General features: G+C 48.4%; 1 protein-coding gene and 2 long non-coding RNA genes across 9 annotated transcripts; 1 reads left to right on the forward strand and 2 right to left on the reverse strand.

Moving 5' to 3' along the window:
• Window positions 1–3369: 3369 nt before the first annotated feature.
• LOC130709328 (uncharacterized) lies at window positions 3370–8344 on the reverse strand. 2 transcript variants are annotated; one of them, XR_009009844.1, is made up of 3 exons: window positions 8113–8344; window positions 7874–8002; window positions 3370–7521 (listed from the first exon to the last, which is right to left on the reverse strand). It is a non-coding gene; the product is annotated as an uncharacterized LOC130709328 (long non-coding RNA). The 2 variants fall into 2 exon arrangements; XR_009009845.1 differs by having other exon boundaries at window positions 3370–6927; window positions 7357–8002.
• Window positions 8345–20420: 12076 nt separating this feature from the next.
• On the reverse strand, window positions 20421–22635 carry LOC103007124 (uncharacterized). Its single transcript, XR_450149.2, has 3 exons — window positions 22421–22635; window positions 22011–22232; window positions 20421–20710 (listed from the first exon to the last, which is right to left on the reverse strand). It is a non-coding gene; the product is annotated as an uncharacterized LOC103007124 (long non-coding RNA).
• Window positions 22636–58390: 35755 nt separating this feature from the next.
• FHL2 (four and a half LIM domains 2) lies at window positions 58391–115301 on the forward strand. Of its 6 annotated transcripts, none has more exons than XM_007172102.3 (6): window positions 58391–58503; window positions 100085–100261; window positions 108242–108416; window positions 111910–112079; window positions 112826–113012; window positions 115002–115301. In XM_007172102.3, the coding sequence occupies exons 2-6, from the start codon at window positions 100106–100108 to the stop codon at window positions 115151–115153; spliced, it is 840 nt and encodes a 279-aa protein (XP_007172164.1). In that variant the 5' UTR covers window positions 58391–58503; window positions 100085–100105; the 3' UTR covers window positions 115154–115301. The 6 variants fall into 6 exon arrangements, with proteins under 6 accessions (XP_007172164.1, XP_057413959.1, XP_057413960.1 ...); XM_057557976.1 differs by lacking the exon at window positions 58391–58503 and adding an exon at window positions 89958–90116; XM_057557977.1 differs by lacking the exon at window positions 58391–58503 and adding an exon at window positions 90307–90439.
• Window positions 115302–121896: the final 6595 nt, after the last annotated feature.

Below are 121896 nucleotides of genomic sequence, written 5' to 3' on the forward strand. Positions count from 1 at the left end.
CTCTCAAGGCCTTCGGCTGCATGAGAGTTCCTCCCACGTTATCGAGGGTCGTCTCCCTCCCTCACAGTGCACTGACCTCGGATGCTGACCACGCCTGCAAAAGTCTAGATTAGTGTTTGACCAAGCTCTCCAGGGCTCAGTCCAGCACCCTACGAGCCATAGTGGGGGAAAGCTTGGGTCCAGAAACAACCAAAGCTGTGTGGCTTTTACCCCATCTGCTGATTTCTGGGTCTCAGTTTTCTCACCTGAAAACGTGCGTAAGCCATACCTGCTTTCCTGGGCGAATCAGTCTGGGTCCAGTCAGGAGACAGGACCACACAGTGATCTAAACAGGGGATGTTTAATTGAAAGAATTATTAAGCTATGATTTTAGAAAGCAAATAGAAGATGTAAAGCAGCGGTCCTCAACCTTTTTGCCCTCAGGCACTGGTTTCATGGAAGACAATTTTTCCACGGACTGGGGTTGGGTGGGCAATGGTTCAGGCGGTGATGCCAGCGATTGGGAGCCGTGGGGAGCCGTGGGGAGCGGTGGGGAGCCGTGGGGAGCCGTGCGGAGCCGTGCGGAGCCGTGGGGAGTGGCAGATGAAGCTTTGCTCGCTCACCTCCTGCTGTGCAGCCCGGCTCTTAACAGGCCGCGGACCGGTACCGGGACGTGGTCCGGGGTTTGGGGACCCCTGATGTAACGAGATCTCTCTGCGGTTCCCAGGGCCGAGGGAGAACATCCAAGGGAGGACAAGCTCGGGAGGGGGCCCCACCCCAAGGCCGGGTGCCGGCCTCCATGGGGAAGTGTGGTTGCGGCCTCTGGATGGAGGAGCAGGTGGCGGGATGCCCAGGGGAAGCCGGTCCACAGGCCCCGGGCAAGCAGGGAATAGCCGGGGTGCAGGTGCGCCACCGCCAGCATGCAGGCGGGAGGGGCTGCTACAGGTAGGAGGCCTGGAGCTGGTGTCGAGGGGCTGCAGGGAGGTGATCAGCGGGCCCCTTCCTCGTGCCCGGCCCCCCAGAGCCCCGACCAGGAAAGCTGAGCATGATGTTCCGTGTGAGGACGGATGCTCTGGGAGTTCTGCCCCCGGCCGCAGGGCAGGCGCTAACGGGGAGCCGGGAGCTGAGAGGTGCGTCACGACCACTAGCACGCGGAATGCTTGGAGGCTGAGGGAGATGACGGGGTGACCCCCCTGGACGCCCAGTTTCCACCAACGGGCCGCAGCGGCCCTAAGAGCAGGCCTTTCTCTTTAACCAGAGTTTGCAGTTGGCAAACCTAAACCTCTCAGTTACGGCGCCAGACGGCCCGTTTCCGGAGGTCGGGAGACCTGCCTCCTGGAGACCAACGTGAGGACAAAAAAACACAGGGAAGAAGCCCAAGGCCAGGTCCCGGGCCACACGACTGCTCGCGGCCCAGGCACACTTTCCTTGCTGCCTCTGCCTGCCCTGACGCGGCTCGTGTTTGAAATGCCAGCTGACAGCCCTGTGCGAGCAGAGAAGGGCAAGGAGAGGAAACCATTTCCTTTGTCATTACCCTCCCCATCTGTATTCCTTTCCTAGGACTTCAACCAGGAGACAAACAACACAGGTGTATTGTCTCTGGTTCTGGAGGCCGGACGTCTGGGGTGTCACAGACTTGGTTCCTCCAGCGGGCTCTGATTGGGACTCTGTTCCAGGCCTCTCCCCTGGCGTCTGCTGGTTTGCTGGCAACTGACTTGCCTCGGCTTGTAATACATCCCCCTGATCTCTGCCTTCAGGCTCACCTGGTGTTCTCCCTGTGTGCTATGTCCAAATTTCTCCTTTTCATAAGGAAACCAGTCATATTCATCAGAGCCCCACCTTACTCCAATATGATGCCATCTTAACTAATTACATCTTAACTACCTTAGTTCCAAATAGGGTAGCATTTTGAGGAACTGGTGGTTAGGTCTTTAAGCTCTGAATTTGGCGGGAGGGACACCCTTGGACCCATAGCCCCATCCTCTTGCCCTTCGCAGGCTGAGGATGAAGCAGGCGCAGGGCTGGGGTGAGCGCAGCGGAGGAGAGTGGGGGCCGCGGCAGGACGAGGCAATGCCCCTTCTGGGCTACAGGACTCAGTACTAAGAGTTCTTACGTGTCCCTTCACTTCTTCCCTCCGTCGTCATCTTTCTGGTGTCTCACCTGCTCCTGACCTGAGGATCCCATGCTGAGCTGACCTGTTGACTTTCTACCCTCCTTTTCGGGTTTGCCTCGCCATCTGGAGGTCGCCTGTTTCCAGCCAAACCCATGCCTGCCTCATGGCTTCAGGTTTCTGGTTTCCCAGCTCCAGCGGCCTGGCCAGCTCCCAGCTGGGCTGCACTTCAGAAAAGTGCAGTCCATGGGGCCACTGAGGGCAAGGCCAAATGTCACTGAAGTCTGGGGTTATCCCTGAGCTATAGGGGCAGAGCGGTAACTGATGTTCATATGAGCATCTGAGTCACCAAAGAAAGGTGCCGTTGGGTTCACCATAGACAGAAAATGAGTCCTTGTCTTAGAAACATTCCCATCAACAATTTTTTTTAATTAATTTATTTATTTATTTTGGCTGTGTTGGGTCTTCGTTGCTGCGCGGGCTTTCTCTAGTTGCAGCGAGCGGGGGCTACTCTTCGTTGTGGTACTCAGGTTTCTCATTGAGGTGGCTTCTCTTGTTGCAGAGCACAGCCTCTAGGCACGTGGGCTTCAGTAGCTGTGGCATGCGGTCTCACTAGTTGTGACTCACGGGCTCTAGGGCGCAGGCTCAGTAGTTGTGGCGCACGGGCTTAGTTGCTCCGCAGCATGTGGGATCTTCCCGGACCAGGGCTCGAACCCGTGTCCCCTGCATTGGCAGGCGGGTTCTTAACCACTGCGCCACCAGAGAAGTCCCGCCATCAACAATTTTTTAAAATCTGTAACAGGCTTCGGTTACCCAGGAAAAACCACTAGGCCGCTATATCACTGTGTCATGATGATTCTTCATAAATGAAGAATAGCTGGGTTAGCTGTTATTTTTTTTAAGAAAGAAGAAGTTGCAATGACCTGTTTCTACACCAGATGGCAGAGTTGATTTTCCTTTGGCTTTTTAAAAACAGACTTTCCAAAATAACGAATTGGTCCATATCAAGTTGATATAGTTTGGGTTACACCTTTCCATGCAAGGACACAGCACACTAGAATTCCTTTACCCTAAACCCTTTCTTGGAGAAGCAGAATTCCAGGCAATCTAAAGAATGTGATTTTGGTTAGTTCATACCTATTTTGTCAAAGGAATGTGCGTTTAAATGATACCCGTGGTTACTTTCAAATTGACACAGTTTCTCATGTGGTTTTTAAATTTTTTATATACAATTATACAACCTATTGGCCGATCATTCCAATAGTTTATAGAACCTCGACTACACAGTTTCCCAAACGCATTTTTAAGAAATATGTCTGCTACTCTTAGCAATTAGAAGGAACTAATTTGCACTCTTGCTCCTTCTTTTGTGTGTTATTTATCATCTTCATTTTATTTTTTTCCCTATTAAACTTGAAGAGCAAAAACTAAAATACGAAGAAAGAAATTCTTTTTAGCCACTAGTGTAATAAACATTCAACATGCCTGCGATCATAAAACAGAACTCTCTAGTTCCAGCAGCAAATGACTATTTAGCAGACATGAATATCCACGCAGCCTGTACTACCACACACATTTCAGAATTTAGCCCTAGATTTTAAGACTGTAATTATAACCAAACTCTGGGACTATGAAATGTCTTCGTTTATTTGTCGTATGTTGGCATTTATACTGTTTATATATATATCGTCTTAGCACTGCTCTGTGCTACGAGCACGGAGGCTAATTTGCCATCTCACTCTCCCTGGAGCGCTGGGCTGTATCACCACGTAGACGCCCAATGGCGCCCGGCATGGATGGACGCACAGACACACGGTGAGAGGAGAGGGCCACATCTGCTGCATATAGATTCCCCAAATGCTTACATTTCATCCCAAATACTCAACAGTTCCGTTCCTACTTATCCCACATCCTGGATGAGATCATTGAAACCCAGAGCTCTGTGCTTGGCCCACGATCAGAACTAATAATATTAATGTCTTTCTGGTCTCTACTTTTCCTCGGTCTATGACGAGAGCCCTTAGGAGCACTGAAACCCCGGGTTTATTTTATATGAAATAAACGTTGTAGTGCTGTGTGTCTCTGCATTACTGAAAAACAGCTGAAAATCCGATCTCACCAAAAACTAAAGCTAATTTGGCTAAAACAAGCCCCAAATACACTCAAGGGACAGCTTTCTCTGACTCTGCACCAGCATCAAACTTGCTAATTTTTCCAATGCCAAGTTCTTTACTGTCAGTCGAGAAATGAAGATTTTTATTTAAAGACAAACTAAAGGCAGTGGTGGTGTATGGTTTGAACGCTGGATGTCTTCCAAGAAGTAATATGGTGGGGACTGAGCACACTAATTTTTTCTGTGACATTTAAACTAACTCATTCTTCACATTTAATAAACTTTGAAAGTCACATTGGGCTGGAGGTGGTTTTTTTTTTTTTGAGGTTTTTTAATAGATATGAAAGAAAGGAAACCAAAAGTCTATGACAGGCAAAGGTTAAATCGGACTTCTTCTCATTCCATTCTCGTGTATTATTTTAACATCTATCGAGAGTGTAATATTAGTAAGAGCCAACCTTATTAGCTCTTACTGTGAACCAAGCATTATTCTAAGTACTTTACCTGTGTTAACTCATTTAATTTTTATAAAATAAAAACCTTATGAACAAAATACTCCTTTTAGAAGATGTAGCACATATATAGAATGGAATATTACTCAGCCATAAAAAGAAACGAAACTGAGTTATTTGTAGTGAGGTGGATGGACCTAGAGTCTGTCATACAGAGTGAAGTTAGTCAGAAAGAGAAACACAAATACCATATGCTAACACATATATATGGAATCTAAAATTAAAAAAAATAAAAGGTTCTGAAGAACCTAGGGGTAGGACAGGAATAAAGACACAGACATAGAGAATGGGCTTGAGGACACGGGGAGGAGGAAGGGTGAGCTGGGACGAAGTGAGAGAGTGGCATGGACATATATACACTACCAAATGTAAAATCGATAGCTAGTGGGAAGCAGCCGCACAGCACAGGGAGATCAGCTCAGTGCTTTGTGTCCACCTAGAGGGGTGGGATAGGGAAGGTGGGAGGGAGACACAAGAGGAAGGGGATATGGGGATATATGTAGACATAGAGCTGATTCACTTTGTTACACAGCAGCAACTAACACACCATTGTAAAGCAATTATACTCCAATAAAGATGTTAAAAAACAAATACTCCTTTTAGCCCCATTGTGCAAAGGAGGACAATTAGTGCTGATTTTCTTGATTAGCTTATGGGGTACCGTGCACAGCCACCAGCTACCCCATGGGTGGGGTGAGTGACCGCAGAGAAGCACCAGCCTCTGCGTGGGGAGGGGGGCGGAGCTTCCCCATGGAGCTGACCCTTAACCCGGCGTTACAGGGGGAGAAGGAGGGTCCCTCAGGCCCAGCAGCTCCAGGTGTGGCCACAGAACCGGGGCGGTGGGGAGGCCAGGCGCTGGGTGGGGCTGGGGGTCCCTCTCCCGGGCCAGACTAAGGACTCGGAATTAATCTTGCAGAGCAAATGGTGGTTTTGAGCAGAAATAACTCAGTCTGTGGATGCAGAGGACAGAGCATAGCTAAGTGGAAAATGAGCAACGGTGGGGGAACCCGGGGCTTTGGGATCTCGGGGAAGCAGATGGGAGGACAGCCGAGGGCAGCGGTCTGTCCCCTGGCGGGGTGGCCTCGGAGGCTTTGCTCCCCAAGGCTTGACCTGGGGACGAGCCCAAGTTGGTTGGGAGGACTGAACGAGAACAGTGCTTGTTCGGGGATTCATCATGTCAGATCCTGTCCCCCCTGGTACACACCCGTACCCCTCCCCCTCCAGGCCCTCCCCACCACCGGGCAGTAATAATAACCTAACGAGGTCAGGCACCACCGAAGGTGCAGACCAGCCGGCGCCTTGCGGCCTTCGCTCCGTCAGCCCCCAGCTCCCGGTCACCGGGGGAGTCACCAGGTCACGCGATGTCGTCCGGGGCGGCCAGGGTTCCAGCCCAGGTCCATGTGGCTAACTCGAGCGTCACGCTTGCCCTCTCTACGCAAGCACGTGTCTGCTTCCCGAGCGCCCATGGCTGCCGGAGGAACTCCCCTTCCCCCGAGCCGCCTGCTTGGGGCGGGTGGCCTTGCTCCACTCGGAGCTGCCTTGCTGCGTTACTGTCGGGGAGTCAACGTTAGCAAACCAAGGGGAGCCAGGCTGACACGGCAGAAGAGGCGCCGTGGGGGCCGCGTGAGGACGCAGAGGTGGTGTTTCCGCGGCCCCGCAGCAATCGTGCAGCCAGGGTCCGGTGACGTTGCCCTTTCTCTCACAGGTGCCAAGTTTCCTTGCAGATCCTTTCTCCTCACTCCCCACCGGAGCAACGGACACGGGCCCTTGTCGGCGAGCGAGGACGGAGGGAGAGAGGCAAAGGGGCTGGGCAGGTGCTGAGGGTCGTGTTGGGAGCAGGGCTGTGGGGACGGGGGACGGCCGGTAGGGAGGTGGAAGAAGGAGGCCGGACCGGCAGGTGAGGGGCTTGGCCTCCTGGCTAAGGAGCACGGCTGTCACCCTGGGGGACATGCAGGGCCTGCACTGGCCTGGCCCGGGATCCCTCCTCCCAGCTGCCGTCCTGCCCCGGGGCACACAGGACGGTGCGGAGGCCGAGTGGAAACTGCCACCTGCTGCCAGGGACAGAGCAGAGAGTCGGGGACTGGCCAGGCTTGTGGCGGGAGTCACCCTGGCTATGCCTGTATCAACACACGCAGCTCTGAGCAGGCCGGCCGAGCACCACGGAGGGCTCTGGAGCATCTGGGCGACTGAACTACAAAAGCACAAGACTCATGCTGCAAAAATACACGGTTAGAAAGGAACTCAGGGCAAGAACCTGAAATCCTTAGATTCAAACCCAGTGTCACTGGTTACGAATGTACTGCTGAATCTGAGGCTCAGTTTCCACGTCTAGAAAATGCTTCTGTTAATTCCCAGAATTTGTGAGACTCGAATGAAGTAATATATGCAAAAACTCTAAATCATTCCCAAATGCAAGCTACTCTGTCCCCAAGGCAGCTGAAGCAAAGAGAATAGCGACACATCCTGTGAGCCAAGCACTTGTGTCCTGGGAGGACCCAGGTGCCGGCAGGGATGCGGGTGGAATGAGGGAAAAGGCGTTGCTCCTTGATGTTATTGCAGATGGAGAGAGACGTGGCCATGCTGGGCTCCTAAACGGGGCGCGTGCTGGGCAAGTGGCACCAAGGAAAGGCCCGTGGACTGACCTGGGGCCCAGGAAATGATGTGCTGGGAAAAACCGACCCACACGGCTTCTGCTGCTGTCAGGTCCTTTCAAGGGACGGGAGATGCAGGAACTTCCCTGGTGGTCCAGTGATTAGAACTCCGCGCTTCCTCTGCTGGGGGCACAGGTTCCATCCCTGGTCGGGGAACTAAGATTCCACAAGCCACAAGGTGCCGCCAAAAAAAAAAAAAAAAAAAGAACAAAAACAAACAAACAAACAAGGGACAGGAGACACTGCTCCGAGCCACCCCTCCCTGTGGCCTCCTTTGGGACCAGACGAAACTTAGTACTTTACTCCACGTGCACCTGAGAGAGGCGTGAGATGGGGCACCTGAAACTGCTTTGGCAGCGAATCCAGAAAAGGCGAAACGGACGAAGGTAGAAAGGAGATAAATCGGCGCCTTAGAAACTTGGAAGAGTGGGGAAGGTGCTGATTTCAACTAAAAATAATCCTTAGAAACAAGATCCCCCGCTGTGGAATTTGTTTGTATATCTCGTACCTGACAACGGCTGGCCCCTCGGGAGCAGGCAGGACAGACGCAGCTGGAGCAGATTTGATCCGGGATTTACTGGTGTGAGGAAGACCCAGAGCGGCTTCATCCTGAGGCCAGATGCAGGCCGGAAGCCGGCTTTGTAAAGGGAAGCCCATAAAAGTCAGCTGGATTTCATTTCGGGGCCCCGTGCCCTGTGCGCGAGGCCTGCCCCACCCCCAAGGACGGCAGGAGGAGGGCTGACTTACAAATCGTGTCTTTGGAAGATCCATCCATCATCTCCGGCACGGGGAAGAGGGGACCAGCCTTGAAGAAGTCCTGCCATGCTCTTGTGAGATACGGGTGGCTGGGATTATCCGAATGAAAGTGTGAAAATGGATTTCCAGCTTTTGTATTTTGATGGCGTTAAGCCATTTGAGTACCATTAAGGGACTCCCATTAGCTGGGCAAATATACTCTAAAGAAGGTCAACACCCACTCTTCCCGACATTCTCAGCACAGTGGGAAGTGTGCTGAGCATTAAAGCTCCTGATATTTATAGTCTGGACTGTACAAAATGACCATTCCTACTGGGCCTGCTTTTGAGAAGGCCCAAAGGAAGAGATATTCATCTTTATCTGACTATTGCCCACAAAGACTACTTGACATAAGAAGTAATTTATGTATTCACATTTGATAACATGAGATGTGTGTAAAAAGTAAGGAAATGGGGGAAAGTTGGAAAGGTTTTCATTTGGTTCAGACACAGTCCCTCCAGATCCAGATTCTCTAGTGTTTAGGTCAAATTTCGCATGTCATTCTCATGTGTCATAGCCCAAGCCACAGCCATTCAACAGACAATGACCGAGCAGGACCAGCTGTGTCTCTGGAGCAGCGATCACATCACTGAGATGCTGAAACATGTCCAGGAAACCACAGCCTTGTTTGCCCTGCAGGGAAGATCTCTTGGGACAAGGTAGTGTATGTGTTTGCATCCCAGAAAGTACGCCTCTTGGAAAGTGCCCCATGACCAGGGTTGTATGAAAAGGAGGGAGGTAGTATGTACCACAGGACGAAGATAAGGGAGTGTGTGTGTCAGGAAGCAAGAATTTAAAGATGCAGAAACCAGTAAGTAACCTTGGAGGCTCTCAACCAGAAGAGAGTGACTTGGGGGGTAGGGTCCTGGAAGAAGGTGGGTCTCGGCGACCATTTGCTTCTTCCTCTCAGTTCCCTTCTCCTTTCCACGTCACTCGTTTTGTCATGGTGCTCTGCTTCTCAGTATGTGGTTTCTTCTTGTACCAAATGTATTCTAATTATACAAAGAGCTTGCAGTGCTGCCATCTTCCTGTAAAATGACAGATGACAAAATTACCAGAACAGACCTAGTGATATTTTACTTCTCGTACCTACACTACAAAGCAAAGAAAATTTCCTTCTTACCTCTTCCATGGAAGCCTGAAAGGTCCACCAAGTCCTACAATATATGGAAACACCCCTCCACACACAAATAATGGAGGACTGACATTGTACTTGTAACCTTCTCAGACGTGTTTCCTTAATTGTTGCTTAAGATGCTCCCACACAACGACCTCCCTGGTCTCCCCCATCGCTGTGGTCCATCCCAAGGCTCCGGCTGTGAATGATGGGAGGGGGCTCACGGGGCTCTACTCCGGGAGGGTGAGGCTGGCTGGGGGAGGATGAGGGCAGCCCCTTTAGAAACGTGTGGACCCTGCACACTTGAGCTGGGAAATGATGCCTCGAACAGAGGAAACAGGACGTGGCTACTGACATGACGGAGAGGATGTATTTCCCTTTTCACTGTTTCAAAGTATTGAGATTAAAGATGATCGAGCATAGAGATGATTTTAAGATAATGGTATGATGGAAACTATTAACAACAGATTCGAAACAATGAAAATAATGCAGAAAAAAATGTGACGCAGAAATGGGGAGACACAGACCAGGAATGCTGCGGCCTGGGTCTGCAGGTGTTCATGGAGGTGGGAGACTTCCTGTCTTCCTTCCTGCCTTGTGGTTCTCTTACAGGTAACCTCGGAGGTGAGTGGGTATTAGTAGGAGTAGTAGTAGTAGTAGTAGTAGTAGTAGTAGTAATGTCATGCCTTGGATTAAGGAAGAGGTCCGTCTAGAAGCTTCCGTGGGCCAGTGACATACAGTGGAGCAATAACATGTCAATGGAAAGAGAACACAGTGGAGAAAACGAACCCCTCTCAGGGAGATTCCTACACGTTCTCCTAAGGGAAGATGGAATGAACATGTCAATAAACCACCTAGCATCATGACAGGAGTTAGGTGAGAAAGCTCATCCCCAAAAGGGGACGCTTAAGAAATAGCCAACAGTCTTTATCACTTGCTGAATTGGGTTGGACCAATTAATTTCAGGAGTTTGTTTTGCTGGATGGGGTTTGCTCTTTGGGAACCAGAGCTGAATTATTCAGAGCACTATTAGAGGCGGGGGCCTTTCCCTGTCCTCCCTCTTGGATCCTGTCCCAAACAAAAGTCATCCTCTCTGCTAAAGAGATGGTCCACTAGTACTTAAAGAATATTGGTTTGAAAGAACTGCGGGTCGCCAAGTCTCAGTCAGGATGTGTATCTGTGTGTACATCTGTGTCCACATTCCTGATGCCATGACCGAGTTACACAGCTAGCCCCGCCACTCAGTGATATTAGGCGTTAGTGTGGGAGATTGTCGACTACGAGGACTTCTCCAGTTACAGAATTTCTTCACTGAGCAGTTTTAATAATTTATTGAGACAAATGGACTGAGTTTCTGGAACTGAATTATTCTTGGAAGATCTAGAATATGTGGTCCTCCTACCGGGAGTTTACTGATGCAGTCAAATAGAATCACAAAAGCACTAATCCGACATGCATATCATGCTGCAGAACTGTCACTTTGCTACATAAAATAGATACGTAAGAAGTAGAGAGTTTATATAAATAAAACCAACATTACTTTTGTGACACTAAATCAGAATCTTAGGGTTTTCTCACGTGTCCTCCGACATCTACAGACAGTGTGAATTTCAGTAAATTACCCTCACGCTCGCAAAGCCACAGCACGGCCGCTTACACGTGGGGAGGTAGAGGGGGTTTGGAGTCACTTTTTTTTTTTTTTTTTTTTTTTTTAAGACAAACACCATTCAGACTTTTTATTTCTTACCAGAAATATATATTTGGGTTCAGAATCACAGTATGTGTTTTGAAAATACGTATTGATATATTGCTTTCTAATAGACTTGCACTAAATTCCACTCACATCAGCAGTCTAGAACAGTGAAGATTTTATTCACCAGAACAAGTTATTCTTTTTCAAAAAAGAAAACTACTTTGGCTGACTTGGTGGGAGCTCAGTATCGTCTCATTGTTTTAGCGTGCGTTTCTTTATTGTTAGTGAAGTAAAAGCTTTTATTTTTTTATTTCCATTTGAAATTTGTCTCTCGCCCATCTTGTCCATTTACCGCAGGAACCCAGGTTTCTTAGCTGTCCATCCAATTCCCATTAAGAAATCCTGCCTCAGGAGGAAACTACAGGAGAAAGCTAGGTTTCTGTTTATCACCTGGACTCGTTCCTATGTCCTCAGTAGATCTTTGCATTGGGATCATCTGAGAGATTTGTTAAAATGCAAACACCTGGGTCCTATCCACTATCTACAGAATCCGAATATATAAGGTATGGGGTATGAGGAATTTGTACTTTTCACATGCAAACACTTTGTATTTCTTAAGAACAATAAAATTTGAGGACCACTTAAAGGACAGGTAGGCTGATATTAAATACGAAGAGTGTGGACCATTATGATTCTTACAGTCTATATCTTTATGAAACCTAGGTCATCTCTCTTCTGTGAGGTAGTTTTGCCCTTATAATCATAACCATAAAGTTTAATTTCTGCCTCAGAGTTAATAAACTTGGTATAAAATCGCAACTCTACCAGTGACCAGCTTTGTGAATATCCTTAATTTCTCTGAACCTCTCTTTATCTATAAAGAGGTGATTATAATCCTACCTCATGTGTTTTTTTTTTTTTTATTTTTTTATTTTTCAAACATCTTTATTGAAGTATAATTGCCTTACTGGAGTCACTTTTCTCCTACGCATTCCTCGCTCTGCTTCTCCCTGTCGTGTCACAGGCCACACCACTCCCACTAGCTAGAGCCATCACCCGGCCAGCATTACGATTCTAGATGCTAATGTTAAGTATTGAGACTATTACAGAAGCATTCATTTACAACTCGTAAAAGAAAAAAAGCTCTCCTTTCTTTATTGATAAGATCTTTCCTTTCTCAACCTTGTGAAAAAGTAAAAACATTGTAAACGTTCTACTTCCTTTGGACAATAAGGAATGAAGGGTTTTTTTTTTTTTTTGGTTTTTGGTTTTCTAAATATCAGAATTGTTTCAAAGATACTCATTAAAGGCTAAATGGAAAAAACGGACTCAGCAAGAAAAGAGATTCTTGCAGATGGGGAGAACCTGACCTCAACACACTGGCAAGAGACTGGTTTGGACTGTTTTGTTAGAACACGTGTCAGGGGGCTTCCCTGGCGGTCCAGTGGTTGGGTCTCCGAGCTCCCACTGCAGGGGGTCTGGGTTCCATCCCTGGTAGGGGAACTAAGATCCTGCAAGCCTGCAGCAAAAAAAAAAAAAGAGAATGTCTGGTTCTCATCTTCTAAAATTGTTAATTGGCTCAGTTTCAATGCTCTTACAATGGATTCATCCAACACCCAAACAAGCAAAATTACCTAGACTTTTGTGAACGCATTTTCCGTACAAAGAATCCGTGTGATTGTGCTTTTTCCTCACTGTTCACCTCTCCATCTCTGAGCATAAGTGCTTTTGTCAGGCGACTCACCAACCTGATCACATAAAATTCAAACTGGAATTTGAGCAGGAAGAAGAAAAGGCCTAAAGTAAATCGTAACATGTTCATTTCTGGAGAATAGAGGAGGTGACAGACACTGCATTTCAGGAAGAGTGAGACCTCACTCAGGAGCAAACACTGGGGAGAGGAGTGGACACAATTCTTAGGGCTTCAGGTGTGCATACGCTTGCAATTAATAAATATGCACCTAAGTTCTGTACTTGAAATAGATACAACTCCAAGCGCACCAAAACAACACTGAAACGTATCATCATAAGGAAGGTCAGTTAAGAGGAAGATGGAGGCATTTAAAGGAAACAGTGTGTCAGCACAAGCAAATCTCTGATTAGATTATGTTTAAATATAAATAAGGTAAGTGAGGGCCAACAGAAGATTAGCATGAACCCTTACAAGTAGGTAGGCTGAAGTCCAGCGTGAAATGATCTTGGAAAGATGTTGAGAGCAGTGAAAACACTGTTTGATGTTGTTCTGTTTTAATATTTGTGCTCCACTTATTTAACTTCTCAGTTCCTGTTTCCCTTCCAAAAAATAATGCTAATAATAATAATAATAATACCTATCCTATAGCGCTTCCAGAGGATTAAATAACTATCATAGGTACACCACTAAGAACAAAGCCTGACATAAGGATTCAATCAGTGTTATTATTAGCTATTACTGGCACTCTGCTACTCCTATCCATCCAGCTTGTTCCTGGTCTATCATTTATTTATCTTCCATAATAAATTAGTCTCTTCACTGGCTAGAAGTTTGTAATAGATGACCTCTGCAGTTCTTCTCCATCTTTCAACATTCTATAAATGGTTTCAGCACCTCTCTCTATATGCTGTCTCTCGTGCTAGATTATTTGTTCCTTAAGGTCACAGCTCTGTGTTTTAGTTTATTTGATTCCCCAAACTGCCCCACACAGGGCTGGGTACACAGCAAATATTCATCAGATAGTGACTCTGGAACCTATAAGTCCATGTGTAAGTCCTAGATCTGAAGAAGGTAAGTAGAAGGCTAGGTCTGTCAAAATAATTTATTTTAAAAGTTCCTACCTGGGCCAGAAAAATCTCATCATCATGAGGATGGATGTGGGCGTTTTACATGAATTATATCATTGAATCATCTACAAATTCAGGGTTAAATGTCACTATCCGCGTTTACCAATTAATAAAATGGAGACTTACAGAGATTAGGTAACTTGCTCAAGTGCTCATAGCTGGTGTGAGATGAAGCTGAAATCAGATCCCAGGACTGTCTGATGACAAGCCTGTGTTTTACTCACTAGCTCAGACTAAATGCATCTATAATGTGGTAAAAACATGCAGATTGGTATAATCCTTAGTCTCTAACAAAAGGAAATAGGAAAAAGATCACTATGTTATTTTACGCTAATAAAAATAAAGCTGATGCCTGAGAGTTCTGGCGTCTTATTTCAGGCTGCTGGTGCTCGTGGGGACATGGTAGGTTTTACTCCAGATCACGGACGAGGCTGTCACTGCCTGAACTTGAGCTTGCTGACCCTGCCACTGAGGTCAGTAGGTATGAAGGGATTCAGACTGGGGCGCTGCAGTTAAGAGGTTCTGAGCAGGGCTGGAAATCTGAGCCCAGATCAGAAAGGATCTCATTAACAGGACAAGGTTGACGCATGTAGCATCAGCAAAGAATATAAGGCAATAATGTAAATTGGTACATTATGCATTCCTGACTACAAGTAAAATGGTTTCAAAGGAGAGGGCAGGAACCTCTAGGGTCTTCTTTCTATTGCCTTGGCTCTCAACTAGACAGGTATGTTCTATGAAGGTGAAGGCACCCAATTGGGCACATGGACAGCCATTATACACTTTTCAAACGATTGATTCAGGTGTGAAAAAATAGCCCGGATGAAGATGGAAATGTTCTAATACCTGTCCAGCCCTCTGGTCTTCTTTTGCTCTAGAATCGTAGTTCTCAAACTGTGATTCACAGGCCCCTGAGAATCCCCAAGGCCCTTTCAAGGGGTCCTCGAAGTCAAAACTATTTCTATGATACCACTAAAATGTTATTATTGCCAAAGAAAGAGTTGCTAAAATTGGCTCAGATGACACTTTTTTAGCAAAAAGGTATTTGTTAATTGAGGTGTGCACATTGTTTTTTTAGACATAATGGTATTGCACACTTAATAGACTACAGTATAGTGTTGACATAACTTTTATGTGCACTGGGAAACCGAAGAATTTATGTGACTCTCTTTATTGTGATATTTGCTTTATTGCAGTGGTCTGGAACCAAACTGGCAGTATCTGTGAACCAATATTTTTTCTAATGGCCAACACATGAAGTTAGAAATTATGCATGGCTAAAAGACTTATTCAAAGTACAAGATAGACCTGTGGATTTTAATGTAATAGAATACAAAAAGTTCATTCATATGGTTTCCACTTCGACACTGCAACTAACCTCAAACAGCTGACGCTCGTCAATTTTCCACGCAGGATCAAAGCATATTATCTACAATTATCTGAAAAGGCTGATAAAAATCCTCCTCCTTTTTCCAGCTAAATATCTGTGGAAGCCCAGATTTTCTTCACTCATTTTAGCCAAAACAACATAACACAACAGGCTAAACTCAGAAGCCCTGAATGGACAAACCCCAGGTCACCCAGCTAGAGTGTAGACATATCACACATCCAGGCCTCCAAACTCTCTTCCTTGGACAATTCAGAAAAGCCTTTCCCTGTGTCCGCAGACACCCAGTCATCCCTTTCTTTTTTTTAATTTTTTAATTTATTTTTTATATTTTTAATTTTTATTGGAGTATAGTTGCTTTACAATGTTGTGTTAGTTTCTGCTGTACAGCAAAGTGAATCAGTTATACATATACATATACCCACTCTTTTTTAGATCCTTTTTTCATATAGGCCATTACAGAGTATTGAGTAAAGTTCCCTGTGCTATATAGCAGGTCCTTATGAGTTATCTATTTTATATATAGTAGTGTGTGTATGTCAGTCCCAATCTTCCAATGTATCCCTCCCCACCCCCATTGCCTGGTAACCTTAAGTTTGTTTTCTACATCCATGACTCTATTTCTGCTTTGCAAATAAGTTTATCTGTACCATTTTTCTAGATTCCACATGTAAGCCATATCATATGATATTTGTCTTTCTCTGTCTGACTTACTTCACTTAGTGTGATAATCTCTAGGTCCACCCATGTTGCTGCAAATGGCAATATTTCGTTCTTTTTCATGGCTGAGTAGTATTCCATTGTATATATAGACCACATCTTCTTTATCCATTCCTCTGTCGATGGACATTTAGGTTGCTTCCATGTCTTGGCTATGGTAAACAGCGCTGCAGTAAACACCAGGGTGCATGCATCCTTTCAAATTATGGTTTTCTCCAGATATATGCCCAGGAGTGGGATTGCTGGGTCAGGTCCTCCCTTTCTGTTTCCATATCAGAACCCTCTAGAGTACAGAATTGACAAGAAAAGTGTCTCCCTAGGACAGGAGCCAGTAGTTATTCTCAACGCTGTTCTTTTGACCAGGCGGACTTTGGCAAGTCTGTTCACACTCCTTGCTTCCTGTCTGCTGCAACAGCGGAGACCACCGCCTCTGAGATGCTGCCTTTTGGGTCCCCGACTACCCCCTTAAATCAGTTATTTCCTATATGTTCTTCATGTGATACTTTTTCATTTTTTTTCCTACATAAAACATTATTTTTCTATGAAAAACTATGTTCTATTAAAAACGTATTCAGAATGTAAGAGCTGATGTTGAATTCTTTCATTTGTTTGACCATCTCATTGTTGACTTTGCTTTATTACCAACATGCCTGCTTTTCCCTTTCATATGTATCTAAATCTATAAATGGAGAAACTGAATCATTCACACTGTGATCTCTGAGATCACAATGGGGCATTAAAATACCCTATTTGGATTTGAGGGCGTTTATCACTCAGCTGGGGAGGGGTGGGCAGAAGTCAACCACAATTAAGTTACCATGATGTTAGCATTATTCTGATATTTGTTTGAGATAACTTCTCAGAAATGTTATTCCTCAGGAAGAGAGTTTGATGTGTGTGTGTCTGTGTGTGTGTGTGTGTGTGTGTCTGTGTGTGTGTGTGTGTGTGAGAGAGAGAGAGAGAGAGAGAGGGAAGATCTAAAACAGAAGATTGGGAAGGAATTCTAGAGATTGTTCTACCATGTGACAAAAATACTGGGTTGAACTACATGAAATTCCCAATATTATACAATTTTGAACTTCAGAACTGGCCATTTTATATGATTCAATATAACTGCATTAAAAGTGAAACAGGTGGGATGTGGGCAGAGGGAGGAGGGGGCCTGGAGTGAGGCAGGACAGGGTTACAAAGTGGAAAATATTGGTGGTTACCCCTGCAGATAGCTCTTGGCCCGGGCAGGGGATTATCTATTCACAATAAGGGTCAAGTCAGTCCAGAAATTTTCTGGGGACTTATTGAGGAAATTCCCTATATAAGAAAGTTCCAGGAGGGCTTCCCTGGTGGTGCAGTGGTTAAGAATCCGCCTGCCAATGCAGGGGACACGGGTTCGAGCCCTGGTCTGGGAAGATCCCACATGCTGCAGAGCAACTAAGCCCGTGCACCACAACTACTGAGCCTGCGCTCTAGAGCCTGCGAGCCACAACTACTGAGCCCGTGAGCCACAACTACGGAAGCCCGAGAGCCACAGCTAGTGAAGCCCCTGCACCTAGAGCCCGTGCTCTGCAGCAAGAGAAGCCACCGCAATGAGAAGCCCGCACACCGCAGCGAAGAGTAGCCCCCGCTCGCCGCAACTAGAGAAAACCCACGCGCAGCAACGAAGACCCAACGCAGCCATAAATAAATAAATAATAAATTTATTTAAAAAAAAGAAAGTTCCAGGAGACTCATTTACTCCTGAAATTGAAGGGTGGATTTAAGGCTCAGGTGGAAAATTTCCCTGTGAATCCTGTGATCTGGGGCTGAGAGAAATACCTAAACCTCAAGGGTGGGGCTGTGATGAGGGAGGAACAGAGCCTCAGAGGGTCAGGTGGATGATGAGGGTTAACAGTGTCTCTGAGACTACACACACACACTCACACACACTCACACACACACACACTCACACACACACACTCACTCACACAGCCCTGAAATGCCCCGGAGAGCATGTAACTGGGACCCATCACATAACTGATTCTCAAGCGTCCCCCAGTGAAAGGCCTGACCGTGAGTGTGCTGGGTGTCAACAAATAAGATAGTTCAGATAAAAGGACAACTGAAAGGTGACAGAGCAGAAATCAGGGCTGTGGGCTTTGAAAGAGACCCCCTTGCCCCTCTCCTCACATCCCTGTAGCTGTAGGATGATGGTAGCCAGGAACATCCAGGCTGAGAAACGGCCATGCAAAGTCCCACGTCCCGGTGAAACAGAGCAGGACCATAGCTATGGTCCTTGCCCTTCTCAAGTTCTCTGCCTGTCTTTTATCTGTGGAAAAACTTTCACCAAAGAATAAGTTTAATCAGAGAAGTGAGAAAATGCAGAAGCAAAGAAAAGCAGTCAAACAGGACTATAGTTTATTATTAAATAATAATAGTTTAGTCAGTAAGCAAAGTCAAGGACCTTTAGTTCCTCCTCAAGGGCTCTAGATAATACTCTGAGCCATATCCTGTGAGCTGCCTTGTAGATACTGAAACCTCCACCTGGTGGAAGAAGTGAACTACATGATGACCAGACTGTAGCCGTGACATAAGCTGCCACAATTCTGAGAACTGGCCTCAAGGAAATGGAAACAAACCGACCCTGGAACTGAAGATGAACGGTACCTAAAACCATCAAGATGATGCTGGTCGACCACCGATGACCAAGTTCAAGATGCCTGTCAGAGCTGCCTGTGCTGTTTCTGCACGGAGCTCCCTCCCTCCGCCTATAAAAGCTCTTGCCCCCTGATTGTCAGAGGGACCTCCAAAAAAGCAAACTTTCCTTTCCACCAACCTGGCCTCTTTATTGGCTTCTGAGCAGTAAGCAGCCGGACCCCACTTGCGGTTACGCCAGGATCCCGCTCCCCACCTGACCCAAAATTTGATGGGTGTGCAGATGTTGATAAAAACTGCCGGTTGGACCCTAACTCTTCGCTTTTGAGGACTGAACTAGAGTCCTTCAAACAGTGGGCACGAAGAGTACAGACAGCCAGCCTCAGACTCGCTCAAAATATCTTCCCCAGGGGCCCTCATTAGGTAGCAGGCTGCCCTTTCCAAGAATGTGTTTATCAAAAAGCAACTGGAAACTGTGCTCTCTCTAGAAGTCTGCTAACGTGCGACGTGAGATAGCCGCACAGGCCTCTATTTGGAGAGCAGGACTGGCTATTTATAATAATAACGGCTCAGGCCGTCGGCTCCCCTCTGGGGCCTGCCTGCCAGCAAGATCAGGACGTTCATTCGCCCCGCAGATTTGCTACGAACTGCAGAAGCCACAGGTTCTATCCGCAAGCTCTTCCCTGCAAGGGTGGGCCTGGTTTTTGAAGCAAAAGTTGAATTTCCAGGAAGAAACAGTCAAACGAGTCCCTGACAGGCAGCCAGTCTACCCTCCTGGGGATCCCGCCGTGACGCTTTCATGAGCTCTCCGCCCCTGTGGAGGCAACGGGAGGGGACCAGGCTGGTTCCAACTTCAGGAGCTTCAGGCAGAACACAAGGGAAGAAAGACGATTCTGTCCTGGAATTTTCAAACTTCTAAGTCGGGCTTCCGTTGTGTGTTTAAATTTTCTAGCCCAAGGAAGGGACTCTCCCATTCACTGGAAGGGGGGATATTGTGCTCTCCTTCACCAGCTGGTCACTCGCCATTTATGGTTCAGGAATTCTGATCCCAGTTCCGTGTGCAACGAATGATCAAGCCCAAGTTTGTGAAAGTGTACAAGAGAAAATAGTATATCCTGGTAATTCAAAATTACAGACCATCTTACAACAGGACAGGTTTGCCCTTCTGCTTCTGGTTTTGCCAAAAGTGCAAGCACTGGGCCTAAACTGGGTTTTCATTTTCATACTTTCCTTCTTTGAGAGTGAAATCCTTGAAAAGTTTCTGATCTCCGCACACACACCCAGGTGGGTCATGCGCTCACGGGACCACGGTCTGAAGGGAGCCTTCATGCACAGTTTATCACCTTGGAAGAACCATCAGCAAAGCAACCGGCTGACAACGTCCAGAACCCAGCTGCCTCTGAAGGGCCCAAGTGGTGTGGATTTGTGAAAGCAATACCCTAGATAACAGGCAATAAAAAGCTGCTGCTTGTTTTAGAGGAGACTTCAAGCATAATCACAATGAAAACTGCATCATAAATAGGAAGATCCTGGGGTTTCAGCAACTCTATGAAAAGCTGGTATTGCCTGATTGGGACCAAAGAAGTCCAAAAGTGAAATGTACAGGGACTTCTCTGGTGGCACAGTGGCTAAGAATCCACCTGCCAATGCAGGGGACACGGGTTTGATCCCTGGTCCGGGAAGATCCCACATGCTGCGAAGCAACTAAGCCCGTGCACCACAACTACTGAGCCTGCGTGCCACAACTACTGAAGCCCGTGCGCCTAGAGCCCGTGCTCCACAACAAGAGAAGCCACCGCAATGAGAAGCCCGTGCGCCGCAACGAGGAATAGCCCCCACTCGTGGCAACTAGAGAAAGCCCACGCGCATCAACGAAGACCCAACGCAGCCAAAAATAAAATTAATTAATCAATTAGTTTTTTAAAAATCTGTTTTAAAAAGTGACATGTACAAAAACACACATTTCTGAGTAAGGCACCGGTCGCTCTATTTCCGTCTCCTCTCCCCGAAGTCACCAGAATCAATGTCCACTTTATCATCCAGTCTGGAGGCTGGACTGTGTTGCAGGGTTTGGACTTGGGCAAAACTAGGCTTGAATGCCGATTCCATCACTTGTGAGAACTAGTAAATTAACTCTGTAAAATTAAGCATTTTACTTCATCTCCCTGAGCATCAGTTTCTTCATCTGCAAAAGAAGAAAAATAGATCATAAAACTGTAACGAATAAACGAGGTAATCTAAGAGCTTTTCACCCACATGCTGGGCACGTAGGAAGAGTTTCATGATGCCAGCGATTCCCCCCCCGGTTCTCCACGGGGATAAGCCTTCCAGTTCAGGCAAACCACGTCCGTCTCCTCTTTCTGGAGCTAATGTCTAAGCCTCTTCACCACCCCAGCCTCATTCTCTTCCCTCCCGTTTCTACTCTATACTTCTTTGCCACAATGACAAGCACCATGCTTCCTTGCAAGATGATCTCTGGCAACAGAGAACAAAATGTTAAACTAAGTCAATCCAAGAATATTTATTTTTAAGGACATTTTAGAGTGTAGTACTAGAGATGTATACTTCAGACTTTTCAAAATGGAAGTTATAGTTCTTAAAATACTTTTAAAATGTAGTATCAGAACTTTAATAATCAAAATTGAATTACAATGGATCAAAAATGGAATTTGATCTTCTTTTCCAAAGGCAATTTTGGCTTATATAAAATGAGTACTATTATGCTATAAAATAAAGGGGATTTACCTAAGGCTTCTGAAATCTTGCAGTTTATGAATGTAAAATCTCTAATGTAACAGGCAGCAATTAAACCAAGCACTAGAAAACCAGCTCATAAAAATAACAGAAAAAAATGCAGAAGTAGAAGGATTCTTTTTTAAATAGCTAAAATTAATATGCTGAGAGCTAAGGGAAGATATTATATTCATGAAACAAGAATAGGATTCAATGAAAAGGAACATTCAAAGATCAAAACAGAGATTTAAAAAAACAAATTTATGATAGCAAAAATGAAAATTCAGTTTAAAGAGGCTGGAAGTTAAAAATTAAAGAAACTCATAGAAAACAGAATAAAAAGAAAAAAGAAGGAAAAATAGAGAAGAAAAATCTAAGAAAATTCGTGGCTTCATTCAAGATAATAAGTTGCTCTTTCTTTCTCCAGAAAAAGCAAACAGAGAAAATGAAGTTGAGAAAATAATTAAAGAGACCCTTATCTACATCCTTATCTCTCTCAGGTAGATGGATAGCAGGGGTCCAGATGGGAGAAGAAAGTGTGATACAGGGAGAACTCTCTTTTGCCAGTAGTCCTCGGTGAGTTCTCCAACATCCTAGAACAAAACCAATTACCTCTTGGGTCATTTACAAGTAAAATGGAGATGGCATGGGTGACAAAGAAACACAACAAGAAATCAGGCAGAAGGAAGGGCAAGAAAGCTCCTTCTGGTTCAAACTTCCCATTTCTTGAAGCCCTCACCATTCCTACATACCAGTCACCACGTCAGGATCTACCGAACAGAAAGAACTGGGGAGAGGAGATCAAGGAAATTATGGGTAGGAGGGTCGTCCCACCACGGCACTCCAGGAGACACCGTTAACCTCACAGTCACGGAAATCATGCCCTCTGGTCTTGAGCAGTGCACAACCCACACAGCCGGTCATGGTGGTCCTGGGGTGGCCAGAACGCTGGTCAGGTGAAGGTTTCTTTATACCTGCTCAGTAAAAAGGAGGGAGAGATTAGTATCAAAGTCCCAGAAAAACAACAGCAGTAACAACAACCAGCTACCTCAAAACATATTCAAACTTAAAATGTCCCTACTTTGCTAGACTGTTCTAAGTTACTTTGTACTATCCTAATCTCGGGGTCAATTGTACACGGAGACCCAGACTAACTACGCACCTGTATCATGTTTCTAATGAGTGAATATCTAACCATGTGCCTTAGTCTTCAAATGCCAGGCTTGGGAAACCTGGTGGCTGGGTTTTATTTATGGTGCCCTGTCCAGAACTCGTTCGGGGGTTCTGCTATGAGGAAAAGAGCAAGTGGAGTCAAGAGGGTCGTGGGTAACAGGGAGGAGGTGGGAGGCCAGAGGCGCTGACAGCCGAGAAGGGGCGGTGAGCACGTGTCAGGGCCAGCACAGACCCCGCACACCTGTCTATTTTTATACAGCACTTAGCTGCCGTGTCACTGAGTCCCCAAAGCCTATTTTAAGAGATTCCACTTCAATGACTGATACGAAAAAACATGCAAATTCTGCCAAATGACTTCACGGAAAGGAGGTCTGGGGCAGCTTTCATCGCTGGAAAAGCAGAAATAACGCCTCCCTGCAAGTGTGTGGACATCAAGGGACCTTTCCCATCATCAAAGGGAAAGAGGCCCTGGGAAGCAGGCTCCCTGTGTCCTGTGACACGCTTTTGTAATTTTGTCATTACAGGTGTCCTGTAATATACCTCCTCACCCTTCCCCAGCATAGGTGAAGCGTCTGTTGCTTTTATTTTCCTGTTACTTTTTAGCCTTTCTTTGTAAGTGGTCCATCTTTGGGGGCAAAGATTTTATATTTATAAGAAACAAATAAAGGTGGACGAAAGATTGTGCTCCTCCCTCTCCTAACTTTCTCAGAAGGATGACGGGGGTGACGGCTGATGAGTTCCAGGGACTCGGGCTTGGAGGTGGTTTCGTCAGCATAAAGAGGACGCTGGATTCTCTTCCTGGAAGAGGCCACGCACCAAAACGTCCCTCTCTCACTGACAGTTTCTCGTGTTCCACGCACGTCTAATCGCAAAGCTGAGTCTGCCAGGTTCACGTCAGCCCTGGAAGAAGGATGCACTTCTTATCAAAGCACAAACGAGGCACAAGGGCGCCCTTTCGCTATCTTCATGGCAGGTGCTGACTTTTAAGCTTCCTGCCCAGGCAAGTTCTCCCAGATACTGATGACGTCTGATGCTCAGTAAACACTGCGGGCTCGGGGAGGGTTCCTGATCAACACCGGAGAAGAACCATCACACCAGGTTCTCTGAGTGGCCAGGGGGACATCGGGCAGCCTGGTTCCCCTCCCCGGCCCTCCACACAACACCAGGCAGATCCTTGCACTCAGGTGAGGGATAAGGTGGTGCTGGCAGTTGACCTCGAAGGCCTAAGAGGCTATGGACCAGCCTCTTAACCCAGAGGATGGCCCTCACACCCCAGCCCTGGAAAATGCTCCCGACCTGAAGGGCTTTGCTGCCCCACAAAACCTAAGTGGCTCGAGTTGATTGCTTGGAAAGGAAATGGAAAACAAAACACGATTTGGATAATTGTGGTTAGAAAAATAGCTTCAGGATCCCTTGGCCTGAGTGTTCAGAAGACCCAGGGGGCCTGAAGAATGCAGTGGGTTCCGGGAAGGCGGAGATGAACACTCATTCCTCTAAAACACCCAATTACCAAGTTTTCATTTGTTTTCTTGGAACCAAAAATGTCTGAAGAGAGGTCGTCCTCTTTGGCTGGGGTGCAGAGACGTGTCTAAATTGCAGTCAGAGAAGACAAACAAGGCAATGGCAGAACATCTAATACTCATTAAACTATCATTTCAAACAAATTCTAATTCTAAGCCAACAAGAGGCAGGCAGTGAAGAGTCAGCTGAAGGAGTCAACGTTGGAAGACTTGTGCATTGCTGGTGGGAGAGCAAAACGGTGCAGCACCTGGGGAACACTTCTTCAAAACAGTACACACTGGGGCTTCCCTGGGGGCGCAGTGGTGAGGAATCAGCCTGCCAACGCAGGGGACAGGGGTTCCAGCCCTGGTCCAGGAAGATCCCACATGTCGCAGAGCAACTGAGCCCGTGCGCCACAACTACTGAGCCCACGTGCCACAACTACTGAAGCCCGCACACTTAGAGCCCGTGCTCTGCAACAAGAGAAGCCACCACAATGAGAAGCCTGCGCACCACAATGAAGAGTAGCCCCCGCTCACCGCAACTAGAGAAAGCCTGCAGCAACGAAGACCCAACACAGCCAAAAATAAATAAAAATGAAACAAATAAACTTTTTAAAAATTAAACATAGAGTTACCACATGATCCAGCAATTCCACTGGAATTGCTAGAATAAAAGTCAGTGTATAAATGGGTCTGTCTTTTACTTCCAGTCAAGAAAAAATGATGAGATGGTCTTGAAATTCTTTAATCATTCCTGCTGATTGACTTGCAAATGTGCCTAATATGAATGCAGATGCATACGTTGAAATGTTTTGATTATAGAAATAACAAAGATTTGTTAAAGAAAGGAAACCAGAAAAAAATATTAACAAAATAATAAAAATTAAACTAACACAACATTGTAAAGCAACTATACTCCAATAAAAATTAATTAAAAAACAAACAAAAAATAATAATAATAATTATTATAAACATTACCTGCAATTTTATCATCTAAAGATGACGTCTTAGATGTTTGGATGTATATCCTTTCAGTCTGTTTTCTGTGCACATGGGTAGGTGTTTTTACGTGACATCAGTGGAGTTGTGTTACATGTGCATTTTTCTATCTGCCTTTTTTCACTTAATATGACCGGGGAGCATATTCTCGTGTTGCTATCTACCTGTCCCTGTCTCATGGGTAAATCATAATTCATTAAGACATCTATTATTGCACATCTAAACTGTTTACAATTTTTTACTATTATAAATTTATTTATTTATTTTTGGCTGTGTTGGGTCTTCGTTTCTGTGCGAGGGCTTTCTCTAGCTGTGGCGAGCGGGGGCCACTCTTCATCGCGGTGCGCGGGCATCTCACTGTCGCGGCCTCTCTTGTTGCGGAGCACAGGCTCCAGACGCACAGGCTCAGCAGTTGTGGCTCACGGGCCTAGTTGCTCCGTGGCATGTGGGATCTTCCCAGACCAGGGCTCGAACCCGTGTCCCCTGCATCGGCAGGCAGATTCTCAACCACTGCACCACCAGGGAAGCCCTTTTACTATTATAATTACACCACAATGAGAGTACATGTCGCTTTGAAAAAGATGTATCTGGTTTCCTGCAGTTGCTGCCCAAGCTCTGTGAAGTCGAGAGAGGCCACCGGGTTTTAAATACATCTTCCTAGCAAGCAAAGCAGTCAAACGTCTGCCGCTTGTTCGTGGAGTGAGGCCAAGCTGTTTTCACACCCAGATTAAAAGGGGAGACCAGCCAAACGCTCCTGGACTCCCTGTTCTCAGTGGGCTTTGGACATTCAGCAGGAGAGGTGACCCTGGAAGGCCATGTCCCCCTGCAGGCCCTGGGGGCGGCGTGGGTGGCGTGTCACTGGGTCCCGCTGCACCCAGGACCGGTGATCAGACGTGGGCCCAGGACAGAGACGCAGGCAGGCAGGTCCTTGGCCTGAAACTTTTGCCTTCCCTGTTGCGCTAGGTCGTCACGGTCGCTTGGAGAAGCAGGGCTGCTGGAGCAGGGCCTCCTGCCTGCGATCCCCGCCCACTCCCCTCTATCCCCCCATCTCCCCCATCCCAGCCACCTGCCCAGCAACTGAACCTTCCCCTCCGTCCACCCTGCAGGCTCCTGGCCGCGGCCACTGCTCGTCTGTCTCTCTGCTTCTGTTTAATGAGGTCGTCCTCCTGGCAAAGATTTAGGTACGATTTATGTTTGCTGGGGCGGGGAGAGAGGAACAGAACTCACAACCAAAATAGAACAGTTAGCACAACATTTTTTCCTGCTGAATGTTGTCTGGCACCGGATTATCTGGAATCCGTCTGTTCCCAAAAGAATTGTAGAAATGTTCAGAAAATTAAAAAAAAAAAAACCGTTCGATAGGGGTCATCTTGCAAATCCAACCTGAAAGAAGAGAACCAGCCCAGGGCCTGCAGAGGGGCCGCAAGAGGAAAGCAAGAAGAAACGAACAGCGGCTCCCAGGCGGCATTCTGAAGGCAGTGCTGGGCCGCAGGCAGGCCCTGGGGTCACATTCAGTCCTCCAGCAAACACGCGCCACGGCCAGGCCGCCCTCGGGGACTCACCGACCACAGGCCTGCTTTCTGGGCCTGGCTGTCCGGTCGGCCTGTGGTCGCCACTGTCACATCGACGGGGAGCTGACCACACAACCCGCCTGTCACCCAGACGAAGGAGCGAGAGGTCGTGTCCACCTGGGGCTGAGGCTCTGCCCCGGGAGTGATCATCACCCCAGCCCAGGAAGAACGGGGGTGACAACCCCATGATAGAGACTGACGGCTGCTCCTGGTCACATGCAGGTGCGGCCACGAGCTCACCCGCCAGGTGGCCCCCCAGCCTGGCCCAGGAACCCCAGCATCAGCCCCAGCTTCTCTGCCTCGGCACCACGGGTTCACCAAACGTCCCGGGGAGCAGGCGTCTCCCAGCACTGGGAGGAGGGGGTCAAGGCCAGCAGAGGCAGCACACCCGGGGCTCATAGCCCAGATCCAGATGGCGGATGGCTTTGCTGCAGCTTGTGGAGCATTTTGAGAAAGCTAGGCCGCTATTGAAAGATGAGTTTTTACAGAACGCTCTGGATTTCCAGATTCTCTGGGGAAATGGCAGGAGCTGGCACTGCCGGACCTGAGTGTCCCCAGGGCAGGATGGCCCCTCGCACACCCCCAGGGCTGCCTGACGGCTGCAGCCAGCGTGTCACCACCTTTCCAGCCGGGCCCCAGCAAGGGTCCTCCTGCGCAGTGTCACTCGGGCCAATAGAAGGAACAGAGTTGGGTTCAGAAGCAAAAGAAAGGGTTAGTTTTTGAGCAGAGAGGTGCTGTGATACCTTCATCCTTAAATGGAAAAACAAAGAAACTAACCCAAAAGGCCCCCTCCAGTTCCTTCTCTATTTTTCTGCTCCCCTCACAGCACGAGTCCTCGAAAGGGCTGGCTCTGGCAATTGTTGTCACTTCCTCACCCGCAAGGCCAGTCGGACTTTCATGGTCCATTTCCACTGGGACCCCTTGGTCAAGGTCGCCATGTCCTCCACTCGGCATATTCCAGCCCCTCAGCACTGGAGCCCCCATCAGTCCCTCCACTGGAAAGACGTCCTTCGCTTAGCTTTGGGCCACCACCTCCCTTGGTTTCCCTCCTTCCTTCCCTGTCACTCACCTCCACACCCAACCACCCTTTCAGTGATATGATTTGGTTACTCGGGACTTTGGTCTCTATCGAAGCTCCGAGCTCCATGCAGGTGGGGACTGATCTGGGCCACTTTCTTCTCTGTCCTGAGCTTCCAGACTTGCCTGGCACTCGAGACAGGTGTGCTGAACAGAGAATGTGGAAATGGGCCATTGTTTGTGCAGCGCCCAGCAGGGCACAGAACTGTGTATGACTAACAATAAGTACCTTAGTTTCTGCTGTAACAAATCACCCAGATTTGCTTAAAACAACAGAATTTTATTCTCGCGTGGTTTTTTGGGGAAATCAAAAGTCCAAAATCAAGATGCCAGCAGGGCCGCACTTTCTCCCAAGGTCTGGGAAGAACCCCAGGCTTTCCTCGGCTGATGGAAGCATAGCTCCAATCTTTGCCTCTGTTACGTTCTCCCTCGTGTCTCTCTGTGTCCAAAACTCTCTCTCCTTCCTCTTATAAAGACACCAACACTGGATTTAGGGCCTATCATAAATAAAAGATCTCAAAATCCTTAACTACATACACGTGCAAACAGCCTATTTGCAAACAATTCCACCTTCTAAGGTTCTTAACAGACATGAAGGGGGGGGTGGGCACTAACCCCCTACAGTCAGTTTGGATCTCCATTGATATTCAGATTTTCTAAATACCCAAAACAGCTTCTACCGATTCAGCTATTGTGTCTCAAAGATTTTTTGGTTCTTCAAGTCTTATAAAGAAAAAGTTTGTAAACTCCTGGAGCTGATAGTGGTGTGACATTTTCTATCTAAAAACGTATCTTACTTTCTCTTATGTGACTTTTAATTTTACCTTGAGCTCCATTCCACCTAATGGAGAAGATCAAGTGGTCATTTCCAGGTGATGTCAGTCTGTCCTCAGTCAGTCCAGGTTGGAGTACACTGAGTTCCGGTTCCCACCCGCCACCAGCTCTCCTGTTTCTCTGTCATCCACAGTCCTGGCTGCTGTGTGAGCAGGGTCTCCAGGGTCCTTGCCCTCCGGGGACGTCCCTCAGGACTGAGAGCAGGGACCCCCAGGCCCACCGGCAAGGACAGACGTGGCGAGGACCCCACTCCAGCCCCTGCCTCCTGTCTGCCCTTCCTTCACTTTATCCAGGCTTGCAGGGTGGTGCAGGGGTTGGAGCATGTGAATAGCAGACAGGCCAGTTCTGCCCAATTGTGCTGTGCACAGATTTTTCCTTTTCTGAAACTGGATGGAGGTGTTTGGGGTTTGGCTTGGTCTTCATTTTTTAACTTAAAAGTCAAGAACTGTCTTTGATCTCGGTTTCTGCCACGCCCACTTTTGTCTGAGTTGGTGACGCATGCGGGCAGCCTGGTAAAGCAGAGGCCCTCTGGGCACGAGTGAGGCCGGTTACTAAAGCAAGGGCGGGGACCGAGTCTGGGTGCCAGGACACACCCTTACCTCACGCCATCCACACCTGCAAGAGAAGATCCTCCAGCAGACTAGACCCAAATATTCTCCATTCACAGCACCCCAGGGTCTCAGACATTGTTCCATGGTGCCCCTATGTCAAAGAAACACTCAACAGTCTGTTTACTAAGTAGTTAGGTTCAAACAACTTGATAAGCGTTTACGCCCTAACAGCAGAGTAACCTATGAAAAAAATAATATGTATAAATTGAAAGAAAAAATAATTTTTGTTTCATTCTTTAATAAACACAATTTCTTACTATTTGGATGTGTGCCTGTCAGGCACTGAGCAACTTTTCAAACTTCAGAATCAGATGGGGGCTTCCCTGGTGGCCCAGTGGTTAAGAATCTGCCTGCCAATGCAGGGGACACGGGTTCGAGCCCTGGTCCAGGAACATCCCACATGCCGCGGACCAACTAAGCCCATGTGCCACAACTACTGAACCTGCGCTATAGAGCCCACATGCCACAACTACTGAAGCCCGCACGCCTAGAGCCCGTGCTCTGCAACAAAAGAAGCCACCACAGTAAGAAGCCCACGCACCGAAATGAAGAGTAGCCCCCGCTCGCCGCAACTAGAGAAAGCCCGTGCATAGCAATGAAGACCCAACACAGCCAAAAATAAATAAATAAATTAATTAATTAAAAAAAAAAAAAGAATCAGATGGAACACAGTCTGTTATGGACTGAATCGTGTCCCTGAAATTCGTATGTTGAAGCCCTAACCTCCAATATAACTGTATTTGGAGATGGGGCCTTTAAAGAGGTGATTAAAATTAAACAAAGTCATACGGGTATGGCCCTAATTCAACAGGATTGGTGTCCCTACAAAAAGAGGAAGAGACACCTGGGACAGGTGTGCACAGAGAAAAGGCCAGGTGAGGACATAGCGAGAAGGTGGATTTAGGAGAAAACTGTTCCTCTACGCTCCTAGGTTCTATGCTTACGGGCCTGCAAATTAAATGAACAAAAGACAGATTAATAGAAGAGCCACAATTTATATTAATATTTACATGCATGAGAGTTCACAGAAAAGAAGTGAAACTCGAAAAGGCAGTTAGACTTGGGGACTCATATACCATCTTAACAAAAGAAGGGGGTTTGGCTTCCAGGGATGATAAATCCTGGGGAAGTTACTGGGAAATAGATGGGAGAACTAATGGAAGATAAGGGTTATGTTAATGAGGTCTTTTTATGCCTGCTCACCTGGTGTGACCTCCATCTATGACAGTGAGTCACTCTTATCACCGGGGAGGGGGAGGGGCTGAGGGAGCACTTCACAAAGTCTACTTTAGGCAGATAAGGGAGAGCAGAGAACCCTTCCTGCATCTGTTGACTCCCAAATGGCTTCAGCTCAAAATAGTCCTTATGCCAAAGTGGAATATTTGGGGTGGCTTACCTGATGCCCTTCAACAGCAACCTGAAAGCCAAGGAGAGAGGCTTCAGGAGAAATCGACCTTGCTGACATCTTGATCTTGGACTTCCAGCCTCCAGGACTGTGAGAAAATAAATTTCTGTTGTTTAAGCCTCCCAGGCTGTGGTATTTTTTTTTTTTTTTTTTTATGGCTGTGTTGGGTCTTCGTTTCTGTGCGAGGGCTTTCTCTAGTTGCGGCGAGCGGGGACCACTCTTCATGGCGGTGCAGGGGCCTCTCTTGTTGCGGAGCACAGGCTCCAGACGCGCAGGCTCAGCAATTGTGGCTCACGGGCCCAGCCGCCCCGCGGCACGTGGGATCCTCCCAGACCAGGGCTCGAACCCGTGTCCCCTGCACTGGCAGGCAGACTCTCAACCACTGTGCCACCAGGGAAGCCTCCAAGGCTGTGGTATTTTGTTATAGCATCCCTTGCAAACTAATTCACTATCACTTGTTTCCTTTCTTTTCATTTTATTTTATTACGGTGAATGTCTTTGGCAAAGAATAGAACTCTATCTGGTGCTGAAACCACAAATGACCTCGAGCTAATTGTCCACATGGGGGGACAGATATCAAGGACGCAGTCTTCCCCATGAGGATTTGAAATATCTCAGGGCACTTCACCCACAGTACAGGAACCATGGCATCAGACCAAAAAAATTAGGTCTCTCCCCTGCAAGAGGCACAGGTTTAGTAATATAGGTGAGTGTTTTCTTCTTATGTGTTCAAGCTTACTGCTTGCTTCTTCTGACTAATAATTTTTCATCTTTATAGTAAATATTATAAAACTTCATGGTTTTCAGTATTTAATATCAACCCATAAGCCAAACACAGATAAACCCATTCGATACCGTTGAAGAAGAGAACAAAACTGTTATGAACCCCATCCAAGAAAAGTGATGGAATTGCGAAGAGTTGAGAGGTGCAGGGGGTGGACGGCTATGACTTTCCTCCACTTACCTGGTGGAAACTCAGGAGGAAATGACTAAATGCAATGAAACAGAAAATAGAGGCTCAAGTACGTTGTAGACAGTTGTAAAAGTAGAATGAAAGCATTAAAAGAAATACTTTTAAAATGGAGAGGGACAGAGAAGATGGGGGAAATGTGATTGACCCAAAATCTACACCCACACTATGCAAAGTTAATAGATACAGCCTAAATCTAATGAATTACCAAATAGAGGAATAAACGTGCTTTTAAATTCCTTTAGAAGAACAAGAGGTAAAGGTGTGTCTCCCTGGGCAGTACTACTGTGTGTGAATGGGGAGAGGGGTGGTTCAAGTTGAAACAAGACTCATTTACTTCTTATTTGCTGGCATTCCATTCACTTTATTGCTTTCAAAATAAAAGTTTGTTTCCTAAAAAAAAAAAAAAAAAAAAAGTTTGTTAAATGGAAAGAATAGTATCCAAAACATAATACTGTATAGTATTATTCCAATATACTTCATCTATCTAGTTCTAACATATGTTCAAAAAAAAGATTGGGGGCTTCCCTGGTGGCGCAGTGGTTGAGAATCTGCCTGCTAATGCAGGGGACACGGGTTCGAGCCCTGGTCTGGGAAGATCCCACATGCCACGGAGCAGCTGGGCCCGTGAGCCACAATTGCTGAGCCTGCGCGTCTGGAGCCTGTGCCCCGCAACGGGAGGGGCCGCGATGGAGAAAGGCCCGCGCACCGCGATGAAGAGCGGTCCCCGCACCGCGATGAAGAGTGGCCCCCACTTGCCGCAACTGGAGAAAGCCCTCGCACGAACCGAAGACCCAATACAGACAAAAATAAATTAAAAAAAAAAAAAAAAAAAAGATTGGAAGAAATAAACCATACTGCTAAGAAAGACTAATTCGGGATGGTGAGAACACCAGTATTTTAATTTCTGAAATTAGTAGGCATCACTCTTTTTTTTTTTTTTTAATAAATTTTATTTATTTATTTATTTATTTATGGCTGTGTTGGGTCTTCGTTGCTGCGCGCGGGCTTTCTCTAGTTGCGGCGAGTGGGGGCTACTCTTCACTGCGGTGCGCGGGCTTCTCATTACAGTGGCTTCTCTTGTTGCAGAGCACAGGCTCTAGGCGCGCAGGCTTCATAGTTGTGGCTCGCGGACTCAGTAGTTGTGGCTCAAGGGCTCTAGAGCGCAGGTTCGGTAGTTGTGACGCATGGGCTTAGTTGCTCCGCGGCATATGGGATCTTCCCAGACCAGGGCTCAAATCCATGTCCCCTGCACTGGCAGGCGGATTATTAACCACTGCGCCACCAGGGAAGTCCCTAGACATCACTCTTATAATCAGAAAAAAAAAATTATCTTGAGAGCTGGTACCCAGATTTTTCTCAGAAAGAGAACTGAAATTTCAGTATATGAGATTTTAGAAAACTCCATCTTAGCCCTTGAGGGATGGGTGAGAGCTGTAGGCACAAACACCTGCTGACACCTGGGCAGCAAAGTAAAGGTGTCCCATGCCCCTTCTCAAGCTGCAGGGGCCGCTCATGCTTGACGACCACACCCGGTCACAGATACAGGCCGAAGCTCTGAATTACTCCTTTTCCACAATCTGCTTTTCTACCAAATTCTTCGGCACTATGGTCCCCACTCAAGACTTCAAATCTCTGTAAGAGCACAAAACAACCCCTTTCTGGAAGGATGGGTGTCAGGAAAAGTCTCCACGAGCCGTGAGAGAGAAATCAACACGGGCAGATTGATGCCAGGATCGAGGTCAGGTCAGGGTGTGTATCTGGGGGCAGGGTGGGGGTCGGGAAGAGCTGTTGGCTCCATCAGGGGTCACAAGGAAAGCTCTAGTTCAGGACTGGCCTATTCCGTTTTGTCCAAGGAGCCCCCAGAAGACCCGAACAGTTCTCACACCATGAGGCTGGAGTGGGCTCAGACTCACCCATGGTGGGCCTGTCTGGTTAGGTCAACCCAGACTTGAAACACGTTATAAAATCAAGGCTGTGTGCACAAGAAAGCCTGCCAGCTAGAGGCCACAGCGACCATGAGACATAGCAGAAGCAGGCAATTTCTGCCCATGTTTTTGTGTCCCTTTTGAAGCTTCTCAGAATTCACTACTGAGTCTACCACCCTTAAGAAAGGGTCCAGGGGTTGCAGACTCTCATGCCTACAGCAGCCAGGAAAGTGTATGAATACATGAAGCAAACTGCTTAAGCCTGTAGGTGGAAATGGGGAGACCCTGAGCTGGACGGGTGGAACCTCAGAAACCATGCGCACAGGATGTGGCCCTCCAGCCACAGATGGGCAGCCATGGAGGAGAATCCAAGGCCAGGCTGATCAGCTCAGATCATAAAGCCCCTGGAAACTCATGTCAGGCTTGGAGGCTTTGGCCCCAGCCGTGGCAGCCAAAACACAAAACCTTAAGTAGAATATGAGCTCCATCAAATCAGGTTACATTCATCAGCCTTTTACTCAATTGTTTGCTCCACTTTTTCCCCTTTCCTCCTCCCACCTACATTTTTCATTCCAATTTAAGCAAAACAGACCTTGAATTTCTTGCTTCTGGAATGTTACCGAAAATAGCTTACTCAGAAAACTTACTTTCCATAAATATACCGATTTATAAATGAGAGAACATGATAGCGGGAGCTGCAGACATTCTTAATTTGTTTTTGTTTGTTTGTTTGTTTGACTCTCTCAGGGACAGGATTATCCAATGCACACAATCTTTTCAGATCTGAACATTAGTTCTGGAGTCTTGACCGGAATTCCTTAAGCCAAAGGAGTTTACACTAACAGAAATAAGCAAAAAAGTTTTATCCACATAAAGAATGTGGAGTTAATGGCACTCAGGATTAAAATTCCTCTTTTTGGTTACACTTAAATATGTCAGAACAAAAGATTAAAGAAGCAAAGATTATCTGATACCTTCACCTACCCCACCATGATGTTCTAGTACAGTTGGAGGATAGAAAGACACAAAGTTTCTAGAATAAAGAACTAATTGACAGAATTCACTAGTGAAGCCATCTGGTCCTGGGTTTTTCTTTGTTGGGAGGTTTTTGATTATTGATTCAATCCCCACGCTATTTAGAGATTTGTTCGGACCTTCTATTTCTTCATTAGTTTGTCTTGGTAGGTCGTACGTTTCTAGGAATTTATCCATTTTGTCTAGGTCATCCAATTTGTTGGCATATAATTGTTCATAGTAGTCACTTATGATCTTTATATCATCAATTCTTCTCAAACTCTAGCCAAAAAAATTGAAGAGGAGGGAACATTTCCAAACTCATTGTGTGAGGCCAGCATTACCCTGATACCAAAGTCAGAAGAAGATACCACAAGAAATGAAAACTACAGGCCAATATCCCCAATGAATATAGATGCAAAAGTTCTCAGCATACTAACAGATCTAATCTAACAACACATTAAAAGGATCATATGCTATGACCAAGTAGGATATGTCTCTGGGATGCAAGAATGGTTCAATATGAGAAAATCAATTAATGTGATATACTACATTAACAGAATAAGAATAAAAAGCACATGATCATTTTAATAGATGCAGAAAAAGCATTTGACAAAATTCAACCCTCTTCATGACAAAAAAAACTCAACAAACTAGGAAGGAAACAAACTAGAAGAAAATTATCTCAACAAAATAAAGACCATATATGACAAGCTCACAGCTAACATCATACTCAATGGTGAAAAACTGAAAACGTTTCCTCTAAGATCAGGAACAAGGCAAAGATGCCCACTCTCACCACTTCTATTTAACATAGTATTGGAAGTCCTAGCCAGAGTAATCAGGCAAGAAAAAAATAAATGAAAGCCTTCCACATCAGAAATGAAGAAGTAAAACTGTCTATTTGCAGATGACATGATGTTATTTAGAGAAAATTTTAAAGACTCTATAAAAAACTGTTAGAACTAATTTTAAAATTCAGTAAAGTTGAAGGATACAAAGTCAACATTAAAAAATCACTTGGTTTTCAAAAAACTAACAAAGAACTATCTGAAAAGGAAATTAGGAAAACAATTCCATTTGCAATAGAACCAAAAAGAATAAAATATTTAGGAATAAACTAAGGAGGTGAAAGGCTTGTATACTGAAAGCTACAAAACATTGATGAAGGAAATTAAACAAGACAAAAACAAATAGAAATGTATATCTTTTCATGGATTGGAAGACTTCATATTGTTAAATGTCCACTTTACCCAAAGCAATTTACAGATTTAATGCAATCCCTATTGAAATCACAATGAATTTTTTAACTAGAAAAGGCAATTCAAAAATTTATATGGAACTACAAAAGACCATGAAGAGCCAAATCAATATTGAGAAAGAAGGATAGGGTATTTAAGGTGCAGGTTTTGGCTATTTTGGAGAGTTACTGTTTTCCTGATCTCTTCCATGTATACATGTTATTAAACTTTTATTTGATTTTCTCACATTTAAAAAAAAAAGAAGAAAGCTAGAGGCATCACACTTCCTGATTTCAAACTATATTATAAAGCTAAAGTAACCAAAACAGTGTGATACTGGCATAAATATAGACATATAAAACCATGGAACAAAATAAAGAACCCAGAAATAAATCCATGCATATACAGTCAACTGATCTTTGACAAGGGTGCCAAGAATACACAATGGGGAAAGGGTAGTGTCTTCAGCAAATGGTACTGAGAAAACTGGATATCCACATGCAAAAGAATGAAATTGGACCCTTATCTTACACCATAAACAGAAATCAACTGTTAATGGCTTAAAGGCTCAAACATAAGACTTGAAACCAAAAAAATCCTAGAATAAAACATAGGGGAAAACCTCCATGTCATTGGTCTTGGCAATGATTTCATGACTATGACATCAAAAACACAGGCAACAAAAACAAAAATAAACAAGTAGGACAACATCAAACTAGAAAGCTTCTGCATAGCAAAGGAAGAAGTTAACATAGTGATAAAGCAACTTAAAGAATGGGACAAAATATTTGCAAACCATCTATCTGATAAGGGGTTAATATCCAAAATATATAAGGAACTCCTATAACTCAATTTTTTAAAAAAACTAATAACCTGATTAAATAATGGGCTGAGGACTTGAAGAGACATTTTTCCAAAGAAGACATACAAATAGCCAACAGGTAGGTATATGGAAAAAAATGCTCAACATCACTAATCATCGAGGAAATGCAAATCAAAATCACGAGATGCCACTTTACATCTGTCAGGATGGCTATAATTTTTTTTTTTAAAAGACAGCAAGTGTTGGCAAGGATGTGGAGAAACTAGAATTCTTGTGCACTGTTGACAAGGATGCAAAACGGTACCCCTGCTGTAGAAAACAGTACGGACGTTCCCCCAAAAAATAAAAATAAAACTACCATATGATCCCGCACTCCATTTCTGAGTATTTATTTATCCAAGAGAATTGAAATCAGGATCTCAAAGAAATATCAGCACCTCCATGTTCATTGTAGTGTAACCAAAAGTGGGGTCCGGCTGCTCCCCTCTCAAAAGCCAATAAAGAGGCCAGGTTGGTGGAAAGGAAAGTCTGCTTATTTTGGATGCCGGCAACTGGGGTGTGGCGGGGAGGGCGGACGCCTGGCCAAAGACGTTTATAGACAGAGGGAGGGGGTTCTGTGCAGAAACAGCACAGGCAGCTCTGACAGGCATCTTGGAACTGGTCATCGGTGGTCTGACCAATCAGCGTCCTCTTGATTGTTTTAGGTACAGTTCATCTTCAGTTCCAGGGTCGGTTTGCTTCCATTTCTTTGAGGCCAATTCTCGGAATTGTGGCAGCTTATGTCATGGCTACAGTCTGGTCATCATGTAGTTCACTTCTTCCAGCTGGTGGCGGTTTCAGTATCTCTAAGTCAGCTCACAGGATATGGCTCAGAATATTATCTAGAGCCCTTGAGGAGGAACTAAAGGTCCTTGACTTTGCTTACTGACTAAACTATTATTTTTTTGGCCTCCTTTGACTGTTTTCCTTTGTCTCTGCATTTCCTCACTTCTCTGATTAAACTTATTCTTTGGCTAAAGTTTTTCCACAGACAAAAGCAGGCTGAGACATACAGAGGGGGGAAGGCACAGTTTCAGCAGCACTGTTCACAACAACTAATATGCAGAAGCAACCTAAATGTCCATCATCAGATGAATGGATACAGAAAATGTGGTATATATACACAATGGAATACGATTAAGCCTTAAAAAACAAGGAAATCCTGCAATATGAGAGAACCTCGAGAACAGTATACTAAGCGAAATAAACCAGTCACCGAAAGACAAATATTGCATGATTCTGTTTATATGAGTTACCTAAAGCAAATTCAAAGAATCAGTGAATGGAGTAGTCGTTACCAAGGGCAGGGGGAAGCGGATGATTGTGGAGTAGCTCATCAACAGGCAGAAAGTTTCTTTTAAGCAAGATGAAAAAGCCCTAGTGACCTGCTGTACAACATCGTCCCCCATAGTCAACAATACCATTGATATATTGTGCACTTAAAAATGTATTAAGAGGGTAGAGCTCCTGTTAAGTGTTCTTACCACAATGAAGTTTAAATTTTTTTTTAGAAGAAGAACTAATTGAGCACCTGGCTTACAATGTAAGGAGTGTGTTTTGATACCAAATATCTAAAGCCTCATTTTCTTTCTTTTTTTCCTTGAGTCTTTATTGAATTTGTTACAATATTGCTTCTGTTTTATGTTTTGGTTTTTTGGCCGTGATGCATGCAGGATCTTAGCTCCCCCACCAGGGATCGAACCCGAACCCCCTGCATTAGAAGGCAGAGTCTTAACCACTGGACAGCCAGGGAAGTCCCTAAAGAATCATTCTCTACTGAATTAGTTGGCTTTTCGATCCGAGGCTTCAGAGCTCTGGAAGTGATCTTGACATGTGCTGTTCACCACCCCCCCACCCTGTCCCCGCCCTCACGGGCTAACCCACCTTCTTTGGGGAAGATTGGTTTTCGAAAGAAAGAAATAGGATGTTTTCATTTTGTTGGGTTTTTTGGGTTTTTTTGTTTGTTTGTTTGTTTGTTTGTTTTTTATCTGACCTCCTTTTTCTACTTCCCGCCCACCTTAAGGGTTTTACAATCAATGCACATCTTCGCGCTAGAAAACAGATTTTGACTCCTTGCTCAAAGCCCCTTCCAGTTCCTCCCAAAATAGAATAGAAATTTGGGAAGTCTTCTTCCCCATGATCTTTTGTGACGAAGTAGATGATGATGGAAAAACAGGGCAAACAAATACATGTGTCACAGCGGGCAGCTGTCACCTGTTCAACAGCTGGCGTCTGTTTTTTCGAGACAGTACAAAACCTGCGTGTAAGGAAATAAGTGCCGTGGGAAGAAAGGGGGCCTCTCCGATCAGCTCCTCACCATATGCTTAGGAAGGAAGGTTTGTTACCTACTTTATCTTTGTCTCCTTACCAAGTTAATTGTTGGGGGGGGGGGGGTGGTGAGTAGCATTTTCACCAGACCTTTATTTTCTGGTATCATCTAAATCAGGACTAGACGGCTCTGACCCCCTTCCTCCTGTTTGCACGTCTTTCATTTCTTTCTCTGGTCGCCTCTAGCTCCCTCTCTCCTCTCCCCGACCTCCTTTCCAAGCCTCCCACTTCCTCCTTCCCCCTCCATCCATTCCTGGCCCTCCCACACTCCTCCTGTTAGACAGTAAGCCCCTGGCTTCCCACCGGATGGTAGGATTCCAGCCTGAAAGGACTGCTAACCTCTTTTCACCACCCTTGACCTGGGTCAAGGGTCAGTCTTCGTGCCTCTGTTAAAATGTCTTCGCCATAGTACCGATGAAACGTCAAAGATTCAGCTAATACTGATGTCCCTCCCTGTGTGTTTGGAGAGTCTTAGCGGTGAATTTGTGTTGCTCTAAAACCTTCCATGTTTTCATAAGTTACAATGACCAGTACCCTGAAGTGATTGAAAGGACAGGGCCCCTTGTTTTATGCAGGTAAGAGTTCATTTCCAGGACAGGCTGACAAATAACCGTAACATCTTGATTTTGTCAAATGTTCACCAACTATTTTTCAACTATCTTAGTTCAGGAAAACCAAATCTCTCCCTTCCCGGACTTGTAAACTCATGTGTACTTTAGGTGAAATATAATCCCTATGTTTCTACTACATTTGCACTTAATACAGCCAGCTATTGTTTTCTTAAAGTCCAAGAACACTTTAAGGATTTCAACAAGCCTCTTTTGAAAGGCTTTCTTCCTCCCAGGCCCCTAAACAGGAAATTGTATTTTACTCAGGGTAAACAGATTTTATAGCTTCCAGAGTTCAAGTGTGGATTCATGCCAAGCGCCCAACATGATTAAAGAGGCTCTTAAATTTGACAAAATGTGTTCTGTTTCCTCTGGTTCAAAAGTGTGCAGATGTGAAATTCCCAAGTTTATAATCTTACATGGATATGTAAGATGATCAATATATTATATAAGTGCATTTTTATCTTTATATCTCTCTCTCATTTAATGCTTTCTTTTAAGTTCTGATGCCAAGGTCTATGAACAGTTCTTTACTCTGCATGCAAGCGTAATTAATAAAAAGCTTTGCATTACATATGATAAGATTTTAACATTCAAATCAGGACACGTCTGACTTGGAGGGCTCTGAAGCCTTCTCATGGCAAGCGGTTTGACGCCACTGCTTTCTGATTTCTGACACACCCTGTCCTACCCCATTCGCAGAGTTTTATAGCTAATCACTTCATCATATTAACGAAATTGGATTCCATGCTCTGAATGCCATTGCAAAACTCATTTGTAATATGCCTGCTGCCCTCTTAAAAGTGGTTATTTTCCCTCCAGCTAGGCTGGGCTACCCAGCAGAATGTAAGCAACAGCGTGCTTGCCTGATGGCGACCAATCCGTTAGTCCTGGCATGCTTGGAAACTCTGCCTAACAATGCCAAAATTCGTTAAACATGTAAATATCACTCAAGACCTATGTTTCTAAAAACTCAAATTAACTATTTTCATGCATGGGTATACAGATCTTTGTCCAAAAATGTCAACCCCCATTTCAACTTTCGTGGTGTATCTGAAGAATATAAAAAGCATAATTAGGAAAATGAAGATGTATTATTAAATACACAGACCTTGAGGAAATCCCTGAAGTATCCCATCAAGGCTATCTCTTGATATAACTTTGCTCCCTTAAATATATGACTTAACTGGAGCTTTTCTGTGCATCTAAGCCAAGTGGTGGTGGATGTTACCTTGTACTCAAACACCTGAATCCAAGATTTACCTTTTTTTCTTTTTTTAATAATCCAGCCGACCTACTGGTTCATTGCTCCATAGCCCAGTTCTCTGAGCTAGGACAAGATTGAGTGTCCCCAACTAAGCCCAGCTGGAAGATTCTGAGGCTACTCCAGCAATATATTTTCCTGCCAGCAGGGCTATCCCCAGGTGGTTTTGACTTATTAACCCCAGATAGCATTCTTGTCCTCTAATCCCTCAAGAATATCTAATTCTTGTCCTCTAATCTCACCTTTATGGTACAGCCAACAGCCAGACCTCTGAAGCAATCATCAGAAAGAATAGGAGAGGCAAAGGCTGGAAAAGGCTGGTATTTGTTTGCACATTCAGAAGAAGATCATTCACATTAATGGTTCATCGTTGGCACTTGTTCCCTGAAAGTCCTGAGAGCCTTTACCTGGTACTTGACAGCTTTCCTGCCTCCTGTGCCTCTTACTCTAGTTGGAAAAAGAAAGAAATGAAAATATAGGAAGGGGATGCATGGCCCTGATGATGTTTGTCTGAGGCTAGGAGAAACAAAATGAAGTGGAGAAATGCAACTCACTTTTGCATATTGATTTTGTATCCTGCAACTTTACTGAATTTGTTTACTAGTTCCAGTAATTTTTTGGTGGAGTCATGGTTTTCTGTATATAACATCATGTCATTTGCAAACAGACACTTTTACTTCTTCCTTTCCAATTTGGATGCCTTTTCTTTTTCTTGCCTGATTGCTCTGGCTAGGACTTCCCATATATAGGGGAGCAAAATTTGCCACCCCCAAATGTGTCTCTTGGTATGAGGATTAATTTACGTTGATTATTTTAAAGAAACAGACTCAGGAAGAACCCTTGACCTCCCCCCTTATCTGCCTAAAAAATGTAGATGGAGGACCTGTTCCGGGAAGGGAGCTGTCACATAGATAACTCTAGTGTGAACTAAGCAGGTAGGCAGGGAGGAACACAGCAAAGTCTCTTAAAACTCCTTTCTGTATCCCACTGTCTCTGCCTGGCCCAGCAAGCATTTGTTTACCAAGCCTCACTTTTCCATCTCCATGTGAATTGCCTTCCTCCCCTTTGAGATCCCAAACCACTAACTGAATAGATATTTTTCCAAAGACATACAAATGACCAACAGCTACATGAAAAGGTACTCATCATTGATCATCAGGGAAATGCAAATCAAAACCACGGTTAGATATCAGCTCACACCTGTCAGAATGACTATCATCAAAAAGAAAAGAGATAAGTTCTGGAGAGGATGTGGAAAAAAGGGAACCCTTGTGTGCTGCTGCTGAGAATGTAAATTTGTGCAGCCACTATGGAAACAGTATGCAGCTCCTCAGAAACTTAAAAATAGAAGTACCAGATGGTACAGCAATCTCACTTACGGGTATATATCCCAAGGAAATGAAATCACTACCTCAAAGATTGCAGTATTATTCATGATCAAGATATGAAAACAAACTAAGTTTCCATCAATGGATGAATGGATAAAGAAGATGTGAGATTACATGTATTATTCAGCCATAAAAAAAGGTGGAAGTCCTTAGTTTAAAGCAACATGGATGAGCCTTGAAGGCATTATGCTAAATGAAATAAGTCAGACAAAGACAAACACTGTATGATCTCACTTATATGTGAAACCTAAAAAAGCTAAACTCATAGAAACAGAGAGTAGAATGGTGGTTGGCAGAGGCTGGGGTAGAGGGACTTGGGAGATATTGGTCAAAGGGCACAAACTTCCAGTAATAAAGTGAATAAGTCCTGGGGAACTAATGTCCAGCATGGTGACAATAGTTAACAATGTTGTATTTTATACTTGAAAGTTGTTAATGGAGTGGATCTCAAATGTTCTCACCACAAAACAAAGGTAAATATGTGAAGTAATATTTGGGTAACTAACCTTACTGTGATAATTATTTCACAGTAGATGGTATAATCACATTGTACAACTTAAACTTATACAATGTTATATGTCAGTTATATCTCAATAAAGCTGGGAGTGGGGAATGAAGTGGAGATTCACAATTTTAAAAAGAAGTGAGCAGAGACTTCCCTGGCGGCGCAGTGGTTAAGAATCCGCCTGCCAATGCAGGGGACACGGGTTCGAGCCCTGGTCCGGGAAGATCCCACATGCCACGGAGCAACTAAGCCCGTGCGCCACAACTACTGAGCCTGTGCTCTAGAGCCCGTGAGCCACAACTACTGAAGCCCGCGCGCCTACAGCCCGTGCTCCACAACAAGAGACGCCACCGCAATGAGAAGCCTGTGCACCGCAATGAAGAGTAGTCCCCGCTCGCCGCAACTAGAGAAAGCCCGCGGGTAGCAACGAAGACCCAACACAGCCATAAATAAATAAATAAATTTATTTAAAAAAAAAATAGTGAGCAAAACTGGAAACGCTGACAGGGAATATGGGATTCGCAAATTAAGACAGACATTTTTTAGTAGAAATTTCTTTGGTGCAATCCATGATCCTTGGGGCTGTTGGAGATCAGATGACATATAGTCCCAGGGTTATGGATCATGGATTCAGTTGTCTTTCAAAGACTTGCCTGCCTGCTGCCTGACTTCTGTTAGTCGCAGCCGAATGTCAGTCACCTTGTGGGTTTTGGGACGTTGGAACTTGAAGCATCTGTGCTGTGTGTTTCACCCAGTGACAGTAACTAGGGGAAGTGGTTCAAAGTCTGCAATTGATGATCCACATTCCATGGATCCATCTGACCCTCGCTCTGAAATGACCTGAATACTGGTTCTACTTGACCAGATACTCCAGTGAGCGCTCAATGAGAAAACTCAATTAGAAATACAGTTTTCGGGTTTTTTTTGTTTTTTTGTTTTTTAATTAATTAATTTATTTATTTATTTTTAGCTGTGTTGGGTCTTCGTTTCTGTGCGAGGGCTTTCTCCAGTTGCGGAGAGTGGGGGTCACTCTTCATCGCGGTGCGCGGGCCTCTATCGCGGCCTCTCTTGTTGCGGAGCACAGGCTCCAGACGCGCAGGCTCAGTAGTTGTGGCTCACGGGCCCAGTTGCTCCGCGGCATGTGGGATCTTCCCAGACCAGGGCTCGAACCCGTGTCCCCTGCAGTAGCAGGCAGATTCTCAACCACTGCACCACCAGGGAAGCCCCAGTTTTTTTAATATGAGCATTTGGTAGCTTGAATATTGATTACTAAGGGAAAACTGGAAACCTCAATACGATTGTAACTGTTTGAGGCTGATGTCAGGAAGGATGGCTCTCCTCTGCAACTATTATCTTGGTGCTTCTACAGAAACAGAATTTTGAACTTGGCGTGATGCGTCCTCTTAGACAGCACACACTTTTGGCATTATTGTCATTGTTGACAGCGTGGTGATCAGAAGGGGATGGGAAATTCTCTACCCACTGAAGGTGGAGGAACCTGGGAACCTTCCTGTTTTTCATCCCTCACCTCCCCCCATGCTAAGGACCCACGGGCAGAACCTCAGGCTTTGGATTGCTGAAAGGTAAAGCAAGCAACAGGACGAGTGGGAGAGGGCTGGACAGGGAAGCTGGGAAGTGGGGTTTGAGCTCTAGTTCAGCCGTTGAATCTCCATGAAAATGTATTATGTTATTAAAAATACATTTCCTCTTTTTCTGTTTAAAAATTATATATGTTCATTATAAAAATAATGAATGATAATCCAGAAAAAATATAAGGCATAAAATAAAAACTGCCCAATTTTCCACCAACCCCAGAAAAAAACCCTGGGGTCTAACATTAATAATCCACTGGAGGGGCTTCCCTGGTGGCGCAGTGGTTGAGAATCTGCCTGCTAATGCAGGGGACACGGGTTCGAGCCCTGGTCTGGGAAGATCCCACATGCCACGGAGCAACTAGGCCCGTGAGCCACAAATACTGAGCCTGCGCGTCTGGAGCCTGTGCTCCGCAACAAGAGAGGCCACGATAGTGAGAGGCCTGCGCACCGCAATGAAGAGTGGACCCCGCTTGCCACAACTAGAGGAAGCCCTTGCACAGAAACGAAGACCCAACACAGCTTAAAAATAAATAAATAAATAAATAATAATTAAAAAAAAAATCCACTGGACATACTTCTGGATAGCTCTCTCCATGGTCCATATATAAACACACAGCACGTAACATGCCACTTTACATCAATGGAATCCCGCTTTACATGCTATTTTATAATAAGCCTTTTTTTTTTTTTTTTTTTTTTTGGCTGTGTCGGGTCTTAGTTGCGGCACGAGGGATCTTCTTCGTTGAGGCATGTGGGATCTTCTGTTACAGTGTGTGGGCTTCCCTCTAGTTGTGGCGTGCGGGTTTTCTCTTCTCTAGTTGTGGCGTGTGGGTTCCAGAGCGCGTGGGGGGGGCGGCACGCAGGCTCTCTACTTGAGGCGCGAGAGCTCAGTAGTTGCAGCGCACAGGCTTAGTTGCCCCGAGGCATGTGGGATCTTAGTTCCCTGACCAGGGATTGAACTCACGTGCCCTGCATTGTAAGGCGGATTCTTTACCACTGCACCACCAGGGAAGTCCCTATAATATGCCTTTTTTACTTAATATATGTTGTAGTCATTTTTATTCAGTCAATGTATATAGCTCTGTTTCATCTTAAAGATTGAATTATGCTCATTGTTATACTGTTTTGACGTACAATAATTTACTTGATGAAACTGTAGATGGGCATTTTGATTGTTCCCATTTTTTCTACCCTAAGTAAGTCTATAATGAAAATCCTTGCATCTATATCTTTTCACAATTATCAAACATCTTCTTAGAACAAAGTTCCAGAAGTGGAATTTCTACATGAAAGGGCGTGCTCATTTTAAATTTTAAAAAACATTTGCCAAACTGCCCTCCAGAAACTTGACCTCATTTATACGCCCACCGACAGTTACAGGGAGTTGCCTTTTGATTCTGGAGCCATCAACACCGAGTAAAGTCAACTTTTAATCTTTCCCAATTTGATAGAAAAAAATGACATCTCAGTTTGGCTTTTATTTGCATTTATTTTATTACTAGTGAGGTTGACACATTTAAATAAGGTCACTGACCTCTTTTATGGTGGTTGCTTGCTAAATCATCAGCTTTATGTACTCTTCTACTGGATTGTTTACCTTATATTAATTTATACAAACTGCATTAGGTATATGAATACTTGATCATATATGTTATAAATATTTTCTCCAGTTTGTGTTTGCCTTTTAACCTTTGCATATGATATTTATTGCCCACATTTAATGTGGCCCAAGTCAGTGTTTTAATATTCCATGTCTTCCCTTATCTCAAGATTATAGAAAGAGCCCACAGGATGTTTCAGCCTCTGACAATTAGATGGATCCAGCGTCCAAACTCAGAAATTCTGTGTTTCACTTGGTAACTTACACTCTCTCTAGTCTTCGCCTCTCAAGCCAGTGTCCACTCCTGTTCCTGAATTCTCTTCATAGTGCTAGGGGATCACGTTCAACCTCTCCCTGTCACCATGGCTGCAGAAGCTCTCCATCAGCGCTCGGCCAGGCCAGTGCCAGACTCAGGTTACCAGCTTGGGGCCAGCACTGACTTCCACATGGTCACAGAAAATAAACATCAGTTATCACAGCAACAGCTGCTGTGGCCCTGCCCCCAAGACCTCTTTCTCACTTAGGGCCCCACGTCTTGAATTGTGCTCATGAGCTGAGCTCAAGCTACTGTCGGTGACGGCAGGTGTCGGTAACTGAAAAGTTAGCCCCTCCTGGGACCTCAGGGTGCTCGTGTTTCTTGTTTGTTTCTTTCTCTACGATTTCATCTGTCCGAGACCCAAACTTTTAATTCTGCTACACAAAGCTAAAGAGTGGCTAAAGGGAAAACAAGGTGAATAGAAGTCAGTCGGGGGTCAGGAATGAATCACTAAACATGGATTTCATGGGGAAATTTGTCCTTAGCATGGCAGGGCAAAGATTTTCTAAGGTAATGGGAAGCCGTTGTGAGGAATGAATGCCCAGGGCTGTGTGTGATAGCACATCACCTTTCACATGAGAGGTGACTGTGAGGATTCCCTGAGTGATGAAGGCATGAATAATGCAGGAATGAATGAAGAAATGAACGGAACTCCCCAACTACATTACTGTTGGATAGAGTAAGGCTTAAATTCTATGCTGTGGCAGTCGTGATAAAGGAACATGAGATTCTGCTCTCTAGTTTCTAAAGACAGGATTGTTTTAAATGCCTCTGAGGCCAGTTCTCAGATGGGGAGGATGGACGTGGAAATTCATTAGAACCACCTGAGCAGCTTTTTATTTTTATTTATGTATTTTTTAAATTAATTAATTAATTAATTTTATTTTTGGCTGCATTGGGTCTTCGTTGCTGCCTGCGGGCTTTCTCTAGTTGTGTCGAGCGGCGGCTACTCTGTTGCGGTGCGTGGACTTCTCGCTGCAGTGGCTTCTCTTGTTTTGCTGAGCACGGACTCTACTTACGTGGGCTTCAGTAGTTGTGGCACGTGGTCTCAGTAGTAGTGGCTCGTGGGCTCTAGAGCGCAGGCTCAGTAGTTGTGGCGCACGGGCTTAGTTGCTTCGCGGCATGTGGGATCTTCCTGGACCAGGGCTCGAACCCGTGTCCCCTGCATTGGCAGGCGGACTCTTAACCACTGAGCCACCAGGGAAGCCCCATGAGCAGCTTTCTAAGGTGCCCACACCCCTGCTTTCTGCAGATGCAATGGTGTGCGGTGGTCCCACCTCCCTGTTCTGGGTTCACTGCACTTGCTCCTCTCGGGGGAATCACGCCCGTCTACAACCCTGGACACTGCCCGAGGAGCTCATGCTTTGTTACTATGCGAATCCCTGCACCACCACCGCCCCCCCGCCCAGTGTGTCCACAGACCTCCAGGGCCAGCACTGGCCAGACCGCCTGAGGCTCCACCCGTATCAACAGCAGCCTCCTTTGCTTCCTGGTGACGTTGTAACAAGTGGGGCAGCAGGAAACCTGTGCTCTCAGGAAGTCTGGGGGCTGAGCACCTGCCGTGTCTCCACTCACGTGACCGACAGCTCTGTGAGTTAACCAGATGTTCACGAGGCCCCTTACCTCGCACACCTGCGGCCCCTGGTGCGTGGAAGGAAGCCCTGCATCTCGCCTGGGTGCCGCAGTCCTGGCCCCTCCCTGCTCGCCCTTCATGAACCGGTTACGCCCTCTGTGACCAGCCACGCCCCTGCTCTCCCGCCGACCGGTGTGTCCATTCCCCTGAATTCACCGACTTGACGCAGTTCACTACCACTTATTAATTATATACTCTTTCTGTTGCAATACAGTATCTCTTTCTTCTGATTGGTACATGCATCAAAGTGATTAATTAAATGAGTGACTAGTGTGGATATACTCCAGTTTCCAAGCCCTCTCCGTAGCTAGTCTGGGCTCTCCTACTTTCCAGCTGCCAAAGCAGCCTCTTCCCTAACTTGGGATCCATGTAGCTAACTCCCTCTACAAAGGGCTGTATATGTTGACTGATGAAAGCTAAGCAAGGAACTCGCCTTCTCAAAGCATCCCTCCGCGTGTTTTGGAGGACACAGAGTTCACATAAACATGAAAAGATCAATTAGGTCAACTCAGAGGCTAGGGATACGGGTTTTGTTAATTTGTCCAGATATTTGCATATAATGAGACTTTAATTAACGGAAAACCTTGGACTTCTAGAAACAGTTGGAAACGTCTAAATAGGGAAATAAAATCTACTTTAGGTAATTTAGTGGAATTTAACGCCGAGGAGTGGCCACAGGGGCTCTGGAGGGGGCGCTGAGAGGCCAGATTGGGAGGGTGAGGAGGAAGCCATTGCGCCTCCATGGGAGCCCCAGAAGCGGGGGTCCCCCGAAGGACGCCGGACCCGCAGCAAGAGCGGCACCTGCGGCCCGAGACACCGCCGTGGGCATCGGGGAAACCTGCCTGTCCCGCTGTCCCCCAGCCAGCGCCCCCTAGCGGCTGCGCCCTCGGAAGCAGCAGCCGCAGGGGCAGGGGAGGCTCCCGTAGGGCCACGTGGTCCTGCCGCGAGCGGAGCGGGCAGGGGCGGGGGTGGAGGTGCATCTGGGCGAGGAGATCCAGAGCCAGCCTTGCAGGCCTCGCCCACGTCGTGGACCAACACAGACCACGCAATGTGAGGAGTGAGGCTGCATCGAGAACTCCCGGGAGTCAGGTCTGTCCTTCGTCCCTCTAGCCTGGCAGGTAGCAGGAGACGACTCTACAGCCCTTACATTGAAGAAGAAACCGTCTCACCTCCCCTGAGAGCCTCAGAGGTCAAGCCTCTCAAGGTGTATTTTTAAACAAACTGGTTTATGCTCCCTCACTGGTACTGGGGACTTTAAGGTAGGGAAATATCCACAAAACGCCCACTCTTCGGACGTTTCTCCTAACTGAGGCACAAGGGGCAAACTTTTCGGATTCTTCGATTATGTTTATGTGTATTTATTCTAAAGAGTATGAGATGACTTAACGAAGAAATCACATATTTACCTGTGCCACCCACGTGTCCTTCAACCGATAAATGGGTGATAGAAAACAAAATTCAGCTGAGTGAAGTTGAAGATCTAGTTGGCCTTATCCAATGACTCATGAATCAGGCAGCACCCCTCCTAGGAGGTAGAAGGTGCTCCAGGGAGTTGTAAAAAATGGAAGGTTTGTATAGGTGGAAGGAGGGGGCGGGACAAGGAAGTTACTAGCTGGAAAGGAAAGAAAGGGCTGTTTCAGGGCAGGTCACCTTCCCCTAGGGGGAAGGGCAGGGGTCTTCTTGTGCAAATGACCTCACCCCAGTGCTGAAATTTCAGATTGTCTGTTTAAAGGTCACATTTCTGGGAGAGATTGAAACTGCAGTTGTCTTTCTTTTTTTTTATAAATTTATTTTATTTATTTTTGGCTGTGTTGGGTCTTCGTTGCTGCACGTGGGCTTTCTCTAGTTGCAGAGAGCGGGGGCTACTCTTCGTTGTGGTGCGCGGGCTTCTCATTGCGGTGGCTTCTCTTGTTGCGGAGCACGGGCTCTAGGCGTGTGGGCTCAGTAGTTGTGGCACATGGGCTCAGTAGTTGTGGCTCGCGGGCTCTAGAGCACAGGCTCAGTAGTTGTGGCGCATGGGCTTAGCTGCTCCGCGGCATGTGGGATCTTCGTGGACCAGGGCTCGAACCCATGTCCCCTGCATTGGCAGGCAGATTCTTAACCACTGCGCCACCAGGGAAGCCCCTGCAGTTGTCCTGATTGCTGTCCTGGAGGCAAATGACTCCATGTGGGTACTGTGGTTTCTTTCTAACAAGATAAACAAAATGTGTATGTACATACAATGGGATATTACTCAGCCTTAGAAAGGAAGGAAACTCTGATACCTGCTATAATGTGGATGTACCTTGGAGACCTTGTGCTACCTGACGTAACCCAGTGTGAGATGTACAGTCATGTATATATATTGTCCCCAGCTTTATGGCCAGAGCATCTAAAACTCTTGTAATTCCTTAAGTGATAAGAGCAAAGGGGCATCTTTTGTTATCATATTTGGGTTTTGTCCCAGGTCCTGAAATAGCTTCAGAGGGTAAAGGTGAAAAGAGTGTCCTGTTATTCACAAGCCCCTTTCAACCACACCAGAGTTTATATCAGTGACGTGACTTTCTGGAAAGCCCCTAAGGATGGAGGTGGCTGGTTGCCAAGGGAACCAACCATGTGATTAGCGGATTGGAATTTTCAGCCCCACTCCCAACCTCAGAGGAGGAGAAAGGGTCTGGAAATTGACTTAATCTCTAACTGCCAATGATTTAAACAATTGCACCCGTGCAGTGAAGCCTCCAGAAAACCCCAAAGGACGGGGTTTGGAGAACAGGGAGGTGCTGGGAGGGTGGTCAGCTCCGTGCCACCTACCCACCCCTTGTCCCATGCATCTCTTCCATCTGGCTGTTTTTGAGTTATGTCCTTCATATTAAACATGTAAACATACGAAAAGTGTTTGCCATTCTAGCAAATTGTAGAACTGAAGGAGGTGGTCATGGGAAACTCTGATCACAGCCAGTTTGTCAGAAGTCAGAGGGAGGCCCAGACTTGGGACAGGCTTCTGAAGTGGGGGGCAGCCTTGTGGGCCTGAGCCCTTCACCTGTGGGATCGGACGCTATGTCCAGCCGGACAGTGTCAGGACTGACGTGAGTTGTAGGACACTCAGGTGGTGTTCACAGAAGATTGGAGAATTGGTTGGTGTGGGGAAAAAAATGCATTCGGTGTGGAAGTGAAATGTGAGAGCATAAAGGAAAAATAGTTTTGTTCTCTTTAGCCCGTCACAATAGGACAAATCCTGCATGATTCCACCTACACGAGGTACCTAAAGTAATAAAAATTGTCGAGACAGAAAGTAGAATGGTGGTTGCCAGAGGCTGGTGTGGGGAGGTGGGGGAGAGAATGCGGAATTAATATTTAATAGGTGCAGTTTCCGTTTGGAAAGGCGAAAAGTGCCAGTGAGGGATGGTGGTGATGGTTGTGAAACAGGAGGGAAGGGGGCAGGGCACAACCTTTGAAAGAAAGACATAGCCCGAGGACATGACATAAACGGATTAGAACCAAATGGGTCCAAGATGGCGGACAAGTCGACTTCCACTAGACCTTGAGCCTCAGTATACGCTCCCTGTAACACATCGGCAAGCCAAATGACACACCCACAGGCACCATGACAGTTCCAAGGCCGACCATAAGGGTCAAAAAGTGGGCGGTGGCCCAATTCCTGGAAATCCCCACCCCTTCCTAAAATAACTGGAATACTCCTCCCCCTCATTAGCCTATGAAATTACCCACCCCTATAAAAACTGACAACTCCAGCCGCTGGTGCTTTTCTCACCTTCTGAGATGGCCCACACTCTGTCTGTGGAGTGTATTTCTCCCAAAGCCTTTCTCACCTTCTGAGGTGGCCCACACTCTGTCTGTGGGGTGTGTTTCTCTCTAAATAAATCCACTTCTTACCTATCACTTTGTCTCTCGCTGAATTCTTTCTGCTATGAGACCTCAAGAACCTGAGCTTCAATAAGTCCTGAAACCAGGTGTGTGATCTCAGTTGGAAGACTGTGAGTTTTGGCCGGGTTCGAGTCCTAGCCGAGTGGGTTCAAGTCCCAATCTGAGGTGCACAGTTTCAGTTGCACAACAACGTGAATGTACTTAATGCCACCGAACTGTCCATTTAAAATGGTTAAAATGGTCACTTGTATGTTATGTATATTCTACTGCAATAAAAATATTCACATTTAAAAATGTATCTACCTGTGGTTTTCCTCCTGAACTTGTATCCGTAAGTCTGGGCATTTAGGACGTTTTAAAATGACTTTGCAGCTGCGTCGTGAGTCATGAGGGCTGTACTTTGAGTGACTCATGAAACACTCTTTTTTTTTTTTTTTTTTTAATTAATTTATTTATGGCTGTGTTGGGTCTTCGTTTCTGTGCGAGGGCTTTCTCCAGTTGCGGCAAGCGGGGGCCACTCTTCATCGCGGTGCGCGGACCTCTCACTATCGTGGCCTCTCTTTTTGCGGAGCACAGGCTCCAGACGCGCAGGCTCAGTGGTTGTGGCTCACGGGCCCAGCCACTCCGCAGCATGTGGGATCTTCCCAGACCAGGGCTCGAACCCGTGTCCCCTGCATTGGCAGGCAGATTCTCAACCACTGCGCTACCAGGGAAGCCCTCATGAAACACTCTTGCTTACATCAGCTGGACACGGGCCTTTGGCAATCAGGGGATGCTATCCTGGGTTCTGAGGAAGGCAGGCCTGCCCCGGTCCGTCCAGATGGGGCAGCTATCAGAGGGGTAATCAGAGCAGAATCAGTAAATGCTGTAGTCACCTGGGAGAGGAATGAGGCGTGCCTCTCTGATGATGCAGGAAGCAGAAGGTGAGTGATTATTTCCTCTCGGGGCTCTTCAGTTTCAGCTTTTCTTTTTTTCTCTTTGAATTTCTCTATTTTATTTTTTTTAATTTTTTAATTAATTTTTATTGGAGTATAGTTGCTTTACACTGTTGCATTACCTTCTGGTGTACAGCAAAGTGAATCAGACATACATATACGTATATCCCCTTTTTTGGATTTCCTTCCCATTTAGGTCACCACAGAGCACTGAGTAGAGTTCCCTGTGCTCTGCAGTAGGTTCTCAGTAGTTATCTATTTTCTACACAGTATCAATAGTGTATATGTGTCAACCCCAATCTCCCAATTCATCCCAACCCCCTCCTTCCCCCCTTGGTATCCATAAGTTTCTTCTCTACATCCGTGTCTCTATTTCTGCTTTGCACATATGTTCATCTGTACCATTTTTCTGGATTCCACATATGAGCGATATGATATGATATTTGTTTTTCTCTTTCAGCTTTTATGAATGCGGGAGTGAGCAGAGCTGACGGGTAGATCTGAGGAGGTGGGAGGGAGTGTCCACCTGCGGAAGGTGTGCTTTCTCTCCATCTTTATATTGGTCTGGCTTCAAATGTCAGCCCCTCGAGGACAGCAGGTGGCATCAAGCAAATGGGAAGTTGCCAGGAACTCGGGTGGCCCCTGTGAACCGGCAGCCCCCTCTCTCTTTGGGGCCGAGCTGGGTTTGCCCTCCGGCCTTCAGCCTCCTGCAGCTCCGAGGTCCCCTCACCACCCTTTTGGCGGAAGAAGAAGAAGCAGGTGAAGAGCCGAGGGCTTGCACAGTAAGGACAGTGGTGTTTCCCCAGGCTCCCGAGCTCCTTCTCAAGGCTCCCCTTGAAGGGAAGGGGCAGGCAGCGTGGTGTTTACCAGCATAACTGTGCTACCGACCGCATGACAGGCCAATAAATCAGAGACAAGGTGCTGAGGCAAGGAATAACAACTTTATTTGGAAAGCTGGCAGACGGAGACGATGGCAGACTAAAGTCTCCAAAAAACCATTTTATCAAAGCTTGGATGCCAGTTTCTTTTATAGCACAGAGAGGGGGAGGAGATGAGGAAGTAAAGTAAAAAGACCATAAGATTTGCAAATATGCCCTGGAATGGCCAGCCTCGGGGAGGGGATGCATTCATTTCTTCTTTCTTGCCGCCATCCGCAGGTGGACGGGGTCCGGATATTTCCCTGAACAAAAGCACTTTGGTTTAACCTTCGGGCAGAGGGGCAGGGTTCCCCGAGGCAGGCCATTGTGTACAGTCTCCTTTCAGTGAACAAAGGCAGCAGAAAGCAGAGGTGAAAGTAAAAGAAACAGAGCCAACATGGAGTCAGATTTGGCTCTTCCCTGTTACGACTGCAGCTGGCGGTCGCGGCCTTCTAGGCCTGCTCCACACACGCTGGCCGAGCCGCGACTGTGTCTCATACATCGAAAGGGCTCAATAAACGGCAGGTGGAGTTGTCGTTAAACAGGTGCACATCTCGGTCCAGAAACACAGCTATGCAGGAAATATCACTTTATTTTCCTTAGAGCAACTTAATGAGGACCTTGGGCACCCATCCCCCCACAACACAGTAGGAAATTCTCCCCCTGGCAGTACTGGGTTCCTTCCTGAATCTGGTCCAGAATCTGGAGGACTGTGTAGACCCCCACTGCGGGTAAGGCAGTCCCATCACCGGACACCATCTCCTGGTCACGCCCCAGCCCTCCCTTCATTCACAGCCCCGCAGGGCAAGGGCTGGGGGCACACGGGAACCACTCTCTACCTGCTTCTCAAGACACTCGGTCTTTCTCCTCTGCATCCATCTGGGTCCAGGCAGGTGAGAGGCCACACCTGACCTAGGTAACCGGAGGAGAGTTTTACCAAAGGTACTCTCTCCAAAGGTGTGGGCAGTTAGGGAAACCAGTAAGGGAGAGTGAGGACCTTGAGTTGGCAACTGTGGAGGTCATCGTGTAACGGGGAAGAGCCAAATCTGACTCCATGTTGGCTCTGTTTCTTTTACTTTCACCTCTGCTTTCCGCTGCCTTTGTTCACTGAAAGGAGACTGTACACAATGGCCTGCCTTGGGGAACCCTGCCCCTCTGCCTGAAGGTTAAACCAAAGTGCCTTTATCCAGGGAAGCATCCAGACCCTGTCCACCTGCGGATGACGGCAAGAAAGAAGAAATGAACGCATCCCCTCCCTGAGGTTGGCCATTCCAGGGCATATTTGCAAATGTTATGGCCTGAATTTTACTTTACTTCCTCATCTCCTCCCCCTCTCTGTGCTATAAAAGAAACTGGCATCCAAACCCCAATAAGATGGTTATTTTGAGACTTTAGTCTGCCATCTTCTCCGTCTGCCGCCTTTCCAAATAAAGTTGTTATTCCTTGCCTCAGCACCTCGTCTACGATTTATTGGCCTGTTGTGGGGTGAGCAGAGTGGGCTTGGACTCAGTGACAATTTCCCCCTCAGCGCTTAGATTTCAGGAGAAGGAACCAGAGCCCGGAGAGGGCTTCCCTAGAGGGACAGAGCCAACCACAGGGGGGACGGGGCACTGAGGGCCTGACCTCACTCTCCTGTCTCCTGTCCTCTGCTGGTACCGTCTACTGGCCAAACCCAACCAAAAGCCAGAGAACCAAGGCAGAGGATAACCTTAGAGAATCACGATGCTGTTATCAACAATGTGAATTGGTGTAGATGAATATGGTAAGAGCAGATCTGATAGGGATTTAGGGGAGAGAACATCAGAGTCCACAGTAGGTGGAGTTTGAGCAACGGTACCTCCCGCTGTGGGTAACATTTTGTGTGCCTCTGGCACGTGACTTGAAGCAGAGGGATGGGTCGGATCCAGGGGTTCTTTTTTTTTTTTTTTTTTTTTTATATTAATAGTGCTTATTTCTTTTATTTATTTATTTCTTTTTTATTTTTTTTTGGCTGTGTTGGGTCTTCGGTTCGTGCGAGGGCTTTCTCTAGTTACGGCAAGTGGGGGCCACTCTTCATCGCGGTGCAGGGACCGCTCTTCATCGCGGTGCGCGGGCCTTTCACTATCGCGGCCCCTCCCGTTGCGGGGCACAGGCTCCAGACGCGCAGGCTCAGTAGTTGTGGCTCACGGGCCCAGCTGGTCCGTGGCATGTGGGATCTTCCCAGACCAGGGCTCGAACCCGCGTCCCCTGCATTAGCAGGCAGATTCTCAACCACTGCGCCACCAGGGAAGCCCCCAGGGGTTCTTAAATGAGGAAAGCTTAGCCCAGTGCTGGGCATGTATGAGCTTTCTTCCTGTGGTAGCTATCAGGACCCTGAGACCCCAGTCATGGCTCAGTTAGCTCTCTGACTCTGTAAGCTGCTTCATTTCAACACCCAAACTAGCTCAGCCTAAGCCAAGTTCAAAAGAAGGGATGTCTGGACTCTCTCACCCAAGAAATGGTGATGCTATTTTTCAGGTTGAAACTTTCCAGAGCTGTTCGCAGCCGTATTTATACTCTTGGACGTTTATGCAGCCGTTCTTGCCTGTTTATTGTTCTGGAAAGTGCGGAAGGAATGTTTATAGAGAGATTTCTGTCATAGTGCACGGAGCAGACAAGGACGCGGCAGCAGAGGCCAGCCTTGTCCTCCTGGCTCCGTGGATAGACAGTCGGCAGGAGACGGGCTTCGTCAGCCTCCCCCGCATGGCCTCGACCCGCAGGCTCTGCATCCAAGAGCTTCCCAGCACAAGGGAGCAGGGCTTGATGCTGTTCCCTGCCCCTCCTCCAAAAAAGCTGCTCTCTGCAGCTTCTGGCCTTATCACTAAGCGCCCCTGCTCCCGGCCTGTGCTTGTCCTTCTCTGGCTGCCTGGTTAGCTCATTTTCCGCTGTCACGGAATCTGCTAATCCAACGAGGGAAAATCTGTCCAGGGCAGAAGAGACTAGCTCCCTCCCACTGGGGCAGGTGCATTAACCCCTGTGCCTTCCCACTCAGGGAGGGCAGCGAGGAAAAGGCCGTCCCAGCGGCAATCAGCCCGGTGACAGCCCTGGTGACACCCAGCCTCAGCAGCAGGGCCCAGGGCTGCACTCAGGCGGCTGGGAGAGGCGCCCCGCCGGCAACTTACAAAACTCAGCCCTGGCAGGTTCCAGGAGCAGCAGGGCCAGGTCCACAGAAGGATGAAGGCTGCTCACCCCAGAGCAGGGAGACTGGCAACAGCAATCCCACAAGAAGATGACAGTGGTAGCCCAGCAGGAAATGGCAGCAGCAGTGACCAGGAGAGAAAGATGCTCCAGGTTCAGGGTGAGAGGCTCAGGCTGCGACAGTAGTTCACAAGAGACTGTAAGCTCCTTGAGGTGAGGTTTTTTATTTTGTTCAGGGCTGACGCTCCCGGATCTATCACAGTGTTTGACACGTGGAAAAAGCACAACGAATATTTATTTTTTTAAAAAAGAATGGGGCTTCCCTGGTGGCGCAGTGGTGGAGAGTTTGCCTGCCAATGCAGGGGACACAGGTTCGAGCCCTGGTCTGGGAAGATCCCACATGCCGTGGAGCAACTAAGCCCATGAGCCACAACTACTGAGCCTGCGCGTCTGGAGCTTGTGCTCCGCAACAAGAGAGGCCGCGATAGTGAGAGGCCCGCGCACCGCGATGAAGAGTGGCCCCCGCTTGCCGCAACTAGAGAAAGCCCTCGCACAGAAACGAAGACCCAACACAGCCATAAATAAATAAATAAATAGATAAATAATAAAAAAAATAAAGGAATTCCTTTAAAAAAAAAATAAGTGAAATTACAGTTCTTATTATAAAAGCAAAATGAGATCACTGTAAACAATTTAGAGATTGTGGATAAGCCAAAGAAAATGAAATCAGCCATAATTCGACCATCCAGCCATAGCCTCGTTTTCTCAGTGGGGGCATCTTCTTTCAGAGGGTCTGGGGGTTGGGGACTGCGTGTGGTCACTTACTGCAAATACCCCATCTTCCCCTTAAAGTGGCTGCTTTCTTAGTACCAATTATCATAGTACTGTTTCTAAATCATTAAACCCTCTGCTATGGCATTTAAGGTTGCAGGGTGTTTCCTTTATGGACGTACTTGTCCTCGTTTAACCAGACCTCTGTTTTTAGCCATTCAGGTGGTTTCCAGCTATTCCCAATTATGAAAAGAGCTGCAAGAAATGTCCTGTAGCTGCATCTCTGTCCACATCCATGGTTCTCTCCTTGGAATAAATCCCCAGACCTGGAATCACTGCTGTAACACAGACAGCGGTCCTCGGATGAAATGCCTTTCAGAAGAAATTTAATGAGTGAGAAATTTAGGGATGAATCAGAAACAGTCGCTCCCCCAAATTAGTCTTCTCCCTCGTCTCTCAGCAAATGATTTGTAAAGGCTCTAGGAAGATTGCATTTTCTTTAAAGAAGGTGACTTGAGGTTCCAGAAACCCTCACCATCAGGCTGGGGCGGGGAGGGTGGCAACCAGGACTTTCTGTAAATGCGTTCACTCCTAGCTTCCCGGAGGCCCAGTGGTGATTAGACTGATCCCTGGTCTTCCCAGAATCTCCACCCAAACAAATGTCCCTGAAGCCGGGGTGGGGTTAGGGGGGGCTTGCGGGGGAAGGTGGTGGTCAGCTGGAACTCCACTCAGGCCACAGAGGGCTGTGTGTCCTGGGGAAGTTTCTTCCCCTTCTGTGCCTCAGTGCCAACCCCCTAACCTGAGGGGCTCGCTGCATGGGGCCTCAGAGGCTCTGCCGCTTGTCTGACGAAGCGAGATCCTTGCCTGGCACCCTGGCTCTCCCCTCCCCTCCCCTCCCGCCGCAGAAATACGTGCCAGGCCTGGGATGTCCTTGAGGCCGGCAGGCCAGACGGGGAGCTGGCAGCCCCTTCCCCTCTGGGGGCTGAGGCTCCTTTAATTTGCATACCTTAAAAGGCTTGCAGGAGCGAGGGGCTGGGTTCTTATCTCCTGTGCTCTGGAGGGGCCTTATTTATAGCCCAGCTGGCCAGCAGCTGCTTGCACGTTGGGGTGAACCCACAGGGCGGTTGACCTCCGGCCGCTGTGCCCCCTGGTTGGACTGGAGGGCAGAAAGCAGACAGGTAAGGCTCCAGTTTCTCTTCTCTTTCCCTTCCCTTGCCATCCTTCCTCTCGTGTCTGCACAGCTTTGTACCCCAGCTGTGCAGAGGGAGTGCCCAGCCCTGGGAGGGAGCTCTCTGGCACTGTGGACCGCAGACCCAAGTAGGACCCAGGGGCAGGGACAGCTGGCTCTTCCAGCAGCTAAGCTCCTGCTGCCCCCAAAGCTGCAGCAGGTGCCCACCGGGACATTAAGAACTTGGAGGTGGGAGGGAGGGAGACGCAAGAGGGAAGAGATATGGGTACATATGTATATGTATAACTGATTCACTTTGTTATAAAGCAGAAACTAACACACCATTGTAAAGCAATTATACTCCAATAAAGATGTTAAAAAAAAAAAAAAAAGAACTTGGAGGAACCCTAGTTTATCTTACTCTCTCTCAGTGGGAATCAGGAATCTGCATTGAGTTTTGACACCGGAAAGTTTTTTTTTTAAAAAAGAGGAAAGAAAAAGAAAAGAAATGATAAAATCAACACTGGAAGGGGGAAAAACCACAGTGCCCTTGAGCTGCTTCTCCCTGACAGAATTTCCGGATGGCCTGGGGTAAAAAGGCAAGTTACTGATAAGTCTGATTATGCTGGGGAACTGTGTTTATAACACGATGACTTGTTACGGCTGATGGTTTGAAAGTACAGATCACTGTTGTGTGCTTTACAAAGGAAATGCATTAATATCTTACTAATTTCTAGAGCAGGGTATACGCGAAAGACAAAGTACTGAGGAATGTTCTAATGCTCAGCCAGCTGCGTAATAATGTTAATACTGATAGAATGACACATATGTGATAATAGGTATCATAGGTATAAACATCCTCTAGCCAGACCTCAAGCAAGGCATTTTATCAGGTCCAATCTAAAAGGAAAAAAAATTGTGAGATCAGTTTTTTTTTAATAATTCTGAGGTCAAAAGATAGATTAATAGCTGTGTTATAGGCTAATGCTACTTTATCACGTATTTGCTCTATTTAGATTTATTGTTTTGTTTCTTGAGGAATGTTATTTGAATCTTGCTTTATTGCTGGGTTTATAACAACAAAATGTGCTTTAATAGTCTATTACATTTGGGGATCCATTCTACTGTAAAAAAAGTTTTTGTTTTTAACAGAGTAGCCAACTTAATCAACTCAGATGATTACATTTTGAAGGCTTTTTCTAATAGTAAGGAAATACTAATGTATCACTTCCATGAAAAGCTGCATATTTTCCCATAAAGTGTACCCTGACCACTCACCACCCCCCCATCTCGCCTGTCTTCGAGAACATTTTGCACCTTTAGATTTCATCATCTTCGTAGTGCTTCCGTTGATTTGGGGTCCCTGAGGCTGGGCCACACCGTTCTCTCTACATCCCTCAGCTCCAACACAGGCACCTACACACCTCCTACTGTGTGTCCTAAAACACTTCATATTTAAGGATAGATGGCCGAGAAACACTGATTTTAAATTCTCTTCTCCGCATCTGTTAAAAAACATTCAACTAAGTAAATTTTTAAAGATCTTATTGGCTTTATTCAATGATGCATGAATCAAGCAGCGTCCCATCCCGCAGGTAGAAAGAAGGTCTGAGGAGCTGGACAAAATGAAAGACTTTTCCTGGCAGAAGGGAATGGCAACAAGGAAGTTGTTCTCGGCAAAAAAGCAAGTTGGTTATTGAAAGGTTACTTTCCTTTAGTGGACGGCAGGGGTCTATCAGGCAGGTGACTACACCAGTCCTGGTCAAGCCATTCCTGATTGACTGGGTTAAGATTCCATTTCTGGAAGAGCCGAAACTGTAATGAAGTCTCAGTTTGGTGACGTGGGGCTTACAATAGGTGACTCCATTTGGGGCCTGTTGTCTTGCTTTTTTTTTGTTTTTTTTTTTAAAGAACTCCTGACTTATTTATTCATTTACTTTATTTATTTATTTATTTTTGGCTGTGTTGGGTCTTCGTTTCTGTGCAAGGGCTTTCTCTAGTTGTGGCAAGCGGGGGCCACTCTTCATCGCGGTGCATGGGCCTCTCACCGTCGCAGCCTCTATTGTTGCGGGGCGCAGGCTCAGTAATTGTGGCTCACGGGCCCAGTTGCTCCGTGGCATGTGGGATCTTCCCAGACCAGGGCTGGAACCCGTGTCCCCTGCATTGGCAGGCAGATTCTCAACCACTGTGCCACCAGGGAAGCCCTGTTGTCTTGTTTTTAACACCACAAAAGAAAGAGGTGAAATTGTATTCATAGTGTTTATATTTTCTTTTGTTTTTTCTTACTGTACAAATATATGTTCACCACAGGAAGTACAAACCAGCAGAGAGAAGAAAATGGAAAATGATGTGCAGTCTTACTACTCAAAGATAACTCTTAGCATTGCATTGTGTATCTTAACTATTTCTTGATTCTAAGAGGTCTTTTATTGTAACATCAACCATTAATTTAATGCTAGCTTTAAAAGAGAGGGGAAAATTTCCCCCTATGTTATACAGATTAAGACGAATCCAAAAACAATAAATTGGGGGGAAAATATAAATTGTAATTAAGGAAAAATATATATATGATCAGGTTATTTGGTAATCTACTTTTTGTCCCATGTATAGTCACTGTATTTTTACTGTGCATTCAGGCTCTAATTCTTTGAAAATTGGTTTTCAATTTTTTTATATACTAAATTATGACATTTTTCATTTAGCCAGAATATTAAAATATCCATAATAGCTGGATAAGTGGGACATAAAAAAATCATAAAATGAGATTTAGATAAATAATTTTTATCAACATATAACTTGTTTCGAAGTATGATCTGCTGATTTCTACACTATTAATGCTACCTACTGAATAAGAGAAACAACTCAACCGTCTAGGACCTGGATCTTTATTCCCCCCTCAGTTTTGTTTTATTGATTTTTTTCATTATCATTTGTCAGTCTTCATACTTAGTCTCCAATATACCAACGTAAGGTTGAAAAACAGAAAGAAACGTAAGTTCAGAGCAATATGATATTTAACAGATATATTTCATAAATATCATTAAATGTTTTTAAGTGTAAAAGCCTATAAAAATAAAATCAGTTTTAACTTTGAGGACATTTTTACAACTTGGGGCTTTGTTTAAATCTAAAAGAGAAATTTTAGATAGAAGACAGATAAAAATTTATTTTAACAGAAGACTTTGTAACAGTTAAACTGTAATACTGAAAAGTTAAACTGAAGTAAAACCCTATCCAGCCAACAACACATAAAATATGCTCCAGGTGTTTTATTAAGAAGGCTGCAGGGGCTTCCCTGGTGGCACAGTGGTTAAGAATCCGCCTACCAATGCAGGGAACACGGGTTCGAGCCCTGGTCCGGGAAGATCCCACATGCTGCGGAGCAACTGGGCCCGTGAGCCACAACTACTGAGCCTGCGCTCTAGAGCCCGCGAGCCACAACTACTGAGGCTGTGTGCTACAACTACTGAAGCCCACGTGCCTAGAGCCCGTGCTCCACAAGAGAAGCCACCGCAATGAGAAGCCCGTGCACCGCAACACAGAGTAGCCCCCGCTCGCCGCAACTAGAGAAAGCCCGAGCGCAGCAATGAAGACCCAATGCAGCCAAAAATAAATAAATAAATTTTTTATAAAAAGAAAAAAAGAAGGCTGCATAATTAGGTTTTATGGGGAAAGAGAAAGAGTTTTCGTTTGGTTTTTAAGAAGTGAACCCTCTTTCTCTGCCTGGGACCTGCCTGCTCAGCATGGAGGGCACCTGAAGGGGCAGGGGGACTGACTGTCTTCATGGAAGTCGAGGTCACCAGAGCACTTCCTGCCTGGGTTCAGGTCTGTGCTGACAAATCCTGACCAGGATTTAGCATGAATGCAAAATAGAAAAGTAAATGGTGTTGATTATTCTATATAATATAAACCTATATAATATATAAACACTGAAAAAATATACCAGAATATACACAATTATTGTTTTTGAGGGATAAGATTAGTAGTGAGTTTATATTCTCTCCACATTTTAAATAGTTTGCTACTTTTTCTACACGGAGACTAATCATGAAAGTCTTTCATGGCAAAATTCCACGCAAATGTAAAGGATTCTAATTATTGCCACCACTTATAAAAACTGTAAATAACCTATCAGAATGATTAGCCTCTTGAAACAGGAGGTAAAATTTACTGAATGGTTACTATGTCCAGGAACTATGTATTGGCTCATCTAACGTACAACCAGCCTATATGTGGGTATTATTATCGTTGTTGTTATTGTTATTATTCCTACGTTCAGACACGGAGGCAGGCTTAGAAAAGTGTTATCAGTGCAGAAAGTGCAACCCACTGAAAGACAGGGCCTGGGATCCAGCTGGTGTTAGAAGCACAGGAGCACGGTGAAGGCCTGCGGGAATGTTACAGGAATGGGGGCTGGTACTCCCGAGGAACGTTACTTGGAGCAGGAAGGGAGTACTTGGGTAGAGGCTGCATACACTGTGGTGTGGAGACAGGAAGTAAGGAATTCTGAAAGGGGGGCAGGTTGTCCTGCCAGGTGTAGGGCGGGGCCCTCGGGAAGCAGAGATGCTCTTTGTGTGTGTGTGTGTGTGTGTGTGTGTTGTCTGGGCGTGTGTGAGAGTGTGTGGTGTGGGGTGTTGTGTATGTATGGGGCAGTGTGTGCCGTATGTGTGTACAGTGTGGGGAGGTGTGGTGTCTGTGTGTGTGCTGTGTGTTTGTGTGCCGGGGGAAGGGAAAGAGGGTGGAGATGATAAATGTTAAATGCCGTAAGCTTCCTTTTTAAAAAACTCTCCAATTTTGTTAAGAATCGCTTAATTTATTAGGAAACAACAACATTTTGCTCCCTTCAAATATAGTTCAAGAGACGAAAGAGCAGGTGAGAGAGGAGTCCCCTTATTTCAAAACCCCAATTTTAATTACAGTGAATTATAGACCAGCTATTATGTCCTTCCAACCCCTAAATCAAGACAGAGGCCCACAAGACTTCCAAATCAGTTAGGATCCATGAAAAAATAATCATGTGTGTGCAACACAAAGAAAGCTCAGAGGTTTTGAAAGTGCGTGAGACAAACTCCTTTTAGATACCTCTCTCTACTCCTGCAAATTGAACATGCAAAAGCACTATCAACAGGTGCAAACTTGTTGGCATCACATTAAGCTGCATGAACAACCGTCCGAGTGAGGGAAGAAATACTTACGACCACAATCCCACGTCTAAAATACTGTCAGATGGAAAAACTCTCAAGGCAGCAAGGAAGGCTGAGGGAGCACCTTCTAATTAAGATAGAGTTCTCTACAAGTCGGAATTCATACCGGCAAGTTCAACATCATTTGAATAACGCAGTTTGGGCAGAAGAATGATAAGCCCTTCGGCCACTGTTTCTGAGCAGCAGTAGCACGAACCCTCCAGCCTGGCGGGGGATGAGCTCTGGCAGGATCCTGGAGCCCGCCCTGAGCTGTTTCTACTTTGCCAGGACACACTTCTCTATCTCCTGGGAAGTGTCAGCAAACCTCAGCCAGCCTCAGGCAGGAGCAGCCGGATAGCTCCAGAAGCCCACGTGAGCTCCATCGAACCTCATGTCTCTCTTTAAATTTCGCTCTCGTATTCCAACTTATGTCAGACCGGTCTCTCTTCTGCTCAAAACTCTCCAATGGCTTCCCAAGTCAAAATAAAGTCCAGTGCTACATAGCCTCCAGAGTCCTACAGGATCCAGGCCCCGGAACCTGCCTTCATCTCCTTCCTTCCTCCCTCTCCACCTAGGATGCTCCCGTCACATCACCCTACCCCAACTGTGCCACGCACAGCCCTGCCCCAGGGCCTTTGCACCTGCTGGTGCGCTAGCCAGTCAGGCTCTCCCCCGAGGAAACCACACGCCTCCCTCCCTGCTTCAATCACACCCCATGTGAGAGCCAGCCCCGAGGGTCCCATCTGAAATCACACCCTCTGCCGCTCCCTAGCTCCTTGCCCTGATTTACTTTTCTTCAAATCACTTATCTCACACATGCACACCCACAAAGGGACGTGTAGGCGCTGAATGAGTATCTGTGAGAGACGAAGGCTCCAACAATCCACTGTCATAAATTTCATTTGAATTCTTAGAGGCTTTTCCAGTGTCATTCATGTATCAATACCCTTACAAAGTATCCTTACCAGGGTCCAAGTCTCAGGCTTCCCTGTCCACAACTTGAACCTCATTTCAAAAACGTCTGCTGCACTTGGAGTTTGTTCAGGGAGAAAAGTGGGAGCTGGGGGGTCAGGCTGCCTGGGCTTTGTCCCCAGCTCTGCCATTTACAGCAGGGTGGGACCTCAACCTCCCAGAATCTTGTCTTTAAAAAGAAGATAACAATAACAATAACCTCTTAAATACGTGGGAGGATTCAACAAGGCAACAGCCACAACAATAATAATAGCTACGGGTAATTGACAGATGAGGACAAACTGAAATCCAGAAAAGTGTCTTAGACATAGTTACTATATTAGTTTCTTGTTGCTTTTGTAACAAATTACCCCAAAACTATTGTCTGAAAGCAACACAAATTTATTACCTTATAGTTCAGGAGGTCAGAAGTCTGCAGTGGGTCTCCGGGGGCTAAAATCAAGGTGTGGGCAAAGCTGTGTTCCTTCTGGCGGCTCCAGGAAGGAATCTGTTTCCTGGCCTTTTCCAGCTTCTAGAGGCGCCTGTGCTCCTTGGCTGGTGGGCCATCCCCCACCTGCAAAGCCAGCACGGTCACGTCTTCAAATCTCTCTGATTCTGACTCTCCTGCCTCCTTTTCCCACGTTACGGACCCTCGTGATGACATTGGGCCACCTGGATAATCCAGGATCATCTCCCCGTATCAAGAGCCTTAATCTAATCACACCTGCAAAGGTCCTTCACAAATTGTGGAGATGAGGACATGAACGGTGCTGGGAAGCTGTTATCCTGCCTACCAGTTACTAAGAGACAGAACTGGGGCTGGCATCCGGCTGGTCTCTTGACGGCTGCGCTACAGAAGGACACGGAAAGCCCTGGGAGTAACGAAGGCGGGGTGGAAAACTTGCATCTCAGATTCGGGTTTTTGTCTTTGACATTGAACAAGAGGATTCATCCCCTCTGCCCTGCTCACCGGCTGTGGGCGCCAGAGCAGCACGGCTGACTCTAAAAGTCACTTTATCTCATCGAGGCCAGTTTTAAATAATCAGTCTCACTTCAACCTCAAACATAGCATTGACTTTCAAGAAACCACAGACAGGGACTTCCCTGGTGGTGCAGTGGTTAAGAATCCGCCTGCCAATGCAGGGGACCCGGGTTCGATCCCTGGTCTGGGAAGATCCCACATGCCGCGGAGCAGCTAAGCCCGTGCGCGACAACTACTGAGCCTGCGCTCTAGAGCCGGCAAGCCACGACTACTGAGCCTGCGCTCTACAGCCCATGTGCCACAACTACTGAGCCCACATGCCACAGCTACTGAGCCTGTGTGCCACACTATTGAGCCCATGTGCCACAACTACTGAGCCCACGTGCCACAATTACTGAGCCCACGTGCCACACTATTGAGCCCGTATGCCACAACTACTGAGCCCGCGCATCTAGAGCCCGTGCTCAGCAACAAGAGAAACCACTGCAATGAGAAGCCTACGCACTGCGATGAAGAATAGCCCCCGCTTGCCGCAACTAGAGAAAGCCTGCACGCAGCAAGCAACGAAGACCCAACGAGGCCAAAAATAAATAAATAAATAAATAAATTTATTAAAAAAAAAAAAAGAAACCACAGACACTCCATAAAAGTCGGTTGCAGAGTGGGAATGAAAGCCCTGCTTGGAGACAGGCCATACCGCACCGCCCATGGGGGTCGGGGTAGCGGGGGTGCCTGGACGCAGGGTGTGGAGCAGCTGCCGAAGACCCAGAGCCGGGACACCGCCCGCCCCCATAAGAGAGCAAGCGGCAGGGGCCATGGCATGAACACCTGGGCGGCACCTGGCGGGCTGGGGGGGGGCCACGTGAGAGGCAGAGAGGACGCTTTTCATTAGTGCCCAGGTCAGCAGTGTAAACGGGCCGGCCTGGTGGCACTGCCGGGCAGGGGCCGGGCTCTGGGTCCCAGACCTCATTCACGGGCACCAAGACCCCGGGTGGAGCCGCCTTGCCTGGAAACATGATCGTTCAGAGGGGTTTTCAAACCCTGCAGGCTTCTTGCAGCCTCAGACATGTCTGTTCCTTTCACACGGAAGATAAGAAGCCACAGGCCAAGTTTCGTGCAAGGAACATCTGGGATATGACCCTTACACTGGCCACCGTGTTAAAGGCAGGTGTCCTTTCTCCAACAGACGACTGACACATTTGAGAGTTCTGAGGTTTCTTCTGTGACGTTTTCCTGAATCGGTTGCTTTTTTTCTCTGCTGTCTCCCCACACATTTGTGAGGGAACCACACGTTCACAAGAAGTTCTCCTTTGCCTGGCTCTCCCGCAAATGCAAACTTTTCAAACTGCGGGTCAGCATCATAGGTCTTAGTGAGTCACGAAATCCATCTAGTGGGTGGAGACCCGCACTTTTTTTTTTTTTTTTGATTTGAAATGTGTTTATATTGTAAAATCATTACCATGGTAAGTTTAGTGCACATACGTCACCTCGCAGTTACACATTTTTTTGTATATGATGAGAGCTTTTAAGATATACTCTCTTAGCGACTTCCAATATATAATAGAGTATTGTTAACTGTGGTCACCATGATCTATATTACATCTCCAGGTCTCCTTTACAACTGGAAGTTTGTACATTTTGATCACCTTCACCATTTCACGTTTTGAAGAATAAAATGAAAAAGACTAGAATATGGAAAAGATAGAATAAAAAAAGAACAGAAAGCATAGTAAGGGTAAGAATTATTTCGTGACGATCTCTCCCAGCACTGCATGTGGGGCTGGGGGAAGCCGTGGGGATGTAAAACTGTACTTCCTAGTTTGAGTTGCTGTCAAAGACTTGGAAGCACTGCTGTCAACATGTGCAGGTTCCCTTTCTCCTGGGTCCTCTTGACGCCTATGAGCCCCCTTCGGATACTCCTCTCTCTCTGCAGATGGCTTTGCCCTCCTTAAGGCAGGAGCCAATGAAATGCTTTCCTACTTGATCAGCTCTACAAATGTGAGTCTTCGTGGAAAAAGGAAAAGGGAAACAAAAGACCAAAACACAACCACCTGTGCCATTCATCCAAGAGGGAGACAGCCGTGTGAGCAGAGCTCTGGGGGAAAGGCTAGACAACCCTCGCCCCCACCTCGCAGCATCTCCCCTGCAGCAGCACTTGCGCCTGGCGTGGAGGTGCATGAGTGTGTGTGCTGCTCTAATTCACCTCCCTTCTAGGGCCCGAAATAAGTAACAACACCACAGCCTGAGGGACCAGCCCCTTCCGCATCGTTTCATGGTCTCTGCAGGCATGCAGCCTCTTCCTGTAATTTGGCAGAAGGGCTGGGGGGGGGGGGCGGGCTGCTCACTGGTTCCCACATCAAAGGCTGCCTTTGGTGACTGCTGGCCAGGGGAAGGGAGAAGAGGGGCCCCCGTGCAGAGCAGAAGGGAGCAGGACGTCTGGAAGGAGAGAGAAAGCAAACTGCAAAGGTATTTTAATAGACATGCCGTTTCCATTCTTGGCCCATGTGTTTTTCATTCTGATTTTGGTTACTTTTGACTTGAATTATGGAGCTCTGTCTCTTAGTTCAGGCAACTTAGATGCAATTGCTTTTCTATCTCAAAAATGAATACTGACTTTTGGGGCGGGCGGGGGTGCTGGGGATGGTGGGAAGTGGCTGAGACAGAGAGCGTATCTCCTTTCAGAAGGCAGGGAATTTCTCTTTTCCCTCTCCGAGCTCAGGGGACTAGAGAGCATATGTTTCCAAGAGCCCAGGGGACTTTGACAAATGCAGAGGGTAAAACACTGCATCCTCGTGGAAGGGATCGATGATGCGACGCTGCGGCCCTCCTGCTCAGAGGAAGCAGCTCCTTTCCCCAGAGGAGCAGGATGTAGAGATAAACAGCCTTCCCGCTGCAGAGACATGGCGGACCCATCCCAGGGCTCCTGCAAGCACTTCCTCACTTCTCCTCTAAGATGCAGATAATTATATTTGTCAAGGGTTGTTGTCGTGAAATACGCTTTTGAAATCTTCAAGTGGCTTCTGAATAGTTGAAAGTTGAGCTACAATTTCCAGTCTTCAGTGAGCTGCCCCGTGGCCTGTGTTGGAGCCCTGCCGCTCTCTTGACCATTCCTAGCATCTGGGTATCAGGAACTCCCTAGTTCTGTGGCAAAATACAGAAGTATCTTCACTCCTCTGGGGGCCGAGATCAGAGATGGGGAGGGAAGAGGGGCCCCAGGGACACCACTGCCTGAGTCAGGCCCATCTGAGCTGCAGGAAAAGGCAAGAAACAAGAGACAGAGAAAATTAACACTCTGATACCGAAGTCCTCACCATGGTTCCCTAGCCATCTTAGGGACACAGTGTCTACTGAGTGGAAAAATCAGAATGAAAAACAGTCACACTGCAAAGATTTTGGTATCTTGACCAATGCAACCCATAGTATAACTGATCCAGAAAATTGTTTTCTCAACCAATCAATCAATCATCAAATAAAGAGGACACAAAAATCACCCCCAAAGACATAATTTGGTGGCTGTATTAAACTGTAGGCCGTGTTCAATGTCACTGAGATTTCTTTCATCTGGGGCATTTTGTTGTCAGAGATAAGTCACCATCTGTTTGGACAAAAAAAATATTGGCAGAAAATTTATTTTCATAGTATTGATGTATTTGAATGGCTGGTGGTTCAGTTTGTAGATTCATGTCTAATCTAGAGCTTTAATCCTGTGATGAAAAAGTAAATCAAACCATGAGGAAACTGTAAATCAAAAAAAAAAAAAAAAAAGTCTGTCCTTGTCTGTGACCCATTGTTCCATCACAGTTCTGCTTCTTCAGTGGCTTTGTCTTCTCTGAGAAGCTGCAACTATCCGTCTACTGGCACTGGCCATTCCCGCACGTGTCCACACATGACATTCATCTCCACGTCCATCTTGCCACCCACTTGGGAAAGCCAGGAATTAGTTACGGTTTGTTATTCTTACCAATGACATCATTTTAAAATCCCAAACCAAAAAAGCAAACAAGTTACAAACACAAGCAAAACAACACATCTTTAAACCAAAACAGGTTCTTCTCACTATGACTTTTCCTTTCTGATCTCATCGTGGCCTAGATCACTGCTGAGCAAGCCTCATGCTGGGCGACCCGCTCGTGGGCAGCTGGCCACTCATTCTTTCCTGGGCAAGTCCTCCGGGCTGACCCTCCACTCAGCCACAGGCAGGACCCCAAGGGAGGCAAAGAGCTGATGGGGACGAAAAGGTGCAGTATTGAACACGCTCTAAATATAAAAATAGCGTGGTGAGGAACTAGAAATGTCGTTCCTATTAAATCAAAGAAACAAATCTGGAAAACCAGATCTGAGAGGGCTGAGTCCCGATGGCAGGACTGTCATTTGCAAGGCTGGCACAGGGCTGAGCCCTCTGCAGGGGAGATGCGTTGACCTCACAGCAGACATCAAGGTCATGCCAAGGGATGCCTGCGTCTTGCTGCTTAGAATGCGTTTGCTTTCTGACCTCAGGCACTGGGCTTTCTTTGGGGCAGTTGTGAACCCTCCAACCCAACGCCCAGCATCCTGTGACCAGCGCTCCTTCCCCAGGGTCACCCCGGCCTGTGACCCTGAGCAGAGCAGGACCCCACGGCGGAGCCCCAGGTCACTTGCGCCTAATCAGGACTCTGTCCATGGTGCTCCACAGGGAGCAGGCCATCCTTCCAGCCCATGACAAGGGTGACACCGGGAAACTGAGCCCTGCTGGGGTGGGCTGTGGCAGCTCCCCAACACAGAAGGGCTTTAACTGACAAGATGCGTGGTGGTACCAATGGATGTGATTTGGAAGAGCGACAGAACCAGTATTTCTAAATATTACAAAATAACCAGTAAGTAAAAGATCCACTTAAAGTTCAAGACAGACCAAATGGGTTTTAGTGGAAAAGAACATGAAAAGTTTATTGATGTGGTTTCAGATTGCACATTGGAACTAATCTTTAAGAAACTACCACTGGCCAAGCTTTGGTTTGGTAGTAAAAATATATACCTTGACAGTGACCTGAAATGGCTATGAAACGCCTCTCTTTTCTAACAACATATCTGTGTGAGGCTGCATCTACACTTCAAATAAAAACACATACCTCAAAAGACGAAGTGTAGAAGCAAATATGTGACCCCCAGCTACCCAGCTGTCTTCAACTAAGACAGACATGAAAGAGATTTGCAAATAAGTTAAAAAAAAAAAAAAAAAAGCCACCCTCTCACTATTTGCTTTGTTTTTGGAAAAGAGTCATTTTTCATGAAAAGAAATATAAGTTAACATGTAATGAGCTGATTATTGTGATTTTTGAAAGAATTAATTTTTTGTTTTCTCCATTTTAATTTTTAAATTTTTATTGGAGTAGAGTTGCTTTACAATGTTGTGTTAGTTTCAACTGTACAGCAAAGAGAATCAGTCATACATACATACATATATCCACTCTTTTTAGATTTCCTTCCCATTTAGGTCACCACAGAGCACTGAGTAGAGCTCCTTGTGCTATACAGTAGGTTCTCATTAGTTATCTATTTTATACATAGTAGTGTATATGTCAATCCCAATCTCCCAATTTATCCCACATCCCTTCCCCCCTTGGTAACCATAAGTTTGTTCTCTACATCGGTGACTCTATTTCTGCTTTGCAAATATGTTCATCTCTACCATTTTTCTAGATTCCACATATAAGCGATATTATACAATATGTTTTAAATTTTTAATGTAGTAAAAAATCTATAGGTGTAACTCACAAAAACAAAAGCCCTTTGGGATCCTGAATTATATTAAAGAGAGTGAAGGGGTTCTGAGAACAAAAAGGTTGAGAATAGCTGGTTTAATTAAACTTGAGATTGACTGAATATGATTCCACACACAGAGTTTCAATTCCCTTAATGTTCCTCACCTACCCCGTCGTATGAAACACTGAGTCACAGACTATTTTTTGGCTTAAATAACCTAGATGATTGTACTGTACATGCTGTCGCCTTCATTTCCATCGACTCCTGCTGTTTAATTTGGGGTTAAGGCCGCAGAGAAATCTTTCAGAGGTGCCCGAATCGCTTGTGCTTCTAAGAAATTTGCTTCAGTGACTATTTTTTTGTTGTTGATCTATTTTAGGTACAAATTTTCATTGGGCTTATTTTCCCGACACAGGCTAGTGCAGTTTCCAGAGACACAGTTTTTGTTCTTGCAAACGGATTATCCCACTGCCTGTTGTGAAGCCATTTTCCTTCTCTCTTTAAAAGCATTATTGAATTTTTTTTAAATAAATTTATTTATTTTTTCTAGTTTTGGCTGCATTGAGTCTTCGTTGTTGTGCACGGGCTTTCTCTAGTTGCGACGAGCGGGGGCTACTCTTCATTGCGGTGGCTTCTCTTGTTGCAGAGCACAGGCTCTAGGCGCACGGGCTTCAGTAGTTGCGGCACACGGGCTCAGTAGTGTGGCTCGCGGGCTCTAGAGCGCAGGCTCAGTAGTTGTGGCGCACGGGCTTAGTTGCTCCGCGGCATGTGGGATCTTCCCAGACCAGGGCTCGAACCCGTGTCCCCTGCATTGGCAGGCGGATTCTTAACCACTGTGCCACCAGGGAAGCCCAGCATTATTGAATTTTATTATTTAAAGACATTATTTAAACTGTCTTTGCTCTAATAGGAGATACCACATTTTATTATTCTATTTTATTTAGTAGATCATCAATGCACACGGTGCAAAATTCGAAAGGTACAAAAGGAGAAATGATGAAAAGTGGTTCCTCCCCCGACCTCCATGCTCCCGCTCCTCCACAGAGGCAGCTGTGATTGCCAACTAGAGATAGTCTAGACGTGTCTGGTGGGCACGGGTCCTTTCCTTACGCACATGGGGTGGCGTGCTCTGCAGTGATTTGCACTGCGCTCTTTTCTCTCACACCCCGCTTGGAGATTGTTCTGAGCGCACATGCTCCGTATGCAGCGAGTCTGCCTCACTCCTTACAGCTGTCGGATCCCAGTCAGGATGAGTGATTTATTTGACTCTCCCCTGCCTACCAGCATTTAGATGGTTTCCCATCTTTTGCTACCGTAAACAAGGCTTTAATGTCTTTGTACACGTGTGTTTGTGTATAATAAATATATACAAGTACAGCGCAGGGCCTGTCATACGACATCCCTAAACTACAGTGTGTCGCAGAAGGTGATGTCCTGGGTCCCGAGAGCGACTGGTAAGGAGCTGCAGGGCAAGTAGCTCTTAGCTTAGTCACTGTCAGCGCAGCTCTGGGGACAGGAGGTGGTCTTCCCTTTAAAAACACAGTGGAAAGGAAAAAAAAATAGAGCGTGGAAAGTTTCCTTCTGTGACTAGGAAGAAAAATCAGGTTTTATGCTTCTTCTTTTTTTTTTTTTTTTAATGAAAGCTTATTTATTTATTTATTTATTTATTTATTTATTTATTTTTGGCTGTGTTGGGTCTTCGTTTCTGTGCGAGGGCTTTCTCTAGTTGCAGCGAGTGGGGGCCACTCTTCATCGCGGTGCGCGGGCCTCTCACTGTCGCGGCCTCTCTTGTTGCGGAGCACAGGCTCCAGACGCGCAGGCTCAGTAGTTGTGGCTCACGGGCCCAGTTGCTCCGCGGCATGTGGGATCTTCCCAGACCAGGGCTCGAACCCATGTCGCCTGCGTTGGCAGGCAGACTCTCAACCACTGCGCCACCATGGAAGCCCCAGGTTTTATGCTTCTTGATCTTGGAAAGTTTCTGTCCGTTTTTGCCAGGAGGGTGAAGGGAGAGAGGAGCCTTGGAGAGAAAAGGGACGGGAGAGGCTTTGCCTTTCTCTTGGACGGTCGATTCCTGTGCTGGCTGCGAAGGAAGAGCTGTGAGGAGAGGAGGCGAGCCGCCCCAGGAGGCAGCACAACGCGGGCGGAGGAGCACAGGCCGTGGAGTCAACCTCGCCTGGTCTGAGTCCTGTCCACACCGTGACCTCCGATGTTGAGCACATCGCTGACCCTCGGGCTTTGGTTCCTACCTGGGCGACCACCGCTGCTGCTTCTGTTTATTCCCATCGTTACTAACCCGGATTCTTGGCCTCCTTAATCAATAGAAATTGACGAGAGGCCAGACAGGAAAGTCGGGCAAGGCTTTATTGGGGCCCCTGCTGCAGCACGGGGGGGGGGGGGGGGGGAGGGGGGCGGGGGGAGAGTGAGAGCAAACAACAGGTTCCCCTGCTTGCTCCCTCCCTGAGATGGGGACGAGCTGGTGAGGGTAGGGGTGGGTCCAGGGGTCGGGCCAGAGGGCTGGCTTAGGCGTTTCGCCCACCCCTTAGGTGTTGCTGTGTGCAGGGGGCATGCACAGTACTCTGCTTTTGTTCCTGACACCCTGTTTTTGCTCCAGGCTCCTCAAAAGTGGCAGTTGGGGTTTTCTGGTCTCTTTGTATCTTTTGGGTCCAGAATTTGCCCGGACTGCGCATGCACGCAGTTATTTTTAGTTCCATACAGTTTCTTTGTATTTTGTTGGTCAAGGAGAGGTGTGTCCGTGTGCAAGCACTGCAGCACCGCAGCAAAGGGTCCCGGGTCCCAGCCTGTCTCACTATCACACTTCTCATACCGCCATCGCCACATCCTCAGTTGCATTGACTTCAGCCTACTGAGGCTTGGCCTCTGTCCCCCTGAAATACATTTCAGAAGCCGCCAACCATCTCCACGCGGCCTCAGCCCGCCATCACTCCCGGCCACGACTCTCAGGGATAAGTCAGTCACTGGTGTACCGCCCTCTCTCCTGGTCCCCCATCGCTGCTGGACAGCCCTCCTCAGTCCTGTGCCTCCTCCTCTGCCTGCCCCGCAAACCCTGGAGCCTCCTGGAACTTGACCTTTGATCCACTCCTCACAACCCACACCCTCTCTTGGGTGACTTACTGTGTTTTTTAACTGCCATTTAGCCTCCCATCCACATCACCTGCTTTCACCTCCCCCAAGCGTTCATACAAATTTGGAAAATATTTCTATTTGGATGGCTGTCCCCAAAGTGCTTCAGCTTCAATAGGTTAAAACCCAGGAATTCCCTGGCGGTCCAGTGGTTAGGACTCCCCGCTTTCACTGCTGAGGGCTCGGGTTCAATCCCTGGTGAGGGAACTAAGATCCTGAAAGCCACAAGGCCAAAAAAAAAAAAAAAAAAAAAAAAAAGTCAAAACTACATTCATCCCCAACCAAAACTTGCATTTCCTATTTTCCTGATACTGGTACCTTCCAATTTTCCAAGCCAAAGAAATTATCTTAGACTCAACCTCAGTATTATCATTTCTACTGAGTCGACATCTTTAAAATTCTTGAAGCTGACACCCTCCCCCCACCCCAGTTACTCCCACCCTTGCTCATCACACACTTTCTACCGCGCGGCCGCCACCTGTCGCAGGTTGGGTTTCCCAGGAGCAGAGTGTGGGCTTTGTGAGGAAGTGCCCCCCCTCCACAGGAAGTGGGGAAACAGGACAGGGAAGGGGAGGGCTGAGCCAGGACGTAGTTTCAGGTCAAGTCCCAGCCACAGCCTGATCCCGCAGGGATGCGCGTGAGTGTAGACTTTGCCTCTGGTTACCAGACTTGCAGGAGGGGGCTGGGCTTCCACACCCTCCCCACTCCGGGGAATCCACACAGAAGCACTAAAAGGGATCCAAAGGGACCCCAGGGCGTCCGAGCAGAGGGTCTCCTGCACCTGCTAGATGAGCCACTGGTAGACTTCTACACCTGAGCCAGAGTTGTGTGGCCCAGGGGTCCCCATCCTGTCTGCAGCCCACCGGGCCGCACAGCAGGAGGTGAGCCACAGGCGAGCGAAGCTTCTTCTGTATTTACAGCCGCTCCCCATCGCTCACGTTACCACCTGAGCTCCACCTCCTGTCAGCATTATGGTGAGTCGTATAATGATTTCATTATATATTACAATGTCATAATAATAGAAATAAAGTGCACAATAAATGTCATGCACTTGAATCATCCTGAAACCATCCCCCGCCCCCAACCCCCTGGTCCATGGAAAAATCGTCTTTCACAAAACTGGTCCCTGGTGCCGAAAAGGTTGGGGACCATTGATGGTGCCAATCAAAGAGCTGAGCAGGGCAGGCGCCACTTCAGCCTTTTCAGAGGCCTCCAGTGTCCCAGCAGCACCCTCTGGGAACTGGCTTCCTTCCCCATCTTAATAGGAATCAGAAGTAGACAAGGGGAGGACTCGTGTTAAAATCCAACATCCCCTCCTGAACATGTGCGCGGCACACCGGCTCATTAAAGGCTCTGAAACATCCTGCAGTAAAGAAGCCTATGAACCTTGCTTAACCTGGGAATGACCCACCTTCTCTGACCTCGGCCTTGCACGCTAGCTCTCTGGTGTCTTGTGTGAGACCCTGTTACACACTGCCGTCTGCAGACCTCGTGGGAGATGCTAGCCCACAGGATAAAGCTCCCTGACAGGGCACACGAGGTTCTCCATGGCCTGGCCACACCTCCACACCCTCATCCCTGGCTCTGCTAATGCTTGACCTGCCACAGGGGCCTCGGTGGCCCATTCATGTCGGCCAACTGGCCACCTCGTGCCTGTCTGTCAAGGCTCAGATCCAATGACATCCCTTCCAGAAGCCTTCCCAGGACCCTATCTCAGTCAGTCAGTCAGTGTTCTCCAGAAATAAATCTCCAGAGATTTATTATAAAAAATTGGCTCGTGTGATTTTGGAGACCAAGAAGTCCCAAGCTCTGCAGGGTGAGTCGACAAGCTAGACCCCCAGGAGAGCCTGTGCTTCAGTTCTAGTCCAAAAGCAGGAAAAATACCGATGTCCCAGCTTGAAGGTCATCACGCAAAAAGAATTCTCTCTTACGCAGGGTAGGATCAGCCTTTTTGTTCTCTGCAGACCTTCAGTGGCTTGGGTGGGATCTACCCCCATTAGGGAGGGCAATCTGCTGTACTCTACAGATTCACATGCTAATCACACCCAAAAACACCTTCACAAAAGTCCCCAGAATAACGTTTAACCAAATATCTGGGTACCCCGTGGCCCTGCCAACTTGACACACAAAATTAATCATTAGAGACCCTCAGGTTGGGCTAAGTGCTTTTCTTGTGTTCCCATCACTTTCTACACTTGCACTTTTCCGTAATCTTTTTTAACCATCTTTGTTTATAAGTGTACAGTTCAGTAGTGTTAAGTATATTCACTGTTGTACAACAGATCTCCAGAACATTTTCTTCTTGCACAACTGAAACTCTATACTCATTAAACAACAACTCCCTGCTCCCTTCTCTTCTCAGCCCCCAGCACCCACCCTTCTACTTTCTGTCTCTATAAATTTGACTCCTCTAAGTCCCTCATATAAATGGAATCATGCGGTATTTGTCCTTTTGTGACTGGCTTATTTCACTCAGCATAATGTCCTCAAGGTTCATCCGTGTTGGATCCTGTGATGAACAGGATTCCCTTCCTTTTTAAGACTGAATAATCTTCCGTCATTTGTATCGACCATGTTTTATTTATCTACTCCTCCACTGATGAATACTTGGGCTGCTGCCATCTCTTGGCTGTTGTGAATTACTTTGCTATAAACATGCAAGTGCAAATGTTTCTTTGTGACTCTGCTTTCACCTCTTATGAATATATACCCAGGGGTGGGATACACTTTCTATATCTTAACCCTGACCCTATGGTATTGGGATTTCGTCTCTACCAAGCTGGCAACCTCCCTTCCGGTCTTGCTAGACATTAAGCTCTGGGAGCAATGGCCCGAGCTTTATTCATCTCAGTGGCTTGGTGAGGATGACTCACTCAGCAAACAGCAAGTTCCTGCCTGATAACTTCCTCTTGCACATCCTCTTCCATCCAATTGCTCTGAGAAGGATGTCATCTGAGCTTTTAATATCAAAACAGTGCCAAGTTCCAGGCACAACTTTTTCATTTCAAAGATTAGAATTCTGGGTAATTAGGGAAAAAAGATTCTAACTCAAGCCAGGAGTAAGAGATAAGGGCTATTAAGTTGTGCTCCAAACGAATCATTGAGAAAGCAATGTTACACGTGACACTTAGTTTTCTTTGAAAACTTGCTCTAAATGTGACAGCATTGATCTTTGATAATACTCTTTCTAGAGTGATAATTTGTGTTTATTTTTAAAAGTTACCCTTTTAAACTTTACCTCAAAGGTAATACCAGGAAATTATGCTAATGTCCTTTAATTTTGTCTACAGTTTAAGATATATTGGGTGTCAGACTGCCTTAATTTTAGGATCAGTTTTACTGACTGAAGTGAATGAGTTTAAATATCTATAGTGATGATATTAATGTGCATGTTTGTCCCCATAGAGGCACATTTGGAATTCTTTTATGTTGGTTCACATTACTGCTTGCCCCCCAGCCTGCCCTGCCCTTTACATTTCATGAGGATTTAATAAACAAGCCATGGGTTCAGGGCCAAAATGGTGAACGTTTTGTAAATGATGAAATGGAACTTGGAAATATTAAAATAAAACCCTTCTAGGTACTGGTCCTGTGACGTCTTACCTGAGGTTGGTTTAACATGCAGCGTGTCAGGGCTTCCCTGGTGGCGCAGTGGTTGGGAATCCGCCTGCCAGTGCAGGGGACACGGGTTCGAGCCCTGGTCTGGGAAGATCCCACATGCCGCAGAGCAACTAAGCCTGTGCACCACAACTACTGAGCCTGTGCTCTAGAGCCCACGAGCCACAACTACTGAGCCCACGTGCCACAACTACTGAAGCCCACGTGCCTAGAGCCTGTGCTCCCCAACAAGAGAAGTCACCGCAGTGAGAAGCCCGTGCACCGCAACGAAGAGTAGCCCCCGCTCGCCACAACTAGAGAAAGCCCACGCAGCAATGAAGACCCAACACAGCCAAAAATAAATAAGTAAATAAATAAACATGCAGCATGTCGCTTCCTGAGATACGCAAGCGTATTCATCACCTAAATTTTCTAAATGCTCACCTCCTGCCTTTAGCTTTGTAGCGCTGTTAACTTTTGTCTAAAAGGATCACTCATTTCACTGCTCCTCACCTAAGCCTCTCAGCATTTCTTTCCACCTGTGTGGATGCCAGCATCACAGAAGCACAAGCCGATACAAGAAGATGTGCGTCCCACACTCCGCCCTCGGGCTCCCGGTGCCAAGAAAGCCTCCTGGTCTTAGTAAGACCATCCAAAGTGCTGGTTTCAGACACCAGCATCAACTCGCAGGGTAATACACGACATGTCCCAGAGGTGAGCGGTGAGAACAGACTTCAAAAGGCCTTGCCCTCCTACATCTGCTGCCAGGTAGTTGACTGCCATTCAGAGCAGTGTCTGCTGAGGACTGGCCTGCCAGCCACGTTCCGTTAAAGTGGCCGTGGCCCTGCCGTGGATTCACGCAGTCTAACATTCAGCTTAACCCTCTCCTCTCCATCTGTCGAGACCGGCCCTGGACTCTCCAGATGCCAAGAGGAGAAAATCATTCACCCTGCAGTTATTCGGGGTTATTTCCCTTCCTGGGGCAGGTGCCTGCTTATCACGAGTACCGTGGAAGGGGGTCGACAGGCCAGGATGCTAGAAGGTGAAGGGTTCGCCATAAAGCTACCCCGGGTCTCCTTCCAGCTGACAAGCTGCTTGCACGGGGGGACAAAGCCCTCCTGCTCGCCTGTCCTTGCTGGTCCGGCCTCTCCGCCCCCAAATCACAGACTCTGCTTTCAGCTTCGCCGGGGGTAGAGCGTAGTCCGGGGTCCATCCGCTACCTCCCAGCCTGGGAACCGCCAGGCTCCTGGTGTTCCTCTCCCCTGGAATGTGCCTTCCCCTGGGTTAACTTGGCCTCGGGCCCCGTGGCAGGGACCAGGCAGGAGAAGGCTTGTCCTCCTGGCAGAGCTGCTGGGGAGGCCCCGCGAGCCTCGCTGAGTAACCTGCTCCAGGGAAAAGCGCAGCCCGGGCTCTTCCAGGCGGCTCCAGACTCCAGGGGAGGCCAGAACAGACCTGAGATGCTGCAGGGTAGATTTTTTTATCCCCGCTCTGCCTCCTCTTTCTGAGACAAAGAGCCTTGATAGGCATTAAACAATAATATCACATGATTTGCTAGCGTCCTGAGCAGGCCTCTGTAAGCGCGGACCAAGGGCCATCAAACCTGGTTAGGCCCACACACAGCTGCGTTAACCACTCCATTCAACAGAGATGCAAAGTTCACCATGAACTTGCGGCTGATCCAAACTGCCAGGTCCCGGTCCCCTTCCCCTTCCCTCGGCTGCTATCTTGCTGGGCTTAGTGTCCTGGCCTCGCTTGGAATGGCTGGAGCTGAGTGTGAAGCTAAGGGGTAGGGAGATTTGGGGGTAACTTCAGCTTCTTCCCCGGAAACCATCCCAACTGCCAGGCGTCACTGGTGGACAGTGGCCTTATTTGCCAACGTCAATTAAGCAGCCAAAGCAGCCACCTCCAGCTTCCCCAGCGGAAGCTCCCTGTCACCTGTTCTCACCACCTTCCCTCCTTCCTTCCCTCACTTCCATCTCTCTGTCTTTCCTGCCAACACTGTCCCTCCGTGCATCCTTCCCAGGAGGCCCCTGCGGCCCCTTCACTATGTCCCAAGGCCTTTCCTGCCACCATCTCCAGCTGTTTTCTGGCCCCATCAGGAGGGGCCCCCCCGTGACGGCGGCTGCCGCGGGCTCCCACCCGCGCTCTGCTCCCCCCACCCCACCGTGGATGCAGAGCCCACCTCACACCGCCTCTCCTCCTGGGGTTTCAGGGGGAGAGGGGAAGCCAGGAATCTGCACAGACCGAGTCTGAATCTCAAGCCGAATCCGGCCTCTGTATCCTGACACCGAATTAATTTTTGGAGACAGAGTTTTGGGTGAAGTAGTAAAAAGTAGCTTTATTGCTTTGCCAGGCAAAAGGGGCCACAGTGGGCTAATGCCCTCAAAATTGTGTGTCCCGCCCTGGAGGGAGTGGTGAGGAGTTTCATAGTAATGGTTCAAAGAGGGCGTGGTCAGCTCATGGACACTCTTCTGATTGGCTGGTGGTGAGGTAATCGGGAGTGGGCATCAACAACCCTCTGGTTCCAACTGGTCTGGGGTCTCCGTGCTTGTGAGCAGCAGACAGTTAACGTCTCCCACCTGGAGGGGGTTTCAGTGTCTGCAAAACAGCTCAAAGATACTGTTGTGTGCATCCCTTGAGGGGAACCAGGACCCTGGCCCAAGGCTGCACTATTGTTTCCTGACTGCTCCTCTATTGTCTCTGCGTCCCTTCCCTTCCCTGATTAGTAACTGTTTGAACCTGCCCATTGGAACTCAGGAAGGTCCTGGAGGCTGAATGAAGCCTATTTCCTGTAATCAAGAAATGGGGGACATGGAAAGGCTTTCGTGCCCAGGAGCCCACAGGGTCCTGGTCCTGCTCTGTATCAAATCCACACCCACCTCATCTTTCTCTACAAAACATTCCGCCACATCAGCAGTCAAAAACAAACAAACAAACAAAAATATTTGTTGTAACGGTGATGATGAATCAGGGATGTCAAGTTGACGTCCATCGACCCTCCGCCTGATCAGCTCTGCTCCAGCAAAGAGACGTGTCCTCTGTGTGCGCCCCGTGCCTGTGAGCAAGAGAGATCTGTCCAAAATAAGCCACTACTTCTCTCTGCAGCCCCAGCTGGCTGTGGAGGGTGTCCATCTCATAAGCACAGGCTGTCACTCTGCCAGTGAACGGTGCTGGTCCCAATCCCAGTCAGGAAGGGCTCTCAGACCCCCTGCTGGGCCCCCATGGTCGCCTCTGGCCAGGTGTGGCTGGCCACGGTCAAGGGAAGTACCAGTTTATCACTCTGGTCCACCTTTGGGAATGTTTATACATCAGTAAGATGAGCCGCACGACAGGCCCATGATAGGAGACAAGGTGCTGAGGCCAGGAATACGACTTTATTCGGAAAGTCGACAGACCGAGAAGATCGCAGACTAGTGTCTCAGATAAACCATCTTATGGGGGTCTGGATGCCAGTTTCTTTTATAGAATCAGCGATGGGGAGGAGATGAGGAAGTAAAGTAAAAGGGCCATAAGTCTTGCAAAACACCTCCTGGAATGACCAGCCTCAGGGAGGGGATGTGTTAATGTCTTCTTTTCTGCAGGCATTCACAGGAGGGCTGGGTTCCCTGAGGCAGCCTATTATGTATGATTATAATAACAAAAGCAACGAAAAGCAAAGGTTAAAGTGAAAGAAACAGATCCAAGGTGGAGTCCCATTTAGCTCTTCCCTGTTACAAGTGAAGGAAGAGAATACAGCGCTTTTCCTTCTGAGTGATTCTGCCTGAAAACAGTCTGGGGGATGGAGGTGAGCGGTTTGCTCCTCTCTGGGCCGTGTCCCGGGCCTGCTCGTCAAAGGCGCTCCTCCAGGGTCGGGGCCCCTCTTCAAAGCTCCAGCAGAGTCGCTGTTGGTAAATAGGCCACTGATTTCAAGAAGACGCTCCCACAGACGGTCTGCAACCCAGGCTCGGACAGTTATGGAGGAGGGAACCTGGCTGATTTCTGTGGGAGGGAGAATTTGTTTTGTGTGTCCCCATTTGTGTAGATGGAGTTTGCTGAAAGCGTTTAATAGGAAATCAAAATGCCCCAAGTGTTATTTAAAGACACGAATAAGGCCAGTAGGGGGTGAGGGCAGGAGTGGGTCAGGAGGGACCCCCCTCCGCCCCTGGGGAAGAGCAGGAATACCATCCCCAGAGCGGCCACGCTGACCCCTGTAGCCTCCTTTTCAGCGTCCGTACCTGCAGATGCTACACCCCTGGGCTTCCTCCAGGTCATGCAGGAAGCGTGATTACAAGTCCTCGTGTGGCCATCTGGAAGGGCAGGCCCTTCTGCTCTGCTTAATTCAAGCTGTCTGCAAGTTGCATCTCAGCGCAGAGCCCTGGTAACTGAGCCGCCCAAAGGGACCACGGGCCTGATTTGTTTGCTGCAAAGAGGCCCATGTGAGCCTGTGTATGGCGGCCTTTTATTATTTGGGGCATTTTCAGGAAACCTGATGTGAATTCAGCAAATATTGAAATATAGAAACAAATGTCCCAATCCTGGCCCATCAGGCACCCCACACAGCCTCCCTAGGCCAGGTGCTTTATCTGGGTTATACAGGGTACACTGGAGTTTGCCGGGCAGAGCAGAGTGAGGAGAGGAGTTGCAGCAGGTCACAGGATGAAAGGCATCTTGCTCCCAGGCTGCAGGGGGACCTGTGGGCGGGGCCTCGAGACCGGCTCGCCAAGGTTCTCATTCCCCACGCTCCGCTCCTGACCCGATAACTTTCCAAACACTTCTTACCTCTCAAGCATTTCCCTCAACTGATTTTAGCAAGTCCTGGGGACTCAAGGGACCAACATCGATGTAGGGAAACAGACACGCCACAAAAAAAGGTGGGAGAGAGAGCTGAGTCCACAGAAGTTTAACAAGGTTGGGGAGCCCGGTTTTGGTGAGGCCACCTGCCATGTAAAAAAAGAGTTGCAAACTGCTGAAAAGAAGGGGAAAGAAAGAAAAGAGGGAAGGAAGAAGGAAAGGAAGGGAGGGAGGGCGGGGGGAAGGGGAAAGCACCTGAAGCCAGGGCAGCTAGATGAACGTTTTGGACATCTGGCGGTTAACTTGCCCCTGGTCCATCCCTGCAGGAGGCGCATGAATAATCTGGTGCAGTTATAGAGTAATTGCTCAGCATCTAACTGTGCAGAAGTTTTCAAAAAATATTTGTGCAGTGAGGATGGCCCAGAATTTTAAAAGACGTTTTGAGGGACAAAGTACTGCCAGGAGAGGCTGAAGGTCAGATGATTTAGAAAATCTATTCCTTGTTTTTGAACAGTCCACTGTTGCAATGATGTAGAAAGAAGCCTGACTGTTCCAGAAAGCTCTGCCATGACTCTGGGGTCCGGTGTCAAAGCACTTTCTGAAATAGGTGGAAGATAGTCCTTAACTTGTTTTTCAGAGGAACGTAAATCAATTTAAAATACAGTTCTTCATCACACGCAAATCCACACCATGGTGAAGAACCATCCACGGGAGACATTCCAGAAATCTTTCAATTATTGATTAGCCATAACAGTGAGTTGAATAAAAACTAGATAATTAACCCTTTAAGGTAAGAAGTGAGGTGGTACATCCTTTGTCTCACACGTCAGGTGAGGTTGAGGGTGTCTGTTACCTGTGGCCATACCGCTCCGTCAGAGGTCCAGGCGCCCAGGCTCTTCCTGGCTAGACCACCAGGTTTTCTGTTAATGACCCTGATTTAGGGGGAAATAGTACAAAAGGACTTTGGTGACCAGGAAGAGAGATGTTGGGATTTTAAAGTTACAGGGTTGACTCATAAAGTTACTTCACAAAGAGTAACTGCGATTTCAGTGTGGTTTAAAATCAACATTCTGAGAAATAAGTGAAGCATGAAAATCTCCTTTATCAAGGATGCCAGGAAGGACTGTCAGAAGACCCAAACATGGTTCCTTTAAAACAGGATTTTGCCAGGTTTGCACAGACCTGGGACATTTATGTGTCCTTTAAATGGATTTTGGACTAACTGACAGGGAGAAAAAACACAAAAAAACTGCTGGCAAGCAGAGAAGTGAATTGACTGCTACAGAAAAGGACTGGAATCAGAGACCAAACGATCCCAAAGAAAAAGCAAGAGGCAGAGTTTTTCTGGGCCCACAGTAGAAATAGTTTCATCTGAAACAGCCCAGCGTTTCCTGATCTGAAACAGACCCAAAGGAGCTGCGGTGGGAACGGCTGCCTTTCATTGGACGTTAAGCCACCGGACAGAACCGTTCCTACTGACTTAGCAAAGGCACCCTGGAAACTTGTGTCAGATACTCAAATATGCAGGAACCAACGATGGGAAAGTCCGGGATCCCAGAGCTGCTTGTGGATTTGACTCCAAGTCAGATGTGTTTGGAGGTTTTACACACTGTTTGCACCCAGTAAGTCAAAGTTTATGGAAAGGAGCACGAAGAAACGGGATGTGGAAACTCTGCATCTTGAGGAGGAACCAAGCATCTTCCCTCCAAACCAGAGCGTGAGGGGCAGGGGCAGGGTTTGTCTTTTGTGAGGGCTGAGCTTTTCCTGAACGTCCACCAGGCACAGGAACAACACTTGGGTCCTTCAGGAGAGAGCGATCGAGCCATTGTAACCAGACCAAGATCTTTCTGTGTGCTCTGTGAGCACCCTGCCTGCCGGCCGGCTCCCACACGGTCTCCTGCGCTTTCAGTAAGAGGGAGCGCAGGTGTCCTGAGCCCCCTCCCCTCCCCTCCCGGGAGCCCCGCCGGCCTTGTGATCTGAGACATTCCCTCCCTCTCCAATCACGAGGCAACTACGGATGATTACCTCTGAATCAGGGTCAAATCATCCACCGGCTTCCTGCCCAGGGTTGGAGTGGGCGGAACGAACTGCCTGTGAGAAATCCTCTCTGCAATGGGAGAAAAGTGTTCTGAAGATCTCCGCTGAGATGGCGGGGTAGGGTAACCAACCCTCTCCTCCTGGCGGTGGTGAGGGCCCGGGTACCCGTGGGTACCCACCACAGGGGTCTGCAGCAGGCCCACCCTCCGGGCAGCTGACCCTCCTCTCAGGGCCGGGAAGAAAGAGTTCAGTTTCAGCATTTGTATCACTGAGAGGCGTCTGGAACTTCTTGCCCTGTAAGATTTCTACCTTGTGCCTCCCTCACAACAAGTGTCCGACAGCCTAAGTGATACTTGCAGTTGGATCTGAGTCCCTGGGCCTGCTCTGTGATTAGTCTATCCTCATTCCCGCCCCCATAGAAGCTTCTGGTAAATTATTGAGTCCAGAGAGGGAGTCCCTGGCGGGTATTTCACCTCAAAGCATGATCAGTCATCCGCATTACCTGGAGCGCTTTGTGCATACACAGAGCCGGCCTGAGAACGTTTTCTCCTGCCACGTTTCGGGCGATGCTAATACTTCTGGTTCCAGGTCACTTGAAGAAACACTGGCCTACCCCACAGAGCCTTCCCTTTCTTTCCTGTTCTCCCTGAACCTCTCCCTGAAACCCCCAACAAGAGGGGAAGGAGCCACTAGGGCGGTGTTGGCTGGTGCAGGAATTTCAGGAGAATTGAAATAAACTAGAGGAACTTGGGTAACCCAGCCATATTGCCACTGGATCCCTCTCCCAGGAAATATAATTTCTTAATCTTTTTCCTTCTATGAACTAGACTTGTATCTGTAGCAGAGAATTTTTCCCTCAAAAAGACCATCTTTTATCTTTAGAATAGGATCTAAACTGTAATCCTTCCTGAAGAGAATTGTGTTTCCTGCTTTTTCTTTGTTGAGATATAATTGACTTACAACATTATATTACTTTCTGATGTGCAGCGTGATTTGAGATTTGTATATATTGTGAAATGACGAGCACAGTATGTTTAGCTAACATCTATCACCTCAAATTTTTTCTTGCAAACAGAACTTTTAAGATCTGCTCTGTTACAACATTCAAGTATACCATACAGTATTGTTAACTAGTCACCACGCTGTACATTAGATCCCCAGGACTTATCTTATAACTGAAAAAGAAGTTTGTACTGTGTAACCACCTTCACATTTCCTTCTTATTCAGATTCATCTCTCCTTTACCCACAGAATAAAAGCTAATACTTACTGAGGGCCTACTAGGTACCAAGTGTGTACTAGTGGTAAGCGGTGTATATGCAGCGTGTCAAAGGATCTTCCCAACAATTTTGCAAACGATACGTCATTGGCCCATTTTACATATGAGCAAACTGAGGGTTAGGGAGGTTTTGTGGTTACCCAGGGCCACAGAGCTAGTCACAGGTAGGACAAGGATTCAAATCTGGGCCTGATTCCAGAGATCGGCTCTATTGCTGCAGATACTTATATTTTCTATAGTATTCCATCTGCTATACTATGAAATAACCTATTACAAAATGAGAGACATCACGTATTAAACAATTCTTCTGTGATCCAACCATTCATTCAAATTCTGTATTTAATAAGCGCATACTATGTGCTATGCCCTATAGTTAGGTGCTGAGAATACAGTTGGCCTTCTATATCAGTGGGTTCTGCATCTGAAAATTCAACCAACCTCAGACGGAAAATATTAAAAAAAAAAAAAAAAAATTTCCATAAAGTTCCCAAAAGCGAAACTCGAACTTGCCAGACTGGCAGTTAGTTACATAGCATTTACAACTGTTTACATAGTTTATGTATTATAAGTAATCTGAGATGCTTTAAAGTATACAGGAGGTAATATGCAAATACTACTCCATTTTATGTAAGGGACTTGAACATCCTTGGATTTGGGTATCCTCAGGGGTCCGGGAACCAATACACCTCGGATACAAAGAGACAACTGTACAGTGATGTACAAGATAGAACTTTACACAATATATTTTCCCAGAACGTCTAGTGAACTATTTTTTTAGTAGTTTGTCCTTTGGTTAAAATTGTTCAGAAAAGTACATATGTCATTAAGCTCAGAAGGCATTCCGCCTTCCTCTATTTGCTTTCTAGCAAACCACTTTTGACTTTCTAAAAACTCAGTTTAACAAATTTGTTTCCTATTTTTCTTAAAGAAGGAGCATGTGTTGCTTTAACTTTTAAAATACTTTTATTTTTGAAGGGACAATACATACGTATAGCTCAAAATTTCAAAAAAAACAAAGGATTTACAGTAAAAATCAGTCTTCCTTGTACTCCTGACCCCCAGCCACCCAGAACTCCCCAGAGGCAACCACTATTATATGTATATATTGTCTTCCGCCTTCCTTTCCTTATTAACACAAATGGTTGGTTACTATTGCCAAATTAATACATATACTTACCTGTTCTTTTTAACAGCTGCATATAGAAATAATTCTAAAATGTACCATGTGGGGCTTCCCTGGTGGCGCAGTGGTTGAGAATCCGCCTGCCAATGCAGGGGACACGGGTTCGAGCCCTGGTCTGGGAAGATCCCACATGCCGCGGAGCAGCTCGGCCCGTGAGCCACAATTGCTGAGCCTGCGCGTCTGGAGCCTGTGCTCCGCAACAAGAGAGGCCGCGATAGTGAGAGGCCCGCGCACCGCGATGAAGAGTGGTCTCCGCTTGCCACGGCTGGAGAAAGCCCTCGCACAGAAACGAAGACCCAACACAGCCATAAATAAATAAATAAATAAATAAAATTAATAAAATGTACCATGTGATATTTAATTAGGCCCAGTTGATGAACATATAACATGGTCCAATATTTTGCTATTACAAACAATTCTACAATAACTACTCATGTATGTATATGAACTTACGCATGAGCAAGTCTACCTGTAAGTTAATTTCCTTTAAGGGGAAATGCTGGGTTAAGGGCAAATGATATGTGCATTTGTAATTAAAATTTTTTTCGTTACTGAATATTTCAAGCATTCAGTAAAGAAAGAGACCAGTATCATGAACTTCTACCACATTTCAATGGTTACCATTAATCTGTGGCTGATACTATTTCATATATATATATATATATATATATATATATATATACCCTTCAGCCCAAATTATTTTGAAACAACCCCAGACATAATGTTTTTTCATTGGTAAACATTTCGGTATTATTTCTGAAAAGTAAGGGCTTTAAAAATGTGTGTGTGTGTGTATAATTTAATTATCATGCCTAAAATAAATTAATATTAATTTATTAATGTCACCATTTGTTAGTGTTACACTTCCCAAGATTGTCTCAAGAAAACTTATTTTTCCAATAGTTTGTTCTTTGATTCAGAATCTAAGTAAGGTCCATCCATTCACTGCAGTTGGTTAAGTCTTATTTATTTATTTGTTTATTTATTTATTTATTTATTTATTTATTTATGGCTGTGTTGGGTCTTCGTTTCTGTGCGAGGGCTTTCTCTAGTTGCGGCAAGCGGGGGCCACTCTTCATCGCGGTGCGCGGGCCTCTCACTATCGCTGCCTTTCTTGTTGCGGAGCACAGGCTCTAGACGCGCAGGCTCAGTAGTTGTGGCTCACGGGCCCAGTTGCTCCGCGGCATGTGGGATCTTCCCAGACCAGGGCTCGAACCCGTGTCCCCTGCATTGGCAGTCAGATTCTCAACCACTGCGCCAGCAGGGAAGCCCTGGTTAAGTATTTTTTTTTAATCTATTGGTTTCCTCCTCCATCTCTCTCCTTTCTTTTTGTCTTCTTTTTTTTTTTCCTGAGTGATATTACTGTAGAAACTGAGTGAATTTGCTTCCAGAGTCTCCATTTTGCTGATTACATCCCAATAGGGTCATTTAATATGTTCCGCTATCCTTTAGGTCAAAGGAAATATACAAAATTAAACTGTAGAATTTCTTAAAATAATAAGAAAACAACATATCAGAGTCTGTGTGGCATAACTAAAGTAGTTATTAGAAGAAAATTTATAGAACCAAATAACTATCAATTAAAAAATTAAAATAAATGAATCAAACATTCAACTCAGAAAGCTAAAAGAAAAAGTAAAATAAAATCAAGTAAGCCAAAAGAGAGCGAAAAGAAGATAAATGCAGAAATGAATGTTTCATTATTTTTTGAACTTGTTTTTACAAACTGAAACTTTAGGCTCATCATTTGAGAACTAGGAGATCATTTTGTAATTTGCAACTAAATAGACAACATACCTAGGTAACTGTCAGAGGGAAAGGCTTTTCTACACAGTTTGCCCTGGATTTCAAGATAGGGCCTGCTTTGACTGTCAGTGGGAAATCAGGTCCGGAGCCCACACTTCCGTTCTTGGTGAGAAGCTGCAAGGTTCAGGCAGGAAGCAGGCGAGGCAGAGTTCTGGGGGCTCAGGTCTGGGGCGAGTCTCAGCCCCTAGGGGCCCTGGAGTGACTGATGGGACTAGGGGTACCTCCTCTCCTGCGAGATAACAGGGCTTGGCCTTGACAGACTCCAGGTCAGATGGCAGCTGCCATAATTATTGCTCAGCAGGCCTTGAGCAAACCTCTCTGAGCTGAAATTTCTTCATCATAAAACGGGGGTATTATTAACCCCTAACTTTTAAGGGGCGAGAATCCAATGAGATGCCCGGTAGAGCTAGATCTCAGTAGGTGGTAGCTAATAGGATGGCGCTCAGGTTCCGTGATTCCGTGATGGAGGCCCATGGGGGCCGCTAAAACATCACGGGACAAAGAGCATCAAAGAAGGGAAAGCAATCAGAGCTTCCCTTCTTCTCTGAGGCCCACTGATGCTAAACGCGACACGCCTGCCCACGGTCCTTCTGCCCACCTTGCGCCCCGGCTGCACGCGGAGGACGTTTCCATCCCGGCCGCCGTGAGCTCTCCGCCTCTGACCCCCCCCCCGGCCGGGCTCGGGGGCCTGGGCTCTGGTGTGGGAGGCGCTTTCTCCTCCTCTGCTAGGTCTTCCCGGCCCGGAGGGGGCCACAGAGCGTCCGAGGAGCCCTCGGCCTGGAGTGTGGGCGACTGGTCCTTCCCCTCCCCTCCCCAGCGGGACAAAGACCCGGCCTTCCCCATTCTTCCTGCCATCGGCCGGCTCACTTGGTGGCAGAGGGGCCGCGGGGGCCGCGGAGAGACGCCCCCCTCCGCAACCCCCGTCCTCGGCGCGCCTCCCGCTCCTCCGGACCCGGTAAGTGGCCGCCCCTCCGCCGCGCGCCCCCGCACCTCCCGGCCGGGCCGCCGCGCGCTCGGGACCCGGCGGGAGCCCCGGAGCCGGCGCCCGCGACGCCGCAGGACGGAGGAAACGCCCGCGGCAAACAAAGGGCCGGGGTCCCCAGCGCCGCCCCGGAGCCCAGGGGCGCTCGCCCGCCCGGCAGCGCCGCCCGCGCCGCCCGGCGAGCGTCTCCTTATTTGGTCAAATGACACGCGGGGTTCTCCGGGCGGGGCGCGCCTCTCCCCGGGCCCAGCCGCCCGGACCTCCGCTGCCATCCGCCGTCCGCGAGACGCCGCGCGGTGAGTGCGCTCCAGCCGGGCCAGGGCCAGAGGGCCGGCAGTGGGGGCCGGGGGCCGGGGGGGCCGTGGGCGGAGGAAGACCTGGGGGACAGGGGAGCCTGGGCGGAGGGGGACCCCGGCGCAGGGGAACCGGGGGCGATGGGGACATCTGGGGTGGGGACATCTGGGGAGGGGGTGCTGGGTAGTGGGGGGACATGGGGACAGGGGAGCTGGGCCACGGGGACACCCCGGGGGCACCTTGGGTGGGAGGGACCCCGCCCCATCCCGGAGGGAGGAAGGCAGCCGTCCTCCTGGAGAGGAGGGTCACGAAGCCAGTGGTCCCAGAGGGCTGGGCGCCAAGGCTTTTCCCTGCGGTAGGAAGGAGTGGAGCTTGCCGGTGGCCTCAGGCATCGACCCGTGGGGAAACTGAACTACTGAACCACAAGGGTTAAAAAAAAAAAAGGGCTTGTTTTAGATGAACACAGTAGTAATCTTAAACTGTACTCGTGTGATACCTTAGCATACAAAATTGCAGAAAGAGAGTGTTAAATGTTTTATTGACAAATGAAGAGAGTTCTCTTTACTTTCTGATACCCATTCGGGTTTCCGTTCCCACCAGCCTAACTAGGTTAAATGAGCTGCACTGGGGCACTTAAATCACAATAAATCACAGCTGGGTCTCACAGCCGGGAGAACTCTGTTCAGAACCAATGCCAAATACTTCCCAGCCCTTTGGCGCTAACCCCCGCTTATGTGTGTTTTGTAATAATACGTTAGAGGGAGAGGCTTTGGTATCCTGAATGTGATTTCGACTAAAAAACATTTGGGGCAAGTCTGAGAAGTACAGGAATTCCTAGGCTGCCTGTTAAACTCCTATGAAAGCAAACAGTGAAGAACATTTTATTGTGCATGTATATGAATTTTTTCACAGTGTTTTTCATCCTGAATTTTTAAGGCTTATCAGTTAATATATAGAATGGGGTTTCTTCAGTGTTTGTTATCCTGGCGTGCCTCAGTGCTTCTGCACAGCTGCATGTTCAGAGGGCTGCGTTGGCTTACCACAGGCCAGGCAGTGCCAGGCACAGTGGGGTAGGCTCAGGTACAAACGTGCCACGAGGCAGGTGTGGCAGGTAGCCCGTGTGCTTGGGCTGGAGCTAGGCTGTCTGAGCTTACGTTCCCGTCCATCAGCCCCGAGCGGTGCAGTCTTGGCCAAGTCACCTAATCTCGTGGTGCCTCAGTTTCAACAGCTGGAAAACACAGATGAGATGGTGGCTTGCTTGCAGGGTTGCTCTAAAGCCTGCACGTCAGAAGCAGTGTATACAAATTGGCTATTACCCTCGTTTTTACAGATACACTGAAGCACAGAGGGATCAAGGTAACTTTTCTCAAGGCTTTCCAGCCTAGAAATGGTGACCCTGAGAGGTGACCCCAGGCAGCTCTTAACTTGAGAGCCTGAGTTCTAACCACTAAGCTATGGCGGATGCACCCGAACATTTCAGTGAGGCCTTAGTCTGCATACTTTCACCCAAGGTTGTTGTTAAACCACTTCCAGTACTGAAATGACTCTAAATTGTAGACAAAAGGGCCCACCCAGCAGGATATTGAAAAAAATCAGACTGGGCTCAGGAGGTCTGGGTTCTCTTCCTGGCGGGCACCGAGGGCCGGTTCCCCAGCCTCTGGAGCTCAGGCTGCCTCGTTATCAGCAGGGGGCTGGAGTAGGCAGGTAACTTACCTAAGCTGCTCTGACTCAGCGCCAGGAGATACCCAGTTCATTGGATACATTGGATACTTCCTGGGTGGTTTTCTCAGGACAGTTTTATCAGAGCCACATTGGTCCCGTGGACTTATTTACTGAGCGGTCCCTTCCTGAAGATGACCAACTTGAACTGAACGCACAAGCCCTTCTCTAGTGGCTGAGAGCCCAGTCTTCCGGAGTCCAGGCTGGCATCGTGAGTTTGGGGTGAGTTAAGGGACCGGCCTCTCTTGTCCTGACTGGTGGATTTCGGCGTTAGCTCTTGTGATGGTTAATTTTGTGTCGACCTGACTGGGCCACCAGGCGCCGAGACACAAATGTTATTTCTGGGTGTGTCTGTGAGGTGGTTTCTCGGTGTGGTTAACATTTTAATCTGTAGCCTGGGTGCTCTTCCCAAGTGGGTGGCCTCATCCAATCATCTGGAGACCTGAATAGAATCAAAGGCTGAGCAGGAGGGGACTGCCCCCGCCCTACTGTGCAGCTGGGACTCCGTCCTTTCCAGGCTCTGGTCTCAGACTGAAGCATCAGCTCTTCTTGGGAATTGAGCCTGACGGCTTTTGAGCTAGAACTTAAACCTCTGGCGCCCTGCTTCTCAGGCCTTCAGACTCAGACTAGAACCACCCAGTAGCTCTGCTGGGTCTCGAGCTCGTCAGCCGCTTGGGACTTCCAGCCTCCATAATGATATAAGCCAATTCCTAACATCAATAATAAACCTCTTCATATTCTTCATATAATATATCTATATCCCCTTGGTTCTGTTTCTCGGGAGAACCCTGACTACTACCGTTCCCCAGTAACTTTGCTTCCCAGTTCTCCCCACCAGCTCTCAGTCTTGTTTTTTTTTTAAGATTCCATCACCCCTTTGCTACTGGTGGTCCTCATTTTCCTTTCGCTGTAAAATGTGCTTGCCCACCCTCTTGGGTCTCTGATGAGAGGTTCAGGGCAGCCTCCGGTCTGTCCATCTTTAGTCCACTTCTCATGGGTGATTCTTACACACTGAGTTTGGACATCACATGTCACCCTACTCATCCTTGGCCTTTGTCAGCCACACGTTGCCAGCCCTGATTTAGTCTGTGACTTACAGATCTCCTTTAGGTGTTTCTAAGTGTCTGTGCCCACAGGAGAAGTGGCTGCCCGTTTTTGTTTTTGTTTTTAATAAAATAAATTTATTTATTTATTTATGGCTGCATTGGGTCTTGGTTGCTGCGTGTGGGCTTTATCTAGCTGCTGAGAGCGGGGGCTACTCTTAGTTGTGGTGCGCGGGCTTCTCATTGCGGTGGCTTCTCTTGTTGCGGACCACGTGTGGGCTTCAGTAGTTGTGGCGCGCAGGCTCAGTAGTTGTGGCACACGGGCTTAGTTGCTCCGCGACATGTGGGATCTTCCCGGACCAGGGCTCGAACCCGTGTCCCCTGCACTGGCAGGCAGATTCTTAACCACTGCACCACCAGGGAAGTCCTTCTGCCTTGTTTTTATGGGTAAATAAAACCAGTGTAAAAGAGCATCCTTGAAGCCTGTAAACATTTAGGTTTCAAGAAAATAGGTCTGTCTATGTTTGGTGGTACAACTTTTGGAACAAATAAGAATTAGCCAACTTAGGCAGCAAGCGAAGGGAGAAGCAGGAGGTGTGCACGCCTGTCGTGCCAGGGCCCTGATGGTTGTGCTAGAGAAACACCACGGGGAGCAGGGTTTCGAGGACAGTGAGGGGCCAGCCTTTCCTGGAAGTTGGGGTCATTGCAGATGGAAGGCCAGGCAGATGAGAGCAAACCGGAGCTGCCTTTTGGAGGCTGGAGGAGACGCATGAAGGGCAGTGAGGGTTTTTCCTTTTGTTCTTGTGCAAACAGACATGGATAACTGGACCACACGTTCCCAGGAAGCAGAGGGAGAGAGGGTGGGGTGCACGCCCCCCCGCCACACACACACACACACACACACACACACACACACCCCAACCCACACCACACACACACACCACACACCACACACACACACCACACCACACCACACACACACACCATACCACACACACCACACACACACACACCATACCACACACGCAACACACACACACCACACCATACCACACACACACACCACACACACCACACACACACCCCACACACACCACACACCACACACACACACACACACACACACACGTGCTAGTTACGGACCTGAGGCCAGTCGCCGTCCTAGCCCGCATAATGATGCTTGTCCTGCGTAGACAGAACTGACACGTTTCGAGATTAAATATCCAGATAGTATCTTAAAGGTGATTTAAACTCTTTGGAGCTAGAACTAAACTCTTTCGGAGACTGTGTGTTTTATCTCAGTCTCCCAGGGCCTAAGACGGTACCTAGAAAAGAGAGGTTACTTAATATATCCTTGTTGACTGGATTTAAAAGTCCGCAGGACATCAAAACAAGTGTCACTATTCTTAGTTTATGGTCTTAAGGTCAGAAATCTGACATTTGTAATTTCCCATTTTCAGTATCCAAAAGATAATTCCAAAGACAGCAGTCCACCTTATTCAAGCCTTGTCTCTCACACAAAACATTTCTTAACATGAGCATAGACAAATCAAGCTTGTTAAACGTTTTTGAAAGTTACCAGTTTATATATCAAGGTATAATACCTCCCTGATCCCTGCCTATATAGTCAGAAAAGGCTCAGTAAATGAAGCCATAAATATACAGCAGTAGGCATAGTCATTCTCAGAAGAATCCCAAAATGGATTTCAAATGAATTTTAAATACATTATAATATGTTTTTAAAAATAGCAACATCCCTCAAGCTGGTGTTCCTCTGCCTTTCACCAGAATTTTTATTTAAGAGAAACAGTTCCGCTGGACTAATGGAAAGAGTGTCGGGGTAGCAGAGCTGGTTCGTGTGTTGATCCTTCTGTCCACAGAAAAACAAACTGGCGCAGAGTGTTCTCTGGCTTCCCTTCTGGTGTGAGAGCCCCTGCCTTTGGACAGAGGGCCTCTGATTTATAGGCTGCTGCGCCCGGGTGGGACACCCGGGGCCCCGCTGGTACCTGGAGCCTGGGTCAGGGGAGCTGGCGGTTCCACGCAGGGATGTCGGGAACACCTCTTGGTGAGGCTTGTGCTTCTTGGCCTGACCAGGCCCCATCCGGGGCTGTGCAGCTGTGTGTTCACATGGGTTTGGATCCAAACACAGTAAGAACAGTTCCACCTGCTGTGGAAGCAGCAGTGTATCTGGAAGGGGGAAGAGGCCAGAGGCAGAGGAGAAAGAATGCAGCTCAGGATCTGTTGCGTTAGAAATTGTACCAGCATCGGACGCCAAGCCCCATTACATCTGGGGTTTGCTATGCACAGTGGGTTGTTCACATAAAACATTCCTCGTTTCCACTCTGGATGTTGCCTACATGTTTGTGCTCTGGGGTATTTGTGTTCCCCCGCCGCCCATCCGTGTGTCCGTTCATTCATTCCCCAGGTGTTTATGAAGCGCCTGACCCGTGTTTGTCACCTGGCGTGGCCCCAGTGATCCTAGGGCCCACCTTTGCGGGGCTTATGGTTGGGGGCTGGGAGGTGCACGGGCAGACAGCATCCTGTGGTGTCACGAAAACACTGCATTTTCCAATACATTCTTCAAAAGAGCGAGCCCACATGCAACAGACCAATTTTCTTAATTCTCTCTGAGAAGCTCTGGATGTTGGTAAGCCATGGCGTTTCCCACCTGGGACCCCGGCTGGCATTTAAAGCTGGGCGTGGCTTCTTCGGCACTGACTTACTGAGGCCGCTTCCTGCTTGTGGGAAGGCTTTGGGAGCGTTCGCAGATTCCTCTGGAGGAATCGAGGATGTTAGGGCAGTCTCCTGGAGCAGCGTGGAGAGACAAAGACGTGTGGGTTTCGAGGGGCAGGAGGCAAATGGCATCTTTGGGGTCAGATTAAAGTACGTAGTTGAGGAAAGGGAGCACTGAAGAGGGTGCTCCACGGACACTCGTGCGGCCCAAAGGGCCTTCTGTTCAGGAAACACCTGAAACTCTGTCCCTCCCTTGATTCCCAAGAAATGTTTCCGGTTAAAAGAAAAAAATGCACGTGCTTCCTGGGCTCTAAACGCCCTGCTCCCCTCTCCCTCCTCCTTGCTTTCTCTCCTTTCCCCACCTCTCCACTTCCTCTCCTCCTCCCTTTTCTTCTTGTTTCTCTTCTCTCTTCCCTCCCCCCCACCAGCCTGCAATTCCAGACACTGATAGTTCTTCAACCTGAGAAGATAAAAATAGCCCACATGTATAAGCCTGTGGACCTTGCAGATAGTCGTTATTTTCCATGGGGGAGCCCTGCGCGTTGCTGCCCACTGTGCTCTGAACCCGTGTCCTTGCCTCTGACTCAGCGCAGGTGGAGAACGGGTTTTCATCGGAGATCGAAGCTCTCCCTGTCCCGCCACCCCAGGCCTGTCAGCACCCACCCCTCACCCCGGGACTTTGCTCTCCCAGCACTGTGGTCGGTGGCTGGGCCTGTGGTCACAGCTGTAAACCTGCCCCCTAAGATCCGGGTGCTTGTTCAGAGCCGAGGGGGATGACATCAGAGGATGACTTAACCCCGGGGGAGGGGTGAGAACTCCCCGACGCTGGGATTTGGGTTTGGCTCATGAATAACAAGTCAGCAGTCACACCTGCGGTCCAGATGTCTCCTCGCTTGCTGCTGCTTCATATTCTCAGCACCTGTGCGCCAGGTGATGGGCAGGAGTGACAGGTAACCTGCGGGGAGGGATACGGCAGTTGAGAGAGGGTAAGCAGATTGTGCACAATTAGGTTAAAAAAAAACCCAAGATGTTCTGTTTTTTTTAAAAAATTATTAATTTATTTTTGGCGGCGTTGGGTCTTTGTTGCTGCACGCGGGCTTTCTCTAGTTGCGGCGAGCGGGGGCTACTCTTCGTTGCGGTGCGTGGGCTTCTCTTCGTTGCGGTGCGCGGGCTTCTCATTGCGGTGGCTTCTCTTGTGGAGCACGGGCTCTAGGGGTGCGGGCTTCAGTAGTTGTGGCGCATGGGCTCAGTAGTGGCACATTGGCTCTAGTGCACAGGCTCGGTAGTTGTGGCTCGCGGGCTCTAGAGCGCAGGCTCAGTAGCTGTGGCGCACGGGCTTAGTTGCTCCGCGGCATGTGGGATCTTCCTGGACCAGGGCTCGAACCCGTGTTCCCTGCGTTGGCAGGCGGATTCTTAACCACTGCGCCACCAGGGAAGCCCAACCAGGCATTTTATAAGATTAAAAAATGTAGTTGTAGGCGGCGTCTAATGCAAGGCTATAGCTAAGTTTTTGCCATTAAAAAGAGGCTTCAGATGGATCGTATAACTTTAAATACACAATTTTGTATAATAATTTTCTATTTGGTAGCATTTGATTAAAGAAGAATTGGTTTTAAACACTTTGTGGTGGAGGGGACGCTCTTAGTCTCCTCAGTAGCTCGTGGGCTATTGATTCTGACGCTCAGAGTTTGTGCTTCTTGTAACTTTGCCGGAAATGCGGCCAGATTTGTGTCCCCCTGCTCTGCCCCTCGTTAGTGATGGTCTCACTTTCCACCCCAACTTGTTGGTTTAAGCAGAAGTGCTGTCCTAGCCAATAAAACTGGAGTGACTTCTCAGAGGAGATAAGGAACAAGATGAGAGAGAGAGCCACCAGTGTCCAAGACAGTTCTGCAGAAACGGGGGCTGTCGGACCCTCCGGGCAGGTCACGGCCACATGGGTCCTCCTGGGAGTTGGTTTCAGTGATGGGGGCGTTGTCTCGGGGTCACCTCGGTCCCCTCCAGCCGACGTGGAGCCCTGTGTGTTCTCACAGTTGACTCTGTTAGATGACTTCTGTCCCAGTCCTGCAGAGTTGGAGGAGGTAGAAAGCATATCCCAGGTCTGAGCATCACCAGGGCCTTACCTGGGACGAAAACAGTTCCCCACTCTGATGGCTCCAGAGCACAGGAATGGTGCCCGGTGGGGTTGGTGCAGTCTACGGTCTGTCGTCTCCTTTCCCCCGCAGGGCCTGCGCTTGTCCAAACACACATGGGACCACCTTTCCAGTTAGATTGGGAGTTTCTTTTTTCTAAGTGAGCCGGCTGTTTGGGAATGCGCATATGAACCTTCTGTTTTCATTAATATTCCTGGCCTCCAGTTTTTCCATCCATAAAATGAGGTAGTCATAGATAATCTCCCAAATTGTTTCCAGATTAAAAAATTTTATGATCTATAGCCCTATCTCCTTTCCTTGTTCTTATTTCAAATCCTCAAGTCATTATTCTTTAATTTGTGTGACCGGAATAGGCAAATAAGCTTCCACAGGTAAATGGCAGCCGTTATTCGAAAAATCTATGTGTTGGAGGGACGGCGCTTAACTGCGATGAGCTAAACGATGGCCACTTTCAAGGCCAGTAACTGAGGAATTACAGGAAAGCATTGCATCTTCTGCCAACATAGCCGCTGCAACCTGACGGTGGCCTTAGGACAAAGGATATTTACATGTTGTGTTTCAGAACAAAAATTCAAACGCTCAGGAGCCTCATCCTGTGATGTTATGGCAAGAATGTCCAGACAATGTTTTCTTTAACCCCAGGAAAAGCAATTCAGAGGGCTGGCTCTCGCCACATGTGTCCAGCTGCATGCTTCGTACTTTTGGGAAAAAACTGTCCTAATAAACACAGAAGTAACCAAGTATGGATGCTTGAAAGCTGTCCATTTCTTTGCTTACAGTTGTCAGGATCTTATATACACAAGAGTACAAAATAAATAAACACTTATCAAATTCGCTATTATCTCATAAACCAGGCAGCAATATTTCATTTGCATCCTGGGGTATTATTTTGGAATTTCACTCTGACGTGGGTGGAAATGACTGAAAATGGAATCAAGTTTAATCAGAGTTTGTGAAACATCGCTCAGAGTTACACAGTCGACCTGTCTCCATATTTAATAATTTATAAAGCTTTTTCACTTGTAGCGAATCAAATATTGCCACTTGAGAAGATACTTCTAAAGAAGTTGGACTGTGTTTCGAATGGCTCGGAGGCGTTTCTCCACCCCTAGTCTTCCCAGGGTAGACCGGCTCTTTCTGGGGTAGTGCTGACATGTTTGTGCAGGGACCACATGGGGAGGGGGGGAGGGGGAAACCTCCCGCCTTCCTCTGCCCCTACCCTGTCCTTTCTGCTCAGACACACACCACACTCATCCTGGAAAAATGCAGCTCGAGGTGTCGCCTGGAGTGGCCGTTGACTGCCGCTGTCACTGTGTTTCCCACCGTGATAATCCCTGTCCTTGGAAGCCAGGCTTTCCCTTTCTCCTGCTCCCTGGATACCTGGGCTGGGAGAGGATAGTCTTGTCATCTGGGAGGAATGAGGCCCCCGGGGCGGCTCCTCTTGGGCAGGGGCCGGGCGTGCTTCCCAGTGAAGCCGGGTCGAGGTGATGCTCTGACACCCCTCCCTTGGCTTCTGTGGTTTCTTCTTATTCAAATGCATGAATCATAAAGGGGAGCTCACGGAAAGTCTTTTTATAGCAATGAGCATATTGTTTTCTATCCCTGCTGTGCTATTTTGGGGGCAGGGAGAATGGGAAGATGTGAGGTTGCGTCCCACGTTTGAAGCAGGCACTCCTTCCCGGGGGTGAGGGCTCTGATGCCAGCTCTTTCTTGGGTCCAAAACTGAGATCACGTTTTCTGACACGGTCACCCAGAATTGGGACTCTTAAAGAAGTGGAATGCACTCAGACACAGAACTGCCCCCAGCGAAGTTCTTAAAAGTATCATTGAAAACTAACACCCGCTTCAAGGGTGAGTGTCGATCGCTCACGCGGAGGATGTAGCCACCGGTGGGAAAGGTGATGGGAAGGGTGACCCTCACCGAGCCTGTCCTTTGTCTCCTCCCTGGACACGGGCCATCGAGCATGCTCACCGAGCCTGTCCTTTGTCTCCTCCATGGTAGGTGCAGAAATCTGGTGCCAGGATGACCGAGCGCTTCGACTGCCGCCACTGCGAGGACTCCCTCTTCGGCAGGAAGTACGTCCTGCGGGAGGAGCGGCCCTACTGCGTGGCCTGCTTCGAGGCCCTCTTCGCCAGCACGTGCGAGGAGTGCGGGAACCTGATCGGCTGCGACTGCAAGGTACCTGGCCCCTGGGCGTCCCCCAGCCCCGTGCCCCCCGCCCTCCCTCGGGCCTCCCAGCCCCCCTGGACACCCGCACTGGACTCCCCGAGAACCACACACTTCTCAGCACGGTTGTGCTCACGTCCTGGTCCTCATCAGCCTGGACACTCTGCAGGCCCCTCTACTGGGCTCGGACCCTCCACCGGCCTTTCCCAGCCGCCTCCCCACGGGCGTGGTCTCTGCCCGTCCCAGTCCCGCTGCCCCCGGTCGGGGCTTTTCCAGGACGTGTGCGCCGAGCATCCCAGGTCCACCTGTGATGGCCCCGTGGTCCGCATCCTTATCCAACCAGCCACCTGCCGCCCAATCCCGTGCTCCCCCGAGGGCAGCGCTCTCCCTCCTGGGCTGACTCGTGGGGCAGGTGCAGGCGGTCAGTGTTGGCGCAGTGAGTGTACACGTGGGAGAGCCGGCGCCCACCCCCGGCTGGAGGGGCTGAGAGGCCCTGCCTGCACTGGGGCGTCGGGGGAGCTTGTCTTCTTCGTGGGGAGGGTCAGGATGTGCGGCTGCCGGCTGAACAGGTAGGGCTGGATCTGCTGGGGGCGATCCGGAGTGGTCCAGCGCGTGTCTGCCCTATTTCTGTCGCATCCGTCCTTCCCATGATGGTCAGTAAGCAGCCGGCTTACTGGCGCTAGGTGTTCAGTGACAGTCGAGGGATAATTCCCGTCTTACGGGGAAGAAGCCGTTGCCCTGAGCAGAGACAAAGGGTGTGGGATGCCCCCACTTGAGCCCGAGCTGCAGCTACGTGTCATGGCTCCACAGAGCAGTGGCACGTGGAACGGAAGGGACACGGGACTCGGCATCTGTCCCGTGGAAGCCTTAAAGCATCCAGAGCCTTGGCTACGACCACGAGCGAAAGTAGCCGGTCCTGCTTGTCTGAAAGCCGCCTGCCCTCCGACCTCCAGCTCTGTGTGATGTGTGTCCGAGTCCCTCTGCGTTCATCTCCAGGCCAAGCACAAGAGCTCAGACACCACGCTGCCCCATTCCATCCTGGCTCTGCATCTCACTGGCTGTGTGATCGCGGGCCCGTGGCTTGACCCCTCTGTGCCCGTCTGCACGTTTATAAAAGGGAGCTACGGGCTTCCCTGGTGGCGCAGTGGTTGAGAATCTGCCTGCTAATGCAGGGGACACGGGTTCGAGCCCTGGTCTGGGAAGATCCCACATGCCGCGGAGCAGCTGGGCCCGTGAGCCACAATTGCTGAGCCTGCGCGTCTGGAGCCTGTGCCCCGCGACGGGAGGGGCCGCGACAGAGAAAGGCCCGCGCACCGCGATGAAGAGCGGTCCCCGCACCGCGATGAAGAGTGGCCCCCGCTTGCCGCAACTGGAGAAAGCCCTCGCACGAACCGAAGACCCAACACAGCCAAAAATAAATAAATAAATAAATAAATAAATAAGAAAATCCTTTAAAAAAAAAAAAAAAAAAAAAAAAAAAAAATAAAAGGGAGCTACAACAAGGGAGCCTGCGTCATGGGTTCTCGTGGTGTGTAGCTATCACGCAATCAGTGCCCTAAGGAGCAGCTGATGGTGTGGAAAACTCCAACCCCCTCTACTCTTCCGACTGCTTCCCTGCAATTTGCTCCCTCCCCCTGCCTCTCGAAGCTTCGCCCTGTCTCTTTATCAGTTTTCACTAGAGAAATGTCAATAAAAATGTCCGCTTTGAGGAAGAACTAAGAAGCAGAGAAAACGATTATTATTTTATAAAGGCTTTACCTGGAAAAGACATAAGTAGGTGAGAGGTTCAGATATCATTCTGACAAGCAACTGTGGTTTAAAGGAGACGTTTTGGAGATTTAGGGCTCATCATCCTTGCCCGGGGGCTAAAGTAAAAACAAAAGCGAAGTCACTGATCATTTCTTCAGTATAATTTAGTGGGCAGACCCTTGAAACTAGTTATCCTTCAGCACATGTTTTAGGAGCAGATAAACAAGAATTCCCCAAATGGGGCCAAAATCAACAAGACTGCTGCAAAGTCAGGCGTCATTCACGCTGAACTTTTCAACCCGGATAACAGTTCACTCTCTGGAGTTACGCCACGTGATTCTGCGCATGTGGGAAGGGAAAAGATGTGAACTTGCAGTTAGACCTTGCCACTTGGGGCTTCTGAATATTTGGAACGGTTTTCTTGGCTTTCAGAAGTAATTACGCAGTTGGTTTTGTGGAGGAAGTGATGGCAGGAAAAATGTGCCTGCACTTGGGGAAGAGAAGCCCCAGCCTGGCAGGCGGGGTGCTGGGCAGAGCTGCCGGGCTGGCGGGTCTGGTGGCCCTTCTCTTGTCTGAAAATAGCTGGGGCGCCACAAGCCCCACTTGGGTCTCCCTCCGAAGGACATGGGTGTATAACTTAAAATACTGCAAGCCACCGGGGATTAGGCTGATGTTGTGGGTATTGACTGACTTTCAAATGAGGTAGGCAGGACTTCAGGACGACCTGCTTCCATAGGTAGCTTACCTGTGTTTGAGCATCATTTCTACGCAGACTCTCTTTCTGTTCTTTCTTTCTGTTTAGTTAACTCTGAGGAAATGCTGTCATCTCCAGGGGTAAAAATCATTCATTTTTATGGCCAGGGGAATAGTTGACAACAGGTAATACGAATAAAAATGTATGATCCTCTGACCTTATGCTCTTCCGGAAATTTTTCCTGGACACCTGTGGATACCAGCAAAATATATATTTTTTTGCCTGATTACAGATGTTTTTCGGGGGATAGGTCTACCTAAGTCCCGGGCTTCAAAAAGTCAAGAAACCAAAGAAAAGATAAGCTGGGCCAGTACTCAGAGGTGGCTGCTGGTCCCTCGCATCAGCAAATTGGTGCCTTTAGCAAACTCTGGGCCGCAAACCTGGCTCAGACTTTGGGTTTTCCGTGTCTCTGCGAGCAGCACCATAAAGTCAGACAGGCCTCCAAACCCACCCACCCGCGTGCCTGGAGGGGGCCGCGAAGAGGAAGACGTGGTAACAGTCAAAGGACCTTCTGCAGGTCTAAAACCAGCATTGGGGGCTTCCCTGGTGGCGCAGTGGTTAAGAATCCGCCCGCCAATGCAGGGGACGTGGGTTCGAGCCCTGGTCCGGGAAGATCCCACATGCGACGGAGCAACTAAGCCCGTGCGCCACAACTACTGAGCCTGTGCTCTAGAGCCCACGTGCCGCAACTACTGAACCCACGCGCCACAACTACTGAAGCCCGTGCACCTAGAGCCAGTGCTCCACAACAAGAGAAGCCACCGCAATGAGAAGCCCGCGCATTGCAACCAAGAGCAGCCCCTGCTCACTGCAACTAGAGAAAAGCCCGCGTGTAGCAACGAAGACCCAATGCAGCCAAAAATTAAAAATAAATAAATAGTAAAAATAAATTAAATAAGTAAACAGGTCCCCTTGAGGGCACACCTGGGACACGGCTGCACAGCGTCGTTCTTCAAGGATTTGAAAGGATGTGCAGTTGGGGACATGGTAGCCTGACAGTCTCAGAGTGCGGAACACCTTTTCAAAGCGCTGAGCACGAATGACACGGCAGATCCACCGATGAGGTGAAATCCCGTGGATTTGAGGACTGGCTGGCTTGGGAATCAGCAGCTGAGCTTCCCCCAGCCCAGGAGGGATAGACAGGGTGTAAAGGAGGGTGAGGGACCCCCCTGCCCGGAGCTGCCCTCGTTAACTGGTGGGCGAGGGGGTGCTCCAGGCCGCTGACCCCCCCTGCGGCTCAGCTGAGGTCTCAACGAGGGCACATTCAAAGCAAAGCCACAAGCGCTTCCCATATTAGGAATATTTCTGAAGTGGAAAAATATAAATTCTGAAAGGAAGTGTTTGGGCCTTATCTTACCTTGTGTATCAGACATTTTACTGCAATTTATGACATTCTGCGTGCATAAGATTAGCATTGGTCTTTTTTCTGGGACGTGTCAAAGATTTTTTTTCTTCCTTTTTGTTGTTTCTCCCCTTCATGCTCTCTCTCTACAGAACCTGAAAAGCAGGGTATTTCTAGGACATTTCCAAGTTCTTGAAAGTCAGTGCGTCCATATGTCTTAGCCTTGAACCTCAGCATCTAAGTGGTATCTTTGGGGACCACGTGGCATACTCGACACATAACAGAATTAAGTGAGACGAGACTAGCTAGCTCGGTACTAAAAACCAAAACTAAAACTCCGTTTGGAGCCGTGAACACCAGAGGTGGAAAGAGCCGCTGGGAACCCAGTCTTACAGACGAGCATTCAGAGCGGCCGTGCGTTTCGGTTCAGGCACCGGGTCGAATCAACCTAACCTAACCTGGAGCCTTGGCCTTTCTGTGCCGTTTTGCGGTCCATCCCCCTGAGCCCCGAGCCCCCAAAGCCAGTGGCATTTCCCACCTCCGCGCCCACAGGGCATGGACTCTGCAGAAGTGAGTTCAGGAGGAGGTGGTGACGTGAATTATCAACTTGACTCAGACTCGCTTTTCAGGACCCCACAAGAGAAGGAGGATTACCGGGAAACCCAACAGCACAGCAGCAGATGGGGGCTTCCGTGTGTGGTCCTGAACGAGCTGCGTGACGTGGGCTTTTCCGGGGGTGCCCGCGGGGGTGGCACCAGGGGCACAGCGTCCTGCAGGGCCAGCATCCCTCATGGCCACGCAGGCGTCACTGAGCGGCTCGTGCCCGCGCGGGGCCTCACAGCCGGGGGGGCGGAGGGGCGGGGGGGGCGACGGGGCGGAGGGGCGACGGGGCGGAGGGGCGGAGGGGCGGAGGGGTGGGCCTCCCGAGGTCAGGCACGGGCACGGGGTGAGAGAGGAGACTGGGGCAGAGGGTGAGGCTGGGCGAGCGTGCTGAGACCTGCTTGCAGAGATGCCCCCGGGCCGCACGTCAGCAGGAGGGATGCCAGAAACGGGGTTCACGGCGTCTTGGCATTGTTACGTTAAACTTGCTCACCTATCAAATGGGAATAAACCTTACTCCATGGGGTTACTGTGCGGCTGAAATCAAGGAAGAGGAGACTAAGAATTTTAGGATCAGAAGGGCTGCGGAGGCTGAAAGCACTGTACAGAGCAGTGACTGAGCCAGGAGCTCGGAGCTTAGGTCAGGGCGTCCGTTCCATCCCCGTCTTCACGGGTAAATGTGATCTCAGCAAGTGACGCTTCGGGGCACCTGCTGTCACCACGAGCTGGCATCTAAGACCGACATTAATCGAGCCGTTACAATGTGCCAGGACCGTTGTCAGTGCTTCACCATCATCCCTGTTTCCCCGGGCGGATCTGAGGCTGGGAGAGGTCAGGTGACGCACCCCCAGCCCCACGGCAGGTGCGTACGTGGCAGAGCCAGGGTTTGAGTCTGGAGCCGTCCGCTTTAAGCGCTGGGATGAAATACCTCAGGCGTTTCAGACACTGTGCTCCTGGGTCCCCGAGGGCACTGGTGGTACAGCAGGTGTGCAGGGCGGTGCCCGGAGGACAGTCACCACTGGCTGCCGCTGGAACAGGGGTGGATGGTTCCAGTTCCCCACGGCCCTGCCCTCGACAGTGACGCTAGCTTGTTCAGAGACCGTTTGTGACTCACCGAGGCTTCTGAGAGCAGGAGCGTGGGTTGGTATTTGTCTCGAGGAGAAACATTTCATCCGAAGGTTTGAGAATTATCCAATGCCCCTGAATGCATATTTCAGGGCTGTGGAGTGTTAATGCAGAAACACGTGTGTGTGTGTGTGTGTGCACGCACGTGCGTGCGCGTCTGAGAGGGGCAGACAAGGGAGCAGCTGTGTGAGGGTCACGATGCTCCAGGGAAGGGACGGCTGGTGACTCAGCTGCGCCGGCATCTGGGAAGGACAGAGTCTAGCTCCCTGGGGCGGGACGGGGGTGGGACCAGGAAGGGGGGATGTTTCCCTGCGGCTGCTGTCACCAGCCTGGAGGGCTAGGCAGAAGCCAGGGCGCGAGCAGTCCTTCCCTCGAACGCAGGACGCGGGACGCAGGACAGCAAGTGACCAAGTGACCAGCAGCCTCGGGAGGGTGGAGCTGGGCCTCCAGAAGGTCTAGAAGTCCTGCCTGGGTGCTTAGGGTCTCGTCAGGACAGGGCGGTGGTACCCAGATTTCGAGGGAACTTTCTAGTGTCCGATGTCTGTCAACACATGAGCTCTTGTCAACCTAGCTGATGTGTTTTCATGCCGGAAATGTTCACCGTAGGCAAGTGGATTTCTGCAGTGCTTTTGAGCCACGAGATCGTTTTAAATGAGCTTTCCCCTGACCGTCCAGTCACCTAACGATGTGCGGCGCTGTCCTCCTATGGGCCTCGCTAACTAGGGCAACTGGTGACAGCTGGTGGCTTCGCTCTCGCGTCCGTGGAGGGTCCGCCCTGGGCTGTGTTGAAGGTCAGGCCCCCAAGGCAGATGTCCTTGGACTTGGCTTCCTTTCTTCCCCGTTCACTCGCAGCCTTGCTGTCCCCTGCCCTGCCCTCCCGGGCTCGCAGCTCAGCGGGGTGGGGCTCACGGAGGGGACCCGCTGAACTTCTGGAAGGGTGCTTTCCACATGCCACGTGATAATCAAAACTTATTTTTTAATTGTGGTAAAATACACATAAAATGTACCATCTTAGCTGACTGGAAGCGTACAGTCCAGTGGTGCTAAGTACCTACACTCTGTTGTGCGACCATCCACCTCCAGAACCATTTCATCTTGTCAAACTGAAGCTCTGTCCCCACTAACACCCGCCCTGCCCCAGCCCTGGGTACCCACCCTGCTGCTTCCTGTCTCTGAACTTACCTCCTCCAGGACCTCATATAAGTGGAATGATTCAGTATTTGTCTTTTTCTGACTGACTTATTTCACTTAGCATGTTCTCAGAGTTCATCCATGTTGTAGAGTGTGTCAGAATTTGTTTCCCTTGTGAGGCGGAATAATAGTCCATGTTTATCCATCATCTGTGGATGGACGCTGGGGTGGCTTCCACCTTTTGGCTGCTGTGAATGTGGGTCTGCAGATTCCTTCTTTTGGTTCTTTGGGGCATATACCCAGAATTGGAATTGCTGGATCATATGGTAATTCTCTTTTTAATTTTTTGAGGAACTGCCATACTGTTTTCCGTACAAGAAACTGTTAAATGCATTTATTCTATAATCTGTGTTATAACAGTGATCCCACGATCAAAAACTCCTACTCTTCTTAAATTAGGCTGATTATTGTTCTTAGTGGACAGGGCATTATTTATTTAATTATTTAAATTTTTTGGCCACGACGCCTGTATCATGTGGGATCTTAGTTCCCCGAGGAGGAATCGAACCCGTGCCCCCTGCAGGGAAGCACGGAGTCTTAACCACTGGACCACCGGGGAATTCCCAGCGGACGGGACTTTAAATGGTTTGTTCGCCTTTCAGAGTCTCAACAAAGACAGTGCTGAACTGCATTCATTCATTTGGCCTCCGTGGCCCAGCCCGGCGGGGACTCCCCCGGCCGGCTGCCTGGAGCCGCGGCACAGCTCCGCCCGGCGCCCGTCTGTCTTGCCCTCCTGGTCTGTGCCCTTTCTCTGCCCAGCTCACTGTATCCTCGGGTCTTCGACGCTCAGCTGCTGGCACCTACTGGATCTCTCCTGACCTGCTTTCCACCAGGCTGACCCAGGGCCCCATCCTCAGGCTCTGCCTCTGAGCTTCCCAGCAGCCCGGGCTCCCTCCCGCGGGGATCGCGGCCATCATCCAGCACAGCTGGGTTTGCCCAGCGTCCTCGCGGCCAGAGGACTCCCGGGGTCTGTGTGTCCAGGAGAAGCGCTGACGAGTTTCATGTGCCGTTTCTCTTTCTTACGGTCCCCAAGGGAAAGGCACTCGTTTTTCAGACGCATCTCTCGCACACACCCCCGTCTAAACAGTGGCCCCAAGAACAGCAAGGGAAGCATCCTACCTGACTCATTCCAGCCCCTCGTTGCCCATTTGCCCCCCTCGCTGTGGGTCCAGCAGAGCTCACGCCCCCGGCCCCTCTCACGTCTCACGTCTCGTGTGCTCTGGGCCTGCAGGACTTGTCCTACAAGGACCGGCACTGGCACGAGGCCTGTTTCCACTGCTCGCGGTGCAGGGGGTCCCTTGTGGACAAGCCGTTCGCTGCCAAGGAGGACCAGCTGCTCTGCACCGACTGCTACTCGCAGGAGTACTCGTCCCGCTGCCAGGAGTGCAAGAAGAGCATCATGCCAGGTGGGCACCAAGCCGCTGCCTCCCGCCCGCCCCCGAAGAGAGAGCGAGAGAGTGTGTCCGTGCACGTGCGCGTGGATGTGCGTGTGCGCGCTTCCCCCGCCCCCTCTGCCTCCGTCCCGCCCACCCCCGCAGAGCGTGCGCGCGCGGGCGCGCGTGCGCAAGTGCGTGTGTGCGCGTGCTTCCCCCCCCCCCCCCCCCGCCCTCTCCGCGCCCTCTGCGCACGCGCGGAATTCCTGCCGCGTTGGTTACTGCCGGAAATGGGTGCTGGGCCGAGAGCTGGGCGCTGTGCCCTCGTGCAGGTTACCTTCCTGGCAGGCTCGGCGGCAGCTGCGTCCAGTGCCAAGGCCAGTGATGGGGGACCTGTCTGTTGGTGGGGGAGGGTGGGACTGTGTCCCTTGCTCTTTGGGGGGACTTTCGCTTCTTTGTTTTATGGCAGAGAGGAATCTTTCATTTTAAAGAACAGAGTGGACAAAAATACTTTATGGAATTTTTCAATACAGAATTTAAAAAACGAATCTTGTTAGACACGCACACGGTGCGGGCGAGAAGAGACTAAGATTTGGACCTTGGATGGTTCATCGGCTACTTAGGGTCAAGTGACGTCCTCTGTGTGACCAGTAAGGGGTGGCTGGACGGTATAGCCTTGCCAGATTTAGCAAATAAAATACAGGACTCCCAGACAAATCGGAATTTCAGCTAATCCCACCTGGGACCTCGGTAATCTGGCATCCCTACCAGAGAGCCACCTAAAACCGGGAGAGGACTCCGTCCATTGACCATCTTTGGGGACGTGGCCCCCGAATCAGGCTCAGGCTGGGGGAGTGGGGGTCAGGGTCACAGGCCGGGACCCCCAGCTCTTAGGAAGCTCGATACAGCTGCGCAGGGAGCCCTCAAATTGCCCTGGAAGGCATCTGTCCTCAAGACAGCTTCTTTGGTAGATACGCTTCCTTTAGTCCTGGGAAGGTTTAGAATTAAGGGCACACATATAAAGAGGATCCAACCCAGAGCAATAATAGTGTGTTAAATAATCTGGTAAAGTGTGGGTGAAGTGTAGAAAAAATTTCGTCTAAAGAGTAAATTAACCTTATGATGCTGACTGAAAGCGTGCAATCAAGTAAGTGATTTAGGCTTGTGGTTTTACACTGGAATTTTCTTAATTTGTAAATGGTTTTGACGCTTAAGATATTTTAGGATTCATCATATTTATAAGTTTAATTCATTTCAACAACAATTACTTAAGAACTTGAGGGACTTCCCTGGCGGTCCAGTGGTAAAGAATCCGCCCTCCAATGCAGCGGATGAGGGTTCGATCCCTGGTTGAGGAACTAAGATCCCACATGCCCCGGGGCAACTAAGTCGGCGCGCTGCAACTACTGAGCCTGAGCGCCTCAACAAGAGAGCTCGAGTGCCGCAGACTACAGAGCCCACGTGCCCTGGAGCCCGTGTGCCACAGCTAGAGAGAAGCCCGAGCGCACCAACAAAAGATCCTGAATGCCACAACTAAGACCCAACGCAGCCAAAAAAATAAATAAAAGAAATAAAAGAGGGCTTCCCTGGTGGCGCAGTGGTTGAGAATCTGCCTGCTAATGCAGGGGACACGGGTTCGAGCCCTGGTCTGGGAAGATCCCACATGCCACGGAGCAGCTGGGCCCGTGAGCCACAACTACTGAGCCTGCGCGTCTGGAGCCTGTGCCCCGCAGCGGGAGGGGCCGCGATAGTGAAAGGCCCGCGCACCGCGATGAAGAGCGGTCCCCGCACCGCGATGAAGAGTGGCCCCCACTTGCCACAGCTAGAGAAAGCCCTCGCACGAACCGAAGACCCAACACAGCCAAAAAAAAAATAAATAAATAAATAAATAAATAAAGTAGCTATAAAAAAAAAATTAAAAAAAAAAAAAACTAATTGGATCCTATGTTAAAAAAAAAAAGAAATAAAAGAAAAGAAAAATAGGGGTTACTTTAAAAAAAAAAAAAAAAAGGAGGAACAACTTGAGGTCCAGTTTGCTAGTTGAGGCTTGGTTTGCTAGTTGAGGTTCTTAAAAGGCATGTCAAATACATTAAATTTTCAAGTGTCCTTTTAAAGGAGTTCATTTCACTACATTGGTGAATGGAACTGAACACAAAGAAATGCACCTTAAGAGTGATTTTTAAAATTCTCTGTATTCATGAATGCAGGATAAAGATGTGCAGGATGAACTTCAACTGAGGGTTTTGAATTTTCAGCTTCAATAGAATGAATGTCCATTTGTAGAAACCAAGGTGCCCTGCTGAGTCCTCCTAGTCTGCACAGCGGCTGGGGTCACACTGACACGTGAAGAGAGTCAAGGCTACAGGGGTAATTTAGAGTCAGACTCCTGACTCCGCGGGGAGACTGAGCGGTGAGGATGCCCAGCTGCCTGGACCCGAGCTGTGGGCCACGCGTTTGGGGAAGGGCACAGCTTCCCAGGGTAACAGCCTGCAAGTTCCAGATTGCGAAGAAAGATATTAACTGCCGCTTTGACAAGGACAAAATATATGTCTGTCTTAGAGTAGAAGGTGGATTTTTCTTGATTCTGGCAGGCTGGTCTCAAGACGATGCCCTCCTCCTCCCTGGGGATGTGCATCTCACCGTCTCTGCCGTAGGGGGTTTTAGGTAGAAACGGTGGAGAAGCCTGGCTGGTACCTCCTGTGACAGAGGCACAAGCCCAGAGAAGGGCAGCCAGGAAAGGGAGCCCTGGGGCCGTCACCTTTGAGCAGTCTCGAAGGTCAAGCTGATTTTAACAGATGGAGAAGTCAGGAGAGGAAACGGACCGGGCACCAGAGGCAGGGTGTCTGGAAAAGGCCTGGTGTGTGTGAAAAAAAAAAAAAAAAATGCAAGCACAAATACTTTTTTTAAAAAACCAAAAAAACAAACCTAGACCTGAGCGCTAGCTTCCTTCCTTGGTTTGATTTTAGAAAGTGCTACAACCAAATCAAGGTGAAAGCAGTGCAGACCGTCAGTGTGGCTTCTGCAGCGAAATCAGATAGAGGACAAGAGGCCCCCCGCTCAGTGCAAAGCTTGCCCGCCTGCCCACACCTGCAAGTCACCAACCGCGGTGCACGGCTCTGTCCCCACCCAGGGAGGCTGAGCCCCACCTAGCAGGTGCACCACGGCCTCCGGGCAGGGTCACGCTGTCACCAGGCCTTCACCGGGTTCCTCGCTTGCTCCTTTGAATCAGAAAACGACACCCCTTCCACGAGGCGGTGGACTGTGTCGGAGGCTCGTCCTCATCCGCAGCCCCTGAGGAGGAGCTTTGCCGCCCTCTGCTGGCGATGCTGCACAAGGACCACACGGCTGCACCCAAGCCCCTGGGGCTGCGGGGTGCCGGCGGGCGCCCTCCCACGGACCGGGGACGGGACGGTACCCTGAGCTCTGGGGTGGACAGAAGACTGTCCTTCAGAACGTGCAGAAGGCACGCGTGGTTTGGCTGGGGCCGTTAGTGAGAATCACGATGGTCCTCCTTTCTCCCTGACAGGCACCCGTAAGATGGAATACAAGGGTAGCAGCTGGCACGAGACCTGCTTCATCTGCCATCGCTGCCAGCAGCCCATCGGAACCAAGAGCTTCATCCCGAAGGACGGGCAGAACTTCTGCGTTCCCTGCTACGAAAGGCAGTATGCTCTGCAGTGCGTTCAGTGCAAAAAGGTACCTCTTATTCCCCCGGCCCTTGCACACCTGTTGTCCTTTCCGAAAGAGCGTCCACCTATCCCTAAAGTGTCTTTGTTCATCGCCCTCCTTGAACAAACAAGAAACAGCCCTAGACCTAGTGGGGGGGCGGCGGGGAGGGGAAAAGGAAACTGGAAAGGCCTGTCCCTGGGGTGGGGACAGATCCCTCGTCACACTCCAGGGCTGCATCAGGTTAAAGAAAGAAAAGCGTCCTAAGACCACAGACAGGGTGGGAAGGCAGGCTCTGGGCTCATTTTTTCCACCCAGGAAGCCAGCCCCACGGTGTCTGTTAAGCCTCTTCCTTCTTCCACCCGAGTAGCTGAGGCGGCTGTCGGAGCAGGTGCACCTGGTGCTGGAGAGACGCTCACAGGGGTCTGCCCGCGGGGGGGGGGGGGGGGGCTCAGGAGGGGCTGCGTGACATCAGATCCCGGCCCCTGCGCTGCGGTCTCCCTGCTTCGCCCTCCTGCCGGCCAGGAGGCAGTGCTGTCCCGGCAGACGCCCCGGTACCCACGTCACGAACGGGGATCCGGGGCCTGCCGCGGGGGCCTGGCAGCTTGGGGATGGGGCGGCGGGGGTGACCTTGCCGTCCGGAGGACAGCATCTCTGGGACCCGGACGCCGGTGCGGCGTGTCCTGGGCGAGGACCGCGCGTCCTCCAGAGGCGAGGGCCGGGACAAGGGCGCCAGGCACAGGCCTCCGCGGGAGCTGACGCCCTTCTGCCCGCAGCCCATCACCAGCGGGGGCGTCACATACCGGGAGCAGCCCTGGCACCGCGAGTGCTTCGTGTGCACCGCCTGCAAGAAGCCGCTGTCGGGCCAGCGCTTCACGTCCCGCGACGAGTTCGCCTACTGCCTGGGCTGCTTCTGCGACCTGTACGCCAAGAAGTGCGCGGGCTGCGCCAGCCCCATCAGCGGTGAGTGTCCCGTCCCCGGCCTGCACCACCCGCTGCCCCTCGTGTGGCTGCCAGGCTTTGGCTTGTGGACCTGTTCACGTGTGCGGACTCTGGGCCGCCGCGCTGCCCTCCCCCGCACGCTGGGCGCGCTTCCCTGCCTCCCCCCGGTCCCCGCGGCCTCTTCTCCACGGCGGCGTTATTTCTGCTTTCGGCTGGCTTCTCTCCAGACCGCAGGCTGTGGGTCTCTGACATCCCCGCACAGGCGCAGAAAAGCAGCTGCGCTGTGCACATGCTCCCCGGCCTCTGCGGGGGGCGCGCTCTGGGTCGTCCCTTCCACCCGCCAGGCGCTCGGTGGAGCAAGAGCCCGAATCTGGGCGACTACAGGGTGTGCCCCAAGTTCAGAGCGGAGACCAGATGGCTGGCGGGGCTCCGGTCCTGGAAACGCTCCCACTTCAAACACCCCTGGGGAACTCTACACACGTCCGCTGCCGGGTCATGACTTAACTACTCTGGGGGACGACCTGGGTGTTAGAATTTTTAGAAGCTGCTCAGATGATTCATATATGCAGAAAATCCTGAGACTCTCTGGCCTGAATCACTGGTTTGGTTCTGCCTCAGGGCCAGGGCCCGGGCTGTGTGATGTGCGGGTCTCTCGTAGTCATTGTGGGCCTAGGATGGGTAAAGGCAGTTTAAGATGTTTAGGGGAAGAGGCGAAAAGCTTTGCTGGTACAGCTCCAGTAGCAGAGGGAGCGTGGTATCAGAAAACTGGTCTCAGTTATACACTTATAGATTCCTTTTTTGATATTCTTTTCCATTATGGTTTATCACAGGATGTTGAATAGAGTTCCCTGTGCTCTAGGGTAGGACCTTGTTTATCCATCCTATATATAATAGTTTACATCTGCTAATCCCACACTTCAGTAAAAAAAAAAAAAGTTAAATTAGAAAAAAAAAAAAGGTCCCTATCTAGGTTTCAGATCATAAAAAAAAAGAGAACTAGCCTTGGAGACCTGGGTTCACCCCCAGTCCTGTCACTCACTAGCCCAGGGGATTAGCCTGAGGCCGCCCACGTGTGAATGGATGTAATGCCAGACGTCAGGCAGTTAAATTACAAAAGGAGCTAACTGCTGGGTGAATGACGGACTTCTCCTGCTCCTCTGAGACCTCCAACCATTAGCCAGTGTTGTTACTTGTTCTTAACATGGCAGATTGAGCCGTTATTTCTGGAAAGAGTTTGTAATCGCGAGTCATGATCCAATCCTTTCACCAAGGATTACCCCGTGTATCTGATTCCATTTTGTTTCAGGGGCCTTGGTGGCCGGACAGACCACCTGTGTTGTAACAGGTGGCCAACGTACCTTAAACGTTTGATAAGAAGTAGACATCAGACAGAGTCAGACACCCCAACTGAAATGAGTTCCTGCTTCCATTGTTTCAGTGAAGGATGGCTTTCTCCACTGCCCACACGTCCTCCTAAGCCGCTCTCACGTTCCACCACCCTCACTAGACCTCCGAGTCTCGTGCGTGGCTGAGGCTTGTTCCCGCAGCAGGCGTGCCCATCCCTCTGTCCCCCGCCCACGTAGCGTCTCTTTCGTGAGGCCGTTCTGGGCAGTTCCAGAGACGGTTCACATCTTCCTCGTCTGTGCTCCCTTTGGCGCCTCATTCATTAAATCGCCAAATTTTTGAGCACCAGACCTGAGTCACCCAGGGAAGGAAGGGGTGGGAGAAATTGGCTCTGTGACTCAGGCGTTTCACTCGGGTGGGAGGGACACACACACCCCGCAGGCTTCTTATAATTACGGCGATTGTCACGTAGCTGTGGAGTCCGTCTGTCTCTCTTTCTCCTGCGGTTCAGGAGCTCCCCGACCTGAGCACAGGACGGGATTTAAACGCGGAGCCCAGCGCTGATCACATCGCACCAGCCGGGCTTTGAACGCGTCCACGCAGGACTCCTCTCCCCCCTGCCCCCCCCCCCCCGTCCTCACCCGTGTCCTTGTCCTCCGTCCACAGGACTGGGCGGCACCAAGTACATCTCCTTCGAGGAGCGGCAGTGGCACAACGACTGCTTTAACTGCAAGAAGTGCTCGCTGTCGCTGGTGGGGCGAGGCTTCCTCACGGAGAGGGACGACATCCTGTGCCCCGACTGCGGGAAGGACATCTGAGCCGCTCCCCGACCCCCCTGCAGCCCCCCAAGCCCCTGCTCGCGCTGCACCTGGCTCCACCAGCCACCCGGGGACTCGCCTCCGCGCTGCTCAGCGGCACTCACGTCTGTTTACACCCTTCATCTACCCGTTGTGCTTGTTCTGTTAGAGGAGGAAAGCCACGGAAGCCTGAGGCGGGAAGAGGGTTTTGAGTGTTTGTTTGTAATCAGGCGAGGCCAATCAAAGTGTAAAAATCCTTTTGAGTGATACCTTTATAAACGCTTTTCTTTCACTGCATATTTAAATTTTAAGTGCAATGAATGTGTCGCGAACTTGAACGTTTCCAGGCTACGTAAGGTAACGAAGAGTTGGTATTTGCAACAGTGTAACTTTCTGTCGTGCGGGGGCCCAAAGCAAGATTATATGGCTTAAAATAAAGTTACCCAGAGCAAAATCTTTTGCCAGGTGCAGTGTGTGAAGTGGTGATGCAGCATTCAGGTTCTGAGTACGAGTAATACTTTACCACGGGTGCCACTGATCACTCTGGCGGGCTGGGTGGGTGTCGACTGAAACGGCATCACACCTTTTATTTAAGAGAAAGTCTCAGTTGGAATTTCTTTCTCTTGGAATGCAGTGCTCTGCCTTTGATGCAGTGACACAGGCCCCGCACATGGGCTAACGGCCTCGCAGGCAGCATGGGGTCACTTTTCTGGACAGAGCTCGGCGCCCTCCCATCATCATGGGTCCGGACCTGACAGTGGCCTGCCTTCTCCTCCGTAAGTGGAGGGGTGCAGAGGGACACAGGCACCTCGAGGCCAGAAATGACATCTTGGTCGCCCATGTAGTTATCAACAGCCGAGCACCTGAGGGCATCCTGGGAGATTTCAGTGAGTGTTTCTGAAAAGAAAGACAGTAAAGAGAGAATCGCTGCTATCAGGATAACACTCTTTTCCGGTAAACCTCTTAAAAATGGTTCGCTACTCCCTTGACCCAGAAAACCCCATAAAATTGTGCAAATCAAGAGGTTCAAATCTGTGTTCACTTTAGTAAGAACACGTGTGAAACTGCCCAGGCCGTTAAGGGTATGCATATCCAAAAAGCCACCAAAATATCTGCAGGCTGTCACTTGGCGGAAGCAATGTGTACCATTCCGTCGTCAGAATGGCGGAGCTGGTAGGTGGGCCCAGGCCAAACGGTGGGGCTGGACGCAAGGTCGGTGGCCCAAAAAGAGTGCTGAATTTTTACTGCACTCGCTCAAAAATGCAGAAAGTAATGCCGAACTTAAGGGCTTGGATGTAGATTGTCTGGTCACTGAGCACATCCAGGTGAACAAAGCCCCCAAGGTGTGGCGCAGGACTTACAGAGCTCACGGTGGGATCAACCCGTACGTGAGCTCTCCCTGCCACAGTGGATGATCCTCACTGAAAAAGAGCAGACTGTCCCAAACCAGAAGAGGCGGCTGCACAGGAGAAAAAGGTATCCCAGGAGAAACTGAAGTAACAAAAGCGTATGGCCCGGGAATAAATGCCATAAGAAATAAATGCCAATAAAAGTAAAAAAAAAAAAAGATTTAATATTTAGAGCCCCTAGCCTGGCAGTAGTCTGTAAACTCGTCCTGGAAAGAGCAGTTTACAGTTGGGAAGCACTGAGCCAATTTATGAGGTAGGGCATTGCACGCTTCCCTGTTTATAGTAACAGTCGTGACTTTTTGTCCTCAGTTTTCTAAGACAATGCAATATGATAAAATGATAGGCTCTGCAACAGAAACATCTGGTAGAAATCAAGTCCCATCTGTGCGGAGCATGTGTGAAGTCAGTTTCTTGACCTGAGCGCTGGTCGGTGCGGGAAACCCTTGATCACGGCTGAGACAGGCCTCTGGATGGACGGTCAGCTGGAGGCTTTGCTTAAAACGAATAACGCCCTCCATCCCTTGTGAGTTGTTTTGCCGGCTTCTTCTACTTTATGATACAAAAGTAAAAGCATTCTTGCAGATGTGCTTTTAAAAATAAAAACAGCAAAATGTTTTAGAACAGTAAAAGCTTCCTAAATCTTGGGATGGAGCATCTCACCGGCCCCTCATGATAACCACGGGCCACTAGACACAGCCAGCGTTAAATTACCCAACCTTAAATGAACGGTTAGGGGAGTTCCATGTCTAGGTAGGAGCTCCTATTGGAATAATCCTCCCACAAGTAACAACCACTCTGCACAGAATAGTTTTAAAAATCTGAGAACACTGGAGCCTGACCCACAGCGGGAGGACTCTGGAGGGGCGTGGGCCCTGGAAGAAGAGGGCAACCGGCAGGTTTCCTATTCTTACGGCTTTTAGGTCAGGGCAGGCCCCACAGGGCAGCTACAGCTCTGTTAGAAAACCTGCAGTCTCACCGGCTTGAAGAAACAGAGGCCAGGGTTTGGGACCAACAGCCTCTGGAAAGTGAGATGGAAAATTCTAGAAAAGAGAGCCCCAAGTTATGTGTGTGAAATCCCTACAGATCTCCGGCTGAACCACCGGACTCCAAGCAGCCCAGCCAAGCCTCAAAGAACTGACTTCTTCGAGAAGGAACTTTGGATGGTGGTGTGCACCACCATCAGCCCAGGTCAGCTGGGCTCAGCTGACCCTCTGCCCAGTGAAACAACTCTTTAGCTGGGGAAACTGTATACAAACTACATAACATAAAGTCTCTGAAAATGTCCCTAGAGGCATACAGCACACGGAGAAACATTTATTCAGGAAAGTCGACTGCATGTTAACAAGACCAGCGAAGTCTGTGGCATTTGAGCCCCAGCTGATCCCACCCTACCCCCACTCCCCAGTGTCACGTGGCAGAAGCTCTGCTCCAGGTTGGTGCTGCCCGGAAGGGAAGGGCTCCTATGGTCGAGGGCGCTGCCCCAGGGGTGATAGGCTGAGAATTCCGGGGCTCCAACCTCTCATGGGGTGAAGGTTCCACATTCAGAGGGGCAGTCTGAGAAGACCAGGGGCTACCCCCCCACTTCCCCAGCACCCACCTGGGAGAAGGAGTGTTCACTCTAGGAGAAGCCAACACTGTCCAGCCCCAGGGAGGAGGCAGGCTCTGTGAACCTCTGCAGCAGGGCACCATCTCGTACCAAGAATGGAGAAATCTGCCGCAGGGGACTGTCAGAAACAACAGAGATCTTGGTGGCAAGCAGTCGAGAGGGGGCTGCTGGCTCCGTGATACTAATAGCGAAAAGCAAAACGGCAGGCAGGTCTCAAGTGTAACTGAAAGAACTGGGGAAAGAGTTGAGGAGAGCGGTCCTGGGATCCCACTTAGCCCTGGGGGCCCGGAGGCTGTGGGCATGCGCTGGGCTGCACCCACCCACTCAAGAGCAGCCAGAGTGGGACGTGAACAGACTTGGAAGCATTCTCCAAGCCACACCAGCTCCTCAGCAAAGGGCAGAGGTCTTACTAGCTCAAGGTGCTTACACAGACCCTCCAACCAAACACTGCCGAACGTGTGTTATAAACACGTTCAAAGAGGGGCTTCCCTGACGGCACAGTGGTTAAGAATCCACCTGCTGATGCAGGGGACACGGGTTCAATCCCTGGTCCAGGAAGATCCCACATGCTGCAGAGTAACTAAGCCCGTGCGCCACAACTACTGAGCCTGTGCTCTAGAGCCCGCGAGCCACAACTACCGAGCCCTCGTGCCACAACTACGGAAGCCCACATGCCTAGAGCCTGTGCTCTGCAACAAGAGAAGCCACCGCAATGAGAAGCCTGCGCACCGCAATGAAGAGTAGCCCCAGCTTGCCGCAACTGGAGAAAGCCCTTGCACAGCAATGAAGACCCAACGCAGACAAAAAAACAAAAAAACAAAAAAAAACCCCCAAAAAACATGCTCAAAGAACTAAAGGAAACCACATTTACAGAACTGAAGGAATGTGCGTGAGAACAATCACGCATCAGACAGAGAATAAGCAAAAAGGAGATAAACATGATAAAAAAGAATCAAGTGGAGATTCTGTAGTGGAAAAGTATATTAGCCAGAATGAAGAAATTCACAAGAGGGGTCAATAGTAGATTTGAGTTGGGAGAAGATAAAAAACCAGTGAACTTCAAGATGGATCAACAAAGATTATGAAACTGAAAAACAGAGAAGAATAAAGGAAAACGAACAGAGAAATGTGGACATCACTAAGTGAACCAACATATGCGTAATGGGAGCACCAGGGAGAAGAGAGAAAAGGGACGGAAAAAATATTTAAGAATTAATGGCCAAAAACCTCCCCCGGGTTCAATGAAAAACATTCATCTAAAAATACACATCCAGGACTTCCCCGGTGGTCCAGTGGTTGGGACTCTGCACTTCCACTGCAGGGGGCACGGGTTCGATCCCTGGTTGGGGAACTAAGATCCGGCATGCTGTAAGATCCCTGGTTGGGGAACAGCCAAAAATATAAAATAAAAAAATAAAAACACATCCAAGAAGCATGACAAACTCAAAAGTAGGAAAAATGCAAAGGGATCCATACCCAGACACATCACAGTCAAAATGTTGAAAGCCAAAGATAAAAGGAAAAATCCTGGGCTTCTCTGGTGGCGCAGTGGTTAAAAATCCGCCTGCCAATGCAGGAGACACGGGTTCGAGCCCTGGTCTGGGAAGATCCCACATGCCGCGGAGCAACTGGGCCCGTGAGCCACAACTACTGAGCCTGTGCTCTAGAGCCTGCGAGCCACAACTACTGAGCCCGTGCACCACAACTACTGAAGCCCATGCACCTAGAGCATGTGCTCTGCAATGAGAAGCCACCACAGTGAGAAGCCCCGTGCACCGCAAAGAAGAGTAGCCCCTGCTCGCCACAACTAGAGAAAAGCCCGTGCAGAGCAGTGAAGACCCAACGCAGCCAAAAATAAATAAATAAACAAATTAGAAAACAAAACAAAACTAAGGACATCTGAATAAATCTATGGACTTTAGTCCATAATAACGTATCAATACTGATGGATTTCAACACATATACCACACTAACGTATAGCAGTAACATGGGAAACTGGGTGTGTAGTATATGGAAACTCTCTGTACTATCTTGGTGATTTTTCCATAAATCTAAAACTTACCTAAAATAAAAGGTTTATTTAAAAAAATTATATAGCAAGGCAGAATAGATATTAACAGAAGGCTTAGCTAGATGATGGTGTTTTTATATTTATGAAAACTATCTTTTACCTTAACTGGTATTTTAGTCTCTCCTAAGACTTAATTATTAGCCATATTTTTAAAATGAATATTTTAATTCAAATATGCTAAGACAAAAACAAAAACTTAGATAAAAAAATGTTTAGGTCTATTATATATACTTATTGAACTAGTCTTATTTCAGTCTTCTCATTAAACTGAACGCTTGGTTAAGTCTGAACACAGTTAACAAAGAGCTTCCAATTGCTCTTAGAATCAAATCCAAAGTCCTTACACGGCCCATTTAAGTCCTGTGTGGTCTGGCTCCTGCCCCCCTGCTTTGGGGTCATTTCACACTAGCCTCCCCACTCTCTCACTGACCCTAGCCACACCAGCCTTTCTGCCATGAAATCCTGTCCAGCCTCAGGGCTCCACTCTGCCCCTGGCTGGCATCTGAGTTATCCAGGGCTAGGAGCAAAGCACCCCAACACCTAGTGGCTTCGTACACCCCTCACTCTGCCCCCTCATGACTCAGAGTCAGCTGCCTGGGCTGGTCTCACCTGGCAGCAAGTGGGGAAGGGTGACAAGCAGTCCCAGGTCTGGGGGTTAGTGCTGGCTGCGGGCTGGGACACGTTTCTCCGGCAGGCTTTTCCCACGGCTGCCGCAGGGCTCCAAGAGCGAAAAGCAGTGGTTTGATCAAGGCAAACTACCAGGCCAGCCCACACCCAGCGGTGGGACGCGGACCCCGCCTTTGACGGCAGGAGCAATAAAGACCACGCAGCCCTTTAAAACCCACCGCGAACAGGACGCTCTTCCCGAAAGCTTTCCCAAACCGCCTTCCCTAACCACTCCTCACCCTCCCCCCTTCCCTCAACTGTTTGATGACTGGTTTTCTTCCCGTCATTACGATCATCCATCATTCGCTGAGCAGGAACTTACTAACTCACGTCTTTAGCTTTTCTGCCACAGTAGGAAAGACAACCAAGGTCAGCACCGACAGCACAGAGCACATGAGCCAGCAGAGGGCACTTCCGTAAAAAACCATCTAAATGGAAATGAGATGTTTTCGTCTCTTCTGTCCAGACAAAAAATGAAAGATCTACTTTCAAGTTCAAGGTAGAAAGTTACCTGAGGCTTTTCCAAGTTAATTAGTTAATTTAGAGCTTCAGTCTCCAACAGTAAGATACCAGTAAAAAGTATTAACTTCTTCAAGATCACTCCAAACACAAACAACCCCTCGACTGAATCTCTGGTCAGTCCCCCCCCCCCCCCCCCCCGCACCCTGGGCAGGAAAGCTTCCACAGGACAGGTTCGGGGGACGGCGTCTCCATCGCACGAAGTGCAGTGGCCGCCAGCGAGTCAGCCGTGCAGCAGGCCGCCCTGGCGACCCAGCACCTCCCGCAGGCCCAAGACGTGGCCGGACTGTTGGCATCAGGGCGGAGCCCAGCTGATCTGGGCACAGGAGGCTGTACATAAGGAATAAGTAACACTTTTTGACATAGTTTATAGTGAAACAGAAAGAGATCAAATCACTACAGAGTGCGTTACCGTTTTATTGTTTTTTGTGAATGAGAAACCTACTCAATAATTTTATTCCTTTTATTTAAATAAGGATAAGGCTCCTTAAAA

This window comes from Balaenoptera acutorostrata, chromosome 12 (genome assembly GCF_949987535.1).
Source record: "Balaenoptera acutorostrata chromosome 12, mBalAcu1.1, whole genome shotgun sequence".
Lineage (NCBI taxonomy): Eukaryota > Metazoa > Chordata > Mammalia > Artiodactyla > Balaenopteridae > Balaenoptera > Balaenoptera acutorostrata.

Coding starts and splice junctions, on each gene's coding strand:
- FHL2 (XM_007172102.3), top strand. CDS start 100,106: ATGACCGAGCGCTTCGACTGCCGCCACTGCGAGGACTCCCTCTTCGGC. Junction 112,080..112,825: donor AGTGCGTTCAGTGCAAAAAG/GTACCTCTTATT, acceptor TTCTGCCCGCAG/CCCATCACCAGCGGGGGCGT. Junction 113,013..115,001: donor CTGCGCCAGCCCCATCAGCG/GTGAGTGTCCCG, acceptor CTCCGTCCACAG/GACTGGGCGGCACCAAGTAC.